Source organism: Mustela putorius, unplaced genomic scaffold, assembly GCF_011764305.1.
Source record: "Mustela putorius furo isolate JIRA1106 unplaced genomic scaffold, ASM1176430v1.1 tig00000129_pilon_pilon_pilon, whole genome shotgun sequence".
NCBI classification, from domain to species: Eukaryota; Metazoa; Chordata; class Mammalia; order Carnivora; family Mustelidae; genus Mustela; species Mustela putorius.
The window spans coordinates 45,510,344-45,654,522 of NW_025421290.1; the positions used below are offsets into that span (position 1 = coordinate 45,510,344).

Genomic DNA, 144,179 nt, shown 5'->3' on the forward strand with positions numbered 1-144,179 from the left:
GGGATGGGGCTCTGGCTGCTTTCCTCGCCAGGCCCCAAACTGGCTTGTGTACAATTTAGCCTGCATGTTCCACCAAGCTCTTCACTTACAGTCAGAGAAAAACAGCATCGAGGGCGAGGAAGTCAAAGACCACGAGGCCATGGCAATCCATATTAAGTCGATTTCACTTGGTTTCACAAAAGGCATTTCGGCCTTCCCGACCGATGGAACGAGGCTGAGAAATTGTCCTTGATGAAACTGTTCTTATTCTCTTGCATTTATTTAGCTGTTGGCATACTTCTAGGGAAGATAAATGTGTTGGGGCAAAAGGAAATATCCTATCTTTTCATAATTGTACCAAAGCTACAGTTTTTCCTTCTCCTAACGGTCCTTCTTGGGGGCCCTGTGATATCTGTCCAATATATCCCATACTCCACAACCTCCCAGCCATAAGAATGGCCAGTAGAAATAAATTTTTAAAAATCCTTAGTTTTAAGGGAAAATTAGATAATACACTAAATACAGCTCTTGACTTGGGTAAAATTTCTACTTGCCAGGAGGGAATTTTAAATCAGATCCCCCAACCCCCACTCTAGGGATAGAAAAGCTTTTTATTCTGGTGAACAAGATGATACCCCGGCCAGAAACTGTGTGACTTGGAGGTTCATAGAAGGCACTTAGAAACCAGCTTATAAAAATTGATGCGTTCTCTTTTTGTAGCAAATAGACACTATTCTATTTCAGGGTGGAGAAAACATGGACCTCTTCAACCATCACTTTTCATGCACTATTTAGATTTTGAGCATCTCAGAAGCCCCTTTATGCCTTCTGCTCTCCTTGGGATGCTGAAGAGAATAAAGATTTCTCCCTTCCAGAACGCACATTTCATGATAGGCACCGTCACCAAACTCAATAAAAATCGAAGCCTGCACACCTTCTCACGCATCTGCCCCCAGAAGATCCAAACGGCCTTCTAGGCTTGCTGTGTGTGTATGCGCTGGGGCGCCTGTGATATTAAGCAGCTAACAACGATCTGAGAATTAAGTTACCACAATTAGGAATTAGAAGCAGGTGGCATAATAATGGTGCTTTTTTCATTTCATTTATTAGCAAAAAGAGAGAGAGGAGCTTCATTTATTTTCATCAGCGCCTCAGTAAAAGCATAGCAATTTGCAACACAAAAATCATTTCAAGTACCTCAGCCTCTCGCAAACCTCGTTTTTCTTTTTTTGCTTTAAAAGCCTTTTAAAGTTCACCCCTCCCTCCCCCCATCCTGAAAGGGTGTTCTGTGTCTTCTGTGCGGTGGTGAGTGCAGGTGGGCTCTGACTCTCTCCTCCTAAGCAGTTTTGGGGCGCAGTTTGGAGACCAGGGTTGGAGGTGCGGGGGTCCCGGGGGAAGGTAGCATCACCCCGCCCACGTCCCCCACCCCACGTATCCCCCTCCATTTCACACGTGCTTGTCTCAGCCTTGCCAAGGCTCCACGCAGAAGCATCTCCCCCAAATAAAGTGCACGACATCCCGACATCCGTTTGCAAAGCATCAACCAGCGTGCCAGCGCCCCCGCCGCGCGGTGCCGCGCACCCCACCGCCCGCCGACACCCGGCTCCCCGCAGGGCACCCCGCTGTGCGCGTGTCTCCCCGGCCGCTCCTCGCGGACCCGGCGCGGCGCAGCGACCCTTGCGCGCCCTCTAGCGTCGGCATCTGGGATCGCCGCGGGCCGGCTGGCCCTCCCCGGCCCCGCACGCAGGGTCCCGGGAGAGGGGCCTGGAGCTGCAGGGGTGGGGGTGCAGGGCGGGGGAGGGAAGTGTGCGGGCCCGTGAGTTTGACACGAGTCCCCTGCCAGGAGAGGGGGGCCGGGGCAGATGCTACTAGTCTAACTTTGGCGAACTCCTTCCACGGCTGGGGCCTCTCGATCGTGGTGCCCCGCACCCGAGAGGCTCTGGGCGCAGGGCGAGTGGACCCAGGTGGACCAGCCGCCCGCGGTCGCCCATCCCGCCGCCTGAGTTCGCTGGGACCCCGCGGAGCTCGCAGCGCGCCGCGGGACAGGATTTCCTCGCGGGCCCCGGCTCAGGGCGACCCTCTTCTGCCAGTCTGCCCTCTGCTCTCGGTGTCCCCTTCCCCGCACTCGCCCCTGCTGAGTCGGGGGTGGGGAGGGGCTGCCCCAGTGCTGCGCCCCCGGCCGTCCGTCCGTCTCCATCCCCGGGCTCTCTCCGTGTCACTGATTTTAAAGAGCAAGTCCTCATCCTCACTCTCTTTTCTCCTAATTTCGGTCTCGCGGCCTCGCCTTTCTTTCTCCCCGACAGTTTTCTCGCTGCTTCTCCTCTCCGGGTTCGCGCTTTCTTTCCCCACATGATCGCCCCACGATCTGCTCGCTCCTTCTCAATTCCTGTGTCTTAGCCTCCAACTTCGCATTTCCGATTATATTTTCTTTGCCCCGTTCCTCTCCTTCCTCTTCCTCCCCCAGCCCCTTCTCTCTCCTGCTCCCCCGGGAATTTCACAAATAAATCACGGGCCTCCAGTTTAATCATCTCTAATGCAAGCCGACTTCCCCGTCATCCGCTGCATGCGAATGAGCTGCGGCCCCGGCCTTGCGAGATGAGCCTCGCTCTGTCTGCGGGGGTCACTGTAGCCCGGCCTGGCCAGGCTCTGGCCTCTTCCGACTTCTTAAGGCTTTGTTTTGCTTGCTTGTTTTTGTTTGTTTTGTGCTTTTTTTTTTTTTTTTTTTTTTGGTCTTTGCTTTAGGATCACAGATGAATAGGCACTCCTTTGGAATCTGCTGCTCTTATGGGAGGAATGACATTAGGTAAGGGTGGAGATGTAGCTGGGGGGTTGGCCCCCCACGCTGAGTGACATCCCTAGAGTCACTTGTCAGGGAGAGAATGGGGGGGGGGCGGTAGGGCTCCCAGTGTGGACTTTCCAGGAATCACTGGAGACTTGGCAGCCTCTGAACCCAGCACACCTTTCTTAACAAATACATCCAGCTTGAGTCGCCAGGAAACTTTGGAAGGGTTGCTGAGCCTTGAGAAAAGCATGGACCCCTCAACCAATGAAAGGAATTCCCGTTCCAACAATGAGTCACCACCTCCAGCCAGCAGGCGGGCACAGAGGAGCATAAAGAAACTCCAGGCAGGTGAGGGGGAAGAGAGGAAGGAATGCACGCACAGCTTTGGAGAATATAAACCCATACAACCCTTTTGGAAAGAAACTTGGCAATCTGTATCAAGGACCTTTAAAATGCTCGTACCTTTTGATCCAGTAATTCCACTTCTGGGAATCTGGCCCAAAGAAATCATCTGAAATGTGAAAGCGCTTTCTGCCCAGAGATGTAAATTGAGCTGCCATTTATGAAAGAAAAATTGGAAATTCCAGAAGTGGACTGTTTAAGTCAACTGCGGTCTGTCCACTGCCCAAAATTGAGGCAGGCATGGAAAGCCGTGTTTGGAAGAGGACAGTGACCTCGGAGATGCCGGTGGTCAAATGTCAGGACAAAAGCAGGATGCAAAGCTGCATGGACAGTGTAATTACAATGCTGGCCAGCAGAGTAAAAGTGACACGCGAAAACCATGCTACAGCCTGCCTCTGTATGGTGGAACTAGGTTGATCCCCCGCCCCGCCTTCTCCTTCTACCTCTCTTTTGCCTTCTGGTTTTCTGGAAGGAGTGCATATTTCGAATAGAATAGAATAGAATGATACAGATATATTTTGTGTTTTTCTCTTTTTCCCTTTTGCAAAGCGGTTGTGAAAGTATCAGGGGCTAGCAGAAGAAAGTTCTAGATGACTGAGGGGAAGGAACCCCATTCTGGATGAGCAGGGGCTGTGGCATAGAGGAGGTGGGGGAGGTCAGTTTCTAGGATGATGCAGGGGTCAGGGACAGGGCTTGCGCGTTAGAGAAAAAGGGGCCCCGGGCTTGAAGCTGGCTCTACTCCCGGACCTGGGCAGTGCTAATTTCCACCCAGTACTTGGTGCCACCTTTGCTGTCCAGTGTGCAGTTGTTTTCTGAAACAGCTGACCCGATGACCTCTTCGTGTCCACATCTGATGCGCTCCAAGGCCATCACCCTCCTCCTTCATGCTGATGGCTCCCGAGGAGAGAAAGCTACTTCTCAAATGGGGTTTCAGCCACAGCCAGACCCTCGGTTGCCCGGCAACTGCGCATTCCCACAGTGTAGCCCCAGCTCAGGGTTCCAGGGACTGGAGACAGCTACGCGTCCGGACAGGCATCTCCCAGAGTGTGCTCTGGGGAACGCTGTTCCGGAGATGGCTCCAAATGCTTGGTGTGTGCGTTGAGCACCTGCTCTGTGCCAGGGCTGTAAATTCCTCAGCGAAAGGCGGTAGACTCACCCAGCACGTTGACTTTGCTTTCTTTCGCTCAATCCATTCTTCATTGCAGGCTGGCCCTTGGTAAAATTGGGAAGTCCAGGAAGTTTCTTTTAGATGACCTTGTCCCTCCTGTTTTGGAATTTCTCTTCCGTTGCTGGGGACTCACACTCACCCTCCCTTCTATCCGACAAGCCTTGTCCAATAGGACATTCTGTGATGCTGGAAACATTCCGTAGTCTGAGCTGTCCGGTACGGTAGCCGCGAGCCACGTGGGACTACGGAGCACTTATGCCGTGTCTAGTGCCACGGAGCGACTGAATTTTTAGTTTAATTTAATTTTAATTAATTTAAATTTAAATCAAATAGCCACATATGGCTAGTGACTGCAGTATTGGACAGTGCCGCTCTATAAAAACCTGTCCTCAGTTCTGCCTCTGGTCTCACTCAAACTCAAATCTATCTTTTATAACCACATGGTATGAGCTCTCTAAGGCTCAGCTGGATGCCGCGTCCATGGTGTGCTGGAGCCGGCTTGTCCTGGCCACACAGGCCTGTCCCAGTGCTTGAGAGCTGGGACTTCTTATTATAGCTTGAAATCGGTTGTCGTGGGAGTCTTTGTACCACAGACGTGGGCCAGTGCTGTACACGAGGTCTGTTCTCTCCATGGGGCCAGTTGTTTGGTATTTACCAGCAGGTGACAGGGTAATGGCTTGCATGCTCCAAAGAGCCAGGACCCCCTTGAATTTTGCTCGCTGGACATACCGCTGCTCTGGCTCTGTTGAGTAACCTCTCGCCAGCTTCCCGGGGCAGATGGAGCCCATTGTCTGGGAGCCAGGGACTTGCAAGGCTTGCATCTCTCAGTGGACTGTCCCACGGCATCTTTTTGTCTGTCTCCTCCGTTAGATTCAGAGTTCCTTGAAGGCAGGTAGTGGCCGTGTCCTGCGAGATGCTGAAGCTCCAGGGCCTGGTGCACAGAAAGGAGTTGATAAGTGCTGGTCGGAGTCACAAAAAAGCTTCATGGAAGGACTTTGGAGCCCCAGTTGGAGTCTTCCTCTGGCTCTTCCCAGCTCTGCGATGTTGACTCTGTCCTCTCTGAGTCAGGGTCTTTGTGTGTTCCTTGGGCATAATGAACGATCTCTTTCCTGCCAAGCATACTGTAACAAGGTTGGTAGCATAGAAGGAGCGCTTTGAAAAACCATGCAAATAGATAACTTGCTTTTGAATGTCCTAGGGCACTTTGAAGTCTCTGTGGTCTTTTGCCTTCTTAGGTTTGTGGGCAAAGAGGACCAAAGGGGTCTGTATTCTTCCCCTGGTTTAAATGAAATGGGCCCAGGGCAGCAACCCACCAGGGAGGACCAGGACTCCGGACGCAGGCTTGCATTTGCAGCTCAGCCGACAATGCTCTCCCGGGAAAGGTTGCAGCACGTGGTTTTCTCTCCCTCACCAGGGAAGGTAAACTTGGCTTCGACCGGAGAGCATTCTTTCTGTTTGTGGACTTCCGTGAGGAGGGGCGGGGCATGGATGGTGAAGGCTGAACTCTCGGATGAGAAATAGTTTTCTTCTGACATTTAGGGAAGAAGTTCTCTTTTTCTAAAGCCCACAAATATTTGTCAGTTATTTTTCTCTTTGAAACATGTTTTTCTCAAATCAGCAACGCTAAAGACCATCATGGGCATTTCAGCTTCTGCGGCCTGTGAAAGTTGACTGCTTCCCAGGGCTGCTCCAAAGGGGTTAATTGCATGTAAGCATTGGAAAGTGATTATCTAATTAAACTTTGAAATGGAATGGTAAAAACACTGGGTGACAGACTGTCTGTAGGAGGGTCCCCTGAGGTGCTCTCCATTTATTGCTAATCATCATCCCTGCCCAGGCTGTGCCTGTTTCCAGTTGAGCCCAAGCTCAGACCTCGCTCTCCGAGCTCAGGATTCACTCAGAGATTTGCCAGGCAGATTTCCCACCTCCATGTTCTGTGCCCTGCCTGCCCTCTTGCTGAAGTGCCTGGCTACCCCGAGACTTCCATCACTGGTCTTTGGCTCCCTGATTCCTATTTCAAACCAAAAGCTTATTTCTATACTTAGGAACATGAAATCAAAGAAATTGGACGTGTTCACAGTTAGTCTGGATATTTTTGGACACTGCCCAGGGAATGGGGGTCCAAGACCCAGAGCGCACGTGTCGTATCCCTCGTGTTTAAAATCTGCTGGGTATATTCAGTCCTGTGGAGCGAGGTCCCTGGAAGGCACCTGCTGGATGCAGGGGTGACTCAGAAAACCGTGTTCTCAAGCAGCTTGCAGGTGGGAGGGAGACCGGCTGGACGGGCAGGCATTAGGATGGTCATTGTGGCTCAGAGAACTAGTTCGTCCGCTCCTCGTTCCTGCCTTGTGATGTGGTTATCTGCAGTGCTGAGGTGGAAACTGAGGCTCAGGCTTCTTCCCCTGAGCTGCTTCCTCAGATGACTTCCCCGGGGCCCTCAAAGCAGGGTTTCTGACGCTGGGATCCACGTCTCTTCACCCGCCGCCCTCGATCAGCAGCAGCCTGTGCTGGTCCAGACCTTGAGAAGGAGGGGGTCATCTCCCCTGGGGGCGAGGAGGAGAATGTCATAGAGGAGGTGGCGTATGAGGACAATTTTCACAGATAGGGCTTGGTCCGTAAGAGGGGAGTCACGGAGAAAGGCCAGTGGCATCCAGTTTGGGGACCAGCAAGTTGGCAGGAGTGACCTGAGACTTTGTGCTTTGTTTTGATTTCTTATTTTTGAATGATCCCTTTATCCAGCAGTGAATGCTTCCTGAGCACCTGTCTCGTGCCACATGCGGGGGCTTTAGAGATAAACTGAACAGTCAAGGCTCTGCACCTTGGGGGGACAGTGGCCGTGTTTTGAGCACGGGAAGGTGTGCTCAGATCTGAGGGTTAGGAAAATCACCTTGGTGGCAGCTGGGGGGCTGGCGGTGGTGGGGTTAGAAGCTGGGAGACCTTGAGGAGACTTCTGTGTGATAGGCTAGGGAGAGACGGGGACCTGCCCTGGGGCCATGGCAGCCTCGACAAGGAGGAGGGGACAGATCTGAGAGAGGCTTAACTTCTAGACAAATTCCTTTGTCTAGAATCAAGGCGCTTGAGTGACTTAAATTCCCCTTTAGAATTGCATCTGTGGACCAACACTTTAACATTCTGTCCTCAGCAAAGATTACACGATGGTGTAAGAAGAGCCACCCAAGGAACATCATTTCTTTTTTTTTGAAATGACTATTGGGGACATCACTCATTACAGTGCTCAATGCCACTTATGCAAATGTCCCTATGACAAATGCATCCTAGGGCACTGGGCCAAGGAAAATCGGTCCTCCTGCCATGCAGGCTGGATCCTACCTCTCGACGAGAAGGACCCCGGGGCCGGCCACCCTTCCCTCTAGACTCCAGGTGTCGGGAGCTGAGAGGGCAGTTTGGGGCTTAATTTCTTCAGTGTCACCTGGACTCTTGTAGCCCGCGCTCCATTAAACTGCATTCTTTTTTTTTTTTTTTTAAAGATTTTATTTATTTATTTGACAGACAGAGATCACAAGCAGGCAGAGAGGCAGGCAGAGAGAGAGAGAGAGAGAGAGGGAAGCAGGCTCCCCGCTGAGCAGAGAGCCCGATGTGGGACTCGATCCCAGGACCCTGAGATCATGACCCGAGCCGAAGGCAGCGGCTTAACCCACTGAGCCACCCAGGCGCCCCCATTAAACTGTATTCTATTTGTATTGTAAGCTGCCATTTGGAAATGGAGGTGGAGAGAAAGCCCAGTGATGCAGGCCGTCAGCACGTGGTTTAATACACCTTCTGGCAGCATTAAACGGAGTTTGCGAACACCATTTCCCAAACTCTGTTCTGTGGCATACGAAGGTTCCAAAGGAGGGACATGATCACGGCTGGCGATGTTTTTCATCTTCCACTTATTTTAAAGTAAAATGTTAGAAAAAGGCTAAGCTTATCGACAGAGCTGTTCTAATGGTTAAACAAGAGAGGCTGGACGGCATGACGGCTCCGAGTGCAGGCTCTGGACCCGGAATCCTCAGGCACAGCCTGACCTGGGAAGTTCCTCGACTTGTTCATGACTCAGCTCCTTCATCTATAAAATGGCATCAGGGGTGGGAGCTGCACCCGAGGACTAGAACAGTGCCTGCCCCTCAGCGATCCTCCGACTTGGGACAGCTGTTCTTGCTAAGCGATCATCTACCTTTGGGAAGGAGTCTGCATCACCTGGCAACCCCTGGAAGTCCCGTGGCAGATGGCCACAGGAAGCATGAGTTTCAGGAGCACGTTGTGTACTTGCCTCCCCGCTGCCAAGCTGTGTGTTTTCTATTTGACAATTGCTGGTCTTTCTTAGGCATTTTATCTCATAATTTTAACATTTATGGGTGCAATTATTCAATGTTTACTTTATTTAAGCATATGGATCACATTTTGATCATTTCTTACCGCAATTAATTCAACTGCGAGACCATTTTGGTGCTGTCGACTTTCATTTAAAAGATATCGCGGGAACTTCCATTGGCGCCCTGACAAAACAGTATGATTTGAGTCATCTTCATGGTCAAACAAGTTTGGGAAATAATGCCTGAGGTTACATCTTTGTTGCGTATCATAGTCTTTGAGCAAGAGTGCTCAGGTACATGACTAGACAACTTGGACCTTCAAAGCCTCACTGCTCTTCATCATGAAAATTTGATCTATCTAAGCCATGGGTGTTCTTACCATGGATTTGATAGATCAGATTTTCACCACCTTTAAAACAATGCCTTTGTGTTTATCACTGGTTCATTCACTTATTTAATAACTATTTATCGAGTCCCTGGGAGGTGCCAGATGCCATGCTATGCATTGTTTTCTATCATCCACATTCTAGATCTGTATTGTCCAATATGGTAGCCATAAGCCACACAGGGTATTGAGCACTTGAAATGTTAGAAACACATAAAACTTCGAAGACTTCATGTGAAAAGGGATGCAAAATATGTATTTTAAAAGATTTTATTTATTTATTTGACAGAGATCACAAGTAGGCAGAGAGGCAGGTGCGTGGGTAGGGGAGGCAGGTTCCCTGCTGAGCAGAGATCCCGATGTAGGGCTCGATCCCAGGACCCTGAGATCATGACCTGAGTTGTAGGCAGAGGCTTAACCCACTGAGCGACCCAGGCACCCCAGGAATGCAAAAATCTTTAAAATAATACATAGTTCATGTCATATTTGTTATACATTAAATATATATAAGTATAGTTTAATATCAGTTACATTTTGAAATAGTAATATTTTAGGCATATCGGGTTAAATAAAATTTACTATTAGAATTAATTTCAGCTGCTTCTTTTTACTTTTTGAATGCAGCCATTAGTTAGCTCACATTCTCTTTCTACTGGACAGAGCTGGTCTAGAAGGTTTGCAGACATGAAACTGGTTGATTAGAGAACAAGGGGAGTGCTGTCATTTTCCACACCTCCCTGGAGCTGGAGCCTGACATCAAGAGGCTTCCGAAAAGGCAGGCAGGGGAGGGCAACAGAAGCCCTAGCTCTGTGAGAAGCCTCGAGGTGCTCACTGGGGTTGGGGTGAGGAGGTTGGAATTGTAACCCATGGTGCGGAGAATGAGCACCAACATCCTGGGATCTGATGGTGCCTTGAGAGTATATACGTCAGCTTTTGCTGTGTAACAAACAGTCACAAAACCCTGAAGACATACAAGATTATGCATTTTTTTTTTTTTTTTTTTTTTTTTTTTTTAAAGATTTATTTATTTATTTGACAGAGAGAAATCACAAGTAGATGGAGAGGCAGGCAGAGAGAGAGAGAGAGAGGGAAGCAGGCTCCCTGCCAAGCAGAGAGCCCGATGCGGGACTGGATCCCAGGACCCTGAGATCATGACCTGAGCCGAAGGCAGCGGCTTAATCCACTGAGCCACCCAGGCGCCCCGGCATTTTCTTCTCATTCATGGGATTCGACGGGGCTTCTGCTGATCTAGGCTGGGCTTGGCTTCTCCCTGACAATTGGGCTCAACTTCAAGGCCGTTCAGTTCAGGGCCCAGGCTGAAGGGGCAGCAACGAGCCGAGAGAAGCAGTCACATGATGGTGTAGGTTGTGCAAGTGCTTCCAACCCTCAGCTCAGTCACACTGGCTAACATCCCATCAGCCACAGCACGTCACATGGCTGCAGCCCAATGTGGCAGCAGAGAAGTGTACTCTGTGCCTGTGTATCTGGCAAGGGCAAGTCATAATGGCCAAGTCCTACACGTGTTGAACAAAGGAAAATACTCCTTCCTTGATGGTGGGGGTGAGGCGGGGAGTGCATTCTGTGCAACTATAATCAAATCTCTGAATGTGGGGTCGCGATTAGGGGTGGGGTTGGACAGGTCTGTTCTGAATGGCTGGGATAAAAGGGGCAGAGGACTCAAGGTCCATGGGAAGGATGACCATGTGGTTCACCAGTCCTTCTGAGAGTGAAGGGGAGCTATTAGTGATTCCACTAGGATAGGGATAAACGGGATGGTCCCAGGACCACAGTCACTATGAGCCAGATCCCCAGCACAGATGTTCTTTGTTTTACTGAAATATTTTCATTTTTTCTTTAAGAATAAATTTGAGGGGCATCTGGGGGGCTCAGTCAGCTGAGCGTCTACCTTTGGTTCACATCGTGATCTCAGGGTCTGGGGATCCAGCCCCTCATTGGGCTCCCTGCTTAGCAGGAAGTCTGCTTCTCCCTCTTCCTCTGCCCCTCCCCACTGCTTATGCTTTCTCTCTCACCCACCCCCAAATACATAAATAAATAAATGAAATCTTAAAAAAAAAAAGAGAGAGAGAGAATAAATTTGAATGTTCTTTAGGGAAGCCTGTGTTCTCAAGCTCCACACAGCCCAGGCACTCTGCTTGGTCTTCATCAGATCACCTGCCTGGCTGGCACCCGAGTTGGGGCTCCCGATGAAACAGCCGTGGCTGCTCTTAGCGGCCACACTGCGCAGTTCCCGCATTGGATCCCCAGGGCTGCTGTACCAATTACTGCACATTTGGTGGCTAAAACAACAGAAACTCATCTTCTCCCAGTTCTGGAAGCCAGAAGTTTAAAATCAATGATGCCAGCAGGGTTGGTTCCTTTAAAGGCTCTGAGTGAGAATCCATTCCATGCCTCTCTTCCCACTTCTGGAGGTGGCCAGGAATCCTTGGGGTGCCTTGGCTCATGGCTGCATCTCTCCCATCTCTGCCTCCACCTTCATATGGCTTTCTCCCTGTATCTTCCTGTATCCCCGTGTCAAATTTTCCTCTCCGTTCTCTTATAAGGACACCAGTCTTTTCTCAGGAGCACAATTCAACCCAATACAGGTGGACTGCCAGGTGCGCTGGGGGGAGCACAGCATGTGCAGGGGTGAGTGTGAAGCAGGATGGTGGTGGGAAGACTGTCGGCTCCCCTGGGAGGGCTGGGGCGAGCTCTCCAGGAAGAAGCCCTTGAGATGGGTCTTGAAGACTGAATGGAGTTTGGAGGCCGGAGCGAGAGGTGGTGGCAGCAGAGGAATAAGCAAACCACAGAAGGGTGGAAAGGCCCAGGGGGCCACTGGTGCAGGGTGTGTGTGTTGCGGGCGGAGGGCTCCTAACTCGCTTGCAATCCTGGAGCAGAGGGTGTAGAAGGGAGAACTGGAAAGGGCAGTTGGCCAGGCAGGGCTTTGGGTGTCAGGTTATGGTGTTTGGCCTTTATCGGGAGCACGCAGAGGACGTGAATGCCTGACTCTACGTCCTCATTGCTTTACATACAAGGTCCTAGATGGAAGTGGCAGAGACCGCGCGGGTTGTCCACCCACGGAATCTTGTTTCCTCCCGGGCACATTAAGTGAACTACAGGCCCCAGGCTCCCTTGCTGTCTGGTGACCGTGTGAATTCTGGCCAATGAAACATGGGGGAAGCCATGTATGCCCCTTCCAGACCTGGCCGTGGAAATCCTGCATCCTCTCTCCCCTCCCTCGTCGGCCTGCCAGCTGCAGATACAGGGGGTCTTGGAGATCAGACAGAAGAGGCCTGGGTGGCTCACAGACTGCACGAGCCGGGTGCCCCACCAGCCCGTGCTGGGCTGCACTGTGGGTACAAATAAACCTTATTCCGGGAAGCCACTGACATTTGGGAGTTTATAACTTCTGAGTATTCCTAGGGCACAGTCCCCTACAGACGACGGGAGCCCGTGAGCAGAAATCCGCGGGATTCAAGAACGGGGCCAGCCGGGGGCTCGGAGGGGGCGGCCTTCAGACCCCTTACTCCTGCCCTGTTTGGACCAGGTGAGCTCACCTGGTAAGACGAAGTCTCTAGGGACTGGCCACGGCAGGCACCCTTCCCAGGGAGGTACGTGGCAGAAAGACCAGAGGGGCCAGAAGCATTTGGCGGGGCGTCGGGTCCGCAGGGAGGGAGGCCCCTGCCGGAGGGCGCGGTTGCTGGAAGCACGAGCAAAAGCCAGGGCTGGAGGCCGAGGCGGGGAGCTCAGCGCGGCTCAGGTGCACAGTAGGACCGTGAGGAGGGGCCGGGGCTGCATGCGGGAGTCCAGCCCGCGACAGCACCTGCTGGCTGCGAGGCGACGGCGCTGCGACATGAGGTGTGCCGGGGGTCCTCACGACACGGGACGGACACGGCGCGGAGCCCCTCCGGAGGCAGCCGTGGTCTCGGCGCTCATTCACTCACTCACTGATTCCTTCCACCCGTGAGCCGGCGCGGGCCGCTCACACAGCCGGGCCTCGGGGCGCAGCTGGTCTGGACGGAGGCTCACAGGCCACCGTGGCGGGGGGGTGGGGGTGGGGGTCCTAGAGCGGAGCATGCGCGCTGCCCCGACAGAGGGCGGACCGGGGTGCGGAGGCGGCTGTAGGTGGCCCCTGTCCAGAGCCCCGGGGCAGGGCGCTTCCGGTCACGGTGGCGGAGTGGACCCCGCCCTCACCTCCGGGATGGCGCACGGGGTGCTCTCCAGGAACAGAACTGTGCCTTCCTAATTGACCAGTGAAAGCCTCCTCTGTCCCTCTTCCTTAGGAAGGACAGTGTCATGGTCTGGTCCCCTTGTGCTCAGGGACCGGAAGGCTCTTGGTGGATGTTAAATGCAGTAACACCCACTTATTTTAGCAGTGTCTGCTTTGGTGTCCACTGGTAGCTCGAGAGCTCGAGAACACACACACACACACACACACACACACACACACACATTTTAGCAGTGTCTGCTTTGGTGCCCACTGGTAGCTCGAGAACACACACACACACACACACACACACAGCCCGTGGGGTCTGGCAGATGCAATTAGCCTCTGGGTCCCTCAGAATTAGATGCAGGTGGCTAATTGTCCATGCCAGGAGGCAACTGTGGGCACAATTAGTCATGTCTCTCCCCCCACTCGGGGCTAATAATGGGTGGGGAATCTGAGGGGGGAGGGAGAAAATCCGATGGGGCTCGGTCTCTCTCTTAGCCCTGGGCTCTGACAGGCAGCCTTGAGTGGGAGTGCTCATCCTTTGGGCCTGGGGAGGAATAGGGTTTCCAGGGCAGGGGAGGGGGAGGGAGGCAGCTCTTCTGAGGGTGCAGGGGCTCCTCACCTCCCCTTCCCCGCCCTGCTGGGCAGACTGGAGTCTCCACGTCCCAGTCTGCTAATGATGCCAACCCCCTGCTTTTGTGTAGCTTGTTAGGGCTTTCAAAGCCCTTTTGCATACATTATTGCATCCAACAACCCCATGACTGGGAGGGGCTGTGATTATTACATCCCACTTTACAGATGAAGAAGTGGAGGTTCACTTGGCCATAGGCAGAGCCTCGGGTAGAACCCAGGCCTGGGACACTCTGCCCCCGAGCTGCCTTTGTCATTCTCCTTTTTTCCCCCAATGGGGGCAAAGAGGCAGCTCCCCAGGGGCCAGAGAGAGCTGCTTAGAGCCAAGCAGGCTGTGGAAATTCCAGATGTAAAGTTCTATAAATTTTAAATGATTGTTCAAGCAATGAAGGTCTTTCCTGTCCAAGACCTGTTCAAGGAGCCATGGGGGTCTTGAGATGGGGCAGGCACAGTTCTGGCTTCTGAGGAATGTACGGTCCAGTAGAGAGAATAAGATGTGGGCATCATATCCATCACCCCAGCCTGAATGCTTCCCTAATGAGCCCCCTAAACTGCGGGGTGACTTTGGTCACTTCTTCTTGTCTCTCTGGGCCTCCGTTTCTCGAGTTGCTAAAGTAGGGTGTTGAACCTCAGTAATGTCTTGGCTCTGACCGGTTCTTCCAACTGACTTCTAACGGTGCAATGCAATCAAGAAAGATAGAATTCCTATGACTGGGGAGGAGAAACTGGAGAAGGGGGTGCACTGAGAAGCATATTCCATTTGGTCTTGGCAGGTAGGATTTCAACACGGAAGAGGGCAGAGCAGGTCTGTATTCTAATTCAGGCTCTGCTCAAACTTGCTTTTGGTTGCAAGTAGTGGAAATTTAACTCAGAGGGCATCAAAGGGAATATATTGGCTAGCATATTGTGGTAACCAGTGTCTAAAACTGTGGTCTCAGCAAATCAAGCCTGTCAGCACACATGCCTTGTGTAGCTCCTCCTGTTGAATCTAGGTTGATCCAGAAACTTGCTTGCAGCCAGAAGTGGCAGAAAGGACACTGCCTGGCTCCTGAGACTGAAGTGTTGGAGCTTCTGCCTTCTCTTGGAACCACTCATCCCAAGGAAAGCCAGACGTTGTATGAGGTTCACCTCTGATGATACTTCCACACTTTGATGAACCCCAAACCAGCCACGTGGACAGGCTGTGTGGAGAGAGATGTCTGACCAGCCCGCAGAGGTCCACCTAGCCAACAGACATGTTGGTGAAGATGCCATTTTACATATTAAGTTTGCTTGATATTTGAATACAACAACATGAATGATTCCGAATCAGAACCACGTAACTGAGCCCATCAACCCACAGAATCCTGACAGTAATGATGAATTACTGTCATAAGCCACTAAATTTTGGGATTGTTTCTTAAGGCAGCAATAGATGACCAAAATACGTATGTAATGCAAAAGTCCAGGGAAGTTTGGTTTCAGGTATGGCTAGATCCAGAGGCTCAAATAATACTGCTGGATCTTGTTTTTCTCTCTTTTTCATGTCTTTTTCTCTTCCATGATAGCTTCTTTCTAAAACACTTCTCTCCACTGATATTGTCCAAAATTTTCAGACTTGTATCATCCCTGCTTCCAGAAATCCCAGGAACACACTTGTTCTGTCTCAGTAGGTACATGAAATTCCTGGAAATACATCCCATCAGCCTAGTACGTGATCTTCCTTCAGGTTAAGGGTGCAGAGGGAGCATTCTCCCCCTCTAGAAGCAGGACTAGGCAGCATCCAAAGCCAAAACCATGCTTGAGCATGGGGGGTGACACTCTCTAAAAGGATCTTTAAGGGGAATATTATCATGGGGGAGTGGGAAACGGATCCTGGATAGGCACAACATAGGTTTCATTTCTGTCATCTTGTGTAAGATACAGAACTTCCCTACATCTTTGTCTCCTTCTGTTTTAGAAAAATTCAGGGAATAATTCCTATTCTGCCCAAGTTATGGTGAGGCTCTGGGTTGGGAACCATGTGCTGGTAGGCTTGTGAAAGCTGTCCATGGAATCTCTCTGGAAGAGGTGACCATCAGCACTAGTGGCAACCTAGGGATGCCTTAAGAGCTGAGTAAAGCAGGGCAAGATGTGGCTCTCCCAAACCCAAATCCTGTTTCTAGATCAGAAGGCAGATGTTTGTGTCACCAGACACTCTGCCTTTCAGGAGTCTTTTACCCCATGTTCCTTGGGTCATGCATTTCTTTGCACTAACCGAGTCTGTGGATTTTCTGAAACTGGGGTCCCAGCTTGAAGTAGGGGTGAGGAGAGGTCCACCTGTTCAGGTTTTCCCTAAACCTGAGATCAGAGACCCAGCGCAGGAGCCCCCAATCTAGAATGATCCATGTTACCTGAGAACATATGTACTCTCTTCTCTCTAGCCATCAATATCAAAAGGCCAGGAACATACCTAAAGAAAAAGAGACTTTTCCATTAGTCAAGGGCACAGGGCGAAAACACAAGGCAATATAAAAAAATAATAAAAAGAACTGAATGCTAGAAGTAAGAAAACCAACACTCTTTCTACTATGAAAGCAATTCAGTTCTTAAAATCTGGTGTGCACTCAAATGCTATCATGCGTTCATCCATGTGTTGATGTGTTCACGCATCTGTCTTTCCCTCTAGCCTTTCACCCTTGGCTTTTTTAACATGGTCAACTATGCCCCTAGTCATATCCATACTAGCCTCAGTCAGAGAAAAACTCCAGTGCCTGGTAGAGGCCTAGAGAGAAATTGTCAGAGCAGAGAAATAGTTAAAATAAATCAAAATAAAATCGGAGTTGGCTGCGGTGCTTATTCTTAATGACACACAGGAAACTATAAACCAGCCATGCTACATAATTGACCACTGAGGATTTTTCGCTCTCAGTCAGTTTGAGATGTACCGAATCCAATATCATATCAGTGATTTGATTTGTTAATAATCAAATTGCAAATACCTTTTCATTTGGCTTCAAAAAGCAAACAGCCATTCGGAATAATTTTTATGGGTCTCGGAAAGCAATATAAACTTAAAATATTGTGTTTGCAAGTCCTATTGGCATGACCATATTATAATTTATATTGGCCTATTTTGATGTACAGTGGCATAATGAAACTTTAAAAAATATATTCTGCAAAGCTGCCTCTAAGCCCAAGCTAGCAGCACAGATTAGTGTGAGAACGTCATGGGGATTCTTTGCATATTTCCTTAAGGAGATTTCTAGGGAATGATGGTTCTACTCACCAAAATTCTAACTGAAGCAGAGATTGCAAAGTGTTTCAGAGTTTTGCCTCTTGTCACCTTTTCAGACCCCCTGTCTAACACTTCTCCTCCTGCCCTATGCACCTGCACCCATGCCCTACTACTTGCTTTTTCCTGAATGTATTGTATTTGTACATTTCCATGTTCAGTTTCCCGTTCCCTCTGTCTGGATTGTCCTTCCCCTCTTCTCTGCTTGGAGAATATCTCTCAGATATTCTTCAGCTCCTGGGTACAATGTCGTCCCTGCTGAGAACTTTTTCTTACCCTCCCCATGGTTATTACTTCCATTCTCCTATAGCAATTTCAAGGGGACTCTATTATAGCACTTGTCACAGTGTGTTATTGTTATCTGTTTACACACACAAGTATCTTGACCAAGATGGATTCAGTTTGAAAGCCCCAGTGTCTACCACTGTGGTGCATAATACATGCTCAGTAAGTGTCTGTAGAATGGTGCTGTGGATGGGTAGATGGGTGAATGGGTGGCTGGGTGGGTAGTAGGTGTGGGGGTAGGTAGATGAATGGGCGGGTAGATAAATGGATGCATGGGTTGGTGGATGGATTGAAGGAACAGATCCTCCTAGAGGATAATGTTTTCTTTGGCACTGGAAGCATTCCAGCACAGGTTGTAGAGAGCCTTCAGGAACTAGATGCATTGTCAGACAAACTAATCTGTTAGATTTCTTCCACCCAGAGAGCCCCTGATTCCATTATATTCCTGTAGGGTTTTGCCTCAGCACAGAAATGCAGTAGAGACTTACTTCCCTTTCAGAAACTTAGAAATCTCCTTTTGCTCTTGTAATAGATAGATGTGTGGGATTCCCGATTATAGCTGAAAAAGAAAGAAGGGAAGGAATAGAATTTACTGAGTGCCTACTATATGTCCGGCACGGGGCTAGGCATTTTCCAGTCATTTTCTCATTTACTCTTCATGAGAATCCCATGAGGAACTATTATTCCCATTTTGTAAGCAAGGAACTGAGTCTCAAAATCTCTTATATTTTAGCACTTATAGAAATCTCTTACCATTTCTAGTCGTTCTTAGTAGGAAAGCAGATAATGTTGCCCACACATGATGGAAATCTTACTTTTCCTTTCTAAGAGTTATTATTTTTTCTCACATAATTGCTAGGACATGGCTAGGACATCCAGCAAAATGTTGAATAATACAGAGAGCAGGTATTCTTTTCTTGTTCCTGATTTTAATGAGAATGCTTCTATGATTCACGACTTAAAATCATGTTTGCGGTGACTTACAGTAACTACTGCGTTCCCATGCTGGTTAGGGCCTTGGTTACCGGGCACAACGAAGCGAGTCTAGACTACTGTGGCTTAAGTAAGATAGACGCTCATTTCTCTCCTACGTAAGAGTTCACGGTGATGGTCCAGGTTAAGCAGCCCAGGGCTAGTTCCTCCAGTCTCCCTAAGAAGCTTCCACACTCTCCAGGAAGTGACATTTTCCGGCCAGCTGGAAGGGGAAGGGGAAATTCAAAGGAAAACAGACAGTTCCCTCTTTAGGGCCATAACCTAGCAATTGCAGGTATCACTTCTACTCACATCCTATTGGCTTGAAGTGAATCACCTGATCACACCCAACTGCAAGGAATGCTGGAAAATGTAGTCTCTGGCTCAGGGGCCATATTGCCCTCTAACACTGGGGGGTTAGGTTCAACTGGTGAAACGGAGAATGTTTGATGGGAGACTAGAACAATGTCTGCCACAATACCCTTTATCTACTCACATAAATCTCCTTCTATTTCTAGTTAACAAGCAGTCTTGTTTTATTTTTTAAATGTAGGATTAGATGCTTGGTTTCACCTGATGATTTTTCAGTAACTTTTGAAGCGACCATATGATTTTCTACTTTAATCCATAAGTGAGGTGGACTTCCTCATGTTGAACCATATTTGCATTTCTAGCAACCGACTCTACTGGATTAAACTGCATTGCTCTCTTAAGAGACCACTAATCGTGTTTTATTTAGGATTTGCTTCTGTATTCATAAGAGATATTGACCTATAGTTTTAATGCATCATTCTTGGTTTTAGTATTGGGACCACCCCATCCTGAAAGGTCGAACTTGGAAACTTTCTGTCCTTTCCCACACTCAGTAACAGAGGACTCTGGAGAATGTATCCCGAAACACTCTATTTCTTAAAGGTTTGGGATAATTTGTTCATAAAATCATCCAGCATGGTGTTTTAGATTTTGTTGTGGTTGTTTGTTTGTCTGTTTTTAGAGAAAGATCTTTGGCTCCTGTGGCCCACACTGCTGGTTGTCCACAGTATGTGTTCTCTCATTTTTCAATTTTTAGCTGGGTATAAATGCCTGGAATGAGACAACTTTTCCTAGATTCTCTTAATGGCTGGATGTGACTAAGTCCCAAAGTTCAGGTTGGAGGATGTTTCAGAATCCAGGTTGTAAAGGAAGTGAGGTTTGTGTGCAGTTCCTGGCACGTGCCTTTAAATGTGGGAGTGTTTTCCTTCTTTCCCCAATGTGCTGCTTGGAAGGGCCACTGAGAGCTGACAAGGAGCTGAGATGAGGATCAATAGAAGGAGCCCAAGGTGAGAGCTTAGTGATAAAGCCTCTTTGTTTTTTGCTACAACCACTGACCCATATCTAATTAATATAAGCTACATTTTCAAAAGCTTCTATTTAAAAACAAAAAACCAAAAACAAAATAAACCTCCTCTTTGCCTCTATGTTGTATATTTTTTCTCGCCCCCCTCCCGCTCCCCATCAGTATCTTTCTTGCCTCCTTTGCAAACATACCAGGTATATGCCTCCTTGAGGGTATTTGCACTTGGTCTTCCCTCTGCCAGGAATAGTTTTCCCCAGATATCTTCAAGGCTTTGTTCCCTCCTTCCCCCTGGTCTTTTCCCAAATGTGCCTTCTCAGTGAGGCCTGACCATCCTCTTTGTAATTGTGAACCGACCCAGCCTAAGGTTCTGTATCTTTATTCCATGCCTTTTTCCTCTCTAGAACATTCATCCTCATCAGACATTTTAAATTGACTTGCTTATTAATTTATTGTCTCCCCACTTCCACTAGAGCATCATCTCTACAAAGGTAGGGGCTCTTTGCTCTGCTCAATTTCTTTTCCAGTGCCTAGAACAATACCTGGTTCATTGCCTATGTTCCAGAATCTTCAGTGAATCTCTGATGAAACATACTTGCCGAAAGTATTTCTATTCCATCTGCCTCTCTAAGTGCAAGTGTTTGTTTTTACTGACTGCCTATTTTCCGGTTTTCTATTTAACTAATTTCTGCTTTTGTGTTTATTAATTTCTTCCTTCTGCCATTTTTTGGGTTTATTTTCTTGTTTCTCCCAGCTCTTCAGTCTCCTGAGTTAAATGTTTAGCTCATTTATTTTCAATCTTCCTGATAGAAGTATTTTCAGATAGAAGATTTAGGACTATAGGTTTTCCTCTGAGTATTAATTTGGCTGCAATCCATGGGTTTTTATATGTTGTGCTCTCATTATTGCTCATTTCTTAACAGTTTTTAATTTTGGTTTGCTTTTCTCTTTTATTCAAGAATTACTGAAAATGACATTTTAACATTTTGCAGCAGTTTGACTCTATTTAGCTATCTTCACAGTTGCTGTTAATTTCTAACGGTATTGATTTGTGGTCAGAAATGTGTTTGTGTTCCCCCTTTTTTTTTTTTAAAGACTTTTTATATGGCTTACTACATGATCACATTTTATGAGAATTCCTTGAAAAGAACATGGGTTCTCTGCCTGCTGGTTCAGATTTCTATGCTTCTATTATATGAAGCTTGTTAATTGTGCTATTTGAATCTTCTACACATTTCTTTCTTCATTTGATCCCTTCATTCTTGAGAAAAGTATGTTAAAGACTTGCAGTATGATTTTATAGGAGTAAATTTCCTGCTCTGCATCCGTCTTTTAAAATACCGTTGTCAGGTGCAAAAAAAAGTCGTCACTATTAACATTTTCTTGTAAATTATACTTTTTATTAATATGAAATATTGATTTGGCTTGTGTTCAATGTAGTCTTCTATTAACATTATTACCACAATGGCCTTCATTTTTGACTCGCTGCTGGTCTTATGTCTTTATTTCAGTCTTTGTGTGCCATTTTAAAATTGTACCTCTTGAACATGATAGGTATTTGCATCGAAACAACTCATTCTGAGCTTCTGACTTTTAACATAAGAATTTAATGCATTTACATTTCTTTTTCTGCAGACAGGATTTTATGTTTTTGAGTTGCCACGCTCCTTTCTGCTCTTTCCAGACTTTTACTGAAAAGATTGGGTTTTCTTTGTTTCATTCCTTTTTCTTTTCCTAGCATTTGGAAGTTCTGTGTCTCATTCATATCTAATAACTTTCACCCTTTAACCGCAGTGTGTATATTTAAACATATAGCCCTGGCATCACTAGAATGGATATTTTCCTTCCACACAAGACAAGAACTGCTGTTGATTTGATGTGTATCCCCGCAGAGCCTTTCCTGGGCATTTATAAACATGTGGATAGTCTCCTACAAGGTAGACAGACGTCTAAGAATGACCGCTAATCACCCTTTTCCTATATGCGCCTTCTGGCCTGTGATTGAAACCCGCCAATATGGTGAGCTACAATTGTGTCCCCTTCCTTGACAGAGGGAGGTTACCAGGGTGGATCTAACCTAATTACATGAGCTTTTAAAAACAGAGTTTTCTCAGGCCAGTGGCAGAAGACAGATCTGAGGCACAAGAGGAATTTAATTTGCTGTAGCTGATTTGAGAATGGAGGGGACCCCTGGCAAGGACCAGAGAGCGGCCGCAATAAGCTGATGTGACCTCCCAGTCCAAGACAATAAGGAAATATGGGTCTTGGACTAAGAACCATAAGGAACTGAATTCTGCCAATAACAGAAATAGCTTGGAAGAGGACCTGAGCTCCAAAGGAGAAGGCAGCAGACCAACACCTTCATTTCAGCCATGAGAGACCCTGAGCAGAGAGCCCAAGCACAACATGTGTGACATCTGACCTACAAAGCTAACTCCCTCCTTCCTCCCCACTTCCCTTTCTCCTTCTCTCCTTCTTTTCCTTCCCTCCCACCTTCTCTTTCTTCTTTCTTCTTCCAAGGTCATATTACACAAGACACCATCTACATATGCCATTGCATTAGACCCCAAGGTGCTATTAAAATGCTCACAGCTTGGGAGGGAAGGCCCCAGAAGGCACACTCAGGTGCCTACATTAAATGGTACAAGACAGCATCCTCCAGCTTCAAAGCAGGTGGGCCTTGACTAACCGGGAGCGGGGAATGAAGATTCTGGTCCATTCAGTGACCTGCCTTTTGGGTGTATCCTTCTGGTAGGGCCACAATACCAAAGCACTGCATGCTGGAAGCTTAAGCCACAGAAATGATGTCTTCCCGGTTCTGGAGGCCAGAAGTCTCAGATCAAAGTGTCAGCACCAGCGAGGCCTGCAGGTGCTCTGGGATGGCTGACACTGCTTCCTGGGGTGGACGTTCGGTGCCGTGCAAAGCTATTTGAGGTATGGTCTCCTGGAAGTCACACGGCTGACCCGTCTGACTCTCTGTCCTGGACCCCCGGGGACTGGCTTTTGAGTTGTTTTATGGTCCCTTCTGTTGATGAAATACACACAATGTTATGTCCTTAATAAGGATGCTTCTAAAGAAAGCTTTGAGTAAGGACATTCTCCTCAGATCTGAGCTTCCTTCTCTCCCTGTCAACTTCAGCTCTTCAAGTAGGTGGATAAAGGGGGTTTTCCTGAAAGGACAGGACTCTGTGAAAAAACAAAGCCACTCTTTGAACACTTTGAAGATCTGTCTGGGGCCAAAGGCAAGGCTCTATCTTGACGTGCACACACAGAGGTGTGTATGTGTGTGTGTGGGTCATGGCCAACCCACCTGGAAAAGTCGAAGTCCCAATTTTACAATTTCTCTGGTGCAGGTTTTACTTTTGAGAGTATTATACGTGAATAAACTGACATACAGCGAGGAACTAATAAGGAAAATGAGGTAAATTAACATAAAAGATCAATTCATAATAGGCCTCCATTTCACAATAATGTCTACGCACAAAGGCCCCAGGTTAGAGCATTCATTTTGAATTTGTTACTCAAAAAGAATAACATAGATGAGGCTTGAATAATTGAAAATTCCCAATTACAGTTCCGACGAGTGGGGTTTTCCAGCCTCTCGTGAGTGACGTGCGAGACAGTCTCTCTAAGCCCAGTCGTCACGGGAGAGGGAGATGCTATCCGTCCTACCTTTCTTCCTGCGAACAAAAGCCATGATGGCTTTGTCAGGTCCCACTTGGAAACACAATATCAATCTTGCCTGATCCATGTTATTGATGGGTTGTGGGTATTCTACTGTAATTATGTCAAAAATGAAATATTTCAACATGTGATTGGCAGGCTGATTACAATAATGCATGTGATTAAAGCCAGGGCTTGCTTCTGTAACTAAAGGGAGAATGTCAGTGGCAATTAACTGTATTTTCTTTAAAGTTTGCCAAGATTTCTCTTGTTTTTCATTGTGTCGTTGGGAAATAATCCACCGAGGCACCTGGCGGTAGACACACTCAGTATTCTTCCTCGGAAGAGCCAATGGGATTGGAGGCAGCGACAAAGGGACTCCTTAGCTCCTGTCTCCGTCCGGAAACTTGGACAGCCTCAGGAAGGGACTAGAACCAGGGACAAAGACCATTCAAATTCCCTCTCCAACTCTCTCTCTCTCTCTCTCATTCTCTGTTTCTCTCTTTCTCTGGGTCTTCATTTCTCTCTTGGGCTCTCTTGGAGTCCATCTGTCTCTTTCATTATCTCTTTTCCTCATCTCTTTAGTTGGAAACCCTTGGAAAATGTACTCCTTGGGTTTATCAGTGAGTATAATGCATCAGGTCCAGCTGCCCGCCATTTTGCATGATGCACCATCTCCCTCCTACTCTCATCCATCGCATTGGCCACGGATGCGTGGACATGATGATTAGGTCCACAGCTGGCAGGAAGGAGCAGGTGGTCTACGTGAGCTGTGCAGACACTCCTAGGCCCCTTGGAGCCCAGTGACCCCGGGAATGGGCTGGCCTGGAGTTCAATTCTGCTCTCATTTCAGTTCAGGAAACACCTTCAGAGAACCTACCAGGTGCCAGGTTCTGATCTGAACACTGTTGGGCTTAGAGTCCATGTGCTACAAACCTTCCCTGCCCCAGGGAGTTCATATGGAATCGTGAAATCACTAGGAGTCCTCACTGACCTTCTCCAAGCTTCCAGCTGTTCCCTCTGCTAACAGGAATCCCTGTGTAGAAAAAGGATTCTTGGCTTGGGTACATCTTGCCACTTGAGGTTTTATCTTGAGATGGAAGAGCATGAATGAAGTGCCAGAATCCTCCAGGGGAAACATAACAGTGGGGCTTTTCAAGTGGGGAACCTGTCCCTCACAGCCTGATGGGTTCCTCAAATCTGCTATGTCACTTCCTCGCGGAGCCTGCCCCGACCCCCTGGGCTGGGGGAGGTGCCTCTTCATGGCCACTTTTGCACCTGAACTGGTTTTGAACTTAGTGTGTGGCCTTGGGATGAGGTTTTCTCTTTGGAAGGCCCTTGAGTGCAGGGAAAGGGGTGTGTCTTGGTTGTCTCTGTGTATGAGACCTGATGTGTAGAAGAAACGGGGAACACAAGTTTATCAAATGAATGGCCCATTGTATGCATTTCCTCTGGCTGCCATAACAAAGTACCACCCACTCGGTGGTGTACAACAATAGAAACTCACATTCACGCTTCTGGAGGCTGGGGCTCTGAGGGCAAGGTGTCTACAGGGTCATGCTTCCTCTGAAGGCTCTAGAGAAGGATGTGTTCAGGGCCTCTGTCCCAGCTTCCTGTAGATCCTTGGCTTGTGGCAGATTAACTCCACTCTTTATGTAGCATTCTCTGTGTGTGACTATGTGTGCATATTTCTGCTTTCTTTCTTCTCTTCCCCCTTCTCCTCCTCCTCTTCCTCTTCCTCCTCCTCCTTCTTCAGTAAGTAGGCTCCACACTCAGTGGAGTGTGAACTTGAACTCATGATCCTGAGATCAAGACCTGAGCTGAGACCAGGAGTCAGATGCTTAACTGACTGAGCCACCCAGGCGCCCCCATACTTCTGCTTTTCTGCAAAGATACCAGTCACATTGGCTTAGGGGCCCACTGCGCTCCAGTATAACCTGGTCTTAGTGTAACAAATCACCTCTACAATGACCCTGTTTCCAAAAAAGGCCATCTTTCTAGGTACTGGGAGTTGGGACTTTAACATGAATTTTGGGAAGATGCATTCCAGCCTGAACAACCCTCAAGGAAGATGATCTCAAGGCTCCTTGTCCCGGACAGAGGGTTTGCAACCTTGCCTCTTTGCTATGTTCCCACAATATCTCCGAGACAGGTAAACAGCTGTCATGTTACAGAGACCCTTAGGTTCAGAACCAGAACCTGAATTCAGCTCTCTTGATCACAGAGCAGGGCCAGGGCCTCTCTGGGTTTGGTCTGGTAGGGAGGATGCTCTCTGCAAGGTCCTCTGGGACTATGCTTCTCCCTCCTGCAGAGGTTCCCCCCCCCCCGCCCCCAGTCCCAAGGCCTCTCTCAGCCCCTGCATTTCCAGTACAGAAAGCCAGGGTGAAGCTGAGCTTTGCCTTTGGCTATGCTAGGCTGACTTTGAGCCTTGGGAGGAGATGAATGGCTTGAAATTCCCCCAAATACCTTCCTTGAAGGGAGGTTTTTGCTGGCTTTGCACTGAGGTCTTGGATTTGACCCAGGAACATAAGAAAGTGCTGCAGAGATGATCTCATCGCCCCGACTGACATGCTGTTCTTGCTGGGCTCCTGGAATTGCACTAAATTCTTATCAGCGAGACCCACCTACTAATAACACTCTCCATATTTACATTGTGTTCCTTGTCCAATTGGCCACGGTCCCTACACCTTCAGAATTGTGGCCACAGAGAGACTCATGCCGGAGTGGAGGTCAGAGCAAGAAGGAACTATGACATAGGAGCTGTGTCTGAGAAGTGTGAGTACATATGTGTGCACGTGTGTGTGCACATGTGTGCACTACTTCCTATTTGTTTCAGGATATATATACATGTACATATATACATGTATATAGTATATATATACATATATATACATGTATATATACATGTATATATATCCTGTATATGTATGTACATGTATATATATGTACACATATATGTATACATATACATATATACATATATGTGTGTGTATGTGTGTGATCTGATGCTTTGAGCTTGTCCAGTGCTCTATTTAGCTCTTGCTGTATAACAAACCACCCCAAAACTTAATGGCATAAGACAATAGCCATTTAATTAGATGCACAATTTTGTGGGTTAGAAATTGGGGCAGAGAGGCATGCAGGACAGCTGGTTTCTGCTCCACGGTGGCTTGGCCTCAGCCCAGAGGACTTAAGCAACTGGAGATAGCTGAGCAGCTCGACTGGGGCTGTGGTGCTTGGCCTTGGTCCTCCCTGCTGGCTGGGTTCCTTTGGTTCTTCACATTGTATTTACTTAGGCTGGATTATCCAAGATGGCATCTGTCCTCACATGTCTGATGACTGGGCTGGGGTGACTAGAGCAGCTGGGGAGGCCGGCCATCATGCTCTCAACACACAGCTCCCCACATGGCTAGCTTGGGCTTCCTTACAGCATGGCTGTCCTCGGGGAGTTGGACAGCTGGTCTCCCTCCAGAGTGAGTATTCCAAGAAGGCTAAGTGGAAACCCCAAGGGCTTATACGACCTAGACTTAGAATTCACATGCTGTCCCTTCTTCCATGTTCTATTGGCCGACAAGTCACTACGGACAGTCCTGATTCAGGAATGTAAATGCACCCCACCTCTCAGTAAGAGGATCGACAGTGAATTTGCAGCCATCTTTAACCATCCAAGCACACCCTGCCTGTTAGCCATTGTCCAATGCTTTAGTTGTCTTTCCAAGCCCTTCTCCATGGGGTTTCAGAGCTATCTTTTTTTTTTTTTTTAAGATTTTATTTATTTGACAGACAGAGATCACAAGTAGGCAGAGAGGTAGGCAGAGAGAGAGAGGAGGAAGCAGGCTCCCTGCCGAGCAGAGACACCAATGCGGGGCTCAATCCTAGGACCCTGAGATCATGACCTGAGCCGAAGGCAGAGTCTTAACCCACTGAGCCACCCAGGTGCCCCAGAACTATCGTTCTTAATCACAGATCTAATGATGCTGTTCCCCTGCCCCTTCACACACACACACACACACACGCACACACACACAAGCACACACACTCATAAATATGCAGCTCTTTACTTCCTCTGAAGGATTCCCACGCTCCCTGGCACACATGCTCAGAAAATTCTTCATGGTCCGGCCCCTCCTCACTTTTGTACTCCTTTCCCCTCCTCCTCTATTCTCCATCCTAATTTTATTACTTGTAATTCCAGAAATCCCTTTATCTTCCTCCTGGGCCTTTGCACATGCTGTCTGTGCAGTATTCCTGCCTCCTCTGACTGTTTCTTTGGGCAGCAACTCATTCAAACAGCACTTTCCTGACATCCGCCCTGCGCCCTATCCCACCCCACAAGGTGCACATTTATCCCTGGGCCTTGTCACTCTGAATTATCTGTCCAGGTGTCTGTCTTCCCTTTTAGACAATGGGTTCCTTGCAGCCAGGAGCTGAATTTGGAGGGTGTTCTCTTTGCCTCGGAGACACATGGGAAGCCGAGAATGCTCTGTAAATATGGAATACACGCGTGAAAGAATGCTTTGGGAATGGACGGGTGGTGTGGCCCAAGGAATGGCTTCATTGCGAAATACCTGAATGAAGTATTGGCAGGGATAGCACAACTAAGAAATAGCAGGAAAATTCCGTTTCTGCTCCTGAAATCTTGGAGCCTTGTTCCCCAAGTGTGCTCTGCCCTCCGTGAGTGCTGTGGATCGGTGACAGATGTTCCATGGTGGAGTTTGGGAAGCCCATATTAAACAAAATGAATTTTTTCCCTTTGACTATAAAAGCTAATTGGAGATCTCACAGAAAGTATGGCATGCCATGCTTCCCAAACTTGTTTCACCCTGGAACCCTGAAAGGGCCACTGGTCCGTGCTACATTCTCCGGGAAATGTTGTTGTTGCTCCGACTTCTCACTGCTCTCTGACCACAGCTCCTCTCGGGGACACCCCTGCCTTTAGCCCCCGACAACCAGGGAGTGAGCCAAATGTCCCTTGTGCTCAGCTATTAGCGAAGCTCGGTCAGTGGCCGAGAAGTACTAATCATATTCCTCGTTTCCATGGCAGGTGCCTGAGCTGGAGGCTCTCATGGAGTCATGGTTGCAAGTGGCCATATTGGCCCATGCACAGCATGAGTGACCATCACAATTCTGTGACATATTCGACTGTCCCTTTACAACAAGGAAGGGGGGGGCTTAGAGAAGGGAATGACCTGCCCAGGGTAAAGCTGAGAGATGGGTGGTCTCTGGGCTCCAAGTGTGGGGTTCTTCCCACTACACCACGGCTCCTGGGGGGGACTAGGGTTAGGGTTAGGGTTAGATGTTGAAGAAAGCCTCAGTTATTGAAGAAAGCCTCAGTTATTGAAGAATCACACCCACCGGGACAGGGACCCCACATTCACAGAGCACCTATCTGTACCAGGCTTCTTAGCAACTGTACTCAACTGACCCTTCACGGGGACACTGGGAGCTGGTCCTGCTAAACTTACTTTGTAGATGAAGTGACCCGGTGAACACAGGGAGTGAAGGGGACTGAGAACTGGAACTCTGGGCATTCCGCATGGCTGGGGGTTTTTAGCTTGAGCACTGTGCTTGAAGAAGCTCATTACGGTCCAGCCAAAATGGCTTCAATATCTGCAAACGGGTGCACGGGAAGTGTGTCTCACTCCCTAGCTGGAGGTCCAGCTCCGCCATGGGATTTGCTACCGCATGGGCTGCTTCCAGAGTGGTCTTCTGGGGAAAAGGATCAATGGCAAAATTGGTGGATCCAGCAAGGCATTTGCAATAAAAGCTCTTTATGCCTCTTGTTCAAAGCGTTTAAGTGCCTTTTAGATCACAGATTGAACCATCGACATTATAAAGTGGAGCCTTTTAATACCAAAATACACTTCCAGAGTAAAATTCCATTATGGGAAAAAGCATTTCACGGCACCGGGCTAGATAATAATTCTCTCACGTGTAATAGGATGTATGAAATGTTTGATGATAAACAGAGTTTCTCAGCATTGTAATAAGACGACTCACACAGCAGTGTGTGTGTGTGTGTGTGTGTGTGTGTTGTATACACATAACAAGACACGTCTCATTCCGGATACCATTTTCTTTATCTGTAAAGAGTGGAATTGGACTTGATGGGTCCTGAGGTGCTTCCTGCTGTCAGATTACAAGGAAAAGCCACTTTCCACTCCCAGCTTCCATTCCTCATCCTTAAAATGAAGGCTTTTGTATCAATCAGGACACTTAGTTGCAATGACAACTTAAAGTGGCTTCAGACACCACGTGGGGACTAAGCAGCTATTGTAACCACGAATCTCGGAGGTGTTGTGGGTTCAGGCAAAGGTGTGTCAGATGCTCCAACAGGCTTCCCAGGACTTGGTTTCCCTCCCTCTCATGACATCTCCGCTCCTCAGACACACAACCTTGTGCTGCCCTCTCTTCGCGTCAGGCTCACATTCTCACGCGTGGCAACACCAGCAGAAGGAGAACTTCTTTCTCTCAGTATCCAACCCTGGGATTGGATCTACTGGCTCTGATAGAACCACACTCCTGTCCCTGAACCGCTCCCCGTTTTCAGGGTGCAAACTGCTCCGAGAGGTCAGACCTAGGTCACAGGCCCACTCGGGGGCAGAAGCAGGAATGGGGTCAGTCCCTCCCCACCGTAAAGTCAAAGTTACAGAGAGCAGTTCCCCCTTGGAAGAGAGAGGGGCTGCTCTCAGTGGAAGGGTGGAAAGATGACATACCCAACACCAGACATCTACTGGGGGATTGAACCAGGTCTATTTGGCCCTGAGGCTTGCACACATTCTAGAAGCTGATGAACAACAAGGCAATTTTGAGATGATTAAATTCAACATTTTTGTTTCAACTTGAGGAGACTGAGGGAAGACGTGACCTGCTCAAGGTCACTTGATTTTTTTTGGTAGCAGGCCTATCCCTAAGACTCAGGTCTCTAACCCTCAGTTCCCTGCTCTTCTCCTCTCTGAACTCTGCAGGGAGGGAGGCCTTCTGGGAAGGGTCAGCCCAAGGGAGCCTTTTGGCCGAGTCTGGCGAGGACCTCGCTATTCCCACTTCCTTCCACCAACAGCGAACCTTTGGCACAGCCAACACAGGATATGCCAACCTGGATGATGTTTCCAGATTTTCTTGTGCAGAATCAGGACTCCCGGCTGTGGTTTCCGGTTAGGCTGCTGAATTGCTGCGTATTCTTGCTCAAGTCACTTAACTTCTTTATGCATCGGTCTCTCAATTTGCAAACTTACCCTCCTCCATAATACCTCTCTCCCCACATACACACTCTGGGATCTCTTGTGTTCCTAAAGAGGTGAAATATGCATCTCTACAATCTGGGGTTCTACAAAGGCTTGTGTAACTTCTGTCAGGAAGTGTCTGCATTTTAGCAAAGGGGTTTAAAGAATATGGCGACTCTCAGGGTGCCTCGATGGCTCAGTCGGTTAAGGTCTGCCTTCAGCTCAGATCATGATCTCAGGGTCTTGCAATTAAATCCTGCGTTTCTGGCTCCCTGCTCAGCAGGGGGGTCTGCTTCTCCTTCTCCCTGTGCCCCTCCCCACTGCTCATGCTGTCTCTCTCTCTCTCTCTCTCAAATAAATAAATAAAATCTTAAAAAGAAAAAAGAGTCGGGTGACTCTCTAATAATGGGAGTGTTTCAGGCGGTATGGTATGGAATCTCGCTGGCTTTGGAGAGGACATACCTAAGGTCAACCTTGACTTCAGCATGTGTGTGACCTGGAGCAGCTGATTTAACCTATTTGGCCTCTGTTTCCTTCTGTGGAGAGTGGAGACCTTGCAGAGTGGAGGTACATGAGCCCCTCCAATTTGGGGAGGATGCGTTGCAGCAGAACATGCCCAAAGCGCCTGGGGGTCAGTGGGCAATTGTCAGAGCAGGCTCCTGTCTTGATTCCATTAAAGGGACTGATGGCAGCGACCTTGGCCATGGCTGTTGTAGTGGGTTCAACAGTGTTCGCCCCAAAGATATGTCCAAGTCCCAATCCCCTCCTGGGATTGTGACCTTGTTTGGACATAGGGTCTTTTTGCAGGTGTTACCAAGGTAAAGATTTCAAGATGAGATCGTCCTGGATTTAGGGTGGCCCTAGGTCTGATGACTGGTGTCCTTAAAAGAGGAAGGAGAGGCCGATTTTGTAGACACAGAGAGAAGGCGGCCATGAAGACAGATGCAGACATGGGGTCTATGCAGCAGCAGGCCAGGAAATGACTGGGGCACTGGGAGCTGCTAGAGACGAGGAAGGATTCTCCCCTGGAGCCTCCAGACAGGAGCACAACCCTGCGCACACTTTGATTTTGGACTTTGGGCCTTCAGAACCGTGTGAGAATAAATGTCTCTTAGGTCACCAAGTTTGTGGTCATGCACGTGGCAGCCACAACCTGTTTATGATAAAACAGGAACTTCGGAAGTTCTGTAGCATTGACTCAAACTGCCTTTCTGACTACCAAAAAAAAAAAAAAAATTCTTATCTCTGTCTGTCTCCCCCCCACTCAGTCTCAGCATGCCCTATCTTTTTGTTCAGTCTGATTACCCATGGAAATTTTCCCTACTGAGCTGATTAATCAAAATACTGAGTCATTCCTATTACGCTTAGAAATTCCTGATTGTGCTTAAAAATAATTGGTAGCAGATATGTACAAATAAGCCCAGCTACAAACCAGAGTGTTTATTGGTGATTTAATTCACTCCAGGATCATAAGGGGGTGTGTGAAATTACATGGCAGGAAGGCATTTTTAATCATATGTCTTCACTAATAACAAATATATTAATGCATTATACACATGCAGGCTTTGGTGAGTCATTTATGTGTTCCACAGGTACGTGTTGGACAGTGTGTCAGGCGCCTGGCTTGTAGGGAGCTTTGGTTCCGTGTGAGGGATGCTTAGCAATGTCATCGGGTGTTGAATTTGGTGACGAGTGCCTTAGAGGAAGGATGTGGGCTGCTTGGGTTGAGGGTTGAGGTGGAGGGCTTGAGTTCTGGAGCCGGGGCCCCTGGGTTTGAATCCCAGCCCTGCCTGGACAAGCAGGGCTTGTGGGGTCTCTGTTTCTTAGCTCTCCAGTCCTTGAGCCTCGCCTTTCTTCTCAAGACACGGTCTTTTGTGAATTTCAGTGGGGGGACAGTCTGACATGTTGATCAAATGCCGCCAGCTTGGTAAGACTGGAACCCCTGACTCAGTCTCCCCTGTGGTGGGCAGCAGCTGAGGTACCTGCCTGTTCTTCCAGCCTGCCAATTGTGCCCGCCCCCCCCCCCCCGCCGCCTTGGGCTTCTTGGAGTCTTGCTCCTGCAGATGGAATTCATTAATCAGCCAAAGATTTCAGGGGTCTTTGTATGGGAGTCTTCGGGCTGCCCCTGGGGCTCTCTTCTGCTGTCCTTCCCCATTTCCAAGTGCTCCAGCATCCAGATCCCATCTTCCGACTCCTCGGGCTCGTGAGATTGCAACTTTCCTTTGGAGTTCTAGCCACCTCGTGGTGTATAGACCGGGGAATGTCCTCAGCGGAAAGGTCAGAAAATAAACACGGATCTTCCTTTTCTTTCCAGGATCACATCCCCTTCAGTTTCTGCGTACTTTGGCTGCCATCCCGTGGGAGGTTAGTATGCAACAAGCTCCTCCCCATTACCAGCAGGACTGTCTGACTTCCTTCAGTCTTTACCCGCTCCTTAGGTTAGTTCCCCCATCCTCACAAATAACCCATTCTCATTTCTAACGAGCCAACTATGTGCTGGTGACCTCCAAGTTTTTATCTCCACCCTCTGAAATCGGTGTGGATTTGAACAGAATCTCCTGGAAGACTCAGAAATTGGAGCCAAAGAAATGCTAGCAAAAGGCACAGAAAAGAAGTTTTCAGGAAAGGAAACAGAAACCAGGGCCGAAGTGTATTCTAGACACCAAGAGGAGAAAATGCCTCAAGAAGAGGAGATGGCAGCTATGGGAGCGCTGCTGTGAGGAGGCCCAGTGACCTGAGCAATGGTCACCATGATTAGTAACATGGGGTCATTGCGACCATCACCAGGATGCTTTTGGTGGCATGAAGGAGGCAGAGGGCATCAGAGAGGGGTCAGAGAGAGGGTCAAAAAGGAGATGAAGGAGCAAAGACACAGATGTAGAGAGAGGGCCACAGGTAAGGAAGGTGTAGCCCATGGAGCATCATAAGACAAGAGTAGCTTTTTGACTGTTTCTCAAAAGCACCAAGCCTCATACTCCCATGCCTTTGCATATGTCCTTCCCCTGCCAGGAACTGCCCTTCCCAGCACTGTCTGCTTGATTCATATCTAAACCTCCTTCAAGACTTCATTCAAGGATCCAGGTTTGGCTGCTCTCCTACTCTCCCTGCTTGGTTAGATATTGCTATTCATTCATTCATTCATTCATTCATTCATTTTTATTCTCCTTCAGCTCCTCCTTCTTACCCCTGGTCACAGCTACTGTTGTTCAGGAATCGAGTGAACGAATGCCCCATCTCTTTTCTTCTGAAATAAATTAGAATATAGACTTAGGACCAAACAGATGAAGAGCAGGGTGCCACCTTTACAATTGGTAAAGCTTCCCTGGAGAATGCGGTTTCACCTGGGGACTTGTGAGCTTCCTTGAGACTTTGGTCCCCAATCTAAACCTTAGCTTGAGCTCGCTGAGCTGCAGAGAGCCAGATGCCGGGGTGGGGGGGTGGTCTCTAGCCCACACCTGTTAGCCTCAACAGAGAGGTTCGTGCTTCCAGCCCTGAGTCAAGAAGGCAAGGCCAGCTAGGACCTGAACCTTCTCCCTCATTGGTGGCAGGAGCAGTCAGATCAGAGAGAAAGGCCCCGAGCCCTATCTTCGTGCTTAGCGACTTCTCAGTCTACCCACCCGATGAGTCCCTTCTTATTTGCGAGGAGTCAGTTGGGGAGAGGGCTGAAATTCCTTCCTATTGCTGCTTTTCCTGGGATGTGGGATGGAATTGTCCTCGTGGGAATTTGAGGGAAGGAATAGCAACCTCATTTCCTAATGTAGCCATCACTGTCCTGTAACAGTCACTTTGTGTCCATCCGCCCCAGCAGAGCATGGCTTCTTGGGGACAACAATCTCATTCTGTTCCTCCCCATCCTGAGAACCAACACTGTGCCTAGGGCATAATAGGAGCTCAGTAAACTTTGTTCAACAATGCGTGTATAATATTAAGCAGGCAGTTGCATCAAAGGTATGCTACAAATGGACGCCAAATGTCCTGAGTCCTCTTAAAGCTGCTTGACAAATTTTTAAAACACCTGAGTCCTTATCATTGCGCTCACCTAAGACCAATGACAGTTGGGGGGAAGAATGATCACATTCACAAATTATCCTTTGGCTTGTATTTTCATTCCCAGAGATAAATGTTACCACAGTTAAGTCATGCCTTATGCTTCTGTTGCAGGTGTTAGCTTATGAAAATACTGGCTGAGCTCAGCTCCCTGGTGTGAAATGCAAATCCGGGGAAATTCAAACATACTGGTGGATTGCAGCCCGAGCTTCTTTTATTAATGGTCACTAATGGTCTGCAATCAAACCACACCTGCTGGCACAAAACGATTGGCTTGTTTGCTTGAAGTGAGTATAATCTATCAACCTGCTGATTCTTCATCTCTCTCACGGCATCAGCCAGAAAAAGAGATGAAAAAAGTCTACTTACCTCGTTTCAGTGGGCGGTGTGGAGTTACCATAGTTCTGGAGTCAGACCGTCCTGAGTATAAAGCCCCATTCGGTCACTAACTAGCTACAGCCACAGTCAACAGGTCGGTGCCTCATGTGCCAGGTTATGATAATCACACCTGCCTTTCAGGGTGGAGAGTAAGGATTCAAGAGGTCAACACCCTCTCAAAGTCTCCCTTAACAGACATATGGCGCAGAGCAACAGGAGAAGCACGGGCGCTTGGGCTGGTGGTCAGCGGGGTTGCTGCACCTGCTGGTGCCCAGTAGAGACAGAGCGCTCAGCCCAGAGCCGGGTCCTGGAACCTCAGGAACGGGCAGGAGAAGTACCCTGGTGCTGCGGGATTGGCAGCCCAGCTTTGCAGCTCGAGGGCTTGGTTACAGTGTGTATTCATTGGCTTGAGCTGCTGGAGCAAAACACTGCAGACTGGGCTTCAACAGAAGAAGTGTATTTTCACTGCAGGTTCAAGATTAAAGTGATGACAAGACTGCTTTCTTCTGACGCCTGCCTCCTTGGCTTGTAGGTGGCCCCCTTCTCCCTGTGGCCTCACGTGGTTGCCCTTCCAAGCTTGTCTGTGTCCTAACCTCCTCTTCTTACAACACCAGTCGTGATGCCTGGGTAGCTCAGTGGGTGAAGCGTATGCCTTTGGTCAGGTCATGATCCCAGGGTCCTGGGATTGAACCCTACGTTGGGCTCCTTGCTAAGCATGGAGTTTACGCTCCCTCCCTCTGCTGTTTCTCCAGCTTGTTTATGCTCTTGCTCTCTCTCTCTCTCTTTCTCCCTCTCAAATAAATAAAATCTATAAGAAAAAGAGGACACCAGTCACATTGGGTCAGGGCCCACCCATATGACCTTATTTTAACTTAATCACCTCTTAAAGACCCTATCTATAAATAAAGGCATATTCCGAGATGCCAGGGGTCAGGATTTCCAAATATAAACTTTTGGGGGACCCCCAAATCAGCCCAGCCCAGAGCACCATGGAGGCAGTGTCCAAGATCCAACAAGCATCCCAGGGTTTGGGAGACAAGGTGGGCTCCCATGCTTTGAGGCACATCAGATTTGTCCCACATGGGGTTCTAACACACTCACTGTCTGGGGCAGGTCTTGGGAAGGGGCAGGACACGCACAGGACCCTTCTCGGGGACACCTCGGCACCTCATCCTTTCGCTTTCCTCTGCCTTCTCTGCTTCCTCCACCCTCAGTGCTGGTCTTACCTCCGAGACCTTGACCTTTGACACTAAAAAACCCAACCTTTTGAAACTCACAAATCTTTTCTGAATTATATTGCCTCGGCCATGAGTTTCAAAAGTTAAAATTTTAAAATTAAAAAGCTGAGAATTGCTGTCTCCGTTCTCTGGCTCCCTTCCTTGTGACCTCCTGCCCCTGAGGCAGCGGGTACAGAGAGATTAATGGGGGGAGGGAAGAGGAGGAAAGGAATTCATATTAACAACATCCAGCCCGCTGTACTCGGTCTTCTCAAAGAGCCCTGGCTCACTCAGATTTCTCCTGCGGCTGACCTTGACATTTACCTCAATGACCAGATCCCAGATTTCTGAAGGTCAGGGGCCCTGTGCCAGTCTACACTGTGAGATCCCACATTCCCTTTAACATACAGGAAAAGCACAAGCATTGACATTGTACAGCTGAGTTCAAATGTGCCTCCATCACTTACCAGCTATATGACTTTGGGCAAGTGGCCCAACTTCTTTCTCCAAGACTCAACTTCCTTGCCTGCAAAATGGGTTAATAATGGTACTTACCTCACAGAGCTCCTGGGAAGACCAGATGAGATGGATATATATCGTGTACTTAGGACCATGCCTGGCACAGGGTAACTGCTAAAATCTTTCAGTTATTTTTTTAAGGATTTATCTATTTTATTTTAGAGAGAGTGAGCCAGCACATGCGTGTGTGCGTGTGTGCAAGTGGGGGAGGAGCAGAGGGAGAAGGAGAGAGAGAATCTCAACAGGCTCCCCACTGAGCACAGAACCCAATGCGGGGCTCGATCAGGACCCCGAGATCATGACCTGAGCCGAAATCAAGAGTTGGTTTCTCAATTGATTGAGTCTCCGAGGGACCCCATCTTTCACTTAATATTATTGAAAAATATTTGCCTATAGATTAATTGACAGGCTATGGGTTTAGTTAAAGCAAGGTGGTGGTGATGGTGATGATGTGTGGAAAATGGGAAAAAATGCATTTTCCCGGCAACGACTACATTGGGAAACAAGTCTCTCCAATTCTTTGTGATAAAATGATTTTGTTTTGCTCAGGGCCCCTTTGAGTCTCATAACAATACTCACAAATAGTGTCTTTTGTTCCGGAATCTTGGAGCAGCCCTGAAATCAAAACATAATAAGAGTTGGATGTCTGAAAAGAAAAGCAACAATTTGCTTTTGTATTAGAAGAGCACTCCTTCCTTTCCTAGTTTGCAACCTGGCAGCTGATATGAACATGTATGTGTATTGGACTTGAGTCTGTGGCTAGTCACCGGCAATCAATGATGACAGCCTCTGGCAGGGGTTCCTGGAGGTGTACCTCCTGATGTTTAGAAGGAGAGAAGTAAGAGAGGGATGAACAGGAGAAGGAAAACAACTTTTAACGAGTGGCCAAGGAGACATGAATTTGGCAGGCACTGTCTCATTCAATCCTGACAACTACAAGCAGTTCCAGAAGAAAGAGGCTCAGTGAGGTTAATAATATCTACAAGGTCACCCAGCAATTAAATGGCGGAAGGAGGTTCCAGACTCCGCTCTGTCTCAATCACAACACCCATGCTACTATCATCTTACCACCCTGCTTCTCTAAGGACATTTGTCTTCACTTTCAGAAAGTGTGGAGTGGAGAAAGGAGGAAAGCTCATGCCCCTGAGTGTTTCAGAGTGTCAAATCTAGTGTGCGATGTGGGAAGTGGAGTGATCTAGAGAGAAGTTCTAATGAAGCAAGCACCGGATACCCTGGAATTTATTCAAATCCACCAATCATAACATGCCCCATTATTTTATATGGAACTGGTAAAGAAAAAGATGAAATCACTGCCAACTACAATTGGCATTGATCATGAGACATATTCTGGTTTCAGAGATGTTAAATAGTGAAAAGCCTTCATATTAGAATTGATAGGAGAGGCCCATTACCAAGGCCAGCTCCTGTCCTGTCTTAAAGTTTAACACAGGACACAACAAACATTCAAGGTATTTTAAGCACAAAGCGGTTTTTAAAAAAGATTTTATTTATTTATTTGAGAGAGAGAGCACGAGAAGGGGAAGGGTCAGAGGGAGAAGCAGATTCTCCACTGAGCCGGGAGCCCAACATGGGACTCGATCTCGAGACTCCAAGATCATGACCTGAGCCGAAGGCAATCGCTTAGCCAACTGAGCCACCCAGGTGTCCCAGCTCAAACTGATTTAATACAAGAGGTTAGTGCTTTATAAGATTTTGGAAGGGGTGGACTAGCAGAACTAGCTGGAACTCTGCAGAACTGCCTTGCCAGTTGAAGAGGGGGAAGGATGAGGAAGATGCCATTGGGGCTTGCAAGTTTAGATAAAGTTGTGAGAGTTCTAGCCAATTCATGGTATACTCATGGGTAGGATACAGATTAAAATTGCCAAGGGAACGAGCAGAGCCCAGGATTCCAAGTGTAGAGCATCAGTTATCCTCTTCCCATGGGGTTAGGAAAGCATGGCTTCCCAGCATCAATATGGGATCATACTGTTAGTTTTGCCCACCAGACATCCAAGTCTCAATGTCCAGAGTTCTTATTGGGGCTCGGCCCCAAAGTGTGATCGATGGCCCACATGGCTGATCTCGGTCTCTAAACCTTCTGGGGGTTGACTGATATTGCATGACCCAAGGCACCTGCCGTAAGTTGTGTTGTTGGTACTTCCAACATGGCCCTACCCTAAATCATATTGTTGGACCATCTGGTGACCCAAGGCTCCCAGGCAAACAGAGACACTCCTATCAAACATGGCAATTCAAGGTCTTCAAGATCACCTCCCAGAAGCTGGGATGAAGGTCAGAGCTCTTTTGGGCAAGGTTAAATTCTTTACTACACATACTCAGAACTGTAGCTGCCATCCAGGGATCAGGAAACTGCTCCTGCCACCAGAGCAACCGCCTTCTGACACTTGTGAAATAAGACACGTGGGATTGGAACGCAGTGGCATGAAATCCCAAGACTCCATGACTGGGTTGATGCCTCACTCTTGTCCTCCAAACCTTCTTGAGGAGTTTCGCCTGGTAGAGCCTAATACACATTTCGAGTCCTAAACACTTAGGGGGTTGGGCAATGCAGGTTTGAGCTTTGCAGCCTCTGTAGTAAGAAGGGGCCACAGATGATGGTAGATGTGTCTGCTGAATGTCCGTGACCCTATTTGTCACTCCTCCCGAGTAGGCAGACAGTAACGCATCTACCAGCGTCCTCCACTGAGAGCTGGTGAACCAGGACACTGAGAACAGCACACATTAAAATCTCCTGTACCATTAATCTCTCAAAACTTGGGGAAGACAAATAACTATGGTGTCTTGAAAACTGGCTGAAGAGATAGAAGCACATGAAATAATAAATGGTTGGTGCGCTGCAGGGGAGGTGGTTAAACATCCAGTCTTCTGAGTTGGTTGAAACCTGGCTTAAAGTCCACTGCATCACTCACTAGCTCTGTGAGCGTGAGCCAGTTGCTTTCCTTCTCTGAGCTTTAGTTTCCTTATCTCTGCAGTGGGGGAGGGAGGGGTAATACTAACATCCAAGGGCTATTGTGAAGATTGCTTAAAATTTGGTTGGGAAAGTATTAGCACAATTCCTGGAAAATGCTCAAAACAATGCATGGAAACGGTCATCCTCACCATCACCTCCATCGTCATCATCATCAGGATAAAGACAAGGAGGAGGAGGAAGCAATTTCCCAGGCCTTTAAACGCTCCCTTGTCCACTTCTGACCTTGGAATAATATATAATCATCAATTATTGTGTCATTAAATCCAAAAGGACCTGTTTCTACTGTGGTACTCACCAGATTAGTTCAGTAGAGTAACTAGGTCAGTGTCTGTCACCTTGTTTATGGAGCTTGGCAGAACAACGTGCCCTTCTTCTGGGTTCTCCCTGCAGAGTCTGTGTGCCACCCGTAGTTCGTCCTTACATCATTACCTTTTCCAGTACCAGCAGCTGCAACTGCTATCAGGATGAATATGGAGTCAGACCGCTCTATTGGTCAGCAGCAGTGACCTTGAACAAATCAGTTCATTTTTCTGGGGCTTTGTCTCCTCACCTGGACACTGGGGATCGTATTATGCACCTCTCAGGGTTATTGGGAGGTAGTTTTCCCACACATAATGCATGCTCATAAAGACTCATGGCTCCTAGAATTTGTAGACATGTCTGGCTTTCCCACTGGATTATAAATTTTTTAAGGAAACATGTGCCTGGCACATGGTAGATGTTCAAAAGCCCTTGATAAAATGGAAATAATGGCTCTGGGAACCTGGGATGAAAGGAGACATGGAAACCAGGGGCAGGGGACGCAGAAGACCCTCATACACGTTCTACCCTTCCCTCTTCTCCCTTTCCCCTCCTCTCAGGAGGTAATATTCCCTGGGGTTGTTGTTAGGTTGCCTATATTAACTAATGATGCCCCAGCAGCTTTGTTCCAAGTAGATCAAAGTCCTCTCAAAGTACTGGGGAAGGCAGAGAACTGGTTGGCCCAGGATGATTATTCCCATCCTACAGATGAAAGCAACAAGGACCAGGACTCATGAACTGACTCATGAGCAGAACCAGCGACTGCTGGGCAGCCTGCCAGGGCAATGTTTCCTCTTGGTGACTATATTTGTTTGAACTTTGCAGACCGTTTCCACCATGATCTAGCTAATACCAACGTTCTCTCTCGTTGTCAAAGTGCTCTGCTCTATTGTTATCTTTCTATGCCTTTGTACCAGGGTTACAGGGGCTGGCAGGTCTCCTGGAAATTTAAAAAAAAAAAAAAAAGGGCAATCTGGGGCATGGCTATCTGGCAAATCAATAAAGATCCCATGCATAGATTTTTGGCTGGTCTCCCTTTGCTAGGACGCTGGAAAATTTTTATTCATTGAGCTGAGCCCACTTACGGGTCACCCTGCTTTATCTATGATGATCTGTGAGCCAGGAATCCTATTAACTGACTATGACAGCTTTTTGTACAAATCTCTATTCCTGCATTGAAAATATTTCTTTCTAAGAAGTTTCCTAATATATACTGGGGCTGTGCATAAGGAGGCAGTGAAAACAATACTTAGTAGATTCAGGGGACCTGGAATAATTTAAAGTCTTGGAGATATTTTTTCCCCCTTTAAGAACTGAAATAATGGATGTGAAAAAGCACAGTGTCTAACAGGTGATAGAGGCTCCTTAAACATTAGTTAAAACAGAATCCCTAGAGTCCCCAGAGGTTATCTCATACCCTGGCTCAGAGTAAGAGCTCAGTAAGCATCTGTTTGGACTGTAGATGATTTTTGCATAGATGGGAGGGTTATATTCATGAATCTGTCCTCTCTAGTTCAGTTCTGAAGTTCTAAAACCCAGCCATACCAAGTTCTCATGGGTCGACTTTCTGCGCAGCCCTGATCTTGTTTCCAAGCTACCAACTCCTCAGAATTCAGTGATGTCCCAGGGGTGTATCCCCATCTATAGAGGTATATCCCAGGAGTGTATCCCTGGGATACCTATGTCCCAGGGGTGTATCCCCATCTACAGCATTTCAGACACACTGTCTCCATGACGGCATCTTGGACTGCTCCCTTGCCACGCTCTGCACTGGAAGGACATCTCAGCATGTGTGGGTGGTGTTGGAGGTGTTAGCAACTGCCTTGGAACACAGCTGCACTAGAGTAGCATTTAACAGTAAGCCATCCAACTTCGGGTGACGTAACTACAAGCTCCAGAATAAATATATTCCATTCTCACCTTGGAACACTCCAGACACTGCTGCTGGCTTAACTGTGCTTTAAGGCCAGCCAGTTGTGAACCCAGCATGGAAGCAGGGACAGTCCTTCTGTGTGTGTATGTTGAAGTTAGGGGAACATGGTCACAGTGTGACAGATAAGTCCTCTTCCAAGTCTTAGCAGAGGAGTGCATGTGCGTGTGTGTGCATGTGAGTGTGTAGAGTGTAATTTTCTCAATAGATTCTGAACATATTGTCTTGTTGGGGAATTCCACACTCATGAGATGTGTGATCTTGAGACCTCTTTGGTGACAAATATTTGAGTGCTCACCTTGTACATGTGTTTCCTTTGGGGTCTCAACAGAAAGCAGATGACACCTTTGAGATAAGATGATCTGAGGAGGGTTTATTTGCAAGGAGACTATTAACAAAAGTGTGGGTGTGGGAACCACAGGGGTGGGACAGTAACTTGTGGCTCAGAATAGTTGTGGTGCTTGTCTGCAGATCTGAGGTACAGAGGGAAGAAGCTGTCATTGTAAGCTGGAGGGGAGGGCTGGGGATCAGTGACCTTCCACTGAGGCACCCAGCCAACTGGAGGTGCCTTGCCAACAAGGATCCAGGGGAATACCCACCCTCCTCAACAAACCTCCTCACCAATATCCTTCTGCCTATGGCTTTGGTGATTTTGAGCTAGAACATTGTTCCAGTCCGCAGTGAGCTTACAGCCGCATGGTTGATGGAGGTTTAGACAATTTATTGTAAATATAAAGGAAACCATGGCCTAAGATAATTATAGATGAGATGATACAGAAGGTTAGGTAGACATTGAAGTAGGCTTTGAAAGACAGGATTTAGATGTTTGACAGTCGCTGGGCAGAATAATATTAATACTATCTACTATTTATTGAGCACCTACTATGTGCAAAATAATGTCTATAGATCATTTAATTTAATCCTGACAAACAGGAAAGCGAGATTTACAGGGGTTAAGTAACTTGCCTTAGGTCACAAAGCTACAAAGTGAAAGAGCTAGGGTTTGCATTGCGCGGGCTGTCCTCTTCCAGATCCAGGCCCTGGTGCACTGACCCAAGCTGGGGAGATGAGATGGTGGCGGGGGACGAGTTTTCCAGGGTGCTGGAGCAGAAGGTGGGAAAACACGCGCGCAAGTAGGCAGAGGAGACCCTTAGTCCACGGGACTATAGGGCTTCTTTTACATCCACCCTTTGCAAACACACTTACTTAACAAATCAAGCAGCTGCGAACACTGGCAATACTTATATCGATTCCAACAGCATTGGAGGGTACAGTATCTGATCAGGATTGACTCCCAAGCTGTAAACCACACTTCCCGGAATCCCAGGCGCGCGAAGGGACCCGGATCGCCTTGGGCCTGGGAAAGACTCCATTTCCCAGCATACAGTGGGAGCGCCGGCCCACAACTCCCGGCATGCATGAGGAGGCGGCCCGGGCTGGCGCGGGCTCCGCCCCGCTCCGCGGCTGCCCCGCCTCTCCCGCTCGCCCTCAGCCAATGGGAAGGCTCTATACTGCAGGGTGTGACGGGGCCGACGCCGCCGTGGAGTTGCAAGTCGGCGAAAGCGGCGGGAAGTTCGTACAGTGCAGAAGGCGACGCATCTCCGGCCCGGGGTAGGGAGGCCGCGGGCGGCGGGGTCCGAGAGCGCGGGCGCCGAGCGGGGGCCGCGGAGGGGCGGCCGGAGGCTGGGCCGGCGCGGGGCGTCCGGGCGTCCGTGACCTCGGGCGGCGCCGCGCGGGCGTCCCTTCCTGCCGCTTCCCCTCAGGCCCAGCGGCGGCCCCGGCTTCGTGCACCCGCCAGGCTGCCCTCTCCCACTCCACCGCTCCGCGCCTGTTTGCTCGCTCTCGCGCGCTCAGACCCGCCTCGCGTCCTGGGCACTGGGGGCCCGGGGTCAGAGCCGGGGACCAGGGGCCGGCAAGGACCGAGGAGGTCCCGCTGGCATCGTGAAGTTCACATTCGGGAGGGGAAACACCGAATGGAAGCAAACGCTGCAGTTTGCAGACCCCGGAATCTCCTTTGAAACCAGGACAGGCCATTGGAGGCCAGAGTGGGGGGGGTGAGGAAGGGCAGCCCAGAGGAGCCGAGGTCTGACCGGAGAACCGAGGGCGGGGGAAGGAGCCTGTTCCCCTGAGGAGAGCGTTCCGGGCTCGGGACACTCAGGGTGGGGGACGGGCTCCTTAGCACCCAGTCAAGGTCCGGGGAGGCCGGGTAAGAGCTTGCCTGGGGGGCGTGGGGCCGGGCGCGGAGCTCGGTGGGTCGTTTACATTCTAAAGCATTTCGTGGGCCTCCTGCCCTGGCCGAGCCGGGGCAGCCTTCACTGAGGCGGTTGTATCCGAGGGCACCCCACAGTGTTTCCTACCGCCGAAATAGGGTTTTTGGTTGTAGCCTCAGAGCGCTTCGGTGCTGCAGTTAAATCCCCCGGACAGTGCCAGAGTAGTTGGGCTGAGAGGTAGAGAGAGGCAGACACTGGGTTCCTCTTGAGGCCATCCATTTTTTTAAACCTCTTTTTTTGTCAAGTCACTCATTTTTTGTCTTTCTTTGTATCGACTCTTCCTTTCCTCCCCCCAACTCCCTTTCTTGCAGCAACTTGGAAATAGCAGTTTTGCTGTTGGAGAGGCGGTTTTAGGGAGCTGTCGAACGGCCCTAATCCACCCACGCACCCACCCACCCATCCTCTCTCCCCGACTCCCCCTCCTTCCTTCCCCTCCCTCCCCCCTCGTCCCTCCCTTCCTCCCCGAATGGCTCGTCTGTTGAGTCTGAACGCACAAGAGGGGGAAAAAAAGATGTCATGATTTATTTTTCAGAGTTCAGAATCAAGACACCTTTTTACCATATGCTGAGCATCTCTTTGGGGAGAATTTAATCTACAACGTTAAAGCAATTTCAGAGGAAAGCTAGGGTTCTTTATGTAATCATTTTATTTAGATTATGCTGTTCAAAATGGTGTGTAGTGATAGGAATTAAATTTCTGGGTAGATAAGGTTATGTTCATGCACCCATAGAAGGAATGCGACTTAAGTAGTCACCTAATAAGAGCTTTCTCTGCTGAAGCGATCCCAGATGGTTATTCTCTGTGCATCTCAAACATTGCTGATCCGGTTCTGTTTTTAATACAGTAGAGCCACTTGAATCTAATAACAAAAAACTTGTGTGAAGTATCACTGGAAATGTCGTGCTAGTATCTGGTACAGATACCAGGTTCATAGTGTAGTGGCTTCTTGTTTAGTACTGCAGCAATTATGAGAGAGTATTTTTTTTTTTTTAAAGATTTTATTTATTTATTTGACAGACAGAGATCACAAGTAGGCAGAGAGGCAGGCAGAGAGAGAGAGGGAAGCAGGCTCCCTGCTGAGCAGAGAGCCCGATGCGGGACTCGATCCCAGGACCCTGGGACCATGACCTGAGCCGAAGGCAGCGGCTTAACCACTGAGCCACCCAGGCGCCCCTGAGAGAGTATTTGTTAAACAAATGGGATAATGGAGTAACGTGTGGAGCATAGAACCTGGCATAGAATAAGTTACTAAGTGCCCAGGAAATGGTTCTGTGGAAAGCTTAGGCTACGTTCTATTCCAGGAAGCAAGTGTATAAATAAAACCAGCAGTACATTCCAAATGTTGACAGACCCTAACATTTCTTAAATAGGCCACTTTTTTTTTGGGTATTTGAGAACTAATATGAAATAATGAATATATAAGTGAATGCCTAAATGTCTAGAAAAGAAAAAATAAACGATTTTTATTTTGACAACTGTGTATTTTGCCTTAAAGTCATCGTAGTAACAGTGTACTATGAATAGAATTTTGAATTGAACAGTACAATTTTGAAAGGATTTTTGATTTGAAAAATAAACCTTACTGGAAGCTTTAAATTTACCTTATATCAAATGAAGGGTGATTCCTGAATTTATGCAAATGTGCAAATGCTGATAACACCATATATCCGGCAGTGAACCTAATGGGAGTTAGGTGTGGGTGAGGCTTTCATGCAAATTGGTCTTCTTGGGTTATGAGAGTGGATTGATAACTGAATAGGACTGGAGGGTAGTTTTTGGAGTTGTAGGGTATTTTCCACACTTGCCGAGGTTATTTTTCAGAGTGAGCGGAAGTGGACTCATCAATTCACCTGACATCCCGTACCTGCTCACTGTATGTCGAGAACGGGGCTAGGAACAGCCTGTTCTTGTCATTGGAGAGTTGTGTTTAAACACTTTATTGTTTGTTTAAGTTAATAGAGGTCATTTTTTCATTTCAGTTGTCTAGCATCCAGCACACAAGAAGTTATATGTTTAGGACATATTTTAAAAACTACATTCTTATTGATAAATTTAGAAAATATGCAATTTTTAATAAGGATATAATTTTAGTTTAGAAAGTGGCAATCTTGACAAAGCACTTAGCTAGGATGTGTTTGTAATCTAGAATACGTTTGTCCCCTTGACTGAAACGCCTGTGAATATGTTCTTACTTGGCACTGTAAATATGAGAAGAAGGCCAGACCCTTTAATTTTTTCCCAGCTTGGTTCCTGAATGCTGTTTACCTAGCATTGAGCTTGCTGTTTTGAAGTAATTTCATTCACTTTCCCAATTCCTTCTGCCCCACCTCTCCCAGTGTCGTCTTTCATCTCCGCACTCAAACCAAGCACAGTCCACTACAATTCTTTTTTTTTTTTTTTTTAAAGATTATTTATTTATTTACTTGACAGGGAGAGAGAGAGAGAGAGAGATAGAGCGAGCGTGTGCCAGTGAGAGAGGAGACACAAGCAGAGGGAGTAGGAGAGGGAGAAGCAGGCTTCCCGCCAAGCAGGAGTCCAGTGCAGTGCTTGATATGGGACTAGATGTGGACTTGATCCCAGGACTCTGGGAGCATGACCTGAGCCAAAGGCGGATGCTTAATGACTGAGCCTCCCAGGTGCTCTAGGACTTACTACCCTTCCTTCAAAAAGGAACGCTCTCTAGAGAGCCTAGAGAGGATGAGATGTGTCCTTCCCTCCCAGTAGGAGTTAGATTTTTAATATTCATCAGTAAATACTAATGACAGAAAAACTACTTAATAGTAGCATTCTCCAGTAAATTTATTAAGACATTTGTTAGCCACAGCATCTTTCTCAACTTGGGAAAATACAGTGTGAATCATATTGTTTCTTTAGTCTTCATGTAGATACATGGATTTTGATGATTCTTTGCAATAATTCCTGTCTCTCCATGGGTTTCTGGCCTATTGGATGGGAACCAGTACTCTAGGATTAAATTAAGATTGACACTGTTCACACTGGCTGATATTTAGGAGGAATATTAAACATACGCACATACCAAGATATTAACCAATAAAGCCATATACATTAAATGCGATGATGTCGTAGGTGGAGTCATATAATTAAATTGCAGGGTTCTTAGGTGGGAGGTTTAGGAGTGTTCCAACCTCTACCTTTTAAAGAGATAATACACTTTATTGGAAAGGCACATTTGTCTTAGGACCTCACTATCTAGTTGGTCCCACAAGGGACTGAAGAACTGGATAGTCATTAGGAATAAGGACAACAGTCCCCCCCCCCCCCCGCCCCATCTCCCACTCTTTCAGGGGAAGTTAGAGTTCTTTCTGGGCACTTTTTTCATCTCTTTGCAGGCTGGCTGTCTTGCTGCTGTTTGCACGTGGATGTCTGCTCCGCAGCTAGCTCCTTGTTTTAAGAACCCAAAAGAGACTCCATTATCCATCTTTGTCAATTATATTTAAAATTTTAAAAAATCATGAATTTGGAAATTTTACAGCTAAGATAACTTTAGCTTTATTTCAGATTAATTGCTTTTTCTCAATTGTTTTACCAAGTAACAGCTGAACAAGTGCCATTGTTTGATGATACTATGTATAAATGCATTGTGAACACATTTCACAATACTAAGAGTTGGAAAGTGCTTTTAAACCTTCAGTCTTCAAAAGCTATGTCTGGAAGACATAGAAGCAAACTTGTACTGTTTCTGTTGGCGATCTCGCCTTTTTTTCACTCCTTATTGCAGCTTACTATATAATATGGCAACAGAGCTTGCTAGCAACAAAGGGATTTTATCTAACTATGAATTTTTTTGTGAGAGGTAGTAAGGAAAAGCCTTTTATTTGGGAATCAAGATAAAAGTTTTAAAAATTCATTTTTTACAAACTAAGCTCAGGTTAAGACACTTTAGAGGCTTAGTCTTCCTGGTTTTTCAGGAAAGTATTTTAGAAACTGTGACTTTGCAAATTTATGTTACCTTTCATGCTGCTGGTAGGAATGTAAAATGGTACAGCCGCTCTGGAAATGAGTTTGGCAGTTTCTTAAGAAGCTAAACATACACTTAACAATTGCATTCTTAAGTATTTATCCTAGAAAAATGAAAACTTTTTCACACAAAGACCTGTACATGAATGTTCATAGCAGGTTTTCAAATAATAGCCAGAACCCGAGAACAAGTCCACCTGTCCTTCAGTGGGTAAACGGTTCATTAAAATGTGGTCTAGCCATATAACGGAACACCCACTCATAATAAAAAAAGGAACAATATTGTCGACATGTGACAGTTTGGGTGGAGCTCAACGGGCATTGTACTACTGAGTGACAAAAGCCAATCTCAGGACTGCCTGGATGGCTCAATGGGTTGGGCCTCTGCCTGCAGCTCAGGTCATGATCTCGGAGTCCTGGGATCGAGTTCTGCATCGGGCTCTCTGCTCAGCAGGGAGCCTGCTTCCTCCTCTCTCTCTGCCTGCCTCTCTGCCTAGTTGTGATGTCTCTCTGTCAAATTAAAAAAAAAAAAAAAAAATCTTAAAAAAAAAAAAATCTTAAAAGAAAAAAAAAAGCCAATCTCAGAAGGGTGTGTGACTGTATCATTTTGTTTATATAGTATTCTTTTAAAAATTTTTTTTAAAAAAGATTTTATTTATTTATTTGACAGAGATCACAAGCAGGCAGAGAGGCAGGCTGGGGGTGGGGGGAAGCAGACTCCCCACTGAGCAGAGAACCTGGTGTGGGGCTCGATCCCAGGACCCTGAGACCGTGACCTGAGCCAAAGGCAGAGGCTTAACCCACTGAGCCACCCAGGCACCACTGTTTATATAGTATTCTTGAAGTGATAAAATTGTAGAAATGGAGAACAAATCATTGTCTGTGGGGTCAAGGCTGGTGGGGTGGTGTGTTAACTCTGAAGAGGTAGCACAGAGGAGTTTCTATGTAGTAACAATTCTGTATCCTGATTGTTGTGATGGTTACAAAAGTCTTTACACATGATGAACTGTTCTAGGACTATATATACACTCAGAAAAAGAATGTGAAAACTGAAATTCAAATAAGTAGTTTAATCACTAATACTGTATCAATGTCAATTTTCTGGTTTTGCTAATAGTACTGTGTGTGTCCAGTGTATGGCTCAGTCACATTTCATTTAACTGTTAACCCACTGAAGGAGCTGTGGATTGTTTCTGGTTTTTCACAATTAAAGATAAAGCTGCTATGAGCACTTATAAGTTCAGGGTTTGGTCCGCACCCCCCCCCCATTTATTTGAGTATAATTGACACAACGTTACATTAGTTTCAGGTGTACAAAAGTTGTTGGACATATTATGGATTCCACTGCCTGCACCACACATATAGCTACCATCTGTCAGGATGCATCGCTGTTACATTATTAACTATATTCCTTACAATGTGCCTTCCTGTGACTCATTCATTCCATAATTGGAAATGTGTATTCATGTACAGGTTTTAGTGTGAATTTAAGTTTTTATTCTTCTAGGATAAATGCCCGGGAGTGCGAGTGTTGGGTTGTGGGGTAAGTGAGTGTTTAACTTAAGAAACTGCCAAACGTCTCCACTATAGCTGTACCATTTTACAGTCCTATCATCACTCTATGAGAGATGCAGTTTTGTCACATTCTCGCCAGCATTTGGGGTTGGCAGTATTTTTTATGTTAGCCATGATGATAGGTGTGCAGAACTATCGCATCATGGCTTTAATTTGCATTTCCTAGTGGCTAATGATGTTGAACATCTAGCTTTTTTGGTGATTTGTCTGTTCGTATATTTTGCCCATTTTTTGTTTGGATTGTTTGTTTTCTTACTGTTGATTTTATTTTATTTAATTAATTTATTTTTTAAAAAAGATTTTATTTATTTGTTTGACATACAGAGATCACAAGTAGGCAGAGAGGCAGTCAGAGAGAGAGGAGGAAACAGGCTCCCTGCTGAGCAGAGAGCCCGATGCGGGACTTGATCCCAGGACCCTGGGATCATGACCTGAGCCAAAGGCAGAGACTTAACCCACTGAGCCACCCAAGTGCCCCTTATTGTTGATTTTAGAGTGTCCTTTGTATATTGTATATTCTGAATACGAGTGCTTTGACAGATAAGTGATTTGTAAATCTACTCTCTCAGTCTGTGGCTTGTCTTTTCCTCTATTAATATTGTCTTTTGTAGTCCAAAAGATTTTAATTGATGAGTTCCAACTTATTGATATATGAATTGTGTTTTTGGCATCATGCATGTGTCAGAACTCTTTAATCCTAGGTCAGAGAGATACTTGGAATTTGATGTCTTACATTTAGATCTGTGATCCATTTTGTATTAATTTTTGCACAGAATAGGAGGTTTATGACTTTAGTCTTTGTTTTTCTTTTCCTTTTGCCTGTGGATGTCCAACTGTTCCCAAATCACGAGTTGAAAAGACTACACTTGCCCCATTGAATCATATTTTACCTTTATGAAAAAAAATCAGTTGGCCATACACAGTAAGCTTCATACCAAAATGAAGATAGGGAGTGAGTGTGCAGTGAAGTATGAAAATTGATACAGATTTATATAAGTATGGCATGGCTTGAGTCTTAAGTATGTACAGGTTTGAGAGGAGTGGGAAAACGCTCTGAGAATAGCATGAGCAAAGACAAGTCCTAGAAAACATAAGAACTGGCTGTTTTCGGGAGTAGGCAAGTGAAGGGGAGGAAGGAAATGGATAGTTTTTCAGGAATGTAACTGTTGGCTAGATTATAGTGTCGCTAACTGGTTTCATTTGATCCTGTGGGTTCTTGAGCAGGAAAATGGTACAGCAGAAATGGCATGCATAGAGGTTGTTGTAGACCCTATGTGGCGATAACAGGTTCACAAAGAACAGGGTATAACCATGGCCCTTGGCTTAGTGCTTTGTGTCACAGCTGTCTACTGGAAAGCTCGAAAAGTGGTGTAATGTCAGAGTATGAAGTCCCTGGTATTTTCTGGAAGAATCCTGGTAGATTTCAGACTTTTGCCACTGTCTTTGGCAAACAGAACTCTGCTGCACTTCCAAACTCTTTCAAATTAATGCTACTTTCGGTACATTTCAGTACACGTGGGAGGAAGAGTAGTTTCTATTGACTCATTGTTGACATGGTTGACATTTCTTATCAACCTGAGGGTCCTTGAGGTGAGCAACTGAAATGGTGAAAACAAAGAGTTATTAATAAGTTGGCCCAGTGAGGAGAGCTAATGGCACTGCCTTTATTTCATCACGGCTGAGAGGAGACTTGGTTTATTTGGTCAGTGTGTCCTGCCGCTTGTATATGAAGAGCTCTACAGAGAATGAGGGCCAGCAGTCCTAAATTACTGAAGGCTAAACAAGGACACGTTTCAAATTGCAGCATCAGGATGAGTTATAGGTCAGAATCTGGAAGAATTTCCAGACGATTAAAAACATTAGATACTTCATAAAAGCGACCCGACAGCTCCTTAAGGTCAGAATAGGAACCTCCCTGTACTTCGGGGGCGTTTTCCTTGAGTCAGAGGATGTGACAGGGACAGGCCGTGAGTTCTCATTTGTTAATTTGTGACCCAGATTACTCAGTTTCTGTTTCTTAGCTCCCGTTTCCTTTCTTGATTTCTTTATCTAAACAAATTATAGCCCCCCACCCCCTGCCATTCATCTGATGGAATCTCTTTTGGTTTCTGCTTTCTTTCTTGCATTTAAAAGATTATCTTGGATATTGATTGGACTTCTGTCATTTAAAAAATAATCACCGAACAAATAAATCTTAATCTCAGGCAAATTGCCAAATATCAGTGCATTTCTGCTTTTTTTTACTTAGAACATGGAAAAGCATGTCATCCCATTTTCTAAAACAACGATGACTTCTTGAGCAAGAATTTACTGCCTAAAAGATCACTGTGACGTGTGTTAATGAACGATTGGCAGTGTGAAAAGCTTTGGTGCAACCGCTTGTCTTCAGAGTACCTTTCCTGTTTGATTTAATTTCTTTAGTCTGATTTTTTTCTACCAGTCTAGATCTTTTTCCCATTGATGTGTTGAAATTGACCAAGAATATTTCATTTGTGATTGCAGCCCTTCAGTATTGTCACGGAGGTTTTTTTTTTTTTCCTCCTCCTTTTTCTGCAGAAGAGCAAGCTCTTACAGTGCTATGCAAGCTGCCCATTTAAAACTATCATTGCTTGGCACCTATGCCCTAGTGACAGTTTGACCAACATGTGAGCAGGCACACTGCCATCCTGACAGATGGGCGGGCGTATAGGCAGCCAAGAAAACATGTATCTGCATCTAGTGTATTTGTTAAGGGCAGGATTCCCAGTCGGGGATGTTCAAACGTCTGTCCATCCTGAGCTTTCACGCCTATGGATAAAGGGATGTCATCATTAATTTCAGCTTCTGACTGAGATTCCATGGGTATATAAGAGCTTCTTGGCTCTTACAGAAGTAGGCAATTGGGGACAATCAGGATAATTGTTCTCTCCTTCATCATAGGACTACTACAAATAATCCTTTCCTCTTTCTTCTGGCCAGCTAGGTTTGCAGTGAGTACAAACCTGTTCAGTCCCTATACTTCTAGAATATGTGCTATTTATTTATTTTCTAGAGAACAAAAGCTTTGAAAGTCATTTAATATTTGTGCTTTGGACAGCAAGGTATATGATTGAAGTCAGGTAGATCTGGGCTCAAATGTTAACCCTGTATGACATTAGGGCCACCTGATTTTTACCATCAAATCAAGGTAAAATAATACCTGTTTCAGCCTGGCTGTGATCATGAACTGTGAGATGTGTAATTGAATTACTTGGTATACGGTCTGGCCCACAGTGTGTGTTCAGTCAGTGTTCATCATCACTACCATCATCGTTGCTTTAACATACCTGAGGGAATATTTCTCTGGAGAATTTTTTGGAAACAGGAAATCTTTTTTTCAGCTTATCTCCCACCATTTTTTTTTTTTTTTTTATTTTATTTATTTTTTTTTTTTTAAGATTTTATTTTTTATTTATTTATTTGACAGAGAGAAATCACAAGTAGATGGAGAGGCAGGCAGAGAGAGAGAGAGGGAAGCAGGCTCCCCGCTGAGCAGAGAGCCCGATGCGGGACTCGATCCAGGACTCTGAGATCATGACCTGAGCCGAAGGCAGCGGCTTAACCCACTGAGCCACCCAGGCGCCCCTCCCACCATTTTTTAAAGTCATGTATTGGATATTAGTAGATTGGTCTATAATGGAATGCTTTCAATGACAGGGAACTCACTACCTCTAGAGCAGGTTATTCACCCACGGCATTAGTGACATTTTAGGTGGGTCATTCCTGGTTGGGGCAAGGGGTTCTTGGAATTGTAGGCTGTTTAGCAGCATCTCTTGCCATGGGGACAAAATCATCCCAGGTTGAGAATCCCTGCTCTAGAGACAGCCTATCCTGTTTTTGTTTTGTTTTTCTGAAGGTTTTATTTATTTATTTGAGAGAGAGCAAGAGAGAGGGAGAAAGTACAAGATGGGAATCAGAAGTACAAGATCAGAGGGAGAAGAAGACTCCCCCCGAGTGGGAGTGGGAGAAGCCAACGCAGGACTGAATCCCGCGACTCCTGGATCATGACCTGAGCCGAAGGCAGACACCCAACAGACTGAACCACGCAGGTGCCCCAAACTGCCCTGTTTTTAATCAAGTTAGCAAGCTTTTTCTTATATTGAGTGGAAGTCGTCTTTCTGATTTCTGCTACCCAATTCTGTCTTGTGGAGACACTAGAACAAGTGGTGTCTCTGTTCTGTGTAATGTCTTTTCAAATACTTGAAGATGGTCATCAGGTTTTCTCAGTCTTCTTGAGCTGAGACATCTCTAGCTCATTAGCTGTTCCTTACAAAGCATGTTTTTGTGTCATTTCACCCCATTGGTGGCTTTCCTTTGATTTAATTCCATTTTTAGACTCTAGTGCATAGGATTGAATGCAGTACTCTGGGGCTGGTTTGATCAATAAAAATAGAGTCGTATCTCTTGTTTTGGATATAGCATTTCTATAAACTTCTATTACTGTGGGGAAGAATAATACCTTTCTTCTACATACTGTGTTCTTATTATCAGCTATATAATAGCTTTGATGACCACATCATACATCGAACTTGGGTGATGTTGAGTAGATAGATCTAAGCTGTATCTTTAGCCTTTTCTCAGGCATTAGTTTTGGGGTCCAACACGGGAGCTTATGTGTATCCTGTTAATTTTTTTTTTCAATTGGATTTAGCTAACTACAGTATTAATTCTTGGTTGACTTGGAAGTTTTTTTTTAAAAGGAAGTAGGTGATGATGCCATCAACTAAGATTGAAAATACAGGAGCAGGGTCTTTGTGTTCGCATGTGTGTGCATTTGCGCATGGAGATTGAAAGGGGATTAAGATGGAAGCCTGGGGAACCCTGATACTAAGAGGCATCTGGGCGAAAGGAAGGAAAAAAGGCTAGCAAGGGAGAGGTGGGTAGAAGGTAGGATGAAAATGAGAGGAGTGTCTTGGAGGCTGGAGTGACTGTGTGAAGGACAGTGATAGATACTTGAATACAAAATGAATAGGAGTGGTCTGCTTTCTCTGCGCATTGGTATTTGCCCTGTCATTTAACTGTTCAGTTAATGGCATTACCTAGTCAGTTATAGCTGGAAAATTAGACTCATTCTTCATTTCTTCTTCACACTCTTGCATCTATTTGAGTTACTAAGTTCTACTGATTAAAAAGAAATTTTTTCCCCCTGAAGTATAATATACATACTGGAAAAAGCACACATATTAAGGACCTAGCTCAGTGACCTTTTTTTTTAAACAAAGTGAACATACTAAAATCACCACCACCCAGAGCAAGACGTGCACTCTTCTAGCACTCCTCATGCCCCCGTTGTGCCTCTTTCCAGTAATTGCTCCCACCCAAGTCAAAACCAGTAGTCTGACTTCTGTAACTATAGCTTAGTTTTGCCTGCTAAGGGAAATCTTACTGTATGTAGTCCTTTTTACCAAGCTTTTTTCATGCAGCGCCGTGTCTGAGGTTCATCTTTGCTCTGTGTAGTTTGTTGTTTTATAGCTCTGTTGTTCTGGTTATCTTTTACTGTACAATCATTAGTTTTGGTTTTTGATTACTGCATAATGCACCACTCCAAACTTAGTGGGGTGAAACAGCAGCCGTTGTGTTGGCTCATGGATTCTGTGGGCTAGGAATTCGGTGGGCCTAGCTTGTCCATGCGCTGCGGTAGAAGCGCATACACTATGTTAGAAGCTCCTTCACTGACATGCATGGTACCTTGGCTGAGGTGTCTCAAAGACGAGGTTCATGTGGGATTGTTGACCACAACAGCTGCACATAGAATTCTCCACCAGGCCTTGGGTTTTCACAGCATCTCGGCTGGGTTCCCAGAGGAAGCTTCCTGAAAGTGACTTATCCTTGAAAATCATACAGTGTCACTCTGCTGTACTATTGGTTGAATTAGATACAAGCCTGCCTGGATTCAAGAGGAGGGAACATAGACCTCGTGTCTTTCTGGGAGAGGTGTCTGAAATTGTGGCCATTTCTAAAAGTTATCACAAATTATATACTACAGTTTATCCACCGTTTTGCAGATGAATTTGAGTAATGACTACTTTGGAGCAGTTATGGATAATGCTGTCTTAATAATTCTTACTCATATCTTTGGGTTCACATATATATTCATTTTAGTTGGGTATGTGAGAGCAGAGCTATTGACCATAGTGTGTATGTATTTCAGCTTTGATGAATATATACTGCTGACAGTTTTCCAAGGCGGTTGTACCTATTTATATTCCTACTGATAATGTATGTGAGATCTAGTTGCTGTGCAGTCTTGCCTCTACTTGGTATTGTCATTTAAACATTTTAGAACTTTTTTGAACCGTTCCTTGGTTGTGTAGAAGATCTCAGTGTGATTTTTTTTTTTTTTTTTTTTTTTTTTTTTTTTTTTTTTTTTTTTTTTTTAAATCTTTTTTTTTTTTTTTTTAAAGAGAGATCACAAGTAGGCAGAGAGGCAGGCAGAGAGAGGGGGAAGCAGGCTCCCTGCTGAGCAGAGAGCCCGATGCGGGGCCCGATCCCAGGACCCTGAGATCATGACCTGAGCCGAAGGCAGCGGCTTAACCCACTGAGCCACCCAGGCACCCTCTCAGTGTGATTTTAATTGGCATTTCCTTGATAGGCATTTTGCGTAATTTTCCTATACTTGTTACTCATTTGGTTATTCTGTGTTGCAGAGTGACTGTTCAAGTCTTTTGCCCATTTTAGATAAGTTGGGTTGTCATTTTCTTATTGAACTATTGGAGTTTGCATATGTTCTGCATATAAATTCTGTGCCGAATACATGAATTGTAAAAAATCTCTTCCCATCCTGTGGCTTGCCATGTCATTCTGGTAATATGTCTTTTGATGAACTAAAATTCTAAATTTTAATCAGTTCCATCTTACCAGTCTTTTTTTGGTGGTTTGTGCTTTTTGTGACCTGTTTACTTTTGCCACCCAACAGTCGTGAAGATTTTTTTTTTTTAAAGATTTTATTTATTTATTTGACAGAGAGAGACAAAGTGAGAGAGGGTACACAAGCTGGGGAATGGGAGAGGGAGAAGCAGGCTTCCTGCCGAGCAGGGAGCCCGATGGGGGGCTCGATCCCAGGACCCCAGGATCATCACCTTAGCCAAAGGCAGAGGCTTAACGACCAAGCCACCCAGGGGCTCCGAAGATTTTTTTTTTTATGTTATCCTCTACTGGCTTTATTATTTTACCTTTCATATTTAGATCTGAGTCTCCAGGAATTGATTTTTGTGTGTTATGAATTAGGGAGGTCAGGATCCTCTACCCTCCTCCCCCTGTATATTTAACCATACAAGTAGTAGCCAGTAGCATTGGGTCAGGTGGACACAGCTGGGAATTAGGGTTTCTATATTCCTAGCCTTAACCTACCTTTCATACACCTTCTGAACTCTGGCTTATTATTAAACCCTTCTGGCCTTAGCTTCATCTGTAAAAGGAAGGATTTGAAAGAAACGTGTTCTGATTTTTGTTCTGACTCTGGTTTATTAGATCATTCTGTGTAGTGCTACAGTTTTATTTAGGCTTGTTAGACTCTTAGATCTGAATTCTATCTGATGTGTTCCTGGTAACTCCCAGCTTTCTGCTATTGCCAGTAGTGATGAGTATGCCATTTAGAGCTTCATCTAAGCTACCGATGAAACACAGATTTTTGATTATGTTGGCAAGTCACTGCCCAGACATGGTCTTCTGATCTTCTTGGTATTTTTTGTCCCTTGCCAGGAACTCATTATTCTGTTTTAGTAAGCCATGGTTCAGGACACGAGTTCAATTTTTGAAAGCCTTTTGCATATACTATTCCTTATGCTTGTCCCTTACTTCGGTTTCTACTTGAACTTCTAAGAGTCACAGATATGGTGTAGAGTTTCATGAATCATCAGAAGTCATTTGTGACTGGTGAGTTCTAATCTCAACAGTCTCCCTTCCGAACATCTTGCATATGTGCTTCTGGAAAGTGGTGTGCCTTTGAATGTCAGGTTTACGCACTGTAATTGTGTCCTAAGTAGAGTAGTCAAGAACCACCTGGATGACAGAACAGGAAATCTGTCATTTGCTGATTCCTTTGTGTTCTTAGGGCCCTGCTTTGGGGTAACTTCTACCCTTCTTTCAGGAGGTCAAGTTCTGTTTCTACAAAACAGTATAACTCCAGTATAGATATATTGTTCCTTCCTTCATTATCCTTGATACTGCATTTTTCTTCTCATTAACTTCTTTAAACACCTTTACTGAGATGTAGTTCACATAACTTATGATTCCCTCATTTAAGGAGTATTGTTCAGTGGTTTTTAGCATCTCCCCAGGACTGCAACTATCGTCATAATCTAATTGTACAATATTTTCATCAACCTTTAAAGAAACCTCCTACCCATTAGCAGTCACTCCATTCTCTCCTCGCTCCCCACAGCCCTAGGAAACTGTTAGTCTGCTTTTGTCTCTGTAATGCCTATTTTGGAAATCTTGCATAATTGGAGTTGTAAAATACGGGGTCTTTTGTAACTGGCTTCTTTGACTTCATATAATGTTTTCAAGGCGCATCCATGTTGTAGCAGGTGTCCGTCTTCATTTTTTATTGCTGGGCAGTAGCCCATTGTATGGGTGGAGCACGTTGGTTTATTCATTCATCCACCCAAGGACATCGGAGTTGTTTCCGAGTTTTGACTATTATGGATAATACTGTTATGAAGACTTATGTACAGTTTTTTTGTGGATGTATGTTTTTATTTCCTTTAAGTTATGTGCCTACCAGTAGACATGTAGTGTCATGAGATAACTCTGTGTTTAACATCTTCAGAAGAACTGCTGGAAGAACTGCCGGATTGTTTTCCAAAGTCAGCTGCACCATTATACACTTTCAGTAGCATTGTAGGTGGGTTCAGATATCTCCATATCCTCACCAGTGCTTGTTATATTGTCTCTTTTTGTTAGAATCTTTGTGAATATGAAGTGGTATCTCATTGTAGTTTGGTTTTCATTTCCCTAATGACTACCATTGTCCAGCCCCTTTTTGTGTGCTCTTGGCCATTTGAACATCTGTTTTGGAGAAATGTCTGTTTAAATCCTTTGCCCATTTTTAAATTGGGTTGTCTTTTTATTATTGAGTTTGTTAGCCTTTTAACATTTAGTTTGATTTACTTGCAACTAGAAATATTCTTTTGCCTTGGTTTTCTTTCCTTTGTTTTTCTTTCATTTTGTTAAGGGACCATTCATTCTTTTTGTAGTAAGGGGAGAGCGTTAAGAAGGTTTTCAGGCCTTTTGCATTCTCTTGGCAGCAGCTTCCCTTGGCAACCTACAGAATTGTGGAATACCTTAGACTGGAAAATGTACATCTCCTGATTATTGGAATAGATCCTTTATAGTTCATACTGGTTCTAAAATGAACCATGCTTCTTTCTGTACAAATCAGTAGGTACAACTCCTGGCTTAGATTTTAATCCAAGTAATTTTATAGGTGAGGAAAAAAGACCTGGAGAAGTTGGATCATGTCTAGGTTCACAGCAGATAGACCTGGAGCATAGCTTTAATTCATTCCGTTCTTAAGAAAAATCTGTTGGTTTCTCACAAGGTGACACTTCATGTTAGACTTGGGATACCAGGGCTAGGGTCTTTAATTTCCAGATTCTCACAAAAAATGTCAAAAGAGCATGACATATATGCAATTAATGGTAATATAGTATCATAGTGCTGTGAGATGTGGGGTTAGTGCTCTTAACACCACTCAGTGCTGAAATTTGCATTTTACTTTCCTTTGCATGTAGGTAAAATTAGATTTTTGAATTGTTGATTTTGTCTGGACCACCTAGTAAAGAATGGTAACAAGAGTGGCCGTCATTCAGATGCTGAGTTTGCGGGAGAAATGGACTTTAGAATGTTTTGGGTTTTACACTGGAACCTGAAGATAGTCTCATCAAGTACAGTGTTTCTATACATATACCATTAACTGTTTTTTTCAAATACTCTGCAGTGGTTTATAACATTTTTTCCCCCCTGAGTTTATGTCAATATTTTATGTTAAAAACAACAACTAAAAACTTCTTTTTGAAGATCTTTACATCAGTGATTTATTTCATTACTACTTTTGTTCTTTTGATCTTTGGAAGTCATTCTTTTTATTCAGAGTTGGGCTGGGTATTTATAGTAACGTGAATATATTTCTGTTTAATTTTTTATATTGTTTTGATGGTGTTTGTAATAGTATTCGGTTGTAATATTAAAGCAAATATTTTACTACCTTAAGACTTTTTGTTTTGCAAATGATTTATTCCGTGGTATGTGCTCTCTTTTAATGCTTGTGTTAAGTAACTAAAAGGCATTTTTGCAAAAATTTTATTTTTCATACACGTGTTTTGAATCTCGGTTGGCCCTCTTAACTTATTGGTTGAAAAGCCATGGACAAATTATTTAACTTTTCTTATTCCCAGTTTTGTTATATGCAGTCAAGATAATGCCACCTTTGTTTTGTGGTTTTTTAAGAGTCAGAGATCATGCATTTAAATTAGCCAACACAGAGCCTGCCATATAGGTGCTTAATATTGAGGGAAGCTGTTGTTACATGTTAGTTCATTCATATGTAGGAACTGTAATTAATGGTTAATTCTTTCTCGTATAGATTCAGTCATCTATATTTTTACTCATTTAGGATTACTTGGGCAAAAGTAAATGATCATATTAATGTAATAACTTCATGTCCGTATTCACTTTCAGTCAGTAGTCTTTCAGATTGTGTTGCTCTTTAAAGACTGACTTAGGCTTTACCTCAAAACCATAAGGTATTGTCTTGTCTGCTAATTTAGGCACTGAGAGTTGTTTCTCTACATAGTCGATTGCTCTGTTTTTAATTTGAAGCCGTGGCTGGGCTGACTTAGGCAGATCTGAGTACAGGCAGATTCCAAAGTAACAACACTAGAGAGAGCTACTTGGTATTTTATGTAATACAAGTTCTTTCATTATTCATGAAGAATGCTTTAAAAATATTTTAATTGAAAAATAAATGCAGAGAATGAGAAATTTAGACAATATAGGAGGATAAAGAATGGAAATTAAACCTACCATGAAAACATCTTTCCCCTATTGATTATATAGGGTACCAGTAATATGCTGTCCCCAAGCATGGTGCGTTGTTGCACAATCCTGGGAGTGCTGGTCATATATATTCAAGCATATGCAGCATACATTTTTCACTTAACTGTATCTTGGAGGCTGTTCCATACTGATGTATATAGGTTTACCTCATTTTTTAAGTTGCATGTTCATTCTGTGGATATGACATCATTCACTTAATAAGTTCCCTTCTGATGTAAATTAAGGATGTTTCTAGTCTTTTGTTATATTATGCTGCAGTGAATATCCATGTACATGTTAACCTTAAAATAACATTTATTTTACTAGCAGAAATGGATTCTTTCAGAAATAATTGTAATTCAGGACTAGCAAACTATGGCAAAACCAGAGGGTAGTTCCACAAAGGAGAGGAACATTATTTTACGGAGAAGAAAGAGGAAGCTGGCAGAGGTTGTTCTGAATGAAAGTCTGCTGGAGAGAAGCAAGGATTCTGGGTGCTGAGGTTCCTCATTGGCTGAACTGGGCTGGTGACTATTTCTTGTGGGAGATATAATGTACGTCTATTCTTGTGGGGTCTGTAATTGATGTTTTTTTCTGTTGACCATTCTTTTGTTGGGTCTGTCATGGACAATTCTTCTAGTAATTGGTGTTGAGTGGTATGGCTCCCCTTCTAACCCCCTGACTCCACTTCAGTGAGATTTCCCTTCACTAATTTTCACACACATTTGACAGGATGTGAGTGTACCTATAGGACGAATTGCTAGAAGTGGACTGAGCCATAGGGCTGTGTATGTAACATTTTGGTAGCTAATGCTGTAAAGGGATGGGCCTCATACTTCTTGTCAACCCAGTGTATTTTCTAACTCTTTGAATCTGGCTAATCTGATAGCTTAACAATGTGATTTTAGTGCTAAATTAAGTCTTACTGTAATTTTATTTTGCATTTTATTAATGAATGATGCTGAGCCTATTTGCTATTGATCTTTAGGATATAGTGTTAGTAAAAGAAATCATGATGGCAGACAAGGTATATAATATTTTGTCTGTTAACCTAAGACACAGGTGATACAGATAACTGTATTTTACTTGCTGCTTAAAAAGAAAAAATGAAGGATAAACTAAAAACTAATAAAAACAGTTACGTGGAGGGAAAGGACAGGAAGGCTGGGGAATGGAAGAAGATTTCTGAACACACCTTGTGTTGTTTTAGTTTTGGAAATGTAAATGTTTTACAAAATAACAAAAATTTGAAAGGAAGAAATGTGTATCAGTTAAGTATTTAGGTTAATGTTTGGAATGAAGAATTTTGACACATGAGAATAGAGACAGAAAGACAAAGAAGTTATGCAAAAACCCTTTAATCTTAAATTTGAATAGAATATATCAATATAAACTTGTGATGTGTTTTCTCGCTGAAAAGAGTTATTCTAGCTTATTCCACTAAAAAGATCTAGAAATAATGACAACCTGAGACCAATGAATATTGTAGGGCCCAGATTTTGGTCTCTAATCCATTTTCCACTAAAAGGAGACAGGCTTTTTGTAGAAGTGATTGATTTTAGGTTTGGGACAGGAAAATGTGCATGAGGAACCTGGAACATCTTATTCTAGAAAGCAAGGAAAATATCCAGGACCGTTGGGGTTGAATCAGAAGGGTACAGTGGCCAGCCCAAAGGGCTTCCATTGTTCAGTGCAAAAAGGAAAGAGCAGCCCTGGCTGCAGAAGCTGCCCGACATTCACAGACAGGCCATGTTGTCCTTGGATTAAATGTAAGCAGTCTCACAGAATACCTCAGACAGGGTTTCACTCACGTTATGATAAAATGAAACCAGGCACAAAGCCAAGGTCTCTGCGTCATCCACAAACTTCTTGACCAAAATGAGTGATGGCTACCTCTTTACCACTTACAGCTTTATCTTCATTCTAGTGTCCCCTCCCTGACATAGGATTTATGGAGATACCTTTCATAGAATTACCCCACTTTCTGACATCTAATTTAGGGAAACTCCTCCTTCCTCATATCCTTCCCCAAATTACCCAACCAAAGCCTGAATCCTATAATAGATTCTTTTTTAAAAATTATTAACATATAATATATTATTTGTTTTAGGGGTACAGGTCTATAATTTACCAGTCTGCCGCAATGCACAGCGCCCAGCACAGCACGTACCCTCCCCCGTGTCCGTCACCCAGTCACTCCATCCCTCCCACCCCGCTCTACTACAGCAGCCGTCAGTTTGTTTCCTGAGATTGAGGCTTACGGTTTGTCTCCCTTTCTGGTTTTATCTTGTTTCATTTTTTCCTCTCTTCCCCTATGATCGTAGGTTTCTTTATAACATAATCTTACTGAGCCACCCTGGTGTTCCCTGTGGAATGTGTTCTCTCACCTTGTTTCACTCTAGGTGTGTTCCTGGTGTTCTTTTACCGAGGGGCTCTGACATCAAATAGATGGCAGAGCAGTTTGTGCAAAGACAGTAACAAAGGAGAGGGGGAACACATTCAGTGACAGTAGAGGGACCTAGTTAGCAAAATTCACAAAGGGGGAAATTTTACAAAACAAATGACAAGGGAAGGAAAAGAAAATAAAAGAGGGAGGTGGCATTTGTCCATTAAGGAGATTGAAAGACTCGTTTGCCAGATGTGGCAAGTAAAAAATAGCTATACGAAGACACTTCTTGGGGCACCTGGGTGGCTCAGTGGGTTAAGCCTCTGCCTTAGGGTCCTGGGATCGAGCCCCGCATCGGGCTCTCTGCTTAGTGGGGAGCCTGCTTCCCCCCCACCCCCGCCTCTCTGCCTACTTGTTATCCCTGTCTGTCAAATAAATAAATAAAATCTTTAAAAAAAAAAAGACTTCTTGAGACAATTAGAGAGTCTGAACTTGGTAGTAGATCATATTACAGAATGATTGTTAATTTTGTTAGGTGTGATGATATTTATTGACTATATTTTTAAAAAGTAAGTTAGAAGAATTTGCGTATGAAATGATATAATGTGTGGGGTTTACTTTGAAACTGTTTGGAGGGGCGAGTGGATTGGGTAAAGGGAAGAAACAGATTGGCTGTGTGGGTTTAGTTGTTGAAACTAGGTGACGTGTATGCGGGAGTTTATCATACCCCTTCTCTGCTTTGTATGAATTTGAAAATTCTCATAGTAAGGAGTTTCTAGAAGTCTTTTGTATTTGTTTTTCTGTGAATTTCTGTCTGCACCTCACTTCTCCATTTTTCTCTTGGATTTTTGTCTTTTTTATTCTTCCTTAGAAAGTAATCTTTAAATACTAGGAAAGTTAGCCTTTTTTCATGTTTTACAGATTTCATATGTCTTTCAGGTTTGTTTATGCTATTTTTAACCTGTGGAGTATTTTTATTTTGTCAAATATATAAATTTTCTTTATGGCTTGACTGTTTTATTTTGTTGTCTCAGAAAATCTTCTTGTCTCTGGGAGTCTTTAAAGTTTTTCTTTCATGTTTTCATGAAGACTTTTTAAATGACTGGACTACACTTCTGAGATGCTTGTACTATTTGGTCATCCTAATTTCCTTTCTGAGTATTTAGAGCTATTCTCCCCTTAAGCCCTGCTGCAAGAATATATAAGGAAAAATGTTGTGCAGTTGCTATCCAGTGTAGATTTAAATGTGAACATCCAGTAAATTAACTCTAAACAAAGCTTGGTTGTTAATTTTGCCCCCAGACCAGAGAACTAATGGGAAATCTATCATTTACAAAATTCCCAAACATGCTAAATGCTGTATAAACATAAACACTATATAGTTCAACAGTTCCAATTTTAGAACAGTTTCAGTGTTGGCTTAACATATGGAAGCATAACTTTTAGTTCCATTCTTAGGGCCTATGGGTCACCTACCTTTGAAGTCAGCGTCTTCACACTTGCTCCCCTCTTAGATGCTGTGCTTTATTATGGGCAGAGCAGGACGTTCCCAGCATCTGCTCTCTGTAGGATGAACGAATATTACTGTAAAGTCTTCTTCATGATTGGTTCCTGGAGACCTTTTAGGACTCCCAGGGATGGATCTTCTAACCAGCACATCTAAAGTCAGAAAGAGAGGTACACAGCGAGACCTCACCAGATCCTTTACTTTTCCGGGTAAGTGTTGACAGCAAGGCTTCCTGAACTTGTGTTTGAAATTGGACCGTCCTGTGTATTCTCACTTGAAAATTAATTCTGCAGTTCGTGCTCCTCTTTTAGAACTTCTAGAAATCATTTAAAGGAAATAAAAGTTGAGGAAGTACACTTGATATACTGTATTTTAAACATTTGCTATACCAAAAAATGTTATAGTGTAATGTAAATCAGTTTCACAATACAAGTAGAAAACATTCTGACTAGGAAGAAATTTTTCTTCTCTGAAAATACCCACTTTCTTTCTCAGAATTAGAAGCGTGAGTCTTCACCTAGTTCTTTCCAGCGTAGGTGTGAAAACCTGACTAGTGTGACAATTGCTTCCAAAGATGGTGTCACAGTTTGAGTTTAGCTTAATGTTTTTCAGGAATAAGTCTATGAATTTATAGGATCATTATCTCTGGAGGTTCACTTCTGTACGCTCATGGATTGTTGTGCTGTAGTTGACTCTTGTTTTGTTAATGTCCTTACAGATACCATACAGCGGTGAATCCTTTTGCAACTTAAGTTGATATGCCTTGTTTTCAGAGTGAGACCTGGGGACTGATTGACTGAGTGTCCCTAATAGGAACTCAACAATGAGCTTTTCTTTGTCACAGGTTTTTATGTTAAGTGGTATTGGTAATAAGTATAATTTTATTCCATGGATATCCTTCCAATTCAGTCTCAGCCATAGGATTTGTGGAAATAAAAAAAGTAAGTATATGAAGACCATTGGTATGATTGGGAAGGGGCTATATAAACTCAAGATGCTGTATTTTAGTTTTTAGATGATTTCTTCATGGTAATCAAATGTATTAATCAACTTCTGATTAGCTGGCTCATTTGTAAGAGAATTGTCTTTAAATAGATTGCTTTGAAATTGTTCCTGAAGTAATTTAGCAAAAGAGGTGATGAAGTTCTTTGTTGACTGATTATCTGTTTGCTTTTATTCTTTGACTTACTGTAGTTTGGCGGGAAGCCATTTATACCAAAACATGTAATTACTTTTTAATCCCAACTAAGTTTGAAGTGTAAATGAGTGATCTTTGATTTGGGATGTGATGGGAGGGGAAAAGGGTGGTCTTTTGGGGAGCTCCTCTTGAGCCCTTCATTCACTAATTTGTATTTTTTTTCCAACGTCTGAAATGACTAGAGGGAGCCTTTATTGACATCCTCTAATTCGGTAGAGTTGTGTGTAACAGAGCTAGTATGTTGAAAATGAGTGACTGAATGAAGAAAGGAACATGTGCTGGCGTATCTAGATCGGTGGTCCAGTCTGTGCTTCACCTCTTCTGGGTGGCATTTCAACTCACAGACTCACAAGGGCTCTCGAGGAAGAGGGCCTTTCTGGTTTCAGAGTTCTGCTGGTAATTACCATGCGCAGCCAGGACTGAGAGCTACTCCCTCAGACCGTGATACTTACGTAGTTTGAGTTGATAATTTTACTCTGAACTTGCTGGCACTAGTTGAAAAAATGAGAAAACAGGTTTCAGAGCTCTTAGTGTCTTAAAAACTTGGACCCTACTGGAAGAGATACTTTCTCCCTGCCCTGAAACCAACAGAGTTTGGTTCTGTAGATGTCTATGACTGCTCACTGTCTCTAATAAATAGTTTTATCAGAGGATTCAGAAACATTCTTTACCCGGAGGGCTTTTTATTGATCCTTGTTTGAAGCTGATATAAAAATCCTAACTGTATGAAGGTGTTTCTGCATGAAACTAAGTGCAGCTTCTTGAAGCCAAAGGTTGCATTTTATCCATGTGCATTTCTAGCTCCACACATCAGTTTTGGAGGTGTTTTGTAAATGCCTTTGGAATAAAGGAGTTCAGATATTTGATATTCTGGTGAACTACTTTGTTGTAAAGATCGAGCTTAGAAAATCTAGAGTAAGAGATGATTAGCATGTTTCCTAGACCATCTGTCACTAATATCAATTGTTTCTACTTGGCACTGAAGACTTGTTTGGGGGTTGGGGGGTGATTGCTGGTGTAAAGTTTAAAAAAATCCAAAAAATGTCCTAGGTTATTCTGGACCCCTCTGTTTGGTGGTTAAAAGTCAGTGCAGTGTTTAAAAAATTGACATCCTTATTATCCAGGAAGGATTAATGCAGTCATTGGTTTTTCCAGTAGCAAACCATTGTAATAAGTGGTAGATGTTTCTGCTTTGCCCCCTCCCTATCGGTTTGATGGATTCACCAGAGTGAGCCTTTGGAAAACGTAAGCCAGAGCATGCCACTTCTCTGCGCAAAACCTTCCCTGGATTTTGCATCTCCCTGAGAGCTAAAGTGGGTGTCGTTACAGTGAGTGACCTGTGTGTTGTGTGTGACCACCAACACTGTGCCCTTGTATATCTGTGACATCAGCTAATGCTCCCCCCTGGTGGATTCTTCTGCAGCTGCCCCCACCTCCCTGCTACTTTGGCTTCCAGAACAAGCTAGTCATACTCTTGCCTCAGGGCCTTTGCACTTGCTGCTCCCTCTGTGTGGGGTGCTCTTCCTCTAGATCACTGCATGGCCAGCTTCCCTCACTGTGTTGCAGGTCTTTGCCCAAGTGTCATTTTCTCCTAAGGGTTTACCAGATCATCTTTTAAATTTCACTCCTCTCTCTCATCCCCTCTCCTTACTTTATTTTTTTTCCTTAGCACTTATTACCATTGGACACTGAGCACGTTTTAATTTTTAACAAGTTATCTTAAATTTTAAAAAGCTTAATGAGGGCTGGATTTTTAAAAAAAGATTTTATTTATTTATTTGACAGAGAGACATCACAAGTAGGTAGAGAGGCAGACAGAGAGAGAGGGGGAAGCAGGCTCCCTGCCGAGCAGAGAGCCCGATGCAGGGCTCGATCCCAGGACCCCGAGATCATGACCTGAGCTGAAGACAGAGGCTTACCCCTCTGAGCCACCCAGGCACCCCGAGGGCAGGAATTTTTATCTGTTTTGTTCACTGCTTTATCCTTGTGTTCTAGAACAGTTCCTGGCACATAGAGTATGCTCAACATAAATATTTGTCAACCAGATGAATTAATGAAGCAGGCACTATGCATTAGAATAATACAGAATTGCATGGAACTCAGTATTATTTTTATTTGAAATTAGGAGGTGTAGCATGGTAAAAATTTTTGTATTTCCTGTCAGAAAGTTACAAACCATTGACTCTAATAGCACTAGTAAGTTACTTAATGTTAAAGGTAAGGGGAAACTAGGGCTTTGTCCTAGGCTCTACTTTATAGGAACCCATTCCTACCTTGAGGTGACATTAGTGACAAAGGCACTAAGATTTTGAATTTATATCGGGCTTACATAGTTTAGCCTATGGATAGAGTGGATTCTGAGAATGGAATAACATACATTAGCAAAAACTATCAAACATGAAAACTTCGGTGAGAAATAGGTCAATGAGAGAATTCTTGACTCGTGTTCAGAATGTGATTTTTATTTTGATTGAAGTATTGTGAATTAAAGTGCAAGCATAATACATGTCCCCAGATCTTGAAGAAGTACGTTTCCCCTTTTGCTCAAGTCGGAGTCCTGAAGTGGACTGCAGGGCTGTGTTGGAAGCGTTGCTCCCGGGATACCGGGCTATCCCTCCTCCCACCTCCTCCCCTGTTCCCGCGTAAGCCACACCAGAACCCTTCTGTGTTCGTGTGGCCTGCTCTTACCTTAAGATCTTGGCCCTGCCTGTCCCTCTGCCCACTGTATCCTCCCAGTCATAGCTCCTGTGAGTCTGCTCGGATCTCCCTGCCTTCCGAGCGAGGCTCCCGTGCCCCTGCCGCCTGCCCTCCCGTCCTCTACCCTCCTGATCTCTCTTACTCCCCTTCCCTTTTCCCTCTAAAGCACAGCACCTACATTTTATAAAATATTATATAATTTACCCATCATGTCTGTCTGTCTTCCTTTCCCTTTCTTTCTGTCTGTCTGTCCTTCTGCTAGAATATGTGTCAAAAGAACAGGACCTCTGGGGCGCCTGGGTGGTTCAGTGGGTTAAAGCCTTTGCCTTCAGCTCAGGTCATGGGTGAGCTCTTGTGTTGGGCTCTCTGCTCAGCGGGGAGCCTGCTGCCTTCTCTCTCTCTGCCTGATTGTGATCTCTCTCTGTGTCCAAAAAAAAAAAAGAGCAGGACCTTTGTTTTGTTCCTTGAGGTCAAGTAAACATCGAGAACAGTGCTTGGCACATGGCATATATTCAATAAATAATCATTAAGTGAGTGAATGAATTAATGCAATTCATAGGACAAATTCATATGATTCCCAGTTAGCCTTTATTTACTATTGTGGTAGCTAGTAGATTTCGCTATAGGCATACCATGGAAATACTGTAGGTTCGGTGCTAGACCACCACAGTCAAGTGAGTATTGTGGTAAAGCAAGTCAAATGAGTATCTTGGTTTCTTAGTGCAAATATGAATGCTACATTTACACTGTTCTGTAGTGTTTTAAGTGTGCAATAGCATTATGGATAAAAAAAAACAATTACATACTTTAATTAAAAAATCTTATTGCTAAAAAATGCTATCATCTGAACTTTCAGTGAGTTGTAATCACTGATCACAGATAATAAGTAAAATAATAATGAAAAAGTTTGAAATACTGTGAAAATTCCAGGATTACACAGGAGACATGAAGTGAGGAAATGCTGTTGGAAAAATGGTGCAAATAGACTTGCTCTGCCGAAGGTTGCCACAAACCTTCAGTTTGTAAAGAAACACAGTATCCCTGAAATGTAATAAAGCAAAGTGCAGTAAAGGGCGATAGGCCTGTAATTAGCATCTGTAAGGACAACCTTTGAAATCACACCACTTGTAATGCTTTTCCAATTCTGAGTGTGCACGTGCAGGGGAAGGGTGATTTCATAGTCTCCAAGAATATATTGGGGTTGGACTATGTCTGTTTTACCTTTTGTGTCTATAAACTCTTCATTCTTTTTTTTAATTGTGGGAGGAAAATAACAACATAGAATCACAAAATTTACCGTCCTATTTTTTAGTGTACAGTTCAGTAGTGTTAGGTATGTTCACACTCTTGTGTAACCAGTCTCCCGAACTCTATCTTGCAGATTGGAAACTGTACCCATTAAACTATAGCTCCCTTCTTCCCCCTCCCTCAGCCCTGGCAACCATTCTATTTTCTGTTTCTTTACATTTGATTTCTGTAAGATACCTCATATTAGTGGAATCCTACAATATTTGTCTTTTGGGGATGGGCTTATTTCACTTAGCATAATGCCTTCAAGATTTCACCCTTACTGTAGCAGGTGTCAGAATGTCCTTCCTTTTTAAGGCTGAATAATACCGCAATGCATGTATACACCACATCTTGTTTATTCACCTGCCCACAGACACTTGGGTTGCTTCCACCTTGTAGATCTTGTCAGTAGTGCTGCTGTGAGCAGGGGTGTGCAACTCTCTTTGAGACTATGAAGTGTTTTCTTGAGATCTGTTAGCTTATAGGAAAGGCCTATCAACCAGTTCTGTTTTTGTATTTCAAAGCCTTAATTTTATTTCTAAGATCTTCAGTTTATTGGGCGCCTGGGTGGCTCAGTGGGTTAAGCCACTGCCTTCGGCTCAGGTCATGATCTCAGGGTCCTGGGATCGAGTCCCGCATCAGGCTCTCTGCTCAGCAGGGAGCCTGCTTCCCTCTCTCTCTCTGCCTGCCTCTCTGCCTACTTGTGATTTCTCTCTGTCAAATAAATAAATAAAATCTTAAAAAAAAAAAGTTCTTCAGTTTATTGAATAACATGTTTTTTCTTTTATGTAATTTACATTCACATTGTAAAATGTGTACTTTGGTGTAAGGTAGGGAAGTGTAGGTGGTCCGCTTTTATAACACGATTCCTCCTGGAAAACTATGTCAAAAAGCAGGACAAACTCCCTGAAAAAACAGGCTGTTACTCATTGTTGTGTTTCCCAAACTACCTAGACTGTGAGTGGCCTAAACCATAGAACGAGCCCCAGGATAGTATTGTGTTGTGAAGCAAAGGAAGAGATGGTTTCCGGAAGGAAAGGATGAATAACAGTGTCACACCTCCTGAGCAGGCACATGGGAGGGTGTCCTGTCATTTGCACTCAGTGCCCTTAGCAAGAGCAGTAGGAGCAGATCCTGAGGACACAGTCGGCAGGGATGGAAGTTTTGCCCCAGGGAGGAGAACAGAGACGGGGTAGTAGGGCCGCATGATCACTGAGACATTTGCGTGAGAGGAAGAGGAAAGTTAGGGTGATAATGGGGAGAGACTAGTTAATAGTGTAAGTCCTGAGAAGATTGGAGGCCATGGGATACAAGACCGAGGTGAAGGGCCTGATGTTTGGCAGAGGAACAGAGCTTCCCTGAGTTGCGATGGGGGGACGGAAGATACAGAGGAATGCCCGGGTGGGCCTGATGTGGGGGCAGGTGGTAGGCAGGTTTTGGTCTTAGAAAGATGAAAGAATTCCCACTCAAAGCTTCAGTTTTCTCTCGGAACTGGGAGATGAGGTCGTCTGTTGAAATTCACAAGTTCAGAAAGGGAGAGATGGTTATGAGGAACCTAAGCAGTGTTGGCATAGTCATTGTAGGGAGTGGGAAGAGATGTCTGCTGCCAGGCTTGTGGGAGGGGGGCAGTGTCCATTGCCGTTGAGGGAGGTACAGTAGGCATAAAGTTAGACATCAGATACTTGAGAAGAAAAACCCTTTTTGCTGTTTAATTTGACACATTTATTGAATTCCTACCTACTGCATGTGTTGGAAGATAGTTCTTGTACCTAGGGAGCTTAGAAACTTGCAGAACATTTATTACAAAAAAGAAGAGGTGACAACAGTCCTGAAACTTCAGAGATCAGATCTGATTGAAGAAGAGAGAGCTCTTTGGGTTTGGAAAAGACTTGAGTCAGTGTCAATGGGGGAGGGTGAGGAAGAGCTTTCCGCTGCTGAGTGGAGAGAAGAGTCCTTAGGTACCGCGTTAATGGACGGAATAGTGAATAGTACAGTTTGTGCAGAATTACCCCTGAGTCAGTGTGTCTCTGTGCCGTTTAGAAACATATCAGAGAAACTTATCATTTAGAGAAGGTTCCGTAAAAGTGTGTGACACCCTCCCCCTGCCACCGCTCCAGGGGAGCTTCTGTGCATATCTGTTGTAAGGGGACGAATGACTAGTTGTCCATGTATGGCAGGCTCTGTTGCTGCACCGTCAGTTCGCAGTTTGGATCGGATGAATTTGTCGAGCTCATCAGGTGTAAGCGGTACTTTTCCATCCATTCGAGCTTTTTTTCTGTCTTGAAAATTCCAGATTGGAATCCAGGACTTGAAAAATGTCAGTTGTCTAAATACAGTACTATATTGTGATAAATATAGCTATTGAAATTAAAAAAAAAATCTCTTCACAAAACTTTATTTTAATATTCACAGCAGAACTTTTTTGGGAATGTTATCTGAGAAACAGGACCATTTTATTATCAGAGCTGACTATTAATTAGGGTATTGTTTCAGATATAAAAGTTGATCTGCCACTGAAAATTCTATTTGAATATGTATAGTTCCAAGCTTGCTTTGTGTATTTAATAACTTTAGTACCATAATTACTCTGTTTACAATTAAATTTTGGTGAATATGCTAATACAGAATGCGGCAGTGATTTCAGCAAAGGGCAGGGCTGATTTGCATCTTGATGTGCTTTTCACTTGCATCTGCATTTCATTTACTATCACTGGGAAGAGAAACGGTCAGATTATGTAATGGATTTTGTGACAGTGAAGTTTTCCTTTTCTTTGAAACCTCCTGTAAGCTACCAGGGTAGTGGATTTGCTCTGTTCTGAGTGGGCAGAAGTGATGCCGAAGGGTTGAGTCTGGTTGAGGTTTGTGCCCTTCAGCGAGTTGTTTAATAGAAACCTAATGTAGGTGCGGGCTGCATCATTAGAAGGAACCTGTAACGTATTGAGGTGATTGTAGAATTCACATTCGTGTTGTAAGTTCTTCAGGAAAGTCACTGAGGAGCTGAGGCAAATGCTTATGGTTGTAAAACTTAATAGTTTTTGAGCAGGGGCGTCTGGTTTTAATACCTAAAACTCTCTTCTTTTCAGAAATCACCTTAAAAGGAACAAGGAGATTGAGAAACACAGCTCTCATATTCTCTGAAACTAAGAGACTTCTGTGACCCTGAAGCAGGAAATCAGAGGGGTGGCCAAACGCTGTGCCAGTCAAATGCGGGTGTGGCAGGATGTGGAAAGGGGGTGCCCTTGGGGCTGATGAGACCCAGATCTTGGACCAAGCGGGTGGTAGAGGGGTGTTCTTCAGAGTGAGTGGAATACAACCGGTTGAGGCACAACCAGTAAGCCTTTGTTTAGAAGAACAGGAAATGGGTGTTGGCAGAACAACTTTATATGAAAAAAAGAGAAAGAAAAAAACAATAACTGTGTATGCGCTTTTTTTGTCCTTAGTTTACTTTGGCCGTGTGGTATTTTTAAGTGCCTCGAACCCTGTGGATCTCCCTAATGTGCATGTGTGACCGAGGAAAAGAAAAGAAACTGGATAACCATTTGGAAAATCCAGGATTCCTACCTCTGATCATCTTATACAGTATAAGTGTAAACAAATCAAAATTTTACCAGCAAAATATGAAATAAAGTGCAAAATAACAAAACCGTAATAAACCATACAATAACTAAAAGAAGACATAATATTTGCAAAGAATAATTTGGGTGGGGACTTTCCAAGGATGACAAAGTCCAAAAGCTAAAAATAAACAATATCAAAAGACAAACAGGGAAGACTATTTGCAATATCAAGAGCCAATTTCTTCACTAGAGAATATATAAGAAGTGCCTATAAATAAAGAAGCAAAAGGCAACCGGTAGTTCTTAGAAAATGAGGTACAGATTTTACTTAGGACTGTGTGGGTGTGTGTGTCTGTCTGATTGGACAAGCTCATAAAATATGAAAAGGTTCTCAGTTTTGGTCCCTTGATGATTGTTAATTATAGGAAAGGCAGTTTTTTAATGCTTAAAACTGTAAAATATTTCACAATACAGAAGACCTTATTAAGCAGATACAGACTTAATGAATTATAAGGTACTGTTAGAGCCACCACCCATGTCATGAAATAGAACCACTGGCCTGTCCTCATCACAACTTCTTTTACTTCCTGAAAGTAACTTGTCTTTTACAGCAATCACTTCCTTTTTTTTATTGGTTTACCACGCAAATGTGCATCCCGAAACACTGTGGTACACATTTGCCTGATTTTGTTCTGTTTGGGCTGTGTTCTTTCCAGTCTTTCTGCATCGGGCCCTCTTCTCCCCCATCTCTTCTTTTTTTCCCTTTATCTGTTGAAGAAATGGGATTCTGTGTACTCCAGCGGTTCTCACCCTTGGGGCTTCGCTGACTGCATTCCTGTGCCATAGTTTATCATGTTCTACTGTTCTTTTCATATCCTGTGAATCAGGACCAGGCTTGATCAGATTCGGAGTCTATTAATTTTTTATTTTTCTTTTTTGGCAAGATTACTTCATAGGTAATGGCATGGTCTTTTATCAGGAGACATATGATGTCTGGACATCTCTCATATTTTGATGTTAGTAACTGTCAGTGCTCAGTGTCTAGGTCCACTAATTCATTAGGAGGGAAATGTGTTACCCTAAAACCATCCTTATTCATTTATTAGCTGAAATTTTTCCATAAGGAGATTTTTCTCTTCGTCTAATATTTGGTTACCCAGTGGTACAATTCATGTAAGAAAGAGGGTAAGTGCTTGATTCTTTTCCTTCCTTTTTTCTTTTCTTTTTTTTTTTTTTAAAGCAGCTTTCAAAATTGAGTGGTTTCCTATTATTCTCTAGTGGTGCCCACTTAGGTTTTCTGGCTATTATAAACTCTTGGATTTACGTCCATTTTATGTGTTTTAATCCATAGTGGTTATTATTTTTATTGACTCAAATTGGCCCATCTTTGGTCACTGGAAACACCTAAGTTGGCTTCTTAGACATATCTGACATCAGTAGTTTTTGATAGCTTCTTTGACACCTAGAAATGACAAGATGTTCCAAGTCTGTCTTGTACGTTTCTGGTTTCACATCTGGAATCAGTCCTCTCTTCAAGGAGTCTGGTTTCTTTTACAAGAAACTGTAGTTTTAAGAATACACTTTGTTACTAGAGGTACTCATTACTACTAGGTTGGTTGGTTGTTTCTAAGCTTTTTTTGTGGTTCGGGCTAGGAAATGAAAGTGGTGTGTGTGTGCACGTGTGCGTGGCGTGCATGTGCATGTGTGCTTTTTTAAAAGATAAAATAACTTCTGAATTAAAAATATTTCCGAATAAAACATTTTTAGCTTTAACTCTTCTTTCATTTCTTTCCCCTTTCTTTTGTATTTGAATCTCGATTTCTAAGGATACAAGGGGGTGCCTGAATTAAAATATCACGGAATTATTCACTTGTATTATTGCACAGATATGTGTACAGTACCCTTAGTTTACAAAACCAAGTATCACTTACAGTGTGATTATTGGAGAGCTGGGTTTTTTGGGCATATGTTCTCCCATTTTTTACAGTCGTACTGTATCTACTTCGTCAGAGCATCTACCCATGATGTGTTCTGTCCTCTTAGAGTCCTTGTTGAGTCTGATTCTACAAACCAGTGTCTGCTTACTGCCCACTACCAGTTCTCATGGTGACGTTTCTTTAGGCATTTTGGATATCTAAGGCTTGTTCTCTGATGGATTCTTAATTCCCTTTTTCTATGTTGAGAATGCTCTGGTCTTTATACTTGAAATTTGACTGCGTATAAAATCTTCCGGTTCTTGTTTTCTTTGTCTTAACTATGTTACTTCCCCTTTCTTTTCTGGCATAAGTGTTGCTGTCAGAGTGATGACAGTCAGATTTATTTTCCTTATAAAAGATCTGGTTTTGGCCTGGATGCTCAAAGAATACTTCTTTTCCCTGGAGTTCTGTAATTTTACAAGGTGGTATCAGAGCATGGGTTGTCCTGGGCTGATTTCTCTGTGTATGGTGTGAGATTTGAGCTTTCATTTTGTAGTTTTACTTTTTTATTTTGTTTTTTAAGTTTAGGAAAGTCTTCTTAGATTAAAGCATTTTTAGTATTTTGTTCTCTTGCTTTGATTTTCTTTGTTATGTGTTCACTGGCTTTTCTTTTTCTGCTTTCTGAATCTATGATTTTCTCTTGAAATGTTTATCTTTTTCCACCCTTTTTGATTTTTAGAGTTTTTTCCTTTTCACTTTCTATTTCTGTTAAGTCACTGTTTCAGTTGCCTTCAGTCTGATGTTCTTTCTAGTTTAGTTTTCCTCTCTTAAATGATTGTGACTAGTTATTTCCTTTTACCGTTTAGTCTCTGAGTTTTTCTAATTCTGATCTGTTAATCTTTCTATATAAAAAATTTAAGCTTGTATTGAATTATTGGTTCAGAGCTCTCAACTTTTTGGCAAGCCTGTTTCATGTATTTTTCTGCAGGAACTTTTAAGAAAATTTAGTTTGCACGGGACTAGGTTTTGTTCCTTTTCTGTTGCTGAGTTCTTCAAGCAGTTATTTTTCTTTTATGTGCAATTCGTTCTAGATGGTATAGTTCAAGTTGACTTTATGCCATTTTCTAGAGCCTCCTCTTCTGTTTTGTTTTGGTGTAGTGTTCCAAAACATGGAGGCTAACTTGACATATCTACCTTTGTATTTGAACCTTCTTTTTCCTTTCTTTGTGTTATCTTTGTGATTTTCATTTTGGATTCTGTTCCCAGCCCTTTCTCACCCACCCGGGGAGGTTTTGACCTGAGAGCTTTTCCACTGGTTGGTCCTGCGAGCAATAGAGGGCAGCCTGCTCCAGCCCCTCCAGCAGAGCCCCACACAAGCTCAGCTGGAGAACTCACGGCTGGATGTGCACGGCCCTTCCCGGCTTTGGCTACTGTTCCTACGTTCTCTCTGTGCTTCCGAGAAGTGACTTGGGGTCACTTGGGGATTCTCAAATTCACCAGAGACACCACCCTTGCTTCTGCTGCTTCCCTCACCGCTGCCGGTAGCACGTAGGTCATCTTGCTCTCTGCGACCTCTTCACCCACTCCCATTTTGCAGTTTTGTAGGGAATAGTGTCGCCTAGTTTTGTTGTGGTTGCTGTCCATTGGGTTTGAATCCTGCTCTCCAGTCGTCCTGTTTGGCTTTATGGGGGAAATCTAGGGAGATTAGACGTGGGAAAAGCCAGCCCTACCATCTTCAGTGGCAGCGAGATTTTGGACGCAGTGGTGTGTTCAGGGATTCGGCAGACTCACAGTGAGGGCCGACTCTGTGGGGCTGCTTTCAGGAAGAAGGAACAGGTTTTCCAGACTGCATTAATTGTAACAAGTAGGCTGTAGCAATAAAACTCAGAGTAAAAGGTAACCACTTAATTTGGAGGAAAAACACACTTTTTCTTGACTATAGTTTATATTGAGTGGAAGGTGAGCTAGCATATTTCTTGAAATATGGTCACTTTGGGAAAGAAATTCCGGTAAAACCCAAAAGATAGTATGGTCACTCTCTTGAGTTACAGAAAGAGGGAAAAGTTTTTTTTTCTTTTCTTTTTTTAAACGCATTTTAAATTGTCTTGGCTTCTATAAGGAAATCATCAAATAGGAGATTACTCTGATGATTTGTTACAGTGGGGTAAATTCAGAAGGCATCCGTTTTATATTTAGAAGTGCTATGCCTTGGTTTGTTCTTTTCTTCTTCTTCTTCTTCTTTTTCTGGTCTTGGTCATTTCTTGCACTCAGTCTACAACCATAGCTATAAAACTCACCTTGTCTGGTGTATTGAGTCTGGTCTGTTGTAGTTTACACTGAAACTCCATTCAGGAAGATTTTACAGTGATTAAAAATACACATTAAGAGAACTGTTTGATAGGAAGAAATAATAGCCATACTCATTTATTTTGGAGATTTGTTATTTATTATTTATTATTGTTAGAGAAGATTTCAACAATGAAAGAGGATTGGCATTCTATAGGAAAAATTAAATTTAAAAATCCCCAATAAGTTAATAAAGAGCATTTGCATGTATGGAGTTTATGTCTGTGGTGTGATAGCGGGTGGATATTTGCTAACAAAAATCCGCATCTAGTATTGTGTGTATGTACTTAGGGTATCCAGGCTCCAAAGCAAACCACCTTACATATTGTAAGTTGTCTGGTCTTAACAAACCTGTCTTTCACCTGAAGAGCCATTTCACGTGTTGCAGGCTATAGCCTCTGAGAAAAGTATTTGTTTCAAATTATTTATTTGAGAGAGAAAGAGAGAGTGAGAGACAGCGCGAGAGGGGGAAGGGGCAGAGGCACAGAGAGAAGCAGGCTCCCTCCTGAGCAGAGAGCCTATCCCCAGGACCCTGGGATTATGACCTGTGCCAAAGGCAGGTGCATAATCGTCTGAGCCACCCAGGTGTCCTCGAGAGTGTATTTGTTTTAAATCTTTTTCATTTAGTAGTTGTAGAGCTGAGAGTTTGAGCCCCCCTCGCCCACCCCCCAGTGTTTTCTCTCAGTGAGGTAAGCTACGGCTCAGGGCAGTTAAAGCCCAGAGAGAAGTGACTTGGTTACGGTCACCAGACTAACTGGTGTCATAGCTGCCCTGGAATCTGGGGCTTTTGATTCTAGCCTGGGGCAGTTTTCACTACAAAGCACTGCTTTCTCTCAATGTTACTTGGCCGTGAGTGAGAAAGGTGAACCCAGATTCACCGCCAAAAGCGTAGGGGTGAGAAGGGAAGCCTGGAGCGCCGGGTGTCGCCAGCTTTGCCTTTTCTGTGAAGCCAAATGACCAGACAGCCACCATTCCCTTGTCGCTGTCCTCTCCTCCGCTGTGGTGACTTGTAACGGTGGCCCGTGGCGTTGAGCCTGTGGAGTCCGGTTAGTCCTCAGAGCAGATTACTGTTGCTTTGCCACCTTCTAGGCACAGAGCCTCGGACAGCTTGCTAAGCTCTGCCGAGTCTTCATTTCCTCATCTGTGAGGTGGGATGATGATGTGATCTTCACGGAGGTGTGAGGTGGCTCAGGGGCTGTGTATAGAGTAGCTGCTCTTGTGTCGTCCGGCCTCTTCCACATTTGAACAGTGCCTTCGTGGCACAGAGCTTTCCTTAGTGTTTTCAAGCACTTCGAGGATTGTAATTCCGAGTGTCGCTTTCTTTCGTTTTATAGTGAAAATGCCTCGTGTAAAAGCCGCTCAAGCTGGAAGACAGGGCCCTGGAAAGAGACGACTTGCGGAAAACTTTGCCCCTGGGGAGGTGATCACTGACATGGCGAAGAAGGAGTGGAAGCTGGGCGCTCCCGTTGGCCAGGGCGGCTTTGGTTGTATATATCTCGGTAAGCGTAACCAATTCTCGAAGTAGTTTCTCAGTTGGGAGAGGTTCCTAATGATCTACATTCAACTTAATATTGTATGATTTGGCAAAAATGTATCAATGACACAGGAGTGGCCAAAAAGTTAGTTGATTGAGTCACAGTAGAAAAAGAAGGTGATGTATCTGCAGTATTGTGCTTTAGATTTTAAAGATATTGTGTAAACCTGTCCTGGTGCCGCTCATTTTCAGGCTCATTTGGATCCTCACCGCGGCAGAGACTCTTCTCTGCTGGGTCTTGTCCCTTTGCATCCCGTTGTCCACGCTGTGGCTTGAGTGACCTAGCCTAGTTGAATTTCCGGAATGGCTCCTCCCCCGCCCCCCGGCCCTGGGGATAAAGTGGCAGACACAGGAGAATGGCATAGAGACCCCCCCTCTCGTTGGTCCCTCACATTCCCTCAGGGTCTGCGCTTTGGCTGTTCTGCTGCCCTTTGCCTCTTGATCTCCATACGTGATGCTTCTCTGGTCTCATTTTTCCCAAGCTCAGGCCAGGGCAGGGACTGTCAGTTTATAGGCCCTTCGTGTCAGCCCTTTCACAGTCCTTTCCACGCTGTGCTGAAGTGACTTTTCCGTCTCAGCAGTAGGACATCTCTTCTTACTGTGTTCCTTGTGCTGACGTATTTTATAACATGACGTTTGAATGAATTATCAAGCTTCCTTTTACCCCTTTCCTCATTTGAACTGTGCAGTGTTATTGGGATACTCTCCTTATTTTGTACTCTAAATGCTTATTTAAAAAGTTCTGATCTTGCTGTGTTACTAATCAGCCTCTGAACGATGTGTCTTGGAGCTCTCACCTTTCCATTTGCCCATGGTAGTTGTTTTTGCGACTTGGTCTTCCTTCTTCTCTCTGAACTACTGTAGCTGCCATTTCTTCAAAACCCTTCTGTTCGCAGTTGGTTGGTGGTTTCTTGTTTTCCTTTGCCGTTCTCCGTCTCTCCACATCTAATGGAGAATGCCTTAGGGCTCGGGCCTAGCCTGTCTTCTTTTCTCTGGTACACTCACGCCCTAGGGGCTCTTCCAGAGTCATGGCTTTAAATGACTAGTGTTTCCATGTCAGTGACTCTCAAACTTCTTTCTCCAACTTGGGCCGTTCTTCCGAACTCAAGACTTGTATATCAACTGCCTCTTTTGCACGTGAACTTGGATGTTTACCGAGCATTTCAGACGTAAGGCTCGCCAAAGCACCAGCTCTTCCTGCAGCTTCCTCCATCTTAGTAAGTAGCAACTTCCTCTTTCCAGGTGCTTAGGCTGTAAACCTGGAGCCGTCCTTACCCCCTTTCTACCTTTTGCCCTCCTATCCAGTTGATCAACAAATTCTGTTGGCTCTTCTTTGAACGCATGTCCCCAGTGTGGCCGCTTCCCACCACCTTGACTGCCCCCATGTGCCGTCGGGGCCTGGCTGACCTCCTTGCTTCTGCCCTTGCCCTCTGCTCTCCGTTCTCCGCTAAGAAGCCTGAGGATTCTTAAGTCAGAGTCCCGTCTTGCCAGTTCTCTTCTTAGAACCTTCCCGTGGCTCTCCAGCTCAGTCATAGTGACAGGCTTCTGTCACCTGTCATGCTGGTGCTTGGTCCCTGCTGCTTTTCTGATCTGTCTCTTGTTACTCTCCACCTCACTCGCTTTTCTCCAGCTGCTTTGGCCTCCTTGCTTGCCTCAGACTTGCAGAGGCTTCCACGTCAGGGTGTTTGTGCTGGTTTGCCTGGAACGTTCTTCCCAGGTGCTTATGTGGCTTATTCCCTCATCGTCACCTCACTGTCACAGGGTGTCAGCTCCAGGGACACCCTGTCACATTTCTCTTCGGAGCTTGCAGCACATCGTCCGGCCTCGTTTTCCTGCTGTAGCACTTACTACACCATCAAGCATTCTTTATATTTTAATTGTGGTCTGTGTCCTACCACTGAAATGTTAGCTTCATAAGAGTAGTAATTATATCTCCTTGCTCGTTACTAAGTCAGTTTCCTAGAAACTGGCATATCATAGGTACTTGGTAAAAATACGTGTTTTATGAATGTGGGCAGTCTTACGTTACTGACTGGGAATACTGATTCCAGAGCACCTGTGCTTTATTTGTGTGAAATAAAATGACAGCCATGTGACAGTTATGGTGGGCACTTCAGAGTTCTAGTGCCAACATCCTGAACTATTGATACATCCTGAACTATTGAATTTCCTCTCCCAAATTAGTGCTTCTGGAACTTTAGCTCCCTTTTACCTCCCCCCTGCCCCGCCCTTCTTAGGAAAGTTCCCTGGTTTGTGAAATTTAAGAAATGTCATCAGTTACCATCCTCTTTGGACTTCACAACCTACATTAGCATATCAAAAGCCATGAGTACGTTTAAATTAAGGAAATCTTTAACTCAGAGTTTTCCATACTTAATTGATGATCGGATTGAAGATACCAGCAATTATAAAAATGCATTCCAATTTCAGACATGTTAAATCATGAAAAAAAAAAAGTCTTCAAATTGATGAAATATACTCTAATGATATGCTGAGACACATACTTGGGAACTGAAATTTATTCTATCAAGGAGTTGTAGATATACAAACCTAAAGATTAACAAAGGGTTAGTAACAGACTAATCAAAGTAATGCTACTTCTTGTTCTGATATTACGTATGTCACTTTTTCAAACAGCTGATATGAATTCTTCAAAATCGGTGGGCAGCGATGCACCTTGTGTTGTAAAAGTGGTAAGAAAATATTTTAGCTGACTTTCTTTTTTGTTGAATGGGTGTAGTGTTTATTTTATAAGGATAAAGGATATTTTATATCCTTTTTGATAACTAGAATTAATTAAACATACGGTACTACATTTTTAACAGTGTTTAATAAGACACAGAAGTATCTTAATAGTTTTAAATAATTTGAATTCAAAAAGTTCATTTCCTCTCTTTTAAATTAGAGTGACCCTAGTATTTGGGGGAAAAAAAATGAACGTAAGTATGGAGGTGTACCAATGTAGAATAAAAATATTCAGCTCATTCTTACCATTTCAACTGTATTTACAATAGGTGAGATACTTTCTTACTTACATCCCACAAGACCCTACTACTTTAATGAAACTTTACTGTATTTTATCTAGCATTTGCTTCTGAACTTCCACTCGGTCAATCTTTTTTCATTTTATTCCCAGTTTTCTTCCCTTTTACATCCATTTTAGTGAATTATATATTTAATTGTGATCACTTTGAACCTTCTTTTTGCTCAACTAATGTTGAAATTGGTTTATAATGAGTAAGGTTAACAGCATCCCATCTGATGTGAGCATACTTACACACTTACACAGCTTAGTCACTGGTGCGCTAAAAGGCATTTTAACTACTGTTTTTTGTTAAGAATATATTATGCATCTTTCTGCTTACAGACTTCCATTTCTAACTCTTCTCTCAAAGTTCTTGTGTGAAGAACATGTTTTTGTTAAATAATAGGAGAGAGAACAGGGTCTGTTATTGGGGCAAATTACTATCGTAAGTTCCCCATTTGCCCTTTTTTTCTAAGAACTACATAAGTCAGAATTATCCTGAAGTTTTGTGTGTTGGTTTGTTTTATTTCACATTCTTTTAAATGAGGAATAGATTTGATCCCTTGTGAATTAACTCTTTTGGATCTGAATTGTTTTAGTGATTGTTTTTAATCCTTTTTTTATTAAGCCATAGATTTTACAAGGAAAACCATAATAGATATTAAATAATTTGAATACTTTTGACAGGTGCATATACCTGTACAGCTTCCACCTGTATCAAAATGTACAGCATTTCTGTCAACCCAGAAAGATTTCTAATATCCTTTTTTGGTCAGACCCCTATTTCAGGGACACTTTGAGGGTTTTGTTTTGTTTTTTTTTCTGTGCTGTGGATTAGTTATTCTTGTCTAGAAGATCACATCATATAAATAGTATTATACAGGGTATACTCTTTTGTTTCTGACTTCTCATGCTCTGCAGAATGTTTAATAGGCTCATTGGTATGGTTGGTATATCAGTCACTCATTCAGTCTTACTTGTCAGAATATTATATAGACATAGTTTTTTTTTCTCCATTTCCTGTTGATTGTCAGTTTTTGGCTATTATAAATAAAGCTTTTATGAAAGTTTTTGTACAGGGTTTTTATTTTTCTTGGATAAATACCTGGAAGAAGAATTGCTGGTTTATAGGGAAGGTGTATATTTAAATCTATAAGAAAGTACCAGACAGATTTCCCAAGTGGTTGTGCCATTTTGTACCTCCGCCACTGACGGAGGAGAGATCTGGTTGCTCAGATTCTATGGAGTGTGTGGTTGTCCGCTGGGTTGGAATGTTTAGCCGCCATGATGTTGTGTGTGTAGTAAGGTCTCAGAGTTTTACCTGATGGCTCACTTTGATTAGTTTTTCCAAGTAATTGTGCGTATTGGCCATTCATGTATTTTCCTTTGTGAAGTGCCTCCTCAGTTTTTGTTTGCTTGAAAGACCTAGGTAGTTTTACTTGTTATAATTGAGTAGTAAGAAAGTTGTTCTGGATGTGGGTCCTATTCCAGATGTGTGCATTGTGAATATTTTCTCCCCGTTTGTTGTTTGCGTGTTTGTTGGTTGAATGCTTTTTGTGCACCTTTTGAGGTTGATCATAGGATTTCTCTCCTTCATTCCATTAATGTGGCAGTAATATCGACTGGTAATTTGAGTGTAAGACTTGTATTCTTAATATACACACCACTGAGTTCTGATGTCTGATACTTTATACGTAACGCTGGCATTGAATTGCCAGTATTTTGTTAAGGAATTTTCCATTTTCGATCGTGAGGGATATTGGTCTTGGTTTTATCTAATATTTCTAAATTTTAAAAATGTCCAATCTCATTGTTTGGTTTTGGCATCAGGGTTATTGGCGCCTGGTCTCCTTTTTGCCCTGTAGAACCCTGAATCACCTCCTTTTGACTCCTTGTGCCTCTGTGAGGAAAGCAGAGGCTGGTCTGGGGCTCACTGTGTTGGTTCCCCCTGCCTTTTTAAGATGTTATTTATTTATTTAAAGAGCAAGAGAGAGTGTGTGTGCAAGCGGGAGGCAGGGCCAGAGGGAGAGAGTCTCAAGCAGACTCTTTGCTGAGCGCAGAGCCTGACTCCGGGCCCAGTGTCGGGACCCTGAGATTGCGACCTGAGCTGAAACCAAGAGTCGGCTGCTCAACTGTCTGGGCCACCCACATGCGCTGATTGGTTTCCCAATTTTTATTTTATTTTTTATTTTTATTTATTTAATTTTTAAAAATATTTTATTTATTTATTTGTCAGAGAAAGAGAGAGGGAAAGCGAGCACAGGCAGACAGAGAGGCAGGCAGAGTCAGAGGGAGAAGCAGGCTCCCTGCAGAGCAAGGAGCCCGATGTGGGACTCGATCCCAGGACGCTGGGATCATGACCTGAGTCGAAGGCAGCTGCTTAACCAACTGAGCCACCCAGGCGTCCCTGTTTCCCAATTTTTAGAGGTCACAGTCTCTACTGCCTGTTCTGTCTAATGTCTGAAAGGAATGATTCCATCTGTTTTGTCCAATTTTTACATTTGTTTACAGCAGGGGGCTAATTGGCTCCCAGTTACTCTGTCAGGCCCTGATGGGTGTGTCCTGGCATTTTGCTTTTCTTTAAGCCCTTTCATTTTGGATTTTTCTTTCTCTTTATGGACTAATATTTCTTTTGAAATATTTACTTGCTGCTCTATCAGAGGAAGGAAAATTCTTACTATTAAATTGGATTGTTTATATGGAAATGCAGAATGTTATCTGCATTTGCCTTTGATATGACAGATTAAAATTAAAATCTAGGGGCAAGACCACGTTCTTCTTAGGATTTTTAAGAAGTTTCCATTGTGAGAAGAGAGCAAGTCCACTTATATATCAATGACTTCTCATAATCTTGAGGTTCAAAACATGTGGCTGGCTGTGACCACCTTCAGCTGGCTAACCTGCGCTGCCCTCCCCAGGGCCGCACCTTATGGGTAGGACTGGTGGGGCACGGTCTTTGTTCTGGAGAGCCTGAGGTTCTCCCAGCCATGGTTTGGTTTAGAATGATGATGCTCTTCTTTATTATGGGTCATTCTAAATTTCTTAGCTGTTATTTAATGTAACGTCACTTGTACTACCTGTCTTACAGAGTTATGAAAAAAATGGGTAGGGACAAGTATTTTCTAACTGCTTAATAAGGTAGTAAATTACTCTCTATTTCTAATTTTAAAGGCTTTTGTTATCAAACCTAGTTTAGCGCTCTGCATCTCTCCTGTCTCCTAATTTAGTTCTGTTTCCATTGGCTGGTATTACTCCTTCTCTTTGTAATGAGGACAATGATAAATATTCAGTCAATTTCTCTTTTGCATTTAATATCTCAGTAACATTTTCAGTGCGGTAGTTTGTCTGTGATCCTGGAAGAATGCCATAAACAAATCAGTGTTACTGACGCTTCCTTTTCTCTCTCAGGGAGAGCCCAGTAGCTGCTAGTGCTGATTCCTTTCCGGATCCTCATCCCCTCTGAACTCCTTGAAACTCCAGTAGCATTCATTCTGTTTACATTTATTTTTACCATTTCAGATGTTAATATCCTTCCCAGACCACAGTTGCTTTTAATCTTGTGTTTTTTTCCTTAGCTGGATTTCAAGTTGTTTTGTTTTGTAAATTATTTTATTGTTCTTGTTGTAAACTTGTTTTCTTTATGACGTTTATAAATGCCTGCTTAATTCTGAAAACTTTGTAACTGTAATTTCCCAGCACCTTTTGATTTCATGGGGCCACCCACTTTCATCTGTGGTCTGTGTCTTTTCAAGTAGCATCATTTGCCTTCACTTGTGACGTGCTGTGACTTAGCTCTGTCCACAACTACTCTGTAAGTCTTTGCTCTCAGAGCTTTATAATATTAAAGGTGGAAATGGTTTGTCAAACACAAACCTGTAAAATGAGTGTCAGTTCTTTCCAGGATGAAAATCAACTGCTTATGAACATTTGTCATTTGAAACATTAGGGTCTATTAAAAATCATGTTTACAAAGAACGGGTACTACTCTTTGGGGACATTTCATAAGTGATTACTGGGAAAAAAAAGCAAAATACAAAACTATATGTAGTATGGAGGTAATTTTATAAAATAGCCATATATGTGAAGAAAATATGTCAAAATATTTCCAAATTTTCTAGCATAAGCACATATATTATCTTTGGAGGAAAATCACCTTAGCAAATGTTATTTTAAAAATAATGGAAGACTGGGGCACCTGGGTGGCTCATTTGGTTAAGTGTTTGCCTTCAGCTCAGGTCATGATCTCGGGGTCCTGGGAGGGAGCCCAGATAAGCCTTCCTGCTCAGCTGGGAGTCTGCTTCTCCCTCTCCTTTGGTGCATGCGTGTTCTCTCTCTCTCTCTCTCTCTCTCTCTCAGATAAATAAATAAATAAATCTTAAAAAAATAGTTGAAGGCACGTTGATTTTTAATGTGAAATTAGACTTAATAATGCAGTGGCATATCAAATCAAACAGTGGTTCTCTACTGAGAAGTAGAGTGTATACCGCAGTGGTAGTGCGCTATAATCAGAATCTCTGAATGCAGAGCCTGGTTATTGGTATTTTTAGTAAAGCTCCCCAGGGGATTCTTTTGTGCCTCAAGGTTGAGAACCGCTGGTAGAGTGTGGTGCACAGAGCACCTTAATTATTTTCTGTGGAATCATGCGTGCTCCTGTGTACCTTTGGGGATCCTTTCTTTTCAGTGGAGATGGCAGGTAGCCTGTGCTTCTGTTAGGGCTTCCCCTTCAGGTGGAAGATTTGTCAGAAGACGTGGTGCTGCTAATACGGGTCCCTGCTCTGTGAAAGTTAACTCTGGTTAACCTGCAGATTCCTACATTTGGTCTGGAAATGAAGTGATGACAGACATATTCAAGATAGATATTTAGGTACATACTAAGTATTTTCTTTCTCCTACCAAATGACCACTCTGGTTTTGCTTAGGGCCTTAGTCTGTGTTGACTTAGGGAACAGCCTCAGAGCCATGGTGCTAAGGTCACCAGAGATGGTAAACTTGTATACTTTGCCTTTAGATAACTGAGACACCCTGTCTGTATTTTCTCTCAGGAAAGATGATGTGCCCCGAGAAATGGGAAATTGGTAATAAGTTGGATAATGCAAGAAGAAAAAAATACTCTTGTGTTTTCTTGTTAACAGCCTTGATAACAAATTAGTTTTCAGTTATACTCTCCTTTTGCAGTCATGTCAGTGAGCTCAGAGCAGAACTGAGGGGGAGGGCGGACTTTTGGGTCTTGTACCCCAACAGTTCTTTATATTGTGGTCACTTTGAATGGACATAAAGTCTTTATTTCAAAGTTCCCTGGCAAGAAGTTTGCAGACTGATGTTTAATTTCTTTCACTGACTTTATGAGAAGTGACCTGAATTTTCAATTCATATATCATAATTTTTTGGTAGGAAGGGGAAACTTTATACAGCTTCAATTTTAAATGGCAGCCAGTTGCTTTTAGAGGGTGCCATTGAAATATATCACATTTTAATTTTTTTCTGTTGTCATCTTCATTTTGACACTTAGAAGTCTTAAAGAAACGTTTAGTGATATTCTAGTTAAAATGTCAGTCCCAATTTCTTTTCTAAATCTTGGCTATTATAGAGTTGGCAAAGTATTTTAGATTTGAAATATGTTAATAAAATTTTAGTTATGAGTTAAGGTATTTTTCTTCCACAGAAATAGCGAGCTTTGGCCAGAGTGCAATGCCAAGGAAGTAGCTCCTTTATTTTGTTATAATGGAACCTTATTGGATTAGAAAAAAGTATGAAATGAGCTCAAAGAGCCTTCATTGTAGTGGGGCTTTCATTATAATAGTCTGATTTATATAGGTTGATTCTTATTATTATAAGTTTAATAAATTATTGCCCAAAGGGAAGCTTGGAAATTAAAGTTGATATGACATAGGTTGAAACGGAATGAATCAGAATTTTATACTGATGGTAATAAGCCAGGATTTGTCTTAGGAAAACCTCTTTCAAACCTGAATTATATGAATAAGCTATTCTAAAAGTTAGCCTTTGGAGAGTAACTTCACCAAAACGTCTTCTCTTGAATTTCCACTACTTTCTTCATTTCTTTCACTGAGACTGCTGCTCCTGCTGAAGGCCTGCTTTGGGTCCTGAGCAGGAGCAGGTGTCTGTCCAGAGAGCATCGATGCCAAGGAATGAGCCACAGGTTATGGTGAAGCTTGAGGTACTGAGTCCAAAGATGAGGGACTTGCATTCATAGCTTATGTGTAGGTTAGTTTCTATTTCTTAAGAGGTGATGAGATGCCAAGCCCTGTGTACCATTCTGTTTCAAGGCTGGGCTGACAAGTATACTCACCTGGAACAAGGCACGTTTATTTTCAGGTTCTGGTCCATGTGTTGGTTATGCATGTTGCCTGTTTGCTGTTGACTGCTTTTTCTTAGCTAGTTGCTGCCCGGTTCCTTGCAGATTGGCTGACCCGTCTTCCTATATGCACTTTAACTGGGGATTCCTGAAGCTAGTGGGCCTCATGGTCATTTCTTCTAACGTTCTGCTGACCTTGCAACTCCAGCTACACGGCTCTTCTGTCCAAGATAACTTTCTTCCTATATTTCCTAAAGGAAAAGCAGTCCTATAATTAGTTTAGAAATGTTAGCTTCCTCGTTCAAAGGTTTCACTGCTTTTCAGAATTTTCCTTGGGTTCTTGATAAACAAGATAATACCAACAGAAATGATCAACGTGACATACAAACCACTTTTTTTTTTTTTTTAAAGATTTTATTTATTTATTTGACAGACCGAGATCATAGGTAGGCAGAGAGGCAGGCAGAGAGAGGGGGAAGGGAAACAGGCTCCCTGCTGAGCAGAGAGCCGGATGCAATGTGGGGCTTGATCCCAGGACCTTGGGATCATGATCTGAGCCGAAGGCAGAGGTTTTAACCCACTGAGCTACCCAGGTGCCCACAAACCACTTTTGATTCAGATACAATTTACTATTTAAGAAGTCCACAAAATTGTAATATCTTTTTTATCTTTCCATGTCTATTTAACAAGGCGCAAAACTCCCAGCAGGCTGATATTTCTTGTTTGTCCATGCCTTTTTGTGCTATATATATAATTCTTTACAAATCATTTTAACTGTTAGTAGCCTTTAAAATGTAAAATGAATGTAGTCCGGTAAAGTTGGTGGGAAACAGTTATTACCGAGCCCTGGTTTCCTCTTGTCTTTGAATTCTCACGTGGGAAGGTAATCGTGGGGCTCCTTAGTTTGAAGAAGGCAGGAATCAGCGTCAGCAAGGAAGAGATGCCACTAAGTGCACGGTGCTTGCTTGGGGCTCTGGAGTTCCAGAAGATTCCCTTTGTGACCAGGTTGGTGTCTGCCAGTCCTGATCAACTAGATACAACTGTACTGAGAAACAGGGAATAGCGTTGGATTTTGCCACCAATTGGCTAAGTCAGGTATTGGAATTTTATTGGATCTCAGAAACATCTGGTAGCCCCTTGGTTCACATGGTTGCCAATCATTGCTTTAACAAAGATGAAAATGAGTTTAAAGATTTTTCTTAAACTTCTGCAAAGACGGAGCTGTTTATCTGATTTTGAACATGTTATCACTTACAGAAATGGACTTTGAGAAAAATATAAGATTCACGGACTCTTCTGAGAATATCTAAAATGTTTTGAAAGAGTGTGTGCCATAAATATAGTTACAAACTTAAGTATCACAATTACATTGGAAAGAAACATTGACGTTAGTGTTCTTTGAAGTTTCATTGAAAATGACTCCATAATGTTAATGACTGCTAGCGCCAATAACCTCTTATGTTTTAAGGAGCCCAGTGACAACGGACCTCTCTTTACTGAACTGAAGTTCTACCAGCGAGCTGCCAAACCAGAGCAAAGTAAGGAACACAGCACACATATGTCTACCTTGTTCAAGTGACTGCTACTTGTTGTGTGAAGTCAAGACAAGAGCACTGGATCTGATATTATGATGCTCTGTTATATTTATTTTTCACTTTTTAAGTAAATTTCATTTTAATGAGATTTGTATGAAAGAATTTTGATCTCTTATTGGGTTTGATATGATAAGATTTCATGTATGTTGATATAGAATAAAGTTAGTTATAGGATATAGGATTTAGGAAATATCATAAAAATTTGAGAAATAATCCTAATTCATGCACGGGACTCCCAGTCTTTTTAAGAATTTTTTCTAAACTTTGGAGAACCTAACCTGGGTGGAGGGGAGATGCTGTAATCCATGACTTAGAACAGCCCGCAGGGAGGAGGGCAGGACCTCTTCAAGCTCCTACCACCCCTTGAGCATCATTTCCCGGTTACTGACCTTTAGAAATGAGGTAAACAGCTTCTAGGTTAGGTAAAAAGTAAGTCTTTCTGGAGAAGTGAGTAACCATTTACATCATTAGAGCTTGTATCGACAACTGGCATGCTGTGGTTGGATTTTCTTTTTTTTAAATGTCTATCGGAGATTTTTCATTTTAAAGACAATGTTTAGAGCACGATAAAATTTTATGTGTTAATAAAAATGCTTTGATTGAAAGGTACTTGTTATTTGTTATTATAATGTATTGTTCACGTTTTTATGAAAAAAAGATGAAATCTTATTACATGTACAAGTACATTCTGCTCTTAATGATTTAAAAAATCATGTAGAAGAAAAGTGAAATCACAGGCCTGTGTTTTTAACTTGTAGTTCAGAAGTGGATTCGTACCCATAAACTGAAGTACCTGGGTGTTCCTAAGTATTGGGGGTCTGGCCTACATGATAAAAACGGAAAGAGGTAAAAATTTGCATGCTTTATGTTTCTTCTCCCTCTTTTGAGCACTCACTGTCCACGGTTTACTAAGCACCTGCGTTTCTGCTGGGTCTCCCTCTGGGCTGTGGGGCACGCACTTGGCAGAGACGAACAGGACATGAGCCCTAGTCCGGAGGACTTGTGTGGAGCACTGGCACCTGCCTGGAGCCCAGCTGACGAGCAGGAACAGAGCAGATGCACCCTGCATTTTCTCCTCTTACAAATAAGCAAGCAAGCAGACAAGAACTCCCATGTCATTTATGTATGGGAAAGGGAGCCCTTCAGGCTTCAGTTTGGCCTTTTGTATTAGATACACGATCTGCCCACAGCAGCGTCCTCTTTGTGATGTTTCAGTGTAGCTGGTGAGAGAAAACAAAACACGTATGAGACAATTACAGCCACGAAGTGCTACTAAACTCGGTGACTCTGATTTGTTCATGTCTTAGGAGTTCTGAGATTGGAGAGAGAACATTGCTGGCACTGCTGAGTTGGAGAAAACCTCCCGTGCTTTGGTGCATGATTGACATTTTTAAAAATACTTGCATGAATGAATGGAACTTCCTGGAGTAAGGCTGGCAGCCGTCCGAGGAGTAGATTTAGTTCGGCCCTGGGGGTGTATTGGTTAGGGTGCTTTCAGCTGTAAGTAAAGGAAAACTTTGATTCTGCTCTCTGATGGGACTCTCGGGGGCCCAGGTTCCTTGCCCTTTTGCCCTCCTCCTCTTGGCTTGGTGCTGTATTAATTCTCCACTGTGTGGCCTCAGGTGGCTGCCCCATTTCTGGGCATCACATGCAGACAGACACAGCAGCCCACGGCAGTAGGAGGTATTGCTTGTTGTGTGTTTTCCTTTCCTGGCAAAGGAACTTCCCTTCTCATGTTTCTTGGTCTGGGTTTTATCGGTGCTCATTGTTAAACCTGCCACGGGCAGGGGTTGAGCGATCAAGTGACTGGCACGGTGAAGCACGTGGCCGTGTGGCAGAGGATGGACTGCTTGGGTGCAGTTGCTGCTCCGTTGGAAGGGGTGGAGAGGAGAGGTAGTTGCTGGGTGGGCAGCCCACGCTATTTTATGTTTGGAAGTTCTTATCCTGTATTTGTATCTCTTAGGAAATAGGATGAATTTACTGAAATGACAGCTTTTTTTTACATATGGTTTTGCTGGGACAAGTCTCTATAGTTTTTATGAAAATTTCTGGAGAAGTAGGATAGAACTGGGAATAATTACACATATAGCAGGGGTTCTACATCCGAAGTAATTAGAATAGTGCCGTGTACAGAAGGCTTCAGTCCATGCTCACTGTTGTTATGATGGTCATCACTCATCTTAGCCCAGCTGGAAGGGACATTACGAATGTGGTCTTAGTTTTTACTGATTTATGGAGTGATTTAACCAGACGAGTCAGAATCTGGAAAACCAGATAGAGATAAAAGTGATCCTCAGAGCATACAGTGAACTGTGTTACTGGAGTGAGGTGTTGCTCTTCGGATACTCATAGAAATGGCACTTATGATTGTCGAATGTTGGAATTTGAGTGCCAGAAAAGACCTCAGCACGCATGAGACCCCACGCTGTCATTCAGTACCTATGGGAATTGGGGCTTACAGAAGTAATGTGACTCGGCCAAGGTGACATAGTGGGTTTGTGGCAAAAGCAGAAATTTGCCCGTTTCCCCAGGATATTTGTTCTTCTTCCTTTGAGTATTTAACATACAGCCCCTTTATACCTTTTACATAATTTTATGGAATTGAGTTATTGTGACGGCATCTCTTTATAGTCTCAATTTTAGTAAAATGTTAGTACTGCCAAAATGTACCCTAAAAGTAAAGAAAAACAGTCACAGACAACGAGCTAAATACAGAAACATAAATTAACTTTGGTTTGGGGAAAATCTGTGATACCAGTCTTCCACGGATTGTTTTATCTTTCCTGTGAATGAATCTGCCAGCGTCTTGTCTGTGGACTGATCACCTCCTGTTGACCAGTGTCTCAGGAAGCTCCCTGGCTGCCACCAGGAGGAGGCCCTCCAGGCAGCACCGGGAAACACTCCCAACTCTTGAGCTTTCTAGTTGGAAGAAGGGGTTTCAAACATTTGTCTTCTTTCCTTCTCTCTCCTTTCTTTCCCTTTCATTCTGCTCTCCCACTAAACATGGCCTTGGAAAAATTACTGTCAAGGGAGACTGGTCACCGCAAAGTAGGTTTTTTCGAGTTCTTTTTAGTTCATTGACTTTTCTTGTTTGTCTTTAGTTACAGGTTTATGATAATGGATCGCTTTGGGAGTGACCTTCAGAAAATATATGAAGCAAATGCCAGAAGGTTTTCTCGGAAAACTGTCTTGCAGCTAAGCTTGAGAATTGTATGTGAGCTACATTCCTCTTGTTTTAATCCAGTAAAGGCGAGTTGTGTTGAAGCTCGGTCCTCTGCTGGCTGGTGCTAGGTACTGCATTAATTTATTCTATATGATGCTTTCATAGCTGGATATTCTGGAATATATTCATGAGCATGAGTATGTACATGGAGATATCAAGGCCTCAAATCTTCTTTTGAGCTACAAGAATCCTGACCAGGTAGTTTTATTAACTTTAATTTCTACTATTTAAAAGCTGTTGTTTGAAAACAAATATGGTTGCTTTGAACTTTTGAACTTGTGCAGAAGTTTTACTTTTTGGAGTAGATATGGTAATAATAATATTTCTTCTTGACACTTTTATCTAGTTAACATTCTACACTTTTGATGCGATTTGTTGGCACTTTATCAAGTTGGCTATTTTGCCCTAAATAATATTCAGAAGAAGTGCTTGTGATACAAAATGAATTTCAAATAGCTATTTGGGGGTGGAAGCTTAAAATTATATAGTGCACCGATGAATTATGTTTGCTTGTCTGCTTTGTCATTTTTTTATTTCCTTTGTTCAAGAAATCCATCAAATATAAGTGTTCTGTTACTTGGAAAATTTGGTGTTTAACATGTTGATTATTCAAATCAATTGGTTTACAGAAATATCTTAGCTGTCTAAATTTGTATACCCTTAGTGTTTAGAATTCAAATGTGCATTTTTTTTAGTTTATTGCATTCACTTTGTAATTTTTACTTTTTAAGGAAAAGAGAAAAGCTAGTGTTATTATACCTTTATTCAGATCAGTTGAGTTGGAATAGAGGGGTTTATACAATTTTCTTGAAGCTGTTTGCACAATTTTGGTTAAAGTAAGGTTTGGTTGGCACTCCTGGTCAGGCCACTGCATGGGATCGCTCCCATGTGTGTTCTTGCGTCTTATTGATGCTGTATAAGAAAGGGTTGTTTACATATTTTAAGTGTGTTTATGTTGACATTCCATTTTATTTTTTTCCCTCAAACCAGTCTTTAACTTTGTCTCGCCCAGCTTGCCCTTTTTCCTTCGCCTTCCCTTTCATCCTGCCGTCTCAGGTATTGCCCCATCCCCTGTCTCTGTCATGCTGGCGGTCAGGATCTCCGTGTACAACAGAGGAAAGTTGCTTACCTCTAGCATGCTCACAGGGAAATCTTACAGGCGCTCAGAGGACTCCCAGATATCTTGTGGTAGATGTTTTTAAAAAGGTTAAAAGTGAGCGAGCAAACAGGACACACTGAGAACCTGAACCAGGATTCCATTAATTGAAATGAACTGGAGGTATACAATGTAATAAATAAAAATATAGTTCAGTTTGCAGTTAGCTAAAATATGCTGCCTCTTGTTTATAGGAAAATATTTTTGCAGCTCTGTTATCTTTCGGGCATATGCTTTGGATGGGATTATTTTTCTGGTGTTAGATGTGTGTGCTAGATCCGTCCCCATATTTTTACTTCAGTTTCCTCTTGTGATCACATGCATACATTTCTGAGACAGTTACCCAGAATTGGAGATGTGGTATGTGACTATGGAGTTGAAGAAAGCCAAATTTACTGGCTTTGTATGCTCATCAGACCCACACGTACATGCCCACAAATATGTGCTATTAAATATTAAAATTTAGTTTCAATTATGAAACTTGACTTTTTTAAAAAAAATTATTTATTTATTTATTTGACAGAGAGACAGAGAGAGAGAGAGAGATATCACAAGTAGGCAGAGCAGCAGGCAGAGAGAGAGAGGGAGAAGCAGGCTCACCACTGAGTAGAGAGCCCAATGTGGGCCTTGATCCCAGGACCCAGGAATCATGACCCAAGCCAAAGGCAGAAGCTTAACCCACTGAGCCACCCAGGCACCCGAAACTTGACTTTAATATATAATATTTAAATGGAGATAAGAGTCTTAGCTGAAGGTTATTCAGATCATTATGTTGTCTGAGATATTTTTGTGAAATGAATTGGTAAACTGATTACTTCATAAGTGGAGGAGCAGAAGAATAGAAAATAATTAATGTATCATGTGTCATCTAAGTCAGTAGTCTTATACTTAGTGTGGGGCTGTTGTTTTGCAACAAGTATTGGTTTCCTCTGTGCTCAATTGTGTTTTGGACTCTGAAGAAAAAAGTATAAGATTTTTAGTCTTTGCTCAAGTTAAGGAAACGGGATTAATTACAAGTATAATATATTTACCTTAAAGAAGTATACAGAGTCAGGTGATATTATCTGGACTGTAGTGATGTGGGCATTCAGCATTTTTCTTGAAATAAAAGGTTTTTCAGAATTGGGGCACGTGCGTGGCAAAGTCAGTTAATTGTCTGATCTTGGTTTTGGCTCAGGTCATGATCTCAGGGTCCTGAGATCAAGCCCTGCATTGGGCTCTGCACTCAGCATGGGGTCTGCTTAAGACTCTCTCTCCCTGCGCCCCTCCCTGCCTAGGCACTCATGCACCCACTCTTTCTCACCCTAAAAATAAATAAATAAATCTTAAAAAAAAGAAAGTCTTTCAGGATTAAGTATTTGCTATTTTTAGCATATTGGATTTCACCTGTTCGGGGTACAATGTTGTGGTCCTGCAAAGGAATCCACCCTTGAAAGAGAGTATTTTGTCTCTGGGCCATAAAGGAGTGTATGTGCAATCATTTTGACTTTGATTTTTCTTGGTGCTTGGACATTTGTAGGTGTACTTGGTAGATTACGGCCTTGCTTACCGGTATTGCCCAGAAGGAATCCATAAAGAATACAAAGAAGACCCCAAAAGATGTCACGATGGCACTATTGAATTCACCAGCATCGACGCACACAAGGGTGTCGGTATGTCAACAGTGCCTGACCAAGAAATAGGCTAACATTTCCCTTGAAGTCCTACATAGTTCTTAATTTTGTACAAACAAACAAGCAGATAAATCAGAATTGCAGAGGCAGGATAGGGTGGGGCAAGGGTGGGGGCAGGAGGCTGGACTCCTGGAGTTGCGTAATAGGGCCAACAGGGCCTTTCCCTGGTGGTCTTCTGTCCTCGCCTGTAGCAGGAAAGGTGGTTCGGTCAGCTCACTGAGGATTTCTTTTTGGTTCTGTTTAGCTTAGTCAAATGGAGGGTGTTTTTTTTCCCCCCTTAAAAGTCTGTCAGTTTCTTATGCAGCCACAGTTTTGTAGCAGACAGACTGACTTTGTCACCTCTGAAGTCAGCCTGTTCCTTTAGCAGGTGTTTTGCCTTTCTGTGCCCAGCACTGTGGAGGAGCCAAGACCCCCAGCTCTCTGGGCTTCTCTGTAGCTTATAGCATTTTGGTGTCTTTGAGCTTTCCAAGGACAGTATTAAATGTGTCTCTGTATAATAATTTATTTCCTAGACCAATAGTCTTAGTTTGCAACTCTAGAGTTTGCTAGTTGGATTTTAAAGTAAGTTGTTAGTTGGATGTAAATTCATATTTTCATATTGCCCAATATTTATTCAATACTTTTATTAAATACAGTGATAAGTTTTGATGGAAAACAAGACTGTAAGATTGACTGTTTTACCTTATTGGTTTATATATATTTGAGACTATACCTCAAAGTGATTTTGGTGTTTAACCCGTTTCTTTTATATTCATAGCCCCGTCAAGACGTGGTGATTTGGAAATCCTTGGTTATTGCATGATCCAGTGGCTTAGTGGCCATCTTCCTTGGGAGGATAATTTGAAAGATCCTAACTATGTTAGAGATTCCAAAATTAGGTAAAGGAAAACTTTAATAGATTATTTTGGGCAAAATCTTGATAAGGTACATGTATTTAAGGCAGAATTTCTTGATGGATACTATAGTTTTAACTGCTCCTAATGTAGAAATAAGAAAGTACTTGCTACATAGGAAGAGTCTTTGGTCTTCTGTTCAGTTTGTTTTAGAAGAAAGTCTGTAAGCAGATTTAGGAGGTAACACAGCACTGTTTATTGTGCTATTTGCTGTTATTAAATATTAATAAATTTCCATGGAGTAAACTTTGAAACAGTGACTCATTCTTTAACTTTTAACAGATACAGAGAAAATATTGCAGATTTGATGGACAGATGTTTTCCCGAGAGAAACAAGCCAGGTAGGACTTCTTAAATGCTCATACGGGTTTCATTTTCTGTGAAAAAAAGACTAAAAGTCATGATGTCTACAGCATTTCCTATAATGTGAAAGCTTAGGTATTTGCAAGTGTGATCATTGTAGTGGAGCTGTTCTCATCACCACAGCAGTTCCCTTTCCAGAGTTGGGCTAAAGGGGTCCTTGAACTTCCTTAAATTATTATTCAGCTTTCAGGAGAGAAACCAGATTTCTTTCATTCATTCAATGATTTTTTTTGTTGAGGCTTGATTGTGTGCCAGGGAGCATTCTAGGCACTAGAGATAGACCAGTGCACAAAATAAAGCAAAATGCCTGTCTTTATGAAGCTTGTGCTCTAGTTGGGAGCGAGGGACAGTAAACACGTGAGTGAATCGTAAAGCATGTTATGTGGTTAGTGCTACGGAAAAAAAAGAAAGCAGGGGTTAGAGTTAGTGGGGTGTGGGGATGAAGTGAGGAATAGAGTGGGAGGGAGTTGGAGTTTTAAATACAGTGGCCAGGATGGCCTTACTGAGGAGGTGACTTTTGAGCAGTCGGAGATCGGGAGTGAGCTGTGTGGAAGTCTGGGGAACAGTGTTGGAGACAGAAGGCATATAGGTTCCTGGTGTGCTTGCGGGGTGCCTTCTTTTAGGGCATCCATCAGAAGAGCTTTGGTTTTTACTTTGAGCAGGAGTGTAAGGTTTGGAATGGAAGAGTGGTGTCGATGTCTGCCTTTAAGCAAAATCTCAATCTCCTGTCCCGAGCATAGACTGCCAAGGGAGGAAGGCAGGTATGAATAAGAGCAGGCTCAGAGGGCCCCCCAGTATTCCAGGCAAGGGGAGTAGCACTGGGGGTCTCAAGAAGTGGTCACTTGGCAGATTTTCAATGTGTTTTTAAGCCTTTGCTCATTTGTCTCCTTTTCAGGGAAGTCCACCCTGACCTCGTGCTGTTTAAGATTACAGTCCTGCCACCCACACAAGAAATGGAACCATATTAGGCTTCCCAGAGTCCCCCCTTGTGCCTTCTCCCAATCACAGGCCTTTCCCGCTGGCTTAATAAATCACCAGCCTAACTCCCAACCCCAAAGATTTGTTTTTGAGCTATGTAAAAATGGAATCATAGAGTGAACAACATAGAAAAGAATCCCTGTCCTCGTGACATTAACTTCTAGCTCTGTTAGAGTCCTGTTTCTTTTACTCAGTATTGTATTTGTGAAATTCATTCCCATTGTTGCATGGCTTTTTAAAAAAAATACTTCTATTTATTTTTTTTAACTTTACTGATGAATATAATTGTATACATTTAAAGTGTACAGTGTGATTTGACTTACATTTATATCGTAGAATGATTCACAAGATCAAGATAATTAACACTTCTGTTATCTTACAGTTAGCTTTGTGTTTGTGTGTGAGTGTGTGTGTGTGTGTGTGTGTGTGTGTGTGTGTGTGGTGAGAACGCTCAAGATCTGTTCTCAGCCGCTGTCCAGTCTGCAGTACCAAATTATGAACTGTAGTCCCCATGCTGTGCACTGGGTCCTCCTGGGACCATGTTGTTGCACGTTTAACAGGGATGAGTTCGTTCTCATTTCTAATAGTATTCTGTTGTATTTATATCTTATTACCTATTCTGTTGTTGGCTGTTTCCAGTTTTTGGCAATCACAGACCACCAGTTACACATATAAGTGTATAGTTCCCCCCATAACTGATTATCACGCCTTACATGAAGAGGGGCCAGATTTCTTCCCCATCCCCATATTTATAAACAGTTGTTTATAAACAGTTCCATTATTTATAAACAGTTGACCCAGTAGCTTTTCTTGAAAGAAACAAAAACAAAAACCCGCTCTTTCCATATGGTGCTACCTTTGTCTTAAATCAGCTGTGGATCTGTGGATTGGTTTCTGGACTCCTTTCTTACTGTTATTATTTTTGTCCCTTCTTGGGCTGCAGTGTCAGAATGACTCTGGCTTTACCGTGAGTCTTGACCTCTGGTCATGTAAGTCCTCCAGGACTGTTGTTCTTTTAACTTGACTTTGCTGTTTTGCAAATCTTAACCCTTTGAGTATCTGTATACATTTTCCACGCACATGCCGTCCCTTTCCGGGTTGCTGGAATTTTGAGTGGGGTTGCACTGACTAGATTGGCTGACGTCCTTACGCTGTTGAGTCTTCTGATTCACTAATGGGGCATATTCTCCACTTCATTTCTTTCACTGCGTTTCGTAATTTTGTCCGCAAAAAAATCTTGCCCGTTTTCATTGTATTAGTTGCCAGGTATTTGATGGTTTTTCATGCCATTGTAAATGATCTGTTATTTTATTTTAAGATTTTATTTTATTAGAGAGTGCATGCGCATGAGTGAAAGGTGGGACAGAGGGGGTGGGGAGCAGACTCCCTGCTGAGTGTGGAGCCTGCTGTGGGGCTGGATGGATCTCATGATGCCGAGATCATGACCCCAGCTGAACCAGGAGTTGGGGCTTTTTTTTTTTTTTTTTTAAGATTTTATTTATTTGACAGAGAGAGATCACAAGTAGGCAGAGAGGCAGGCAGAGAGAGAGAGGAGGAAGTAGGCTCCCTGCTGAGCAGAGAGCCCGATGCGGGACTCGATCCCAGGACCCTGAGATCATGACCTGAGCCGAAGGCAGCGGCTTAACCCACTGAGCCACCCAGGCACCCAAGAGTCGGGGCTTTAACTGAGCTACTCAGGTGCCCCAGAATTTTTTTTTTTAAATTTTATTTTCCAATTGCTTGTTGCTAGTACCTAGAAAACAATATTTTAATGTTTACTTTGTATCCTGTGACCCTGGTAAATTTACCTATTATTCCCACTAGTTTTTTATGGATTCCTTAGGATTTTCTGCATACATTGCTGTGTTTTGAATACACCATTCCACTCTTTATGCCCTCTCTTGCTTTCTTTTCTTGTCTTACTGTACTGACTATTACACTGAATGGAAGTGGTAAACGTGGATATGCTTCCCTCTCAGAAGGAGACTTTTCCATATGAGACCACATAAGGTGATGTTTGCTTTAGGTTTTCCATAGATTCCCCCTTATCAGGTTAAGAAAGCTAAAGGGAGGGATTCTCATTTCTTTTTTCCCTCATCTTTCTCAAGTACCTAGAATTGTGCCTGCTGCTGAGTAAGTGCTAGTCAGTGAATGAATGGAGGTGTGTGTGTGTGTGTATGTAGCACTGACATGATCTCTTGGTTTATTGCATGTGGGGTGTGGGGGGAGATTTCTGGTTTGAGGAGCCGGAAGAATGGAATTCTCAGTAACTGGGGTAGGGGAAACCACAGGGGAGCAGGTTTAGGGGGAGGTCAGGAGTTTGGATTTGCATCTGTTGGGATTCCAGAGGACAGTTAGAGATCCAGGAGTCCGTGTCTGAGGCCATGGGCGCACAAGTTCCTAGAGGCTGGTGGAAGGGGGAGGCTGGGGAGTGTAGGAGTTGTTAGCCCAAGCATGGATTTCTGGTGTCCAGGAGAATCGATCATGACTAGTAAGATTTCTTTTTAGGGGAGTGGTCCTGCCTCCGTGTACAGTGGGCCTTTCATCATTCAGAAGCTGATTTTTCTCTTTTATGGGAAAACTAGGTCTTGCTTCTTTCTTCCTTTTTCAACCTGGTTTTGGTATGTTTTATTTCCCATTTATACAAAGAATACAGCTGTTTTCTATAGAACTAATGGCTTTCATGGCAAAAAAAAAAAAAATGGACTGTGATATTCCTTGTACTTTAGTATCTTTTACTTTATAATCTATTTGAGGTCCTTTCCTGTTTTGTTTTTGTACCCTTAAAAGTACAGCAGTTATTTCGTGCCTGTTTAAATTCTAGTATGTCTCTTATCTTTTGTCCCTTTTACATAATATCTCTTATATCTTATCTTTTGTCCCTTTTACGTTATATCTCAAAATAAGTTTCTTATTTCACTTACCTGACAATTCCTGACTTCAAAAGCATACTTTCCATTGAAGAAGTGATTTATGTAAAAAACATGGTCTAACAGGATACACATTTGCATTCTAATGTTGCTATAACCATGAGTTATTTTCTTCAAAGAGATAAATTAAAAAATTACAGAATAATTGTGTTACTCTTTTAGATGAGATTGCTAAATACATGGAAACAGTGAAATTACTGGACTATGCCGAGAAACCTCTTTATCAGAACTTGCGAGACATTCTTCTGCAAGGACTGAGAGCTATAGGAAGCAAAGATGATGGCAAGCTGGACCTCAGCCTCGTGGAGAATGGAGGCTTGAGAACAAAGTCAATAACGAAGGTGAATTTTGTCCCTCAGTTATCCTTTGGCTTCCTGTGATGGTAATTGCAGCAAACACTAATTTTAGGGAAATAAATGAGTAAAGAAAAGTGTGGCAGATTGCTTGGCAGTTACATATCTGTCACCGTTAGGTAAAGGAACATTCTTTATGAGACATGAAAGATGTAGACGATTGTAGAAGAATAAATAGATATCTTTTTCTTTTGTCTGGTAGCAAGTTTGTAAATTCCTGGAGGAGTCTAACTTGGCATACTGACATCTGGCAGGGCGAATTGGATAGGGCACTCGATTCATAGCGTGGGTAATTTTTCCTCCCAGGCGACCTAGAAGGGATGGTCTTGTCTCTTACCTCTTCCTCCTTTGTTGGTGGGCTCAGAGCGTTTAGCATTTGAAAATTGGTATTTGAAAGTTACTATTTGAAAGCTAGTGTTTGAAAGTTACTGTGTGAAAATTAACATTCAAAGGTTTCCTTGTTTGGTGGTGTTTACCATTTGAACGTTATTTTGCTCTTTATAGAAATATTATATAAAGCTTTGTATCTGCATATAAAGAGGTTAATTTATCCGAGAGATAGGTTAACAGTGAACTTTATGGGCAAATTATGGTGCAGGTGTAAATAACTCCTGGTATCCTTTAAAATTTAGATTTTACAGGTATGCATTAACTTATTGGTTATTATTAATAGTTAAATTATTGATTAACTCAGAGATTTCCTTGATAGTCTGAAATTATTGATAAAACATGCTATCTGCTTTTAAATGGGAAAGAACTACTTTTAGAAGAAAAAAATATATATATTTTAAAGATTTCATTTATTTATTTGAGAGTGGCAGTATGAGAGAGAGAGAGCACAAGCAGGGGGAACTGCAGAGGGAGAGGGAGAAACAGGCTCCCTGCTGATGCGGGGCTCAATCCCAGGATCCTGAGATCATGGTATGAGGAAGAACAACTGAGCCACCCAAGTGCCCCAGAAAAATATTTTTTCTACAATATTGACTATTTTTACTGTCATTGACTTTGTAAATTCCAGTAGATTCCTTTGGAAATCTTGTATTCTGAACTATGAGAAAAAAGGTTTAAAAACAAATTTTCTGTCTTTAAAATAAGAGGCAGCATTATTAAAATGTTTCTATAATTCTTTTTAACTTAGAAAGGAGATCGGAATTTTGAAATTGTATTTTGAATTTTACTTTTTGGCAAATAATAGGTATTTTTGTAGTTTCGCTCCAAAATCTGAATTAGACACATACATCTACATATACATTTTTTTTTCTTTTGTAAGTTTTGTCTTAATTGCATCGCTCCATTTTTGTGGTCAACAAGTGTGCTGAGAGCCACATCCAGCTCTGAAATGAAGAGGATAAAATGGCAGCCCGAGTGGAACTTTTCAGTAAGGTAGTGGACTTAGAGTTTGCATGTATGTATAAACATACAGCATGGGTCTTCGTGCTCAGGACAGACTTCTGTGCATTAATATTTATAGATAGCTTTTGTGGTGTTTTCCTTTAAAATTTTGCTGATTGAGCCATGAAGATCTCTGTTGCAGTGAGAACTTGTCCAGTGCCATACCCCCTTACTTTGCAGATCACTGTTATTTGGACTTACATGCTGGAGAAAATTTGGTTTCTGCAGCTTGGCTGACTTTATAGCTGAATAGGTCAGTCTGCTGCAGAGCTAACATCTGTGACCTTACAATTCTCCTGTGTCCTTGGGTAGTTCAGAAGGCTGAAAATTTCCTGCTGGATCATCCCCTATGTGTATAAAGCTTTATTTAGAGGGGGAAAAATAAATAACAAGTGAACTATTAAATTTCCTTTATTAGTTTACTGCCCTCCCCCCATAGCTGACACAGGGCTATTCTTTGTATTAAAAAAAAGTTGATAAAAGTTAAGATCAGGTAAGATCATGAAGCTGCTTGATGGTTATGTAACTGGTGGTGAGTTGGTAATTTGGTGGCCTTTTGTCTTGCATTTTAATGTGGAAGAGTTGGACCAGGCCAGTTTTCATTTTTAAGATTTAGTTTGTTTGTTTGTTTCTTTTTTTTTCTTCTTCTTCTTTTTTTTTTTTTTTTCCAAAAGCCCCAGAACATTTTCTTCGAATAAATTGTAAATACTCCACATTTAAAGCAGGTAAAAGCAGAGCTCCACCAACTGAGAAGTCAGGGGCTCTCTGCAAGGAAAAGCTTTTCCTTTGATAAGTTAGTATTCCCTCTCTCTCTCTCTCTCTTTTTTTTAAACAAGGGGAAAATAATCAAGATGTCGTTTTTTGCTCTGGTTGCTAGGAAGCTCAGTTCATTATGATGCTTAATCAGAAATTGTATTAATCTTTATAATTAGCATATATTCTCCTTTCCTTTTGTTATGATTTCTTAAAACTTTCTAAGTACATGTTCTTTGTATTTATGACACTCAAATCTCTTTCAGAAAGGAGGGATAGTTTTAATCAGTTCAATAATTATTTCTCTTTATGTTTCTGAGTGTTGTCCATTATGGTGAAAACCTATGAGAATTAATTAGCAGTGGACTGAAACAAGGTTTCTATCCATTTTTAAATAGGCATGCTTGCTTATGGTACAGTAAATTTGGGAACTAGAGTGAACTACGAATTTACAACTTGAGAATATTTTCAGCCTCAGTAGCCCAAGAGTTTTATTTAAAGCACAGGATCTTGGGATGACATAAGGCTGAAGCAGAAAAAAACTAAGTATCAGTCTACCCTTGGGAAGTACATAGCCAAAGATTTTCATTGTTGATTAGAACTGAACACTTGCATTAGAATTGGGCAGTCTAGTTCCAGCAGTTATTGGAATCAGTGTGTACTCTTAAACCAACATTCAACAATATAAAGGTCTAATTTATGTACCTGGTCTAGGCTAGGTCCCTGGGGCTATAAAGATCAATAGCATGTAGTTCCATCCTTAAAGAATTCCTCCCTGTCCCATCTGGGTTAAGAACAGCTTAATTTACTGGAAAGAACTCAGCAAGTTAAAAGGACATTAATACCTCCATTAGCTATTTTCTTGTAAGGTTTTGATTAAGTTGCTTGCCCAAGCCAACAAAAAGGGCTGTTCATTAGAATTTCTCGAGTCTCATCCCTGGAGATTCATTGAGTAGGTCTGGAGTGTGGCCCTGCGATTTGCATTTTTTATTTTCAGACAGTATATACTGTTGTTTCCTATGAATGACTCGCACATACACTTCTCTCCACTCCCACATTTTTTAGTTCTTTTAAGTTATATTATGCTAGTTGGCCTTCCTAGAGTTTCTCTGAAAAATGATTAACCATTAAATAAATCCCTGCTGGCACTCAGCCTGGAACATGGTACAAAGAGACAAGTAATAGTAAAGGCCTTCCCTTGCCAACCAGTGGCCCGCAGCTGCTCTGGTGGACAGCTTCCTGTCTCTTGAGGAGACGGCACCCCATGCAGCCGGTAGTTTCACTTAGATAGCTCCAGCTAAACCTTACGAATTTGGTGAAAGTCTAACTTGGTTAGCACGCTAGAATAATAGAATCAGTATTTTCCTTAGATTAATATAGATGGTTGAAGTCAAGACGTTTCTTTCTGTTTTCTGATGGGGATTTAGCCTTCGTTTTCTATGAAAGAGGATTCATTGTTTACTAATGATTCTTTCCTTAGGTGCTTGAGCTCTCTATTTTAAAGCTTGTTTTATTTGGCTGGATTTTGTCAGGTGTCTTTTTTCCTCTATGTATATATATATTTTGAAAGATTTTATTTATTTGTCAGAGAGAGAGAGAAAGCTTAAGCGGGGGGAGCAGCAGGCAGAGGGGGGAAGCAGGCTCCCTGCTAAGCAAGAAGCTTGATGTGGGACTTGATCCCAGGCCCCCACAATCATGACCTGAGCCAAAGGCAGATGCTCATCTGACCAAGCCACCCAGGTGTCCCTTTTCTCTATATTTTTAAGTAAGATTATGACATATGTAAGAAAAATGTACAAATAAGTGTGCAGTTTGAACTTTACAAAGTGAGCGTACACATTTAAACATCCCCCAGATCAAGAGCCCCAGAAGCCTCTCCCAGGCCCCCTCTTGGTCTTATCCCTTCATTAAGAATAACTAGTGTTTTAACTTACAACACTGTAAATTAATTTTGCCATTTAAAGAAAATTCATAGTGGTAGCACCATACAATGTGTACTTCTATTGGGTCTGGTTTTTATTCATTATATGTCTGAATTTCCATGCTGTTGTGTGCAACAGAAGTTTTCTATGTCTTGTTACTGTTTAGTATGGCACTCCATTATGTGAGTATGGCATAATTCCTTTATCTCTTCTGTTGGTGGATGTTTATACTGGTTCTGGTTTCTGACATTGTCGTAGTGCTGGTTAAGAACATTCTTGTAATTTCTTTTGGGAACTGCATGTATTTATTTCAGGTGGGCTATATCCGTGACAGAAGTACTGGGGTAGAGGGCTTACTTAAGTGTAGCTTTCGTAGGTGCTGCAAGCACTTTCTCCCAGCAGCTGTCCTACTTGATGCTCTCACCACCAGCTTATGAGAGAGAGGTTCATTGCTTGTCAACACTAGATGTTGCATTATATTTAATTTTATCCATTTTGATAGATGTGCACTTGTGTTTCTTTGTGGTTTTAATTTAATCTCCTTTATAATATTGATTTTGAATACCTTTTCATATGCCTCCCCGTCTCCATCGCCCTTTCTCTGTAAGGTGCATTTCAATTCTTTTGTTCATTAAAAAGGGGGAGGTTGTCAGTTCTCTTTTGATTTGCCAGACTTGACTACTTTGTATATATATAATCTGTGTATTATACATATATATATTTTTTTACAGTTGGTAGTTTATCTTTTCATTCTGTTAATGTGGTAATATCTCTTGATGAACAGAAAGTTCTTTGATTTAGTGAAGCCTGATTTATCAGTCTTGTTTATGGTTAGTATTTTGTATTCTATCTTGGGAAAATTTTGTCTACCAAGATCGTAAAGATATTCTGTTATTATCAAGAAATATTATCTTTTGTATTCAAGTCTGTAATTTCACAGCAGCTGATTTTGTGCATGGTATAAGTCTATGTTTATTTACCTCCTATGGATAACCAGTTGATTTGAACCATTTATTAAAAAGTCTGTAATGTCCCCACAACAGGGAGCAGACTTTCAGGTAACCATATGTGTTTGGGTCTGCTTTTAGAACCTCTGTTCTGTGCCACTGGCCCACTTATCTTTTTTGCCAAGCTGCACTTTTTGAACTACTGGCTTCATAATGATACCATGATGATGGTGTAAGTCCTCCAACTTTGTTCTTCCTTTTTTTTAAAAATATTTTATTTATTTATTTGACAGAGATCACAAGTAGAGAGGGGGGCAGGCAGAAAGAGAGGAGGAAGCAGGCTCCCTGCTGAGGACCCTGGGATCATGACCTGAGTTGAAGGCAGAGGCTTAACCCACTGAGCCACCCAGGTGCCCCTGTTCTTCTTTTTGTCTTAGCTATTCTTGGCCCTTCAGCTTTCCATATAAATATCAGACTCAGCCTATTAATTTCTATACAAATAGTTCTGGGATTTTGATGGAGATTGTATTGACTCTATCAATTTGGGAAGAATTGGCATCTTCACAATATTCTTTTCTGTCCATGAATATGGTACACCTGGCTGTTTATTTAGGTGGTCTTTCATGTATCTCAGTCATGTTTGCAGTTGTCCCTGGCTGTGTAAAGATCATACGCATCTTCCATGGCTATTTTCTTGTAAGTGCTTAATTCTTTTGTATTATCTGTATTTACCACAGAACTTCCCTTCATGTCATTTGGTCGTCAGCTCTGTCTGCTGTTTTTTGATGTTTCTAATATATTTATGAGTTCTGTATTGATTATTATTCTATTTATTGGCTGTGCAGTTTCCTTGTAACCTCTTCATTTTCTTTTTTATTTTTATTTTTATTTTTTTTTTAAGATTTTATTTATTATTTATTTGACAGAGAGAGAAATCACAAGTAGGCGGAGAGTCAGGCAGAGTGAGAGAGAGAAGCAGGCTCCCCGCTGAGCAGAGAGCCCGATGCGGGGCTCGATCCCAGGACACTGAGATCATGACCTGAGCCGAAGGCAGCGGCTTAATCCACTGAGCCACCCAGGCGCCCCTCATTTTCTTTTTTAAATTGTCATTTTTCATTTACTCAGTTTTTAAAATCTTTTTCTTTTTTTTTTTTTTTTTTTAAGCCTCCAGTGCATGTTATAAGATTTTCTTCTTTTGGGGCTATTGTGTTTTCTTTCAGAGTGGAATCTTCAGCTGTCTTTTGCATGCTATGACCATTTATTTCATCTTCTCTTTTTGTCCCCAAGTATTCTGACTTTGTTGGCATGCTTCTTCTCTGGATTGTATTAATATTGAATACTATTGTATGCTTTACGTGGGCTTAACAGATTATTGTATTTGTGAATCCTTGGGTTTGCCATTTGATGAAACTGTTTTGTTTTTCTTCAGAGATTGGGTTTGAGGGTTTGGCATTGCTAAGGGACTTTCCTTGCCTGTAGTTCATACTCTGGGAGGATCTGGAGAGCCATGGCTCAACTGGTACTGCAGGTCAGATTACGTGTCTTTCCTCAGTACCTGCTGCATTCCCTTCCTGGCCAGACGATGCCAAAATTTGGTAAAATCTAAACCCAAAGTAAGAGAAACCCCGTTGGGGATTCTTCTCTTAGCTATGCTTTACTCATTTTCTCTTTTGTAATCTATTTTGGTAAATCATTGTTTATTGCTGAAAATAATTAGTCTTGAATGATTGTGGTTATTTGGCCCTCTTTCTCCAGGCTTCTGCTCCAGGGAAGAAATGGAATCACAGGTTCTGGTTTCGTGGAGGGACGGTGTGGGCATAGGGAAGGTCTTTTCCAGGGGCTCGTCCAGTCTTTCTTTTCAAGCTTCCTGTTTACATTCTGTAAATTGAAGGTCAGTGGTGAAAAATTTCTGAATGGTGTTTGCTCATGTTCTTTTCCCCAGTATGGTTCAGGGGTGCGTCGGAGCCCCATGTTGCTTTCTAGCAGTGTCTGACTCTTCTTGGCCACCAGTTCCCAATGGTAATGGTGAGAGGCTCTGTCACTGTTGCTGCTGAAATATTACTTGTTATTTTGTGTTCATTTCTTCAGAGTTTAGGTGAGGCAGAGGTTGAAATACTAGCCCCCAGATGTCCCTTATTTTTACACACAGTTTAGCTTGTTTGTGGGTGTGACATCGGGGCCACTGGAATCTATGCCCTTCCCCCACAAAAGACCGCGCGTGTTTGTACTGTTACCTTCTCAGCTCCTCATAGACCGTCTCCCACATTACAGTCCCCTGGCAGTTCACTTTTGTACACGTGCTAGCATTAATTCATTGTGGGATAACAACAGTAAATTCTTCATTCCTCGTGGTATCTTAGGAGTGGAGAACTTGAACCAGTGAAGAACAACGTGTTCCAAACTTTGTTAGTTACATGTGGAAACATTGTCTTTGGCTAAACCCTTTCCCCAGACCTGTTAACAGTCAGCGGAATTCACGAGTTGTGCTTGCTTCCCTACCTCCGGAGTAGACGAGCTACACGTGTTGACAGGACATCTGAACGTAAGCAAATAGCAACAGCAACTGCAGATAAAACGAAGTCCCGCATGGGCTCCATTTACCGTGCGTCGATGCTGCGCCACATGGCGTTCGTGCACGTGGGCTTCCCTTGGACGCTTCCGTACGGTGATTTGCAGAAGCCTGAAGTGATTTCTTCCAGGACTTAACAGTGTAGAAACTTGACGTGTGTGTGTTTAATATTTTGATAAAAACTAAGATTACTCTTTTGCTTGAATCTGTTTTTTAAGCATGTATTTTTCAGCTTGAGAATGCAGCCCGTGACCTTGCCAGGCACACAGTAGGTGCTTAGTAAATATGTGGTGGGTTCTCTGCCCTGGCAACGTGAAGGCCTGTGTCACTGCGGAAGGAAGTTGTAATAGTCATGATTCTTGCTACAGCCTTTATCACTAGAGCTCATTTAAAATAATAAATCACTTTAATGCATTCTAGCAGAATATTTTTAGATTATTCTCCAAATTAATCTGCTCTTCTTTTTAAGAAACTCACTTCCTGACCCGCTTCCCATCTTTTCATTTCTCCTTTTTCTGATTATGTCTGACCTTTTCCTGCTTTTTCTCAAAATATATCTGTAATGATGTCATGTGCACTTAAACGTCACACAGGCTGTAGAAGGCTTGGTGCGAAATAGGAAGTCATCTCTTCATTGTTACAACACTAGTCGAATGGTTGCTCGGCAGCTGCAGCCCCGTAGGTATTTCTGTGTAAACTACCATGCTAGGCCCCATGGAAGCTGCACAGAGGAGGAGCCGTCTCCCTGCCGGCTGGGAGCCCGTGCAGAATTGGGAAGCAAGAGTGCGGACGAGGCTCTGCTCTGTGGACTCTCCCTCTTTCGGAAGCGAGGCACTACCGTGAGAGCACAGCCGCCAGGAACTGTAAGGGGGCGGCGTCGGGCTGAGATGGCCCCTGGGGCAGGAGCGGAGGACTCTGAGTCCTGGTCTCTCCCACCGCAGCTGAGAAACACTGAGCCAGTTCTCTTAGGCTCCTGCTGTCTCCAGCCTCGGCGTTTTCTGCCTCCATTGTGAATTCTAACTAGCTCCACTGGTTTTGTTAGTACCGTGTAACACACGTGTCTGCTCTGCTTTCATAGAAGATATGTGTTCTGTGCTTTTTTAGTTACTGTTGAGTAACAAATAATGGTTTTTTGGTTGCTATTAATGAATGTAGGAACTGAAGTAAATAATGCTCTTAGTTTATAAAGCATGTACCGTTTGCACGGTGACTTCAGGTGGCCTTAAGTAAATAAATAAGACAAACTGGTGCAGTCAGTCTCTAAGTAATTGTATTTAGAGTTCTCTGTTCATTGACACACGTACAGTACCAAACATTTAGAAATTTTAGGCTGTATACTCAAAGTTTCTATAATAAACATTTGTGATTTTTTAAATAAAGAGTTAAAAACCAACAACAGTCCTAAATACTACTCACCTTTGATATAGCCGTGGATCTGATTGGCTTTTCTTAGAGGCTGTTGAAAGCATCTAGAGGTGATCTTTTGATGTGTGACCTGGGAAGCAAAGAATGAATGGGTCTTTGGTTTTTGCTTCACAAGATTTTTATTCTTTGTCCTGTTAAAACAGCTTTAAGTCTCTAAGTGGTCTCTAGTCAGTGTTTAGACTATTAGTAAATTATCAGTCCAAATGCATCTAGCTGATTTGTCTTCCTGTTTCTAAGCTGGAAGTGAGAAGCTGCTAATTAACTAAATTTTAGCCTAGCATATCTGAACACTTCAGAAATACAATGTGTAATACATACGCTAATACCCTTTGAAATAAACCTCATTTTCTGCAAATATTTTAGCTGTGCTGAATTAAAAGAAAACTCTATTGTAAGTTTATAAGTCATTCTGGTGTGTCGTATAATGTTTTGATTTCATTTATAAATGTAGAGGCACTTTGTGGGACCTGGTGTGGAACATGACAGAGTCAGATTCACGTAGTCCTTTTCTGAAGCCGTTTTCTGTTAAGAAAGAACCAAAATATGCACGATCTGAAGCCCAAGATGTTGACAAATAACAAAATGAAACATTAGGAGATAATCAGGAGAAAGAACCTGCCAGTGGATTGTTTGGAATTTTACTCATTGCCTTATAGAATCAGTAGCACACTTAGATGCTTTTAAACATGAAGGGTTTTTTTGTTTTGTTTTGTTTTTTTAAACTGGTCTTTTCCTATAGACATGGGCCCCTTTTGTCAAAACTAAATACATTCTTAGAAAAGTTGGGCAGGAGATACCCAGCTGGAGTGTGGTCTAATGAAATTCAGTGCTTTACCTATTGCATGGATGCTTAAAATACAGGTGTTTTGTTGTTGTTGTTTTGGTTGGTTGAATACTGGCTGATTTTCATTCCTATGTAATTTACTTGCATGGAGATTAAGATAGCTCTTTTTTATTAAATAAGCTTGAGAACAAGATGAATGCACTAGGTTCTTAGGTAGAATGTATTGGAGAGCTCCCTTTATAATAAGCATTTAAAAATCTGCCTCCTTAAAATCGGAAAATGCATTCTTTCCTGTATGGAAAGCAATATAGTAGTGAAATAGTCCTCCTTAATTTTGGTCCGAATGAACAAAAGTGTCTGTGTTTATTCCTGCCTAATGCATCACAAATCTGCTGACATGCTAACCTTGGAGTCTTGGCTGGCGTTAATCAGGCCTGTGCACCGGCAGGAAAGATGTACCTAATGCACTCCATCAGTGCAGTTTGCATATGGAAGTTCTCACAGGGGAGCTGCCCTGTGCCAGCTGAGGGTTACCTGCCCACTGCAGTTATTGTATGTAATTATCGAACCAATCTGTTCAGCCCAGCAGGGTCTAGATGGTAATCATGAAGCAACACTTTGGAAAAGAAAGATGTAAGGCACTCTCCCCTTCTCTCATCAGTTATATGAAGTTACAGCCACTCCGAACAGCTATTCTTGAGAGGCAATACCTCCATATACAAATCTGCTAAATGAATGCCTTTGAAGGTTTCTTAAGGGTTAGTCAAGTTATTTTTGTCTGGGTGAAGCGTTTTCTTAAGGAGCATGGCGGGGATCTCGGAGTTCTGGTCTTTCCACAGCCACCTTAAGCATATTTTGAAACAGTGGGATTATTTGTAATATGTAGATAATAACAGTTCTGACCATTTGGGGGTTTTAAGGTAATGCGGTTTGAGTAGAGTGGAGCTTTTCCTTGCAGCTCTCTGTGGAACAGAATCCGCGGTTGCCATCAGGCAGGAGAGCGGTGCGCGGTCAGCAGGCAGTGTGCAGAATGGCCTGAAGCAAGGGAGAGTCTCAGATGAAGTTCAACTTAATATCCATTGTTAGAAATAGAAGCGAGGACTTTCTGGTGCATTGTGAATCTGAAATTTGGGACAGATGAGAGGATTTCCTAAATGAAATCTGGGCAACCCAGGGAAGCTTTGAGTTATCATTTGGATTTTAACACATTTAAATTTGAGACTACGTGGGATAAAGCTATAATAGGAGAAATGCAAAGTTGTAAAGTTATTACTGAGTTCTTCCGTAGTCATTCCTACATGTAGATGTGTTGAGTAATTTAAAAACTTCACACAGGACTGAATTAGTTAGAAAATGTCGTAGTGGTAGAAAATAATGAAAAGAAACTGAACGAACGCTTGGGAAGGCTGGCTGGTGACAGACTATAAGCATTAACTCCTAAGTAGCCCTTCACTAGAAAAATAAATAGAAAGTTGGAAAAGCTTGAGGGGATGGTGGAAAACCCAACCTGTTTTTGAGATTTTAGGAGAGCTGTGTACTTTTAAGACTCTTCCTTTACAGGAAGGTGCCCCCCCCCCCTTAAACTTTTAATGAGAAGTATACCCAACGAAGACATTTATTGGAAGTTTGTCTTTATTGATTCATGTGTAGAATTTTACCACTGATTGATAGGGTATAACCAGTGATACACTATATGGACAAGGTGTATATTTTCCCATTATCAAGTGGATTACCACGCCTCCCCGCATATGCCACACACATTGTAAAATGGGGAGAGTGAGTGTCATTGGCCTGAGCGGTGAAACCAAGTTTGTTACATGGTTTGTTTTTAAAAGAGAGTTTCTGTATCATCAGTTCTGCTGGTTAGGCTGTCCATGATGAACTATAAGAAGGGAAAAAAGTTTGAGGTGATTGTAACGAACAAGCTGATGTTCAGACTAACTGTACAGTTGAAGACTCTCTTTATCCCATTTTCTTCATCCACAGTCCCTTCCCCTAAGGTAACTACCGCACTGTGGTCGTGTGTATTCTGACGGTATGTTTTGTTATACCCACCCCTTGACAGATTTGCAAATATACTAGTATCTGGCAAGTTTGTGTATTTACTTATTTGACCATCAGCCCGTATCTCTCTTTCTCTCTCTTTTAAAAAATCTCTGTGTAACAAGCGCAAGAAAGGAATTGAGGAGAGCACCAAATCCAGTGTCGAAGATATGGACTGCTCCAGTACACAGACAGAAGAGGCCACAAAAACCCGTAAGCTGAACAGTCTTGCCTATTAGCTTTTTCCATATATAAACACACATTACATTTCCTTCTACTAAGTAAGAGGTTAGCTTATAGTCATAACATTTTGATTTTATAATAAAATATCCTACAAGAAGATCTTCTATTTTATAGTATCATCACATGTTCTTTGTACATACATTGCACTGTTTACTATTCACAGTAATCACAAAGTTGGGGTGGGGAGCTACTCTGATCTTGCATCGAGGGAGCCCAAGACACAGAGCCCTTAAATGGCAGAGCCGGAGCTCTTAACCTCTCAGGCTGCCGTCTCTCCGTTTCTGCACATTGATCCACTTGACAGGATCTGAGGGAAGGTTCGGATCAGGCGAGTAGTATCTGGGCTTATGTAGCTGCCGGTTCTACTGGCCTGAGCCACCCCAGTGCTCCCCACTGAGTCTGCAACCTCTTCTTTTCTCTCAGCAAGTTGGGACTCAAGGAATTAAAGCCTCAATCATCACTTTTCCAAGCCCTTGAAGTAAAAAGCAGAGTATAAAGTAATTTATGAGATGGCTCGTAAACTGGTGGTGAAGCCTCTTACAGTATGGAGCCGAGGTGGCATTGACATCAGTAGGGCCACTTCTGCGAAGGCCACAGTGGGGCTGGGGCTGGGCTTCCTGCCGTGTGTGTGCTCCTCTTAGGAGATGGCCAGTGCGGGACGTGTAGGTGCACCTTTGGGTGGCTCAGAAAAGGGAAAACAGTTGCCAGGTTTCCTAGGAAATGATTTCTTTGGCGTAATGAAGAGATTCGGTGCGGGCTGCAGTACCATGTTTTTCTTTTTCCAGATTTCTTTTCTATCTCACTGCCTTTTCGTTTATTTATGAAACATTTCCCACTTTGTAATAGAGACGGCTCATTTTTGGTAAAAGTTTCATTGAAGCCCAAGTGCCCTATTGAATCAGGCTAGGAAGGTATTTTCCCTTTCCTTTGATCGTGTCACCTGTGCATGTTTGTGGAAGACTAACATTTGACTTTCAAAGAGAATCTTCTGCACTCAATTCTGTTAGTGTTGTCTTTCTTGTATAGTATGACTAGAACATCCTTAGGTTTACATGAATTCACCGCAGAGAATCCTGGGGGTATCTAGAGAGGGAGGATCGAACTTTCCCCGGGAGGCTGAAGGTTTTGAAGAAGTTCCTTTTTCTCTCCTGCAGCCATTTCCCGAGCCCCACAGTTCTCCCGCCTCCCTTCTTGTCCGTTTTGTTACTAGGAAGTGAGGAGTCCCGAGGAGCAGTGCATGGAAGCCTGTTTCAGCCAGAGGCTAGCAGCAGCAGCTATGACAGTGAGTGGGAGCAAAATTAAGGAGCATTTGTAAAGATAGAGCAATATTCTTACTTAAAAAAAATCCCTTATATTTTAAAAAGGGCAGTTTTATTTCAGCAAAAAGCCCACATTGTGGTAGTAAGGTTGATACCCATTTAGATCAGAGTGAATTTACAGCTGTGCATGGAGAAGACTCATGCTTCTTTTGATGCCTGAAGGTCATTTGTTACCTGAACTTTGCTTTAGTGAGCATCAGTTATTTGTTTTGATACATCAATGATTTTAAAACTGGACTATAATTATGAAAAAATGCTTTTTATACTTAAAATTTTAATTTAAGGTCCTTACATTTCTGGTTTTTACGGGGAAAAAATATATTAGTATTTCCATTTTATTTATTAATAACAAAAGAAGAGTGTGGACCCCATTGCATATTTAAGGAGAACAATCCAGATTTTTTGTTTCAATTTAAACAAAAAGAAGATAGAGAATAATTGAATTCTCCCTTATTCATATAAACTCCAAATTGCTCTACTTAAATGCTGTTTCTCTTCTTATTATAATTTTTCCTTTCTCCTAAAGTTCAGGGCTAGTTAAAGTATTTTACTGTCTAAATATTCATAAATGAGAGAAATATTACCTGAGATGGTAAAATGTTATTGCTTCTGGGGGGAAAAAAAAAAGGCCAGTGTTCATGAAATTTATATTTGTATTCATCATTTTAAAGTAACTTGAAGGAGGAGGCACATTATTATGTTTGAATTTTGTTTTAAGGAAATGTATAATACAATTCAGTGACTTCTGTGTTCTAGAGCTTTAAGATTTTGTGTCATAAACGTGTTTCAAGAATGGTTACCTCTAACAGCAGCAGCTTTAGAAATGTCAGTTTCTTCATTAACAATTTTATTTTCAAACACAATTTATGGTTTACAATATGGTAAGAGATTTTTCTCACTGTGTGATCTTTCAGAATGCTGTGCCTGGCAAAATGGGAGCAACTTTCCTTTAATATCTATTTAGACCATTTTAAAAACGCGTATAATTTTCTTGATACACCTAAACTCATTTTGACTAGTTGGGGGTCTATTGTGTAAGAACACATTCTGAAAGCTTTCAAAATGTGTATTGTGTAGGTTTTCTCAAAGAAAGAGAGGGGGTGACGGGGTGGTTTTCAAGAAGAACAGAGGCCTCTAATCCTTTTATTTTTATGCAAGGCATAATTTTTACCAATTGAGAAAATTTGGTTATTTGCTGCAAGTAATTTTTTCCCCCACAAAATGATAAGCCTTAAAAACCATGCATATTCTGGCATTTCAGAACTGTCCCAGTACTTCAGAATTGTACTAAAAATTAGTTAATGTAGCCATGATATTTATGGCTAGCTCCTTTGTCCCTCCCGTTCATAAAATGGACAGTAATCCACAGCCTTCTCTTGTTAATGTTATATTTGAACGATCTTGAATTTTGGCCCATTCTTGAGAAATCTGAGGGAAGCAGAATTGACAGTTACCTCTCGAAGATCTATGATCCGGTCAAAAAAGGGATCTTTTTAAGGGCACACTACAAAGACACTTCCCACTTGTTCTAAATTTTTGCATTAATAAAATTATACAAGAGTATCCAGACTTATACTTTTCCTTTTTCAGATTTTAAATTTTACACATTAGTCTTTTACATTTTTGAAATGGGTACATTTTACATTTATGAAATGGGTACATTTTCATAACACGAGAAGAGGAAAAATATTTTTTCTGCCACAGTTAGAATTATTAGAGAAAATACTGAATTGATACCTGCAGCAAAGACTCCACATTGTAGAATCCTGATTATATAATAAATTCCAGGTAGTGTTTTTAGTTGCAGTGAAAAATTTTAAATCTAGATTGCAAGGTATAAGCAGCAGTGTTATTTAAGAGTAAAATGACAAATTAGGATGTTAATGAGAATAATACTCCTTGAACATAGTGATAGCTATTGTTAAGTGTCCTTTGTAATGTGACGATAGATTTCAAATTTTATTGAAAGGAAGATGTATTATAGTACTGATTACTGATCTGGAATTTGTGATACCCTACTACACCCCATCTTAGGCCACCACAACATTCCTAGTTTTCTGTGCAAAATTAATTTCAAAATTCTTGAAATAAAAAATTAGAAGTCTACCTTGGGATATATTTTTATCTATCACAAAAATTGAAAAAAAAGCTCAAAAGTTTAAACCATAGTATAGGCTATGCATATCAATGGCAGGAAAAAAAAATATCCATGTAAATTTTAAGTTTGCTTTAATTGAAGTCTATGGCAATTAAATAAAAACTGGAACTTGGAAAAATATAAAAACACTAATTTTTAAACTGATCTTCCACAATGTAACTAAGTCTGTAAACAGGAAACCTTTAGAATTTATTATTAGATGTACGGTAAGTATTTTGTCCTAGATTCAAAGAATGTTTTGTACGTTTCAGGAAAGAAGTATTGATCCGTTGTTTAGTGCATTCATTGATTAATTATGGGCGACCATGCTGCCCCTCACCCTGGTACTGTTGCTCTTTTCCTGACCAAGGGAGTCATGAGGCGGTGGGAAGGCACACTGTTTGCCAGCGCGGGCAGCCGTGATCAGGCTTACACATACTCTTCCGACTGCTGTGCTTGCCTTGAGGTCAAGTGGGGGTGCTGGGTGGGAACAGTCTCCCTGGTGAGGTAGAATTCCCGTGTGGAATCCCCATTCAGAGCTCTGTCCCCAGTGAAGAAGCACTGATTTATTCCAACTCAGGAGTACTTGGGTAGAAACTGTCGTAAGGTACTTAGACCAGGATCAGGTGTGATGTTCCTTTAGAAGGCTACTCAGTTGGGGTCTCTTTAACTCCTAGTGGAAAGACTTCATGTCTTGGAATGGCCCAGTGCTGTCCTGCCTAAAGAGTATAGGTAACAGGCTTTAAAAAGCAACACATTTTATTCCTTGCTTCTCAGAAATATGCATTACTTCATCACTTTCCTCCCAGAAATGAATGCCTGTCTTGTTGCTATAGGTTACATTAGGACTTACTGTTTTAAATTGCAAATAAAAATTTGGGGGAGAAATATTTCAGTGCCCTTGTAAATTGGATGTGTTTTTCACCTTTGGTAGAGTTCTGTTGTGACTTAAGACTGAAAGGTAGATGTTAGCATATTTTTTGACATATTAAAAAATTGACACAATTTCCAAAGATTTTCAGGCTATTAACCCTTACCTTTGTGTGTGAATTTTATCTCTACCAATCATCATAGTTAATTAGATTTTTAAATACAAATAAGTATATATGGAAATGCTTATATTTTTCTTCTTTAGCTTTTGTAAGTTAATGATTGGAATTTCTTTGTTTTTTCTCTTCAAGGTTCAAAAGCCAGAAAGAGAGTCCAGAAGTAAATCAAATGCTGTAAATCGACTTTTCTTCCTGTCATTTGACTTACTCCTCTTTTCCTATTTTAAATGTTATATTTTCATGTGAGTCTTTGAGGATGGGGCTGACCATGAAATAACTATGTCTTTGAAAAATATAAACTTTTTTTTTATTAAGTAAATACTGTGTACAATTTATTAAAGGCTAATTTATAAAATTGAAATATCTTTAGATCATACTCTTTAAGCTTATCCTGAGCTGTATGTGTTTGAGGCTCTGCAGTAGCTACAAGAAAAACCACCATGGTGTTACTTTCTGATCACTGTCCGTTGTCCCGAGTGTTTAGAAATGCTTGGCAAATTCCACACCTTTAAGCAGATATACAAACCTTAAAATAAAAGTCTCTTTTTGTGTGATACAAATACACCATTTGTTGAGGCCATAAGATTTGGATTGCATTGGTTCTGGTCAGTTCCACAAGCATTTACTGGGCACTTGCTGTATGAAGCAAGAGGAACAAAGAAGGGAAAGGGTTAAGAAGGCAAAAGCGGGCTAGTAAGTAGGTAGTGAGTAGGTCCGTGGGAGAGCAGACCCAGGTATTGTAGAAGGACCACGTAAGCGTGCAAGTGGCATGAGATGAAAACAGGTGATAAGGTGTTGGGGGGCAGTGTGAGTGCGGATTTATAGACTGGCTTCGTTTAAGGCGATCCCGTGAAACAAGTAAAACAAAGCGAGCTCACTGCTCATTCACAGGAGGTTATTAGAAGTGTTGGCTTTTTGTGGCATATGATGTCTGTGCAGTAAGCCAAGCACTCGAGAGTTTTAATGATCAGACATTTTTAGATTTGGACTTTTTATAGTTGCCTGACAATAAAAGCTTTGGATTTAAACCTTTTTGAACAATTTCAAGGTTTACTTTGTTACAGAAATTGAAATTGGGTTGGATTTTCTAAAGGGCCATCCCATCTCACCGCTTAATGGCATGTTCCATGTTTGTAGATGGTGTAGAGACGCACTTTTATTTCAGTATTTAAGCATTAAGCATGTCTTCTAATATGTATTCAGAACCCAAGTAGTACAGGAAACTAGTGATTTCTCTTTTGCTTAGGACAAGCCTCAAGTAGGTATTTCTGTTTTAAAAAAATGCGTTGATTTAAAGAAAATGGTAAGTAATAGTGCAGGTGGGACGTCGACATACCCCAAATTTGTCAAGGTGGTGCCATGTTTGAGCAGCTCTGAGCCAACACTGGGACTCGAAAACTTTGGCCCCTAGTGCGGGTGTTTAGGTGTCACGTGCATGGAACACGTGTCACTGCCGTGTTCAGATGCTGAAAAGTGCAGACCAGATCTGCAGACTTCCCTTTGAAAGTTCATCCTTAAAAGCCTCCTGAAGTTCTCGAGCGTGTGTCTTTGCAGAAGCGAGAACTAGATTTTGGGCAGAGCCTCCTCCTGTTTTCTGTAGAATGTTGGATTTCTGTGCTCATCAGTGTTATGGTCCCAAGTTTATTTGTAACACCTAAATCAACTCTCAAGTTCTGTTTCAAACACATTGATGCTTAAAATAGGATAAAATGTGTGTGGTGTGTTTTTGTGTATATGCCTTAGCCTTTTTTATTTTTCAGAACACAAAAACATAGCAAAACCTGTTGGTTAAATATTAAGAAAACAAACATTTCCTCACATATTGTTTTTAATAAGTGCTGGCATCTTCGCGAATGTTACTCTGTTGGCAGGGCTGCAGAAATTAAAAACTAGTAGCCAGAGTAGCCAGTTGGATTCATTGGCTGCATCTCCTAATTCCGCTGCTCTTCTCCTTCCTACCTACACTAGGCTTCGTAGGCTCCCTTTGTTTAAACCAGTGATCGAATGGCCTTGTCATTCGGAGTTCTGCTTTTTTTTTTCTGGCCATTTTCAGTTTTGTACTTACTATTTTTATTTTGCATCATTTCTGTTTCCTTTCCAGTCCGTGTTTCAGAGGACTTGGCCAGTCTCTGTTCCTTCGTAACCCAGCGTCCACGTTGTGACAGGTGTTCCTGGCACCACGCGGTCCTGCCTTCTCTGCCGTTTTCCTCGGTCGTTAGTGAGCTGAGATGGTCTGGTCTCTTGAGGATCGACATCTGTGCCAGGCTCTTGTCCTTCACACTGTCGGGCAGTATGTGCTCTAGATGTTCTAGAAAGCAACCGATACATCTTTGGTAACCAACTGAGCCCTGAAGTAAAATAGCTTCTAGGTAGTCTTCAGTGGTGATCTCATAAGACAAATAAAATGCTAATAGACCAGAGCTATAAAACTCCAGTTATTTTTTTGAATTACTAAATTAAATGTGCATATAAAGGCCCAAGTTACATGGCAGTAAATTAGTGGTGGAAATACAAATAAATTATATGTATTTATGTGTACGTGTTTATATGTGGTGGAGCAATCTGTGCTTGATTATCCCTTAAAATGCTGTTTTGTTGGCTATATTCTTGTGATTACCAAAGTTTATTCATAATACCTGGTCACTGTAGGAAATTTGCAACACACAGAAAAGTATGAAAAGACAAACTAGCCATATTACTCCCACTCACAGGAAACCACTGTGAATGTTTTGACACATTTTCTCCCAGGCTTTTCTATGCGTTTTTATCTTAAAATAATTATTATACTTTATATAAAACTTCATAAATTGCTTTTTAAAGCTAGAATTAAATACTTTCCATGTTAGTATAGATACTTTATGGATATAATTTTTATATTTCTGTAATATTTTGTCTTGTGGCTTTATGACACTTTCCTGACCATCTCCCTAATGGTCATTTGGACATTTAAGTTGTCTTTGGTATTGATTACAAGTAATTTTTTAAATTAAAAAAAAAATTTTTTTTTTTAAAGTTCATTCAGGTAATCTCTACACCCAACATAGGGCTCGAACTCATGACCCCATGATCAAGAGTTGCCTGCTCTGCCAGCTGAGCCAGCCAGGAGCTCCTATAAGTAATATTCTTGATTAAACTAGGCAGGAGTCTTTGTCCACATGCATGAATATTTCCTTAGATTTTCAGAAGGCAACCTACTGGGTCAAAGACTATGAAAATGGAAGATTATTGATGCAGATTAACAAGTTGCTTTGCAAAAACCCACCAGCCAGCTCTTTGCCCAGAAATCAGAGTACACAGCTTAGATTTGTCATCCTTGAGTGTTACTAATTTTTATCATTTGATAAGGTAAATTTTTTTTTTAATTGTTAGTGAACCAAAGCAATTTTTTATTTATAAACAATCACTGTGTTTTCTCCCTGGTGTATTTGTTTGTACTGTTTGTGTAGTGATGATCTTAATCCTTGGTTATGTTTGTTGCTGAGTTTTTCCCATTCGTTTTTTGTTGATGGTAATGTTTTTTATTTTTGTGAAATTTAATATTTATGGTTTTAATCTTTTGATCTTTTTCATTGTAATTTCTACTACTTTTTAAAAAATATTCCCCATCCTGAAATCAGAAGCATTTACCATGACTTTTTCTAGGCTTTTTGTCTTAATGCTCCTAAATTTTTCATCCATATGGAATTAATTTTGGCACATGTATTCCAAGAGGTAAGGATCACAATTTATTTTTTTTCCAGGTAGCTAACCGGTAGCTCCAGTACTGTTGTTAAATAAATCTTCTTCCCCGGCCCCTTATACCCTGGTTTATGATGCCTGCCTTATTCTGTATTAAGTTATTTTACCAGGGTCGGTTTCTGCACTGTCTGTTCGATTTTATTGATCTGTCTGTCCTTAATGCCAGCACCACCCTGATTTAATTAATGCCATTTTACTTATTTATTTTATTTAATGCTATTTTACTTATTAATTCTTACTGTTTCCCAGGTTGCATAACAGAAATCAAAATGAAAGAAAAAATTCACTTACGAGCTTACTGCACTACAGAAATCAGACTCGTTCTTTGGCTATGGTATCTTTTAAGTCCTGCTATCATGCCTTTGTTATTTCTCACAATTACAACAGTTGAATAGATGAGGTTTTGTGAGTTTTGGTTTCTTTTAAATTTCCACGGGTATTCTATGCCCCTCATTCATTAAGCTTTGCGTAATGAGGATAAGGCACTCTGAAGACTCAGTACTGGAGAAGGGGCTCGGGGTACACATGCCGCGGGCTCGCTCATTGGATCAGGGATCTTTGCAGTGTACCGCTGACCGGATGGTTTAGGCAACTCCGTATTCCTTGGGTGTGATCTTGCAAATAAAATGCTTACCATTTCCACTATACTAAGTCTGTTATTCATAAAGTGGTGAGTCTTCTCTTATTATGACAGAAGTTGTGCAATTTATGAGTAGTGTTCCTGAATTTTTCTCATTTTGGCTCAAGTTAACCTATAATCTTTCTGCATTGAGCAAATTTTTGTTTTATTTAAGTAAGCCACCATAAATGATCTTTGAAAAATTCTTTCCTCTTTTTGATATAAAGTGCAGCACTCATTAGAAGTCTGAATTGTCAGAAGGATGACTGGAGATGATCTGTAAGGTAACTTTTGTGCCTGGTGCTCGGCAGTGGGAAGAAGTTCTAAAGGCCAGTTCAGAGTTTGCAGGGGGAGGAGAGGGGACAGTGCTCTGAATCTGTTTCTGCTTTTCTGTAGGTTGTCTTTCTGCTGCTAGTACCTTTTAGAAGTGAGTGAGGAGTGATCATAGTTATATACATGAAAGCTTTTTAACATTCAGGCTAGTTTTTTTAAAAACTGAAAAATTGCTCATTCAGTATTCTTTCTGAACTTGAGACAAGAGTCTTAGTACAGAAGTTCACATTGATCCTTCTTGGTATATTTCTGATATGGGAGCAATGCCCCGACATGCTCTCGCAAACTTTCTTCATGAGTCCAGTTGGTGAGAGTACTGTCTAAATGTCCGAGTGGAGCCACTGAAGGGTCTACTAACTGAACACTGGAAAGTTCCAGGGTAATAGATCACAGGGAAGGTTACGGTTGGGTAGTACATACTGATTCTGTTGATTCTGTTCCGTTGCCCAGTGAAAAGAGAGGAAGAGTTCTTGTACTTCCCTAGATAGAGAGATGTGCCTAAGACCCTAAGGAGAGCTCATCGCCCCCCAAAGTGGGGTAAGGAAGTTGTGTTCTTTTGTCTTCTTTTATTTCGTTAACTATACAGAACATTTTGGGACTAAGGCATGAGCCCATTGAGCTGGAGAAGTATTGTGCACATCCCAGTGGGTTTAACACTAGTTGCAAAGCTGTGTGATCTTGTCTCCCCGGCCCCTGCTTCTTTAGGCTTCTAGTTCAGAAATCCTTGGCAGAGATTGAAGAGCTTAGGACAAAGATACGTAATTTGTCCTACCATTTGTAATTTAAAGAAGAATCATTTAGACATTTCTTAAGATACATACATAGTTGTGGTGGGCTTCCCCCCCCCCTTTTTAAAAAAGTTCCTAACCAGGTTTTTGAAAGAAGTTGTCTGTATTCCAGGTGCTACAGCCCCCAAATAAGTCTTTTTGCTCTGCCATGCAAAGTGTTCAGAAAGCAAAGGTGGCTGAAATTACATGAAAATGGTTCCAAGGCCCTGTCTGTTCCTGTAGAGGTCAGAGAAAGCACAGCCTGCAGGAACACAATTCGAGGTCAGGAAGCCCAGAGCCCTGCTGTTCGCAGTGAACTGTGTGATGCACACAGAAAATGTTTGGAAGCAAGGGTCGAGCTAAGTGAACAGTCATGATAATACCTGGTTGGTCTTTTAGCAGCAAAATTGGGGGGAAATATGAAACTTTTTAAAATGGTGGCTTATTTTTTATTTTTTTGGTGTTATTGTTGATATCCGTATTTGAATGTAAAGTCCCTAACAAAAGAAGCAAGCTGCCTTTAGACTGCATTTACTGCTCTTGATGACTCCAGTTGTGTGTAAATATTAGAAAACAGCAGGGTCCTACATTCCAAGAATCACTTGAGCAGTGCCACGAAGACAAGTGTCCTTACTGGTATTGTAGTCATACTCCCAAGCTCTCCCGCTGTTTCTAATCTGTGCGCACAGCCGTGAAAAAACTGGACTGACATTTACAGGCACAGCAGGGAGACACTTGACTAGGGAATGTTAAAGACTCCAGTACCTCCGATTCAAAGTGGCCACCACACATGATAAATCTTCACAGGAGAGCTAGTCTGCACTTCAACTGATGCCATAATGAGGGTATCTGTAATGAAGCAAAGAAGTAGAACGGTTTTTTTTTTTTTCCCTTAAGCTCAACTTTTTAGCAGTCATATTTATTGTTGTCTTTTTCAGACCTAGCCATCTACAGGGAGACTCTCCTTCTGGGTCGACGAAGGATCTTTTCCTTTCGAACTGTGCTTTTTGGAGGGCCTCTGCCTTCATCCTCCGTCCTCAGTCCCTGCCGGGGCTATACAGGAACTTCCCTCAGTGAAATGGCACTTACCCGTCAAGTGTGAATAATAAAAAAAAAATTTCGCGGAATCTGCTCTAACTGGGATGTAAGAGAGGGTCAGTTGCTTTCTGCCTCAAGTTGGACAGACTTTACTCCCGGTTTTGTCCCAGGGAGCTGCCAGATTTGTATGCCGTAATACCAGTAATGCAATTAGGTTTGCTGCACATTGTCTGGTTGACTTCTCAGTTAAGAGTTTCTTTCCCTATGGGAATAAGACTAGACAGACTGTCATTTGCTATTACTAATTCTGCTTAGCATTATCACTGGAGCTTTTTTTTGTAATTAGCTATCTTAGTTGGCTCTTAAATTTTAATAGCCAATTGAAGCTACGTTTTAGCCAAGTTCCATATCTAAATTGCATTCAGTCCATTAACAAAGTTGGTTAAAAGGCTATTAAAGCAAAAGCCAATATATGGTGGTTCACATTTCCATCTCTGCAGCCGCAGCAATGCCAGCCTCCCGCGCCTTCTCTGAAGGAATTCTCCTCGAGCGAAGTTACGCACAAGCTGGACTGAACTTGCAAGTGGCAAGAAATTAATGTCGACAACATTTGTGTTACGTTCACGTATTCAAAAATGTCACCGCTCATACCCGGTTCCTATTGTGAGGGTTCTTTGGGGGTTGGGCTTTCTTTGCTTGGAGGCTGGCGACAGAGGGGGAAAAAGGGGGCATTTTGTATTGCAACTTAAAATTGACAGTTTTTGAAAGTGAATAATTGAAATGGTGTTTTTTTCCATTTCAGCTGATCAAAATTATTAGCAAAACCATCTGAGGCACCTTCTGGTAGAATTGTAGTCTTGCTGGGTTTAGTTTGTAAAACATTCTGCCAGACATTAAAAAAAAAAGAAATTGTAGCCGAGCCAGCACATAGGCTCCGAGCGCCCGTTGCCTAATTGATAGTCCCCATTGTCATTATTTTTAAAGATTTTTTTTTTTTTTTTTTTTTTTTTTTTTAAATTCAGAGGACCATTTCTAACCCTTACAGCCCGCCCTTCGCAGAGGAGTTTATGGTGATTTTGGTTTCTACATGGACTCTTCCTCCTTTCCGATCGGAACGGTGGGTCTGTGTTCCGTATTCAAAGATGCTTGGTTTCAAAGATGTGTATAATTTGTGAGGCAGGCTGTTAAGAGGAATTAGACTGGTATGGGGCGTGTTCAGTTGACATTTCGTCTCTGAATCCTTGGAACCCCAGAAACGAAGATCTGGGGAGAAACCAACAGGCAAATGAGTCTGTCACCTTGACTGAGCCAAGTGCGCCGGATGCGCTTCTCCACCCCCACCCCGCCCGTTCGGCCAGTGTCCTGGTTTGAAATGAACAGGTAGTTTTTCTGCTTCAAAAACATGTATTAAGAAAAAAAAACCCCAACAACTCCAAATAGCGGCCGTTCAGAAGGTATGGGGAGTTGTAGTTTAGCTTTAAATTTTTTAAAGCAGTGAGTGGGTTTGAGAACTCCATTTCGCAGTGTCTGGCCATTCTCCTTGGCTCTCTGCGGCCCTCAGGACTACTGTCCGGCTTCCGCTTGGCTGGTGCCGCTGTCCTCACCGGAGGCCGCCTGGCAGGCAGATTCTAGCGAAGGCCAACTGCTCCTCATACTTGGGTTTCCGGGTGAGAAGCCCCAGTGGCCCGCCTCACATAGCCGCTTTTGTCCTGACCTGCTTCTCCAGCCTTTGGCACGGTGGCCGGGGGGCCCTCCGTGGAAGTGTGGCCTCAGTGACAAAGTGAAGAGCTCCACTTGTCCGAGCAAAGGACAAGCCGGAAATGCTGGAGGGCCTCTCCGGTGGTTTTTGTTCTCTGCCAGAAGCTGATGGAAGAAGGCAAGAGAGGCCATTTTGTCCGGCGTTAGATTATGTGTTGAAGTGAAAATTAACACACTGTTCAAAAGGTGTATGTGACTAATTAGCCTTTAATAAAGATGGAACTGGCTCTGAAGATTAGATCACAAACGCTCTAAAAGGTCAGGGCCCAAGGGCCTCTCCCTTGGAAGACTGAGGTCAGGACCAGCCCTGCTGCTGGCTTTTCAGGAACTCCTCTTGCTATTTATGGGTGAACTTTGAGGGCTTTAAGCGAATGTCTGGAATGTATGTTGGACCTCACCTGCCCATACATCATTTGAAACTAATCATTAGGAAATTCCCATTTTTGGAATAGGTAGTACATGTATGTGATACATGTACACCTGATACAGAAATCAGTAGGGAGAGAGCAAATAGACATCTTCCGTTGAAGATCATGGCGCTCCAAGGGGTCTGGATGGAGAATAATCCTGTCTTACTTGTTGCATTAAAAACTGTGAAAGAATCTATGGCAGAAAAATCAAGACCTTTTCCTTCCTCCTAGGACCAGCTGCCCTCTGTTACAGGCTTGGATAGTTTTCCAAAGCCACAGTCCATATATCTGTGTGTGTGTATGAGAGAGAGACAGACCGAGACAGAGGGAGAGAGGCAGGGTTGGGGTAGATGAAAAGTTCTTATATTTTCTATATAGTGGTTTATTGGAGAAAGCCTTTGAGTCAGGGTATAGGGCCAAATGCCAGATTTTAATGTAACTCCCCGTGATGTTAGGGGACATAATTGTCTCATCATTTGGTCTCAGTTTTACATCATTATCTTTGAAGATCTCTTAATGACCTGTCAACAGAGGTGACTGGCTTGGCTTGTTCACACTGTCACACAAATGGCTCTGGCTCTGGAGCCCAGTGCAAACCATGGGCAGAGAGTCGCAGAGCCACCATGTCGGTCTGCACAAGTCTTCCTGGTCGCCTTCTCCCCTACCTGGGGCTTCCTTTGCACATTCTGTGTGTGGGATCTCCTGTTTCCTGGTCCAGCGTGTTCCTCTTTCTGGGTTTACTCCTCTTAGCTGGTGGAGCACTTCCTCCATTAGTCGCTTGAGGAAAAAGATGTGTGGGCGGTAATTGTTTTGAAATCTTCAGGTCTAAAAATGTCTTTGTTCTCTCCTTCCTCTTGACTGATAGTTTGACTCACATAGAATTACAGATTGGAAATCATTTTCCTTTGGTGTGTTGAAGGCATCACTCTGATGATTTCTGGGTTCCAGGATTGCTGTTGAGCACCTGTCTTGTCCTTCTGGAAGTTCTGTTCTGCAGATGTTGGGAATCCTGAGCTGATCTCAGCCCGTTTCTTCTCCACATGCCCTCCCTCCCCCTCACCTGCTTTCTGTCGCTTTTGTCTTTTTTCCTCTACTCCCTGGGAGATTTCTTCAATCTTTTCTTCTATTCTTCTAGTTCTTAAATTTTTTCCAGGCACTCCTTAGTCATCCTACTTTCTTTAAAATGTCTGGTCTTAGTTTATAGATGCAGGATCTTCTGACTCTGAGGACACTAATTATAAGATCTGGAAGCTTTCTTGTCCTTACCTAGTCTCTTGTTCTCCCAAGTTGCATTCCCACTCCCCTTGTTTGTTTGTTTTGGTCTTTGTCTTTCGTTTGAGATGGTTTTCTCAAATGTCTGGTTTTCTTGGTTGTCTCTTCATATAGAGCCACTAAAAAGGTTATTGGGAGTCCGAGTCTGTGTGATGGGGAGGGGTTTGGAGCTGTCATTTATTTTTGGCTTCCCTGTAGCGTGGGTTGTTTTTAGAAGAACCCTGTTTCTTAACATGGTACCTTCAGAAAGCCACCCCAAGAGAAGGACTTCTGTGCAGGTGGTTCATTGTGAATGTGGTCCCTGGGAGCGGTGAGGGATAGGCAGGAAGGGAGCCCAGGTACAGGGATACATCATCGGGCTGGCTGTGAACACAGAGTGACTGGCACTCAGACTTCGTAGGACCTTCTAAATAATGTGGTGAAATGCTTCTCACAGCCTTTCTTTGGGTGCTAACTTCCCACAATTCTGAGTTGCATAGGTGGAATGCCCACTGTGCCTGGAGGTGTTCCCTGCAAATTCCAGAGAAGGAAACAAGAGGGGCTATCAGGTTCTCCCCGGGAGCCATTGGAAGCCTGTGCAGAGTCCATGCCTGGAGCTTGGGCTGGAATGAGAGGATTTGAAGCAACACAAGAGGGACCCCATGCCCTGCCATCTGATTATCTTAGTCTTTGCCCTTGGACTGGTCAAGGTTCTCTGGAGAAGATTCTTCCTGTCCCTTGCTCAGAAGGTTGAAGTGTTAAGAGAGCCAAACTGTCTTACCTGAGGCTGCTGTGACAAAAATGTAATAGACCTCAGTGGCTTATAAACACCACAAATGTACTTGTCATAGTTCTGGAGGCAGGAAGTCCGGGATCGGCGGGCCAGGATGGTCCTGGTAAGGGTTCTGGGTTGTAGGCTGCTGACTACTATCCTCCCATAGTTGCAAGCAGGGAGGGGAAATAAGCAATCTGTCTCACAGCTCTTACAAGGGCGCTAATCCCATTCCTGAAGGTTCTACCCTTGACTTCATCTCGCGCTCGTTTCCTCCCAAAGGCCCCACCTCCTGGTACTACACACTGGGTGCCGTGAGATACATTTCAGTGGGGGTAATTAAGGGCCCGTGAGATTTGTGTGCCAGAGTTCCAACATGAATCTGGGGGACACAAACATTCACTCTTAACACCCATCCAGTGTATCCATTTTTGCCTTGAATGCATTGTGCCATTGGTGTCAAGTCTAAGAACTCAGCCCTACATTGAAAAGATTTTCCATTTTTCCTAAAAGTTTTATAGTTTTTTTTTTTTTTTAATGTACATCTGCCATCCATTTTGTTAATTTTTGTTTAAGGTCTGACACTTAAGTCAGGTTTCAATTTTTTTGCCAATAGATGTCCATTTGTTCCAGGACAATTTTTTGAAAAGGCCACCCTTTTCCCATTAAATTGCTTTTGCACTTATGTCAGAAATCAGTTGGACACATATGTAGGTCCTCTGTGTAAGGATTTTCTGTTCAGTTAATCTGTGTGGCCGTCCCTTTGCAGCTGGGATTCTTGTAGCTATATGTCCGCCTTCACTTTAGGTAGAGTGATTCCTTCCACTTTCTCCCCCCCCCTTTTTTTTAAAGATTGTTTTAGTTATTATAGAACTTTTGCCTTTTTGTGTAAAATTTATGTATTAAAGATTTATTTATCAGAGAGAGCAAGAGCGACTGCGGACAGGTTGGGAAGGGGCAGAGGGAGAGAATCCTCAAACAGACTCTTCACTCACGCAGTAAGGAGCCCGTTGTGGGTCTCAGTCCTGCAACCCATGGGATCATGACCTGAGCCGAAACCCAAGAGTTGGATGCCCGACTGCCTGAACCAGCCAGGACCCCTGTAAATTTCAGAATAAACTCATGTATCTTCAAAAACAACGTGCTGAGATTTTGATAGAAATTGCATTAAAACCATAGATCAATTTGGGAGAATTGCTGTCTCTGGTTTGTTGAGTCTTCTGATCTGTCAACACCATATGTCTCTCCATTTACTTAAGTCTTGATTTTTCCTTCAGATCTAGAATACATATCCTCTACTTTCTTTAAGTGTATACCTGGGGCTTTCCCCCCACTCCCCTGAAGCAGTTGTAAATGTTGGTGTGTATTTACTTTTGGTTTCCACATGTTTATGGTGAGTATAAAGAAACACGATTGAGTTTTGTGCGTTCATCCTGAATCTTGTGACATTGAAGAGCTTACTGTCAAACTTAACACTCTTGTATTGTGTTCTTGTTATGGTAGAGGAGCTCTTAGGTCTTTTCCCTCTTCCATCCTCTCAACACAGTTGCGTTGTTACATGAATTGGTACTTGGTGTTTATATTATTTTGGCGAGGTAGCTATTATTTGTTTCAATGTACTGGGATAGTTCCTCTTTCTTTTGTAAAACTTGTTGTCTCTGTTGGCATTAAAAAGGACCTCTCTAAATTTTGTTATTTTCAAACATTTCTACATAGTTTTGATCCTTTACACTTATTCCATCGACCCATCATAAGATCTGTCACTGGTTGTTTTCTCTTCTATGCTCAGTCATACCAGAAAATCCATCAATTTTCTTTATTTTCCTTTTTTATATTGGAGGCTTCCTTCCTGCTCCCTCGAATGTCAGTGAGTCCTGGTCCCGCACTGCCCCCCACCCAGAGCTCCTCTCCCTGCACCACTTGCTCCTCTTTACCACTTGACTGTATTGTGTCTCCTGTGCCTTACTTCTGTAGCTTCTTTCTTTATTTCCTCTTTTGCTTCCCACTAGTATATCCTCCAGGAGCTTCCTTAAAAACGTGCATGGGAGGTTCTTAATTTTTTAATCCTTGCCTGTCTGAAAATGTCATCTTTAGTCTACCGTCCCATCTGAGAGAAAGTTTGGCTCGGTATAGAAGTCTGGGTTGAAAATTCTTTCCTTTCAGATTTTTTTAGTGTTGGACCAGTATCCGCTAGCATTTGATGACTGCTGAGAGCAAGCGTAAGGCATCCTGATGCCCTTTGCTCTCTGAAACTCTTAGGATCTTCTCGTTATCCTTGCCTTGGTGAGGCTTCTTGTCATTTGTTATACTGGGAACCCAGATGTTTGTCAAATAATTGACTATTACTTTGTCCCAGGTGCTGTTGCTGGAGCTTCGCAGTGGGCAGAGCTTATAATCCAGCAGGGGGTAAAGATAAGAAATGGGAAAATAGCTCAATAATTTCAGATAGCGACAAGTACAATGAAGAATACAACACAGAAAAGCGGTGTCGGAGGAGGTCTGTTGGGCAGTGCGTGCTACGTCGGGGCCCAGGGAGGCTCTCTGTGAAGAGGTGATGTTGGCGCTGAGGAGTGGAGGGCGAGGAGGAAGCCCCCCGGGGAGCAGTTCCAGGCAGAGGCACAAGCTAGCGCAGAGGCCCTCGGAGGAGGAGCGGGCGTGGAGTGTGGCCGGGAAGGTGTGCGCAGAGGAAGCCGGGTTGCAAAGTGAAGTCGCCGAGATCCGCAGAAGCCACAGCTCGTGTTCAGGACGGCGGAAGGAATAAGGATTCTGTCCGGTTTGCAGGGAGAAGCCTGGGAAAGGGCCGTGGGCTCCATTTTGCCCTCTACAAGACCCCAGCTGTGCTGGGAGGACAGGCCGGAGAGGAGCAGGAGTGGACTGTCCCGGATTTCCGCGCGGCACGGCCTGGTGGCCCTTTCAGACCAGAGGACTTTGTTTCTCGCTTCCGAGAAATGTTCGTGCATCGTCCATTTGTTTCTTCCCTCCTGATTTCTGTTCTGTTGTTTCTGAACCTCTTAGCCCTTGCTTCTGTTAGACCTCTGTTTTATCTTATTTTTTTTTTTTTTGTCTTTATTTTGAGAAATTTGTTTTAAACTTCAACATGTTGAGAGACGTCTTTAAATCTGGGGGGAGCTGTTAGGCCATGCGGAGCGGGGAAGGCAGGCCAGGGTTTCCAGCCCCGCCCCTTCCCTCGCAGCCCCCGGGAATGGGGGTCCTGTGCTGAGCAGGGGGGCCTCTGCTCTGCTGGCTCAGTTACCGCCTTTCATCCCCTCTTCAAAAACTTCACTTACGTAACAAATGCTTGTTTCATACCCACTGTCTTTTCCAATGAAAGCACAAACAGAACTATTTGTGTGTTAATTCGTTTCAGTTTTCCTGCTGGAAACTTTTCCTAAGGGATGCGCCACGCTGAAGAGAAGTACGGACTTGCGAGGCGTACACCCCAGATGAATCCCAGGCACTGCCCTGTTGTCCCCCAGTGGGCAGTGAGGATGTCCTAGTGTGTGTGGCAGAACCAATGTTGGTGATTTTTTGAGAAATGGAAAAAGTGAAAAACGTCAGAGAGTTGGAATGGGCGATTCTCCAAATTTGAATCTAGTTATTCAGATTGTTGGTGCTAACCTCTTCTGTTTTGAAGCAAGTTTGCTTTCTGTCCTTTGTTCCCTCCTCCTTCCTTGGCCGCTGGAAGGAAAAACAGAGGGAAGCTCTATTTTAGCAAGGGAGAAGGTCCTGGGAAAAGTGCAGGAAGATGGGCCTTACACTGTCAGAAGGAGTCCTGGCGGGCTGACGGAGCTCAGCCGGAGTCCCCTCCATCCTGCTGTGATTCTCAGTCCTTCTCTCCACATTCTAATTGTGTTTTATATAAAGACATAAAAATCTGCTTATTGTTTTTACAGATAAAATAGTTGACTAGGACTAGCAGTTTATACTTTGGATGATTCCAAGAGTGTAAAGAGTCGGGGCAGTACTGCTGATTGCTGAGGAGTCCCCGCAGCCGCCGGGGAGCATCTTGTCGTCGTGGTCATTGTAGCCCCCGTGCCGAGCACAGTGTTTGGCACATGGCCGATGGGGGATGGATATTTGCTGAACGCATGAATGAGTGGTTGGAGGACAAGGAAAACCGGGAAGTGAAATTAATCCAGCAGGCATTTGTATTAAGGGGAGCAAGTACCCGTTACCTAAGAGCAGCACGAAGGAGACATGGCCCAGTAGCAGATGCCGGGGAAGGGCAGGGGGTTTAGTTGATCGCCATCCCCTGGGTGAGGTCAGCAGAGCGGGATGGCCACTGGGAGGCTCCTTTATGACCCACTAGTCTGCACGTGGTAGCATATCTTGGTGCCCCAACCTGCGTGGCCCTGGACAGATCGGGGGGCTTCCAAGAGAGGGTCCGTGAGGAATCGCTGGAAAAGCCAGGACTGTTCACTCTGGAGAAGACAACAGAAGTGGTCACTGGATGTGGAGGAGAAGGTCCGTGTGCGCAAACATGTGAAAGTCTGTGCTGTGAGAGAATAAGACTTCACTGAGTCGCCAGAGAAGCAGAACGAGGGCCTGAGGAGGCGGGAGTTAAAGGGAGCTGGCCGCGGGCAGAGAGGTGACCGAGGGACGCGGTCCAAAGAGCACCAGCAGCCCCTGGCGGCTTCCCGTCGCGCCTGCCAAATGTAGTGCGTGGGGGAGGGTACTGTCAGACCCTCGTCTCGAAACGATAAATACGAAGACATACTAACAGCTCACTGTCACTGAACGCCTCCCGTGTTCTGTGTACGGCGTCATTACCCTGTAATCTTCGTCTTTACGAAGACGGTGCTGCCACTTTCCAGGAGTTCGATGCTGAGGTCAGGCGGCTCCCAGAGGCACAAGCAGGACTAGTACAATGGGGTATGAGGCGAACCTTGTCCAGAGCTACCCTTGCTGCTACGGCTCCCGGTGGCCAGCATCTCTGTGAGTGACCCGATGCCCCATGCTCAGCCGTTGTGCCCTGGCCTTGCGGCCCCCAAATATTTTCAACCCTGCTTGTGTCAGGCAGTGCGGCAGAGGTCATTCTGCAGCAGCAAACCCTTCTGGAATTCCAAGGCCTTAAAAATCACAGGGATTTGTCCTTTCCCATGTTTTAGGGCCCAGGCTGCCCTGGAAAGGATATCTGGAAATACTTGGTGACCGACAGAGGCTCTCATGTTGGCCAATAGGAAGTTAAAAATAACAAATGATTGGTGTCAGAGCGCGACCTAAAGGTCACGAATATCACGTAACGAGACTTGACGTGAGGCTCCTGGAAGGGGAGCTTGTGGTTTTGTCGGTACAAAGGGCCTGTGGGGACTCTCCTTCAGCAGCTGCCTGCGGTGTAGGCGTTGGCGGCTCATGTAGTCGGCAGAGGTGTGCACACTCGCGTCTGCACCCAGCCTCTCCCCTGCAATTTGGTCTGAGAACACTGGAGGAATCAAGGCATTTTCCGTCTGCCGCGGAGGGCAAGTCCTGGGCTCCACTGGGTTTCCGCTTTCCCTCCCCTACCTGCCCCGCCTGCCCAGGTGTGGCTTAGTCCTATGGTGCTCCGAAAGGAAGGCACCAAACCCAGAAATACACTGCCTTGTGGAGGGACAGAAGTTCTCATCTTGACTCAGGCCCCCTCCATTCTCCGAAGGGCGTGGAGAGGGTGCACGTAGGGGCAGGGCTCGGGCTAACCACTCCTGGGTCAGGAACTGAGGTCAGTTAGAGGACATTCCAGACGGCCCATGCTGTGTTCAGTGAGCCGTTTGGGGCACGCTTTCCTCTGTTTATTCCCCACTGCTCCGTGATTCCTCCAGAATTTATGATTCGGAGCTGGGAAGTTCAATTCCGAGTTGAGAATATTGCTGTACTCCGTCTCCTCCCACTGGCCGCAGGTGCAGGGGTTCCGGTGGGCCAGGGGGACCGCCGACGATGACGCACATCTCCGGTGACATAAAATAAGGGGACGGATGGGCACAGCTTTGTGTTGAAGCTCACAGATTTCTCTTACTCTTCTTGATTTCTGAAAGTTCCCTAAAATTTGGGTTGCCAGGTAAAACAGGGTGCCCAATGAAATTTGAATTCCACATAAACAAATAATTTTGTAGTATAAATCTGTCCCAAATACTGCCTGGCGTGTGCTTTTCCTAAAATCATTTTTCATTATTTATCTGAAATTCAAGTGTAACTGGGTGTTCTGTGTTCTGCTTGCTAAACCCCACCCGAAACACAAGTGCTGCTAATTCTTAAATACTCCGAGACCATTCAGGCAAGCACATTGCCAAAGAGCTACACGGATGCAGTGTCTCCGACTTCATTCCCGGTACACGTGGTTTGAGTATTGGTAAGGCACACGAAAGAATGCTGAAGACAAGTGGCTTTCATCTGCTTCCAAGAAGGCATGAGTCTACGTCTTGGGTTACTGGAAATCCCCCTGCTGACCCTCCCCAAGGAGGGAACTCTGTAGCAAATGCACGGCGAGGTGATGATCAGCCCTCCCCGGAAGCTGGACGAGGGTAGAGGGGGCAGAACGAATCTTTTACGAAGCCAGAGTGTGACACCGAAACCCAAGACCCTTCCTGACGGAACAGCCAGCAGCCTAACGGTGGGACACACAACAGAGGGGTTCTAAAGATGAGGTCTGATTTAACTATCTGTCCGTTACAAGCCGCTCCTAGAATTCTCGATTGTCTTCTGTTTCTGGCGGCAGCCGAGGAGACTGGTGCGTGGGGTAGCTGGCTGGCCTTTCTGTCCATGCTGTGTGATCACTGGACACACTGTTGAGCCACCAGGTCCGGGTGAGTAAGGAACCCTGCTCTCGTGGGAGCACCGTCCGGGAACTCTCCGCTTGTGTGCAGAGAGACTATCTCAGGCTGGGTGCCAGCTTGGAACCTTTTGTTCACTGGTCTCATTTATTCCTTGTGACAACCTGAGATGATCTCCACATTCCACGTAGCACGGTCCAGACTCACATATGTAGGCCAAGCCTCTCACTTGAGATGCAGAAACTAAGGCTCAGTGAGATTAGGTGAAATACCCAGTCCCTGAGGTGGAGGCAGGGCTGGTTTAAAGAGGGGCCCCGCCTGAGGTCAGCTGGCGCCTTCAGTTGGGTCCCCAAGAAACAGACCCTGACATGGGGAGGAGTCTTGAGCTCAGGAAGCTCAATGAAGCATGTCGCGGGGCCGGTCGCATGGGCAGCCGTGTGCTGCGCTGGTGAGTGTTTCCTAACAATTTCTTGGTGGGGAAGAGTCCTGTCTTGTGGTTTGCCAATTCCATGGTGTCCGTTTTTCTACAGTGGCTGATTCCTCATTACCAAGCTGCCCTGACGGCCAAGTTGCCTAAGACTGGCTCCTGGCAGCCTGCGGGGGAAGAGATGGACACTGACGGGGCAGAGGGGACGTTCCACTGCGGTGCAGGCACCATGGAGGGAAGCGGGACCATCCTGCAGGGTGGTCCCACACTCAGGTGAAGGGCTGTGCCTCTGTCCGCCCTTCTCCCACTTCTGCCTGCTACTGGGTTTGGGCTGCCCACGGTGCTCCGAAGAGCAACCCACAGCACCTCACCTGTGGCCCTCGTGAGTTCCAAGGCTGGGTGGCAGTCACATCCAACGCTCTTCTTACCGTTCGTTGGCAGGAAACACCTGGCTTCTGATTCCCCTGTTCCCCCCCCACATTTTGGGACATGTGGCTAGTGCTTGGCGAGCACTGGATGACGAGAGATGGGGGAACATTGTTCAGTAAAGGTCTGCTGACGAGATCTGTTGAGCACAGGCTCCTGGCTGAATTCTGTTACGTGCTCTTGACTCTTGTGTGCAAAATCTTGTTCTCCCACAGGAGACTGTGAGACCCTGGCCCTAACCTGAGCCCTCTGCTTCTCCTGGGAGCCACAGAGCAGCTCGCCTCCCTAGCAGTGCTTGCTCTCAGGAGAGACTGGGTGAGTCTGGGAACCAGGGCCTTGGCACGATCAATTTACCGGATCAGGAATTGCCCTTGGGCAACTTGACTTTTTGGAAGCATTCTGGTTTTATATTTCACTTTGGAAAAAGATTGGGAAATTAAGAATTTAAGAAAACAGCTCCACGTTCCTACAGGGTTACGGGATTCCAGGGAGTGGAAAAAGCCCTGGAGGGAAATTGCGTTGTGTGTTGTGTTGGGGGAACTGCGGAGAAGCAGCGTTTCTGGAAGGCTGCAAGAGGTCGAAGTCGTCTGCTCCCCCACAGCCACAGACCCTGTCCCTCCTGAGTGGACACGGGGGGTCTGGAGGATTCTCTTGAATCTGTGACTGGTGATTCATGGGACGCAGACGACTCTGGCTCTGCGGTCACTCCTTTCTGACCAAGCGTCTGCCTTTATTTCTGGGTTTTCTCGCCCAGGCCCCTCAGTCACTACTGCTGGTTCCATCCACCCGAATAAGTAGCCCAGAGCCGTCCCAGACAGCCTCTGGTTTTGTGTGCGTGGGGCACCTGTGCGTAGGCGCACGCCTGCGGGGCGGCGGGAGGGCAGAACGGAGCCCTTTGTAGAGGTGGACTTGAGTCTACCATTTCTGCCTGTGGCCGTCAGAGGCGCTTCCTGCGGCCTGCGGACCCGCGTTTCACCGGGATGTCCGAGAGCCTCACGGCCCTCACTCCCAGCCGTCTCTTCAGAAATCTCTGTCACCCTGGCTTAGGGATTTCTCTCTCCTACTGGCTCTCTTCTAAAAAAGTATAGACTTATGGCACTGATTCATGGTCCTACCGAGAGAAAAAGAAGGAAGACCCGAGGAGGTGTCCTATTTATTGTAGAGAAAAACCAAGCTGAAGCGAAGGGCTGGCTCGTCCTGGTCCGTGTTGGTGCCGGCATCGTGGAGGAGCACAGCGCAGGTCCTCCAGTGAGCTGCCCTGTCCTGCCTCCCTGTCTTTGCACCCAAAACTGCCTCTGCTCCAAAAGCCCTTTCTCCTCTTTCCCCTTTAACTACTTCCTATTAATCCTTTAAGAGTCGGTTCTGCTTCCTCCTGGAAGCCTTCCCTGATACCACTAACCTGGTTTAAATATCCTGCTGGTTCATTGTCTATTAAACAGCTATTTTTATATTTATATCTATAGGTTGTCTTTTTCTAAAAGCTTACAGAAATACTGAAGCAGTAATTGTCTGCTGACTTGATCCTTAATGCACAATGTCTGGAACATAAGGGACACCCAACAAAATAATTTTTACTGGGGTAAATGAATTACGGTTATTTTAAGGGAATTGTAGTTGTCTTGCTTCCAAAGGCATTTGATCCTCGAATGATAAAAAACCCCTATTTGCAAAGTTTGGGGCACAGAGAGACTGGATACCAGGAATGCAGGAGGACATGATGGCGGGCGTGATGTTCCCCCATCTCTTATTTCAATATCTGGCTGAAATAGAAGTCAACAAAATATAATTCATTCAAATAACACACTATGTATGCTTCCAAGCCTAATGGGTGAAAGTTATACCTCCTGAATTTTCATAATGAAATTCAAGGACAAAGAGTAAAAAACAATGATTAGTCACATTATTTAAGTATGAAAGGAATACAAAATATTCTAATACAAATGACGTTTTCATGCTATTTTTACGGAGGCGGCCTTATAGGTAATAATGTGGTGGGGGTGGGGGCTAAAGGTTTTGCTCTTTCCTATGCAGCTGGAGCCAGCCGAGGTCTGGCGGGTCTACACAGCTCCGCGGTGTGCTCCCCCTTGTGCGCAGCCCTCGGGTTAGCTGCTCAGAGCAATATATGCTCTTCCATATCTTCCCAGTAATTAGGCAATTTTTATGTACGAGGTGGTTTATAACATGCACACCTACATCATTCTGACCTTTCTCCCGTTTACCTGCAGCATGTGGTATTTTGGGAAGTGAACTTTTCTCGGTGAGTGACGGTGTCGCACTGCTCGCCAGCTCCCGGGGAAAGCAGGGCAGCCAGCCGCCCTGGTCGCCCTCAGGAGCAGGAGCCACAGACCCCGCCAGGGCACCTCCATCTGTAATTCCCAGCCCAGAAATGCCAGTCCTTCTCTCGGATGCCCTGTGCGAGCCCGGGGTTTTGTTTTCAATAGTTCACAGCATGTAATTCCAAGAGCCGAGGTGGATGCCGTAGGACCGCGGCGTCCTCCTTGAGGTGATGGATCTGGGCCGGGGACCCCCACCACAGCCCGCCCGGGGGGGGGGGGTGCCCTGCGCATGAGGACAGGCCCTGAAGGAGAACACTGTGACTAGCGTTCTGGTCTGTGAAATGGGCTCTCCGTTCCCATCATCTGTCTGGGTTCAGAGTCATGCTCCCTTGAAAAAGATTTTGCCGACATTTCTAATGGAAAATGCTTTGCTACCCTCCTAGCATTGACTGCGTGCGAGGTATGGCTTTTAATTAATCATCAGAAGTTTTGAAACAAACATTCCACATTGTTTGTATCTTAATGAGTATGTTGTCTCTCAAAACAAGCGGAGCCTTTTTTTTTAATTTTAAAAATTTTGTTAGAGTGAGCAAGAGAGGGAGAGAGAGCGAGAGAGCGAGCGTGCACGCACATGAGCAGGGGGAGGGGCAGCGGGAAAAGAAGCAGGCTCCCCACCAAGCTGGGAGCCCGACATAGAGCTCGATCCCAGGACGCCGGGATCATGACCTGAGCCAAAGGCAGATGGTTAACTGACTGAGCCACCCAGGTGCCCCAGCGGAGCCTTCTATATTCCAAATCTCAGGGTCCGTGGTAGGTTTGCAGACAGGGTGCTACCCATGGGTTTTCAGGGTCCTTGGCCTCTGGGCTCCTGGTTCCCTGCCCAGAGTTGCCCAGCCCGTGTCCTGGAGCCAAGGGTCAGACAGAGATTCCTCCCCCCAGGCAAGGGTGAAGAGGGTGACCCACAGAGGGACGTCTTATCTACAAGAGTGGGTCTCTTTGAACACAGTGCAGAGGCCATCCCCAACCTTTGGGGCCAGATTTGACTTTTAGAGATAGTTCAGACGCTCTGGAGGCAGATCTAGCAATGGAATGAGCAGTGGCGCTGAGGAGTTCAGCGCTGGAAAATAAAAAACAATGTATGGCCATAAAAACAAAGCCATTATATGCTTTACAAATGGGCTCCAGTGGCAATTCTAAAATAAGAATCCAAATGAGGTTGGAGCAGTGACAGTCCCAATCAAACTGTGAGTATATGGCTTCTCCAGGGGACATACTAAAAGGTCCCAGGCAGGCACAGAGGGGGATGTATTTGCCAAGCGATTAGGTAGCCCACAACCACAGAAATGACGGATGTTGAATCAAGGCCAGGGTCTTGCGGTCAGTCTACACTCTGCCATGCCCCGGGTACACGGTCCTGGAGAATCTCTTCCTCCCCTGCAGCAGGCACTTTTTGCTGCTCTAAGTCGGGTGCGTTTTACCCCCTTGGCCACCAGGTTGGCTCCTAGACATCCTTCAAGACTCAACTTGACTGGGGCGCCTGGGTGGCTCAGTGGGTTAAAGCCTCTGCCTTTGGCTCAGGTCATGATCCCAGGGTCCTGAGATCGAGCCCCGCATCGGGCTCTCTGCTCGGCAGGGAGCCTGTTTCCCTCTTTCTCTGCCTGCTTCTCTGCCTACCTGTGATCTCTGTCTGTCAAATAAGTGAATGAAATCTTTAAAAAAAAAAAAAAAGACTCAACTTGACTATCCCTGCATAGTCCACTCTCTGCCTCATTTCGCATTTGTGTACATCTCCATTTTGTAGACTCTCCCAGTGCATTGTTAAAGTTTGTTTGCGTTTTGTCTTCCCGAACGCCCGCCCCCAGACCAGGCCCATCTGAAGGCAGGTGGCGGTTGCCTTACTCAAACCTGTATTTCCAATGCTTGGCCTGTAGCAGATGTGCAATAAAATGCTTTCTGAATGGCCGCTCCAACTTTGGTGAACCCATTGCCTCATTTATCACGTGTCCTTCTAAACTTGCAGGATCTTGTAGAATGAGAGAAAAGCTGTGGGAATTGTGTGATTATGGGTGTGGTTGCTGCGTGTACACGCACGGGACCCCGTGATTGCTTTACACTGATACTTGTGTGAGTGTATCCCATGGGCTTGTGTTTCTTGAGCACTGATGTGTGGCAGGCACTGTTGGGGGTGCCCTAGATCTACAGAGCTGGTTCCCCTAATGAAATCCACCTCTAGATTTGATGTGCAGCTCAACCCTGCCAGAAATAGTCCCATTTAAGTGCGATATGTAACAAGTAGTATTTGAAAGTCAATTACCAAAAGGATACCACTGCAGAATAAAAAAGAACTAACCGTGGAAAATTAGAAAGCTATGCAGAACAGTCTTTAGTCTCAATTAGCCACATTTCCCCGTCTTCCAGCAGCTGAACTTGGAGTGTCATTTGAGCGGGGGCTTGGGCCTGGCAGCTCGCGGCACTCTTGCTTCTGATGTCCCCAATTATGCAATAATGGTAATCACGGATCGAGGGCTCAGTTGAGAAATGTCTGTTTCCCCGTGTCTAGAGCTCCGTAATCATGGAGGAGGAGGACGTCGGAGCAGAATTCGCTGATTTCAAATTATTGTTTGAGAAGGCAGCCGGGGAGACCAGGCTTTCACCGCCAGGACTGTGAGGTCTGAGGGGTGGGAACGCCACACTCAGAAGGATGCCGCGGGCAGAGCTCTGCCCGCCTCCTGAAGAAGTCGGCCCTAAGCCGGGGCTCCCTCCCCATCCTCAAAAGTTCAAGGACCATTGGAGATGGAATGTCTGGCATCGTCTCACTTCCTGCTCGAAATGACTGGTTTTTGTCAGCGAGGGCTGGAAGCAGGAACACGGGATGGGGCAGGCTGGTTTTCCGTTACTCACCCCAGGAGGGCTTCTAGCCTTTCGGCAAATCTGGCCATCAGCAGAGGCTTTCTGAATTCCTGTGCGATGTCTTTAGCATTTCTGAAAAACTCCAGGGCCGTGGTAGGTTGTGCAAATGGCCACAAGTTCTTCCCCTCTCATCAAGGGGGGAGTCCACCTCTCTCCTTGAAGTGGGGTTGGCAGTGTGGCCAGTTGTGGCCGGTAGGATATGAGCAGAACGATGCAGGCCAAAGCTTGGTGGTGCTTGCTCGTCGGGGGTTGCTTTCACTCTCGCTTTTGGGGTCACTGTGACTGCCACCAGTGCAAACAGATCCGAGCTGGCCTGCAGAGAGGAGGGGAACTCGTGGTGCCCGTACCCCTGTCACCCCGGCGACATCCAGCTAACTGGCACGTGAGCGAGGTCACGGACCACCAGCACGCACAAGAGTGAGGCCAGCGCAGACCAGAAGAAGACCCTGTAGCGGGGGTCAGCCCAAACTGCCAAAGGACAGAATCGTCGGCTGGACCAGTGACTGCCACTTTAAGTCCCTAATTGTGGTGGCTTTGCTATGCAGTGGAAACTAACTGGTACGGGGCTAACACACAGCAGTTATTCTGTTCTGGGCACTGTTCTAAACACCGCAGGCATGAGCTCCTTTCATCCTCAAAACCCTGTGAAGGACGTGCTACTGTCATCCCCGTATTCTGCACGAGGGCGGCGAGGCTAAGCGGCTCACGCGGGATTGCACAGCCGGCCTGCGGCTGCTCCTCTGCGGACCCGGAGCCTGTCACAGCCCGGCTCAGACTCGCCAGCTCAGGGAGGAAGCCACTGCACTCCTTGGCGTGGGATGGAAGACGTTCTTGATTTCATTCGTCCAGCAAAGCTTTTACCGGGGTCTGCAGGATGCATGCACCGTTCTGGGTACCGGGGTGCAGGAGAGAATAACGCGGGCAAAGCCCCCGACCCCGTGGAGGTTACATTCGGCTGGGGCGGAGCGAAGAGTAGGTTGGAAGGAGAGACGTGCCAAGGGCCTGCAAAGCTGTCTGCTCGTCACTTGGTTTCACCGAGGGAGTGGGAACCTCACCCCCTCATCGGCTGCAAGTGGAGCAGGAGACGCCAGGAGGGGAGAAGGGCTGCGGTTCCCGCGGGGCGGGTGGGGGCCCTTATCAGAGCCGTGAACACAGCCCGGCCCGCCATGGCCTCACTTCCACCCTCTCCCTCCGAGTTCCAGCCGGAGGGAGGTCTGCGGTTCTCCCAGCCCGCTTCCCTTTGGGACACCACCTTTGCCGCAGGGGCTATTCTGCCCCATCTCTCTCCCTAGACTGGGCACAGATGCGGGTCTAGGAGGCCGGAAGGAAGGGCGGATGAGGGTTCGGGGACGGATGCTCGGAACCTCGCCTGGAGGAACGTGGGAAAGACTCTCTTGCTGGTCTGGGTACCAAGCCTGCCCTTGTGGTCATTCCTGCTTCGTCCAGGCGAGTGCCACCATCCGACAGCTCAGAGCTTCGCGGTGTGAGAAGAAATTTGCCTCTTCCCTGGCAGGTGCTCCCCTGTCCCCTCCTCGACAAGGTACAGAGCTGGCTTGGCTTTGGGCTCCAAGTCTTCCGAATTTCTTCTGCCTCCCTCTCTTGGATGGAGACTTTCAGGGGCATGTGGGGGAAACAGGCAAAGTGTGGGAAGACAAAGTTCTGGAGTCTCAGCCTGGTCCTTCTGAGCTGTGTTTCCCCAAGCTAGAGAGCTCCCTCTCTGAACCTTGGCTTTTGCATCTGCAAAGCAAGGGCAATCATGCCTGCCTTGGCAGGTCGTCATGAGGTCGAGCGAGTGCCAGGTACACACTATAAATAAATGGGAGTACCCCCTCTTCCCAACCCCATTCTCCTTCCCACTTGATTCTCAGAGCCTCCTGGCAGTGGTCAGAGCTATGAGGACTAAATGAGCTCAACAGCCGACGTCTCAGTGTGTGCGAGGCCCGCTGGCTTTCCCACTCTAGCTCACGTTGCATATTTAGCGAGCTGCTCCACTTTTCCCCACTCCCTTTGTCCTTCCCTCCGCGTGGACAACCATTCCCACAATGTAACAAGAACACTGCCTTGATTTACATAAGCAGGTGCGTGTGCACACCCTGTCTGATGTTCCTAGGCACGTGGCTCTCCGTGGTGCCTGTGTCTCGGTCTTCCTGTTGCTCCCAGATGGGCTCCCCGTCCTCAAATACCGTCTGAGGGACCCTAACAGGCATGTTCTTAGTTATTCTAACATCGTGAAGTTGACTGGTCCCTTGTGCCTGCTGTTGGCCACTGACACGGTGCCCCCGCCCGCCTGCGGTGGACGTCACAGCACGGGTGCTGGGACCACCTGTGTG

General features: G+C 43.8%; 1 protein-coding gene across 7 annotated transcripts; it reads left to right on the top strand.

The window, feature by feature from the left end:
- The first annotated feature begins 43,479 nt into the window (after nt 1-43,479).
- On the top strand, nt 43,480-118,742 carry VRK1 (VRK serine/threonine kinase 1). Of its 7 annotated transcripts, none has more exons than XM_045073466.1 (14): nt 43,480-43,595; nt 79,094-79,258; nt 81,931-81,986; nt 90,103-90,172; nt 90,988-91,075; nt 93,331-93,439; nt 93,558-93,650; nt 96,128-96,260; nt 97,039-97,159; nt 97,457-97,515; nt 101,608-101,786; nt 113,759-113,846; nt 115,087-115,158; nt 118,514-118,742. In XM_045073466.1, the coding sequence occupies exons 2-14, from the start codon at nt 79,099-79,101 to the stop codon at nt 118,543-118,545; spliced, it is 1,260 nt and encodes a 419-aa protein (XP_044929401.1). In that variant the 5' UTR covers nt 43,480-43,595; nt 79,094-79,098; the 3' UTR covers nt 118,546-118,742. The 7 variants fall into 7 exon arrangements, with proteins under 7 accessions (XP_044929401.1, XP_044929395.1, XP_044929403.1 ...); XM_045073460.1 differs by lacking the exon at nt 43,480-43,595 and adding an exon at nt 64,943-64,964; XM_045073468.1 differs by lacking the exon at nt 43,480-43,595 and adding an exon at nt 75,768-75,895.
- The last annotated feature ends 25,437 nt before the right edge of the window (nt 118,743-144,179 follow it).

Bases quoted from the DNA above. Each gene is read 5' to 3' on its own strand.
- VRK1 (XM_045073466.1), top strand. From the start codon at position 79,099: ATGCCTCGTGTAAAAGCCGCTCAAGCTGGAAGACAGGGCCCTGGAAAG. The intron at 113,847-115,086 runs GTAAGCTGAACA...TTTTGTTACTAG, and splicing joins AGAAGAGGCCACAAAAACCC to GAAGTGAGGAGTCCCGAGGA. The intron at 115,159-118,513 runs GTGAGTGGGAGC...TTTCTCTTCAAG, and splicing joins TAGCAGCAGCAGCTATGACA to GTTCAAAAGCCAGAAAGAGA.